Source organism: Drosophila persimilis, unplaced genomic scaffold (assembly GCF_003286085.1).
Source record: "Drosophila persimilis strain 14011-0111.01,24,50 unplaced genomic scaffold, DperRS2 tig00000000-arrow-pilon, whole genome shotgun sequence".
Classification (NCBI taxonomy): Eukaryota; Metazoa; Arthropoda; class Insecta; order Diptera; family Drosophilidae; genus Drosophila; species Drosophila persimilis.
Window position 1 is genome coordinate 27,961,461 of NW_020825288.1, and position 103,976 is coordinate 28,065,436.

A 103,976-nucleotide genomic window follows, 5' to 3' on the forward strand; every position below is an offset into this window, starting at 1 on the left:
TATTGAGTTGCAGTTTTTGGTGTACGTTTTAAGCTGTGGGAATGTATGGAAAGAAAGAACAGCAAATGCAACGGAGCCAAGCCACGAGGCTGCTTGCCGTTTGAGTTTTTTGTTTGGTTTTCTTTTCTATGAGAGTGAGAATAGAATAAAATGCTGCGATCAAGTGCGTCAGTGTCTGCAGGATGGAAGGGAGTAAACGGCGAGGATGGAGTCAAATGCGGCGATTTGTGCATAAAGTGAGTGAAATAAAATGTACCGCAAGAACTATATAAAGGAGCGGCAAAAAGTGCAAAGCCAAAAAGTGAGTGAAAGTGTTAAAGTGAGATCAAGTGTTAATTTTTTCTGTGAGAGCAAGTGGTGGATGGTCAATAAGACGGCAAGGGGTGCCAGACGGCAAGCAGTAGAAGGCGAAAGAAAAAATAAAGAGCGGCAATATTGAGCCTAATGCATGGCAGAAAAGTAAAAGTAACAGCACCAAATGAGTGTTTTTTTTCTAGTGAGTTCAGGAGGGCGAGAGGTTCCAGGCGGCAAGGCGATATTGGCAAAAAGTGAGTGAAAGTGCAGTGCGCAAAGGCGAAGGAGTGCACTGCGGCGATATGTGCAAAAAGTTAGTGAAATAAAATGTACCGCAAGAACTATATAAAGGAGCGGCAAAAAGTGCAAAGCCAAAAAGTGAGTGAAAGTGTTCTCTTTTTTTCCTGTGTGAGCAAGTGGTGGATGGTCAATAAGACGGCAAGGGGTGCCAGGCGGCAAGCAGTAGAAGGCGATATTGTGAACAAAAAGATGAACAAAATTACCGCAAGAACTATATAAAGGAGCGGCAAGTGAGTGAAAGTGCTTCGAGTGAGAATGCAGTGCAAGTGCAAGTCCGAAAAACAATAAAATGAAACGAAAGAACTATACAAAGAGCGTAAACACCAGCACGGAAAGAGCGAAAGAGAGGAATAAAATGAAATATACAAAGAGCGTAAACCCCAGAAGGGAAAGAGCGAAAGAGAGGAATATCAGTAGCAAGCAGCTTTTGAGAATATGTGAAAAGGGTAAGTCCACAAAATATTCTTCATTTTGCTGTACTTCCAACATTTCTACATAAAATTCCAGATTCCGTAAACATTTTCCAGCAGATTTTCACATATTATGCTCTCCTCAGTTATGTTTTATTTTGGGCAGCAAGTAGAAAGAGGCGTGGCACAATTGTCAAGTACACGGATTGACTGGCAAACTTTTACTTTCGAAATGTAGGGGCCACAGTGGACTTTGAATACTTTTCGGTTCTGCTGCACGATGACAGGCTGTCGGGGCCTCCTTCCTTGGTGTTGTTTTTCGGCTGGAGCCTGGAGCCTGCCTGCAGAATGCAAGGACACGAAGACCCCAACAGTTTTGTGGTCTTTTCTTGTGCTTTTGCCGGAATCTATCTGATGCTTCCACCATCGCCCCCCCTCTCTCTCCCTCTCTCTGTCTCTCTTTTGCAGACTCTTCCTCTGAGTCATTCTCTGGTCATTGTCTCATTTTGGTGGTTTATAAATGGAATGGCCTTTGTTCCTGTTGCTGACATCCGTTACGTCCTTTGCTGCTGCTGCTGGAAAGAAATAGGAAGATGTAGGAGATGGACGGGGCAGCGTCCTTTCGGCCACAATGATAAACTGCTGTGCTGCGTTCTGGTCCACTGGTGTGCCACTGTGGCCTCGCTCCATGGACACTTGGGACTACATTTCGTGCTGTTCTGTTCATTAGTTGTACTGCGGCTTTTGGATTGATCACGGGGGTCACTTTCCTTACCCCCAAATATTTCTCCAAACTTTTCTTGGCGACTTTTTGCAAATCATTCTTTTAATTTTTGAAATTACTCCCTTTGTTTATGAATATTTAATGTCTGGCTGTCTGGCACATTTCCTTTTTCTCTGTCTCACGAATTTCAATCTGCAAATTTCCACTGGCATCTGACATCCATTTTGATGAATAAATAAATGTTGATTTAGATTTGTGTATATTTTCCACTCATTCGCTCTGCTCTTTTCTGCTCTTCCGCTGCCAATTAGAGGCGAGACTGTACTCGGTCTCCGCCCGAAGACAACTCTAATTAGGAACGGTATAATGGGCTTAGGTGTGGTGACACTGGTGCCACCCACAACCACACACATTTCAGTGTCATTCGCTCTGTCGCTTCTACTCCACCGCCACCTCTCTCTTCCTTGTGGCTGCTGCCTCTCTGGCTGCTCTGCTATAAATACTGAGTGCAACCGAGTTGGCAGCCAGCCTACACCCACCCCCACCCCCACCCCCCTCTCTCTCAGTACTGCATTCCGGTGTACAGTGCGCTGTCCTGTCGCTCCTTGCATGACATTTCTGCTAATTTAAATTTATTGGAACCAAATTTATGCCGCGCTGCAGAGTTGCAGGGAGTCCGGGAGTCCTGGAGTCCGGGAGTCCTGCATCTTCTTGGTCGTCTGGCGGCTGGCATGCAGAATTTATGACATTTGCCTGCATTGACACTGGCAGCAGGCCTCGAACGCACCAGTCGTATCCTTTTTTGGAGTTGGGGGGGGCTTTGGGAGAAAGGCAAACATTTCGTTATTCAAATGTTGCGGTTCCCCCGAGCCGAGGAGAGAGGAGGAGATCTGATCTGCAGATGGAACTAAAAGAAGAAAAGGTTTTTCCTTGAGCTTCACTTTCATGCGAGAAAATTCCAGCCATGTAATTTATTCCAAAAATTTTGTATCACACTTCCTCAAAGAAAAACTCAATTCTGTTTTAAAAATTTGTGTGTATTTTTTGTTTGCATATTTTATAATGTAATTAAAGCGATTTGGTGAGGGATCGGCCAGGACACCGGACCCTAGGCAGGGGGTGGGGTAGGGAAAAACCTGGCAAAGAGAAATTTTAATTGAAATTATAATGGCCTCATTATGCAAATTCCCTTTTTGTTGCTTATTTTTCCACCCACAAAAACACACACACACACACACACGAAATCCAAAATAGCCCCTCTATGTCTTTTTTTTTTTTAGTGTTTTTGTTTATTTTCTATTTGTGTTAATAACATTTTGTGTTGTTGTTTTTTCCAAGGGGGGGAGGGTACAGGGTTTATTGCAATTTTATTGTTTGCTTGTCGAAAAGAAGTATTGTATTCATATTCCACACTTTATTATTTGACATTTTCAATTTTTGTTGTTGTGGTTTTTGTTTCGTTTTATCTAATTTCTAAATGCGAAAGTGTGGGGGAAAATTACTTTCACGAAAAAGGAGTCATGGAAAGGCATAACTTTTTCACCGATGCCAGGAATTTTGCCATTCACATGGGGACAAAGAACATGGTAAAACGGAACAAGGAAAGAGATTAAAAAGTGATGCTAGAAGGTAACTTTTTCCACGGATGATTTTTCAACGTCGTTTAATTTTGCCATTCACATGGGGAATGGGAATGCATGAACAGTCGGTGTATCAAGGAACAGATGAAAACGGAACATGGAAAGAGATTAAAAGTGATGCTAGATGGTAACTTTTTCCACCGACGATTTTTCAACGTCGTTTAATTTTCCATTCACATGAGGAATGGGATTGCATGAACAGTCGGTGTATCAAGGAACAGATGAAAACGGAACAAGAAAAGAGATTAAAAGTGATGCTAGATGGTAACTTTTTCACCGACGATGTTTTATTTCGTTTAATTTTGCCATTCACATGGGGAATGGGAATGCATGAACAGTCGGTGTATCAAGGAACAGATGAAAACGGAACATGGAAAGAGATTAAAAGTGATGCTAGATGGTAACTTTTTCACCGACGAAGATTGAATGTCGTTTAATTTTGCCATTCACATAGGTCGACACAGTCCATATCGAATGAATGGGATTTTTAATGCAAGCTTTTGTCGTCGCTTAAATTTGCCATTCACAGCGATATTCACATAGACCCCTTTTACGTTTACAAGTGAATGCCAACATTTTCCAGCGTGGTTTTCCCCCAGAAGGTTACAGAAATACAGAATAATTATAGCCAGGTAATGAAGTTGTATCCCTTTCCATTAGCCCCCGAAAACCAACGCGAATTTCCGCGTACTGTAATTTCCAAAAGGCATAAATAATATAAACCTAAAAACAAATTTTTAACGACACAATTTTCGCCCAACTAAATGCAAACAAAACGGGGAAAAGTGGTGAGGAGTGGAGAGCACAGACCAAAGCACCTGTGCGCCAAAGGGGGGTGGGGGAGGGGGGTTCCTTTGCAGGACTCTGGTTTACAGGTCAATGAGCCCCCCACAGCCCCAGCAATGCGTGGAACGTGTGAGTATTACCATTTAATAGCATTAACTTGAAAATATGTAAAAGCAAACCCAACTGAATAATGGAGCAGCGAAAATTCTGGTTTGTTGAAGGAAAACTCCGGCACTGGAGCGTAGGGGATATAGGACCATCCATAGGGCAATGAAAGACCTGGAAAATAGGGTTTTATTGTGGAAGTTACTATAGGTTTTTCTTTTTATAAGGGGTTTGTCTAGGAATCTATAAACTGATGTATTTTTGTACCTGAAAACGATTTTGTCTAGCCACATATCTGTGCAAATATTTTATTTTATATAATAAAACCCAATTTGTAACTATTTCCCCAGCATGGGTTATTATATTTCCCTTTCGAACAATTAGCCTTCCCTTAAAAGCTCATTCGAAAGTCGCTTTGAGGCACGGTCGTTCGGTTTTACGCGAAAATGTTTTCCGCTTTTTCGTGGAAAATTGCATAAATACTATACGGCATCGGAGAGAGAGAGAGAGAGAGAGAGAGAGAGAGGGAAACAACGATCCAGGCAAGCGAAACCAATGAAAAATCCCCCCCCCCCCCACACAGAGAGAGAGAGAGAAATGTGCAATGGGGCGTTGTGTATAGCATAAATATTTAGTCAGGCGATGCATTAAAATTTATGCACAAAAACAAACAGAAAAATAAGGAACAAAATGCGTTGCATATTCCATATGGCCCAATCCTTAAAGACAACTCTGCCGCCACCGTCCCCCAATTGCCAATTAAATGGCACTCCCCAATCGATGGGCATTTTCCTTTTTGCATGGAAAAACATGTTCAAATGTCACATTAAAAATGGTTGGTTGGTTGGCTGGGAGGCTCCTACTGCTTTTTGCATTAATTAAAAGCGTACCAACGATCCATCGAATGTGTGTCCGGGGGATTATAACATTTTCCCCGACATCAAAAATAATAGCAACTGGCAGGCGGTGGCATACTTATGGGAGGAACTATAGCTACAATCAATCGAGTGGAAAACTGCAAAACCGCCAAACAAAAGTCAATGAAAATTAATTGTTGTTGTTTTTTTTTTTTGGCTAAAACTACTTGGTTTTGAAAAATGCTAGTCACGCGGTTAACTTTAATTAAAAATGTATCACAGAAGGAAGGAAAATCTGCTTTGTTACAACACAAAAAGCGGGCGATAATCCCCTCATTTTCCTACATAAAATATACATATATTATTATTTTGTATTATCGCATCAAACAATTTGCATTGTTTGCATTGCAATAAACCACACCGAAAAAAAATACCAAAAAAATAGAGGAGGAGCAGAAGGGATTGCGTATCTGGAGCCCACATAATTGATTATATTAAATTAACATTAAACAAACATTACAAAATAAACATTGCCACAGAGAGCATAGAAATCTAATGCGAAAATTGTGAAATCAAGCGTCGAGTCGATTGGGGAAAAACTGAAAGATACGGAAGGAAGGAAAACCCTCAGCACACATAATTAAATGGCAAACAATGCGGTGTAGAAATTTTGCATTGCATCAAATATTTATCGAAATATTTAAGGGCTTAAATCTTTAAGAAAAATTTAGTGTTTATTTATTAGTTTTTATTTTCTGTTTAAATCTTAGTTTAGTGCATTTAGAGGCTACGATTCAAATAAATATTAAAATAGAGACTCAAGGATTTAAAATGTTTTTCATTTTTTTTATTATTATTTTAAATTTTAAATTTAAAAGATCTATTCTACAGCAACTAAATCTCGATGAAAAGCTTATTAACATTCGCGCACTTTTTCTCTTTTTTTAATCATTAAATTATCATCATTTAAATTATTTTGTGCCTCGAAGAAAACGTGTGTTTTCTTTTTGCCAATAATTCAAGGAAAATAATATCAATACAAGCCCGTTTAAAAGCTTAGCATTTTTTCATCAGTTTCTGCATTTTCTTTCGTCTTTAACTTTTTGTAAAATTTTAATTTTCTTTTTTTGGTTTTAATTTTTTTAAATTAAAAAAAAATTGTTTCTTAGAAATTTAAAACTTTTTTAATACAAATTTTCAACCAACATTTTTATATATATTTTTTTTAATGTAAGTAAATTTTTACATCGACAAAAATGATTTTTTTAATTGTTTAAATAATATATAATAAATAATTATTTAAATAAATTCCACAGAAAAAAATTAAAAGTAAAAATGAAAATGATAAGTATAAATTCCTTGCCTTGTGTTTTCGTGCATTTCTAAGGAAATTTTTGCTCATTTTTAATACTTTTCTTTCATAATTTTAATTGAAAAATTCCCCTTTTTCGTGTGTGAGAATGTATTTGTGGGATTTATGGCCGCAATGCAGTTTATTTATGCCTTTGTGCGCAGTGCCCAGAGCCAAGAAGTAATTTTTCTGGCAAATTCCTTTTGGAATTTTCCACATTGAAGGCGAGAGAAAAGTCAATTTGTGCCTTTTGTTTGGTTTTATTTGTCACGAGAAGTGCGAAATGCATTAGTTGCAGATTTAAATTCGAATTCGAATGTCCGACTGCCACAAACCGAGGAAAAGAATGTGTCCAAATCCTTTTGTAGCTAATGGCAGCAGCTGGCTGTCCTCTCAGAAGGGGAGAGAGGGGGAGGACACTCGAGTGTGGCCTTGGCTTTTAGGTAGATTTTACTAAGACTCTTAGTGCTCTCTGGCTTTTCCTTGCGGCTTTTCTTCACATGCTTTCTCACTCAAGAAAATGTTTGACAAAATATCTCTAGATTCGTTTTGTATTTCACACTCTCTCAAGGTCCCTCCGGGTCCGCCCCTTAGTGTCTTTAATTACATTGCAAAAATGAGCAAAAGCAAAGAGAGGGAGGCTGCCCGAAAATTGTTTGACTTTTCAATTAATTTGCAATGAGACTTTTCTTTGATTTCTCAATGGGTTGCTGCCGTCGTCTGCCTTTGAAACGATTCCATTTATTTTTTTTTAGATTTTTGTTCATTAGGGAATAAGAGGGCCATAAATGTGAGAGGAAATACGATTTGGAGGAGATTTGGAGGAGAAAATGGGGACAGAAAAACTAAAAAAAGGCAGGAAATGATAAATGTCGAGATAAATCGCCATTGAGAGGCGATTTTTGTATCCATTCTGGTACCCAAAATTTAAAAAAAGTGATCAAGAAAGTAAGAATAATGTACTGGAAGATGGTCTTATAAATGTGTCCCAAAATGTATCCTAAAATCCCCAATAAAATGCATAAAAAATGTTTTTTAAACCACTTAAGTATTGCTTATGAGAAGCGCATAGAAAGGCTGCAGCGATGGAGGGAGAAAGAGAGAGAGAGAGAGAGAGAGGATGAGTGATCAAAAGATCTTTGGAAAGCGCTGCCTTATGTTTCCTTTCGAGTGAATCTGGAATCTGGAAGGGTATCCCCTGATGCCATCATCGCTTTCACGGTGTATTTTTTGTCTTTCTTGAAATATTTATGAAAGAAGTTACCTGGGCGTCTGTCTGTCTGGCTTGATGGATGGAGAAAGGCTCTTCCTGAGGCTCTTCCTCCCGGCTCTTCCGTTGGCCCCTCTCCGTCTCCCTCTCCCGCTCTGGCGCTGCCATTAATTACCAAACTCATCCGAAAGTAATTCTATGGGAAAATTAGTTTAAGCGAAGGCTCTGAGCCGTCTCGTCGCGTCGCGTCGCCTCTCCTCGCGTCTCGGTGGCTGATTCAGAGCTGTCAGAGTGTGGATTGCCGCGATGCCACTGCCATGCTGCCACTTGCCCCGTGGCCCAGTGGCAGTGCCTCCGTTGCTGCTGCTCCTTCTGCAATTATTATGCAATTACAGGGGGGAGGGGGGAGGAGACGGGAGGCATAACTACATAAAACTGTTACCTAAGCAACCTGCTGCATAAAGTTGTGCCCCCACTCGTGGCAGCAGGAAGGCAATTTAGCGGTAGAACAGTCAGTCTCTCTTACTTTGTCTCTTTTCTCTTTTTTTTTGTCTTTTTTATGGCTTGTCGGAGTAATAATTATGCTCTTTGGAGAGGGTATAATGAATGTTAAGCTCAGTTCGACCCGAAAAAGGGTCCGACGGTGCTTCTATAGTCCTATAGTCCGAATAGTCCTTCTTAATTGTCTTAATGGATAGTACCTCCATTATATCAAATAGTTTTTAGGCAAAATCGGTTGAAAACAATTTTTTTTGTGTCGAAAATTTAAGATTTGATGAAATTTTTCTACCCTAAGACCCTCATCGGTTTTTATTAGATATTACATAAAAATCAAAATATATTTAAATGTATTAAAACACAATTAAAATAATTAAGTAAATCTCAGAATTTAAATTTATAGGAAATATATTTCATCTGAATATGAAAATATTTAATTTATATATGAAATTTAATTTATATAAAAAATTTAACTTAAATTTTTTTTTAAATATTTGATATATAATATATAATTTATAATATATAATATAATTTATATAAAAAATATAATTTATATATTTTTTTTAATATTTAATTTCAATATGAAAATATTCGTTTTATATAAAATTATAATTTCTACAAAAAATTTAGTTGATACAAAAAATTTAATTTATATTTATATTTTTTAAAATATTTAATTTAAATCTGAAAATTATTTACATTATTATTTCAAATTATTTAAATTATTATTTCAAATTATATAAATTATTATTTAAAATTTAAGTGTTTTGAAACTATTAAAATTTCAGAAATTTTTTCTGTGGGTTTATATTTTCTATCGATTTTTCTAAGGGTATCCAAAGGGTATCCTTGCGCTTTTCGCCGTCACATTTTCTTTTTCTCGCTGCCTTCTTTGTTCCACTTGCCGCTGCCTGCATGAAGGGGAAAAAGCTCATAAAACTTTTTCAATTTCACTTTAATTTCGCCGCCATTTCGCTCTCCATTCTCCCCGATCCGCTCCGCTCTCTCTCTCTCTCTCTCTCTCTCTCTCTTGGTAAATCTTCTCAACGCTTTATCTAGCAACAAAAGCATTTGTCGAATGGATAGGCCTCTCTCTTCGCGCTCTCTCTACTGTTTTTTAGTTGGAATATTCAATTATGAGCATTACCTTTTCCCCCATATAAAAATTATATCCGAGAACACGAAGGTTGAACGAATTCCTCTCGCCCTCTAATGACAATCAAATTAGCGGAGCATTTCTCCATTGGCGCCAGAAACTTTTTCCATTAAACGTACAGACCATTTTTTATTTTTTGTTTCAAACCATTTTTACACTTAAGTTTTCCCTCAAATAAATTGATTGGCCCCAAAGTTATGCCGTTGCTGAGTTTTTCCGCCTGTTTTATTGTCGGAATTGCACTTTGGGCCCTCCAAGGGGATAAACTTTGTCTCCCTTTCGGGTGTTGTCCAGCGTCCTTTTGGGCGGCCATGCCCTTAATCAAAGTGTTTCGCCTCTAATTGAAGTTTCTTGTTATTCGATTTAATTTCATGTTCATAATCTTGCACCGAACATACGATTAGGTTTTCGAGAGACAAAGAGGATTTCAAAGGTGGTTTTGTCCCTAACGGAGGAGCAGACAGTGCGTTACAAAAGTGTATGGAGACCAAGGCAGGCACAGGGGAAGCTGGTTACGGGCGGGTTTCCAGAATAAAGGCAATAACTAACCGAGAAAAGCTGCTGCATGACGCGTGTTTGCCATGGTTCTTAGAGAAAATTCTAGAGGGAATTATTTAATGCATGAAATGTGGATGATATTGGATGATAGGAGTATTTCAGAGCTGAACAAGGGATACAAAATAGTTTCGGGATGATATTTCACATTTCTGGGATGTTATTCCATGTTTAATCCTGGTATATCTGATTTCCTAAAAGGAATAAAAGATAGGAAAGGTATTTCCATCGCGTAAAATGAGTCTTAAAATCATTTCCAACTTTTCGGAATGGTCTCTTTTATACCCATGAAACGCACTGTATGCCATCCATTGCCATTGCCGACTCTGGAACACGGACACGCATAATGCATTTTGGTTAACGATAACGACTCTCATTGACTAATTAGTGGCTTTGCAGTGGAGCCCAAATAGAGACTTGGCTTCCACTCAGCCGATGAGCCCTGCCGCACGACACGCGAGGCCCAAAGGGCACCTTTAACGATCATTTCAAAGGCAGATACTATCTCTCTCTCTCTCTGTCTCTCCCTGTCTATAGTATTCTTGTTTGATTCGGAAGTGTAAAAGTCAAAAGGGGGGCTCCAAGCGGATGGCTGAGGTGGAAAAACGTCTAAATGGGGTGGGTTGGAGGGCGGGCGGGCGGGGGTGGGTGTGTGCTGGGCGAACGTCATCGCATCATAAACATGAATAATTGCGATGCTTAACGGGCGTTGAAAGCTCTGGAGACTTGAGATGTGAAACAGAGAAGTAGGTAGGTCCATCCTTCCGTAGTGCTTGTGTCTTTGCTGTGCCTACCCTGGATTGCTGAGGGTATGATGGTTTGAGGGCAGATGTTCCCCGTTTGGCAGGCAAAAGCTTAGAACTGAGGGAATCTGCTGCATGACGCGGGACATTTTTTCAGCGTTTAAGCAAGGGTATTGCTTCCAGGCTTTTCCATTCCATTTGCATTTCCATCATCCCAGACAAAAAGGGTTCAACCGAGTGGCACTGCTGTATGACGCTAGAAATATTGAATTGTTTTTTAAGCTGCTAAATCGCTTCTTAAATGTGTCTATAGCGTTTCCCACTCAAAAAACATTAAACCGAGGGGCACTGCTGCAAGGCGCGTGAAGCTTGTACCCTTCTTTGGCTTCCAATAGATTTTTGTATCGTTTTTGCAAAGGGTATCCCTTGATTCGACCCTTTTTCAGGCGCCCCATGTGCGTTCGTGCGCAAGTTCGAAGTTTGCCCACAGTTGAGGGGAGCACAGGCACTGTGGGGGAGGTTAGAGGTTACGGGGGTTATACATGAAAAGTAGCTTAACATTAGACAGGACGACATACGACACTTGTCGGGCAGTTCAGTGCCGTGGCTTTCCTTGCAGCAGCAGAAGCAGCAGCAGCCGTCATTGACAGCCAACGAGTGTGACCCACCAAGGGAGAGCGAGAGAAAGGCATGGGGGAACGAGAGGGAGATATATATAGATAGATAGATAGAGGGCTGACCTACTCTTCACTGTTCCCGCCCCCTTCCCCTTCCCCCCGCCCCCCTGTAATCGTGTGCTGCTGCTGCTGCATCGGATGTAAGCTCCTTCAGTGCTGCACTCGAATCCCCGCTGCCTTCTGCTGCCTCTTCATTGCCGTTGCATTTGTGATTCGATTTGATTTGGCTGAATGGATAGATTATGGTCTTTCCCCCCTGTCCCCCCCTGTCCCCCTCCCCCTCCCCCTGTATCCCTTATCTATATCGTATGGGAAATCTAGGTTAGTTGGAGATTGTAGCGTACAAGGGCTGCTGCTGATGGCTTTGGACCAAAAATATTAGTGCAATATTATCTGCACCCCCATTTCCCCTCCCTTATCTACTGATGCCCCCCCTCCCACATTTTCAGGCGTTTCAAAATATGATATTCCCCACAATGAATGAATGGTATTAAAATTCCCATAGTGGGGGATTTATGCACTCGTAATGGGAAGGATCCAGGATTAAGCTTTAATGAGAGAAAAAAAAAACAGGGGTTTTCCCTTTGGAGAGTGGATAAACTTTTATTTTATTCCGCGAAAAACTTTTCTTTTTTTTGCAAGGCCTTAAAAAAAGATATAATAAATATTTAAATTAGCCGCTAAGCCACACTGGGAAAGAGAGAAGAGAGAACAGCAGGTCAAAAAGTAAACAGCAAAAAAAAATAACTAATTGCAGGACCACAAAAAAAAAAAAACTTTAACAAATGAGAAAAACTAAAAAAAAAATAAACTGGGTTTTTCCTACTTCGATTTCATTTCTATGAAAGTTTTCCACACAAAGAAACGGCTCAACTTTTTACTGGAAATTTTTCCTGGCTTTTTTTTCTCGATTCGAATTTTTTCCACCAATTCTGCAACGAAATGTGTTCTTTTTAGGAACTCGATTTTGTTTGGGATTAGGTCTGGATGTTGCGGAAAAGTTTTCCACTTTATGAAGCTTTTCCTAGAACAGATTTTCTTTCGTTGGAAGATCAAGGAAAAACGTGAAATGTTTGTGGATTTTAAAGCCCAATTACAAAAATACTTTTATTAGCGTCTAAAGCAATTTCCGACAGATTTTTGCCAACATAAATTATCAACCTGCCAGCGTGCTTAGAGGGGGGGTAAAACTCAAGGGGGGTAGGGAAGTGTTGGCACCCTTTAAGCCCCTGACTCGTGACCTTTTTGGCAGCATTAAGAGTGATAATTCTCCCTCGAGAAACGAGAAGGAAGCAAGACTTTTATTATTTAATTTAACTCTGAAAACTTTTCGTGCTAATAAATTAAACACAGCAGGGGGCCACGCTAGCCACGCCCACTATTCAAGCACATATGCAAAAAAAAGAGGAAAAAAGAGGGGATTAAGTGCCAAAAGATTTTCCCTTTTTTTTTGGGAGTTTTTCAATTGGATTTTCGTCATTGCTAATAAAAATCAAATGAATCTTACGCCAGAGGGGGGAGGGATAAGGAGGGGGGGAAACTATAGTTTGTGAAATGTTTTGATTCAATTATTGCGCATATGGAAAAGGATACTGCAGGATGCAAGAGCAGACATTTATTCGTTTATATTTCGTTTGAAATTAAGCTGTAAGTCCTTGCTTTATTGAGAGAAAAGGAAAGACGCTTTGTGTGGAGGAAGCAAATTTGCATAATAAATCTATTTTCAATGGATTTTCTTTGCGTCCTTTAAAGCCAAAGACACGCCCCCGCCCCATCCTTTGGTGTGTTTCAGCTTGAAGCCGTCTCTGGGAAACTCTCAATTTCCATCCCTGTATCTGTATCTGTATCTGTGTGTACACTCTCATATGTGCAACCATTCATCGCCTTAACTGCCGCTCAAAGTGGAAGGTTCTAGCTGCAATATTGAATGTTTTTCGTTTTTGTATTTGATAGGGGGCAGGGGGCTCCGAATGCGATTGAAGGGGGTCTTTAAAAAGGGACGGGGATGGGGCTTAGAAATGGAAGAGAAAAGTGAATGCAATTTAAGGACTTTAATGGGGAAATTTAGGCGTAAAAAACTCATTAAAAACGGAAGAACCACAGAAAAGCGACCGAAGGGCACTGCTGCATGATGCGTGGGATTATAGAAAATAAAAAGGAAAAGAGAATATAATTGTACCACTAAAATGTAGCTATAAAAATACTAAAATTAGGTATAAATATGCGGAAAAAATATACCGAAATTGGTTATAAATATACGGAAATATATATTGAAATTAGGTATAAATATAAGGAAATATATACAGAAATTAGGTATAAAAATCGGAAATATTTACATAAATTGGGTATAAATATGCGGAAATATATACTGAAATTAGGTATAAAAATGCGGAAATATTTACAGAAATTGGGTATAAATATGTGGAAATATATATTGAAATTAGGTATAAATATGCGTAAAATATTTACTGAAAATAGGTATAAATATGCGGAAATATATATTGAAATATGGTATAAATATGCGGAAATATATATTGAAATTAGGCATAAATATGCGGAAATATATACTGAAATTAGGTATAAATATAAGGAAATATATATTGAAATTAGGTATAAATATGCGGAAATATTTACTGAAATTAGGTATAAATAGGCGGAATTATATACTGAAATTAAGTATAAATATGCACAATAAAAAAATAAAAATAAAATAAAAATAAAAAAAGCTACAGAAAGAACCAGAAACTTCCTCACCTATGATAAGAACGCAAAACACCCGATGGTCGCTGTTGCATGACGACTAATAGGTATAAAAACGTGACTTTGGTCTGTTTATAAATGATTAGATTGTAAATAATGGTTGTATATATCCCAAAAACCTCCCAAGCCCGACCGAGGAGCTGCTGTATCAAGAATAATGATTCAGAAATGAACCTCCGACCTCCCCCCAAAATTCCACCCAAGAAAACACCTAACTCGGTTTTTTTTTATAATTTTTATAATTTTTTGCAACTTTATTATTTACTTAAATTTCATTTTTCTTCTTAAATGTCTGCCACTCTTTGCGTCTGATTTAATTTTTAGTTTTGTTTTTTTGTTACTGATTTTCACTATTTCTGTTTCATTTTAGTTTGGGGAATTTTCACTGGCTTTAAACACTAGAGAATCCCGTTACGCACACTTTTCCAATGCCATAAATTTTCATGAATTTTTCCCAGTTTTAATTATATCGTTATGCAGCACTCTATATAAATACTCGTATATGTATTATTATTACATATTATTTTATATGGTTTTTTTTTTGTTGTTGTTTATTTCGCTATTTATGCTAGAGGTTTACATCATTACAATTGTGGATATATATATATTTATAGATGCATGTTTTTTTATATTTTCAATTGGTTTTTCCATTTTCATTCCTGGATTCGGTTTTATTTGCCTCTGAATGCGTTTTTATATATATTTTACAAGTGGTTTTTCATGAAATTGTTTGCAATTTTCGCACGGTTTTCACTTTAATGATCTCTCTCTCGTTTTGCTCTTTTTTTTTTTAAATATAATTTCCATTTTAATTACAATTTTCGGGGCAATTGTTGAAATTATGAATAACAGAACAGCAGGGGGAGTGGGGCGGGGGGCTGAAAATTATGTATTTTTCCGACTGCTTATTTCTAATGGAATTTTTAACTACATTTCCACACAGAACTTCCTAGAAAAAGACAGACTGAGAGAGAGAGAGGGAGAGAGGGCGACGCTTGTACGAGTTTATATCGTTTCGTATTTAAATTTAATGGCTATATAAATATTTATTTAGTTACATAACAAAGTAGCCTGCATGCTTAATTCTAACAGTTTAAATTTCCTTTTGTTTTCCTCCTCCTCTCTCTGGCCAAAAGTTTAGTTTTTCCATTCAGAGCCACGGCCAGGAGGCCTCCTATACATGATTTGATTTCCTGTTCTGTTTCTGTGTGTGTTTTCCTCTGGAAATTGTATTTTCTCTGCTAAATTTCTTGTGTAGTAGATTATACATATTTCTGCCACTGCCTATAGTTTTTCCTTCTATTTTTTCTTCTATTATTTACACACAATAATCGTACTCGTACGCGTACACAATTTATAATTCAGTCTTTGGAAGAATAACATTTATGTTTCTGTTCTTTACTTTTTTTTTTGGTTTTTATTTTTTCCTAGGTTTTCTACTGAGAAATATTATACTTTAATCTAGCAACAGAACTGAGTGGGGGCAGGGGGTAGATTTCGCTCCAAAACTTGGAATTTGTGAGTGTTTTTTATTGGTCCTAATCGGGTTTGAAAAGACAGACAGTTCGTTGCAGGGCTATAAAAGGAAAGCTGTGAAACAGTTATTGGAAAAGTGATCGAATAAGTCTTGGAAATTGGTATAAATAATTGTAGAAATAATAGTGGAAAGAGTTAGTTTGAAATTGTGGTCGTAAAAGAATATGAAAATGGTCGGAAATGTAGTAAAAATATTGGTTGAAATAAAAGTCAAATTTGTTATGAATTTTGTTCAAATTCAGGTCGAATTACGTTGAAATTCTGGTCGAAATAGTGGTTTAAAATGGTCGAAAAATTGCCGCCAAAATTGTCTAAATAATAATAGAAAGTGGCCGAAAAAATGGTTGAAAAATGTTGAAAGTGCTCAAAACAAAGGTCGAAGTATAGGTCGAAAGTGGCGAAAAATATTGGTCGAATTTTAATAGAATTTTTAGCAGAAATATTTGTAGAAAAACTGGTCGAAATAAATGTAAAATGTAGTCATATTTGTATTCTTCATATAGTTGTAGAAAGTGGCTCAAAAGTGGTCGAAATATACCATTAAAATGGTTGAAAGTTGTCGAAATTGTTGTCGAAAGTGGTCGAAATAAAGGTAGAAATATAGGTCGAAAGAGGTCGAAATGAAGGTCGAAAGTGTTCGAAATATAGGTCGAAAGTGGTGTAATAGTAGTAGTAAAAATATTGGTGGAATTAATGATCGAAAATTACAAGAATTTTGGTCGAAAGTAGTAGAAATATTAGCCAAAAACCTGGTCTAAATAAATATAATATGTGGTAAAATTTAAGTTGTTGAAATAGTTGTAGAAAGTGGCTCAAAAGTGGTCGAAATATACCATTAAAATGGTTGAAAGTTGTCGGAATTGTTGTCGAAAGTGGTCGAAATATAGCTCGAAAGAGGTCGAAATATAGGTCTACAGGTCTAAATATAGTTCAAAATATACGTAAAATTATAGGTCGAAATATAAGTCGAAATTGGTCGAAATATAGGTCGAAAGTGGTCGAAATAATAATCGAAAATGGTCAAAATAATACTCATAATAATGGTCTAAATTCGAATAGAAACTGCTCGATAGTTTAATTATCGCCTGGTACCAGTTGTCAAGTTCCTATCGAATCGAATTTCTTATCGAATATCCGCTTTAAGCACAAAGAAATCAATAAAGCCCTACCCTAAAAATAAATCCCTATGATTTCTGGCAAAGAATGAATATTTTTCCAAGTTGTGGGCGCTTTTCCTTGGGCGATAATGATTCCTAACAACAATCTCTAAGCTTTAGATATAACTATGTACAATATACAATGTATATATATGTATGTATATACGATCTATATATGTAAAATCAACTAGCAACAAAGTTATGGCTTGGTCAGCGAGTATTAGCTTTGGATTTCAAATCCTGATACATCAGGACACAACGGCATTCACACACTTACGGCGCTATAGAGAGAGAGAGAGAGAGAGGCAATTAGATCTAACCATTCACCCAGGGGGACACTCACCGACAGCTGAAATTTGTAGGGGAAATGGATGGGAAGGAAGGAAATGGGAGATGGTAGGGGGGGCGTATAGGAGGGACTGTGCGCTTAGAGATCACATTTAAAACGCACGGTCAATTAATGTCACACACGGAGCTCATCCATCAGTGGATGTTGCTGCTGTTGCTGCTGCTGCTGCTGGTGGTGCTGCGTGGTGGCTGCCACAATCACTGGCACTGTGGGCGGGGTGGGCACCACCAATCCACCGGCTGTGGTTAGAACGGTGGTCATGCTTTGATTATGATGATTCTGCAAATGTTGCTGATGTGTTACCACGTGCTGTTGCTGTTGCTGTTGTTGCTGCTGCTGCTGCTGATGCGACTGATGCTGCTGCGAGGGGGAATGCTGCTGTGCCTGCGCCTGGGTCTGCTTCATGCAACTCTTTTTGGTCAGAGTCCCGCACTGATTGCCCAGCACTTGCAGGGCATGCGTTGGTGGGACACCACCGCCACCGCCCCCTGTATCCTGCATCGTTTTCATGTGCTTCGGCGGGGGCGGGGCACGATGCGGAATGTCGGCGAATTCCGGAGGCGGCAGCTGGTGATGTTGCATGGCATGATGATGGGATAGGATCGTCCCGGGGTCGCTCTTTGCATGGATTGTCAGCGTCTCGAGGTCCCCGCAGATGCTGTTCGGAATCTGGCCATTCTCCTGGCGCTTCAGCTTTGTCTGCGGCCGGGGCTCGCTCAGACGCGTCTTATCGCGCTGGTAGTAGACGCCCGCAAAGATCAGGACATTGAGGATCAGCAGGGAGCAGCCGATGGCAATGGTGACACTCAGCGCCGTGGAATACGCCGCAAAGCCATCGTTGTCCTGCGAGGCACTGGCCGCTCCGCCGGCCGCATGGTCCGGGTCCATCATGTCGTCGGGATAGATCTTATTGCCGCCGTAGCGAGTGCCGTTCCGCTGCAGAGAGGACGAGGGAGAACTGAGATTCAGCAGGGAGAACACTTGATTCGTGAATATCGTAAAGTTTCCCATTGCCGCCGCATTGGCAGCCCTCGAGGTGTAGGGGGGATTCAGGGGTTTCACAGAGGCATCGTTGGGGATATTGTTGTCCTCATCGTCTTCGTCGTGCAGCTGATGATGGGCTGCCGGGACATTGTCGCCCCCCGGCTTGTGCAGATCCGGTATGAGATTCAGCCAAAACGATAGACGATGTGCCCGATAATGGTTTTTGAGCTTTGGTTTCGTGTCTGGAAATGGAGAAAAAAATCACGAAAGTGGGGTTCAATTTAGTATGATTTATTTTGGGGAGAAATCGATAGGTTTCGAAGCGGTAATCGAACTGTTTATCGTAATATTTATCGAAAATTGTATCTAAATAGTTATCGAAAAAGTTAACAAAATGTTGTTGAATTTTGTATTGATATTTTTATCTAAATGGTTATCGAACGAGCCAAACAACATGTTATCGATGCATTTATCGATATTGCTTTCAAAATTGTTATCTAAATGGATATCGAACGCGATAAAAACATTTTATCGAAATACGTATCGAAATGTTGTATCAACAGAGATAAACAACGTGTTATCGAATCATTTATCGATACTGTTATCGAAGTTGTATCTCAATTGTTACCGGACGAGCTTAACAACGTGTTATCGAAATATTTATCGATATTGTAATCGAAATTGTTATTTAACGAGCTAAGCGAGGTGTTATCCAAATTTGTATCGATATTTTTATCGAAATTGTAATGGTTTCGATTGATTTCGAAGTATTTATCGAAATTGTGAACAGAACTTTTATCGAAAAAGTTATCTAAATATCTGAATAATAATATCGAAATAATTATTGAAATTATCGGTGTATCTATCGAAATAATGACTAAAATAGTTATTAAAAGAATTATCGAACTAGTTATCGAAATAGTTATTAAAAGTAATAAACTAATTGTGATTGGCCTTTTTATCCAAAATTTAATGAAAATTCGTATCGATAAATTTATCGAAAATCTATAAATTTTTTAAAAATTCCAAATAAATCCAAATACTAACCAAAATTCAGGTATTTCTTGTGCACACTCTCGTACGCCGTCCACTCGATGGTCTTGTAGCGACTCCTCTCCTGTCGACTGCTGTGCTCCGTTTCCATTTGTTCATTTGGATTGCTGCATCGCGAGGGAGGGAGAGAGGTAGAGGGAGATTGGAAATTCAGTTTCCGATGAGGGACTGCCTGCCACTGCCACCGCGTGGGCCTGTGCCATTTACTTACCCTGTGCGCACAAAGTTGGCCCAGTAAAACATGACCACCTCCGATAGACTGATTTCGGTTTTCGTGTAGTTGCGCGTGAAATGATTGAAACCGCCAACGAGCGGTGCCCCAAAGATATATGGCAGGTCCTCGCCGTGGATGCAGCCCTGACGCTGCAACAGAGGAGGGAGGGAGGGAGGGAGACTCAATTTAGTAGCCACTTGCCCTGACCCTTGATGCACTAGGCTGCCCAAAACTCACCTGCGGATAGTCCCCGAAGCGCGTCTGATAGTCGAAAACATATAGATACGAGTTTCGATGATCTGCCGAATGCAAATCCACAGTTTGTGCTGCCGGTGCCACAACCTGGGCATCGCTCAAAGCCTCCAGTGTTTCGTCGCTGCAACAACAACAACAAAAAAAGAGGGGCATTAAAATCAAATAACAATTTTCCCAACCACCTCCCCAGGACCGATGCAATTTTCCGGCTATTTTCCCGCATTACCTCGGCAGATGCCACTCTGCCACTCTGCCGTTCTGCCATCGAGAGTTTTATGCTCAAGTGTGCATCTAACAAGCCACTTTTAAGGGCTGCCACTTTGAATACCTGTTTACCCCCGGAAAGGAGAGCGGCAGCAGTCCTCGGCGAAGGACTAAGCCTATTTCGAGACTGATTTGCTGCATTTCTATCTCTCTTTCCTTTTTTTTTTTGGGGGGATTGCAGAAAAGCGCAACAAATTTGAATAAAAACCATTTGCCGGATATTTCGCCCGCTCGGAAAAATGCACATACATTTTCCTGCGGCTGTGGCAGGGCTTTAATTTTTCCCCTGGAAAATGTTTACTAAATGTGGCTTCAATAATTGTGGACCCCCCAGGAGGAGCGCCATGCCACGGGTCTCTGATGAAGCATGAAACGTTGCAACTTAACGCACGTCTGCACACATTTCCGTAGCCCAAAAAGAAAATCTTTGGGAAATCAATTGATATTGAAATGTAATTCCGCATAAATTATGCAAACACAGAAACACAAAATTGCAAAATCAAATCGAAAGCATAAATATTGATTGGAAATGTAAGGAATTTTCCATAACACTTTTGTGCCTCGTGTGCAACAGAATGCAGACATTTTCGAGGGAAAATCTGAAAAACTGCAGCATTATTTATGAAGATTGGCAGTCGGGCGACGGGGGGTGGGGGCCCCCCTCCGATTTGCATAAGATTGAAATCAAGATTCATTCAAAGCCGCTTTAATTGAAAATCTCACACGCTCCGCCGCTCCATTGCTCCACTGCTCCATCGCTCCATCGTTCTCCAGGACATGCCATTGCGCATTTAATTAAGAAGGAAATATTTATTCGGCATCCAGTCCGTCTTTCCTACCTCTTTTTTCGGTTGTTGCAGGGGGAGGGGCATGCCGCATGCCGCATGGGGGACACATACAAACGCAATTACTCACCGGATATTAATTGGATGCTGGACGGGCCTCTCCCAATCCGTGTACTCGTTGACAATCGTTGCGAATATCTCGTTCAAATGAAACGTGTACGTGTTCCTCACGTAGGCCTTTAAAATTCTCGACCTTCGATCCGCCTCGATGCCGTATTGCACATCGCCCGAATTGAAGCTGAAAAAGGCCTCGGCACGTGTCACCCCGGCCATCAGGTCGTATCTGTGTGGGAGGGTTAAAAGCGTGAATAAATATGAGGAATATTCACCAGCAGGAGGGATAAGTATGGGCGCGAAAGTGCGTGAGGGGCGAAGGTGTGACCTGCCTGTTTGTTAACCCTTTCTGGTAGCCGGCAGTTCGAGAGGGCTTTATCGCTTTTTTTTATTTTTAGAGATTTACTTTTCATTTATTGATATTTGTTATATCTAAAAAAGGTGTCTTTTTAAATTTGTTTTTGTGTTTCAATTTTATTTTGATTATTTCTCTTTTTGTTTGAGAAAATATACATATAAAAATAACAACAAAAAAAAAACAAATAAGAATAAAAATAAAATTAATACAAATTTACAATTTTTTTATTATTATTTCTTATTTTATATTTATTAATTTATTTATTATTTTTAAATTTATTTATTTATTATTTTTTAAAAATTTATTTATGTATTATTTTATTTTTAAATTTATTTATTTATTATAACCTTAACATTTATGTATTTATTACTACTTTTTTTTTATTTCTTTTTAAATTGTTTTAATAATTTTTTGTTTGTTCATTTTGCATTTTTATTTTTTGGATTTTTTGTATAAAATATATGTATTTTTTGTATTATTATTTGATATTTATTTATTTTTATTTAATTTTTTTTTTTAATTGTTATTGTTGTTGTTATTATTGTTATTTGTTATATTTATATTTAATACTTTTTTCGTCTTTTCTTTTTTTTTAGTTTTTTTTAGGTATTAATATTAATTTGTTGTAATTGTAATTAATTATTAATTTTAAATTTTATTTTTATTTTTTATATCTATTTTTTCTTTGTTAACATTTATTTCCCTTTATCGCTGCAGCCACAATAATGTCTCTTCCTGAAAACTTTCTCTGGCAACCAGTTCCCATTCATTTGTTAGACTCCTTGACCCTTGAACCCCCCCCTCCCTGGCTCCTGTAACCGCACACTTGGAGCAACTGCCCCCCACTGCATCGTTCTCTCTGTCTGGGAGAAGCTTCTCTATGGTCATTCGAGTGCATTTTCCTCATTTTAAGTGTATATTTTCCCTCCTACATTTTCGTGGCTTATTTGCTTGGGCGATGCAGGAGAGATATCCAAAGAATATTTGGTAAATTTTGTGTTTGCTCTTTGTGTGTGTGCCATCTGTTTAATGGAATTCCTGCAGAGGTAGGGCTCTGTAGTGCTCTTCTGTGTGTGTGTGTGTGTGTGGGGAAGGAAATGCTTTTAAACTGCACACAAACGAAATATTTATACTCGGTTTCCGGAGCAGTCCTTTGCCACACTGACTAATAGCCTCTTGGGCATTGATGGGACACCCTGCAGAAGCAGGAACCAAAAACCAGAATCCCAGATAAGTCCAGGATGCAGATACAAATAAATTCCTAGTTAAACGAAGAATGCCCGCCACTGTATCCCTGGGATATCTGGGGCTCAAAGGGTTCAAAGAGTTCCATCATGAACTATTCATTCGATTGAGTTTTCTGTTAATTCTAAACCCGAATTGAATTTCAGTAACCCAGTTTTAGGTCTCGACAATCAAAGCGTGCCGCACATCAATTATGTGAATCGCAGCTCTAATTAGCTGTTAATAATATATATATTAACATTTTGTAAAATGGCCTCCAACACACACACACAAAGTGCATAAATCAAGTGGCACCGCAGCCCACACACAATGGCCGCCCGAGGGGGCCGGCCAGGTCTTTGCGTGCCTAATGTGCATTAATTAATTACACTTGCAGTCCAGGTAGGAGGCAGGGGGCAGGAGGCAGGAGGAGAGTGTATGTTTAGCCCTTATCGGTGGCTAAACTAACGACACTCTTGAACGCCAGATAAAGGGCAGGCAGCCCCAACAACTTTGCCGAAAAGAACGAAAGTCGCAACGAAACTTTAAATTAATTATGTGGCATAGAGAGGGCTCGGGTTTCAGGTAACACAGTGGCTACACGACAGGGTGGACGGACACGGAGAAGAGGTGGATTGATGGATATATCTTTAAGCCAGGAAGAGAGCTATAGACATAGCCAATGCTATACGGAAGACATAGCACTCCTTGAGAGCGAATTTCGCGTTAATTTTGAAGAATTTCTAAGAAAGAACCTCACTCCAGGCACGGGTCTTAATTACGTGTAATATACATGTCACATGTATTTAACACGTGTATATGTAATGTATCATGAATGTTCAGTAATTTTACATGTAAAAATGGGAATAGTCGCCTGTAGAATGTAAAATATATGTAAATGTAATGTAAAACGTATGTCAAAAAGGGCATGTGGCTCGACAAAAACGTTCCAAATGGTTTTCCTCATTCTGTCTGTAATAATCATACGATCTTAACTATTTTTGGAAAATGGTTAGATAATACCATTATCTATAGCTGCGTTACCACTCCGGCTCTATATTTTATTGATTCCTGAATGATTAAACCCATAAACTCTGTCATCTGTTGCCACTTTCGAGTCGAACCTTCTCTCTATTAAATTTTCACTCTATCGAGCTGCTACTGTACTCAAAATGGGATGTTTATGATGGACGTGTGTGTGTGCAAGTGTTGAGGTAAAAATAATTAAATTCCCGCCTGGTCCAGTGCCGTGCCTTGGCTTCGGCTTCGGCTTTGCCTTTGGCCGACAACTTACCTTGACAACTTGTTAATGGCAGTTTTTCTCATTAATACTGCATTAATTAAAAACAGTCCGTGCCATGTGTGTAAAGTGGCAGCAGAAAAAGCATTAAAAGAAGGAAAAAATATACGAGGGACGGAATTATAATTTATTTTAATTATGCAAGGGAAATATATATGCGTAAAAAAAGGGCATCTGTGATATTAATATCTCACCGATATTCTCCAGTTGTCCGGGCGTGCCCCAGCCTCCGGCAGCGGCAATACCCGCCTCCCCGCCGAGGCCATTCCCGGCGGCCGTGGAGGCCTGCGCCTGGGCCTGAGCTGCCGCCGAGCCCGGCGCCGGTGGCACATAATCTCCGCCATCGATGACCACTCCGTCGATGCTCGGCCCAAAGGCGAAACCGAACTCTGGCGGACGTATGGGGACGCTCAGCAGTTGCTCGAGCGTCTTCTCTCGCAGGCACTTCATCAGATGGGCGTGCGGCAGGTCCGAGGCGCAGTTCACGTGGTGGGCCACGACGGCGGCATATTTCGCCGGATTGCTGACCAGCGACCAGGGTGCCAGCCCCGAGCCGGACATCAGGATGGCCCGATTGAAGAGCAGGCCTGGCGAGTGACAAGAGAATGGCAGGGATTTCAAGCGAAATGTCTTGTCAGAGAGAGAGTGGGAAGGGGGAACACTACTTACCCTCTGGCACGGCCATTGATGAAATGAGAAAGTGGACGCACGCCGCCCCAGTGCCGTGTCCGGCGAGGGTTATGCTGTTCGGATCCCCGCCAAAGGCAGCAATGTTCTCCTTGAGCCAATGCAGTGCGGCAATGATGTCCATCAGGCCATAATTGGCCGGCAGCTTCGAGTATCGGTCCGTGTTGGCATTCAGGAATCCTGCAAAAAGGAATACCCACACACATTCATAGTTTTTTCGTCACATAATCGATGATTCGGTTGCTCGTTTAATGCACATTTAATCGATTCTGAGCAGTCGTGCAGTCAGTCGGTTATGTCGTCCGTTGCCTATTTAAAATGTCGAAACGCAATGGCAGGCGGTAGGCGGCAGGCGGCAGGCGGCAGGCGACAGGCGACACTTTTTCACTGCAAAGTCACGCGTGCAAATCATGATGTCAGCACTTCCGTTTCCTCAGCAACACCAACAGCTACAGCGGTGGCAGCAGCGGCAGGAGAAGCGGCAGCAGCAAACGAGTGGATGGAGCGTCCAAATGAGGTCGCCACTAATTTTGCCTGTGCTTTTGAATTTGCACAGTGTTTCGGGGTCACACAGTGGCGAAAAGGTGATTTGTTGGAGAGCAAATTTTCCAAGATATTTGGTATTTTCGTGGGGACATATACGAGCATAAAAATGAGCGCTAAACATACAAGACTTTTCTTGGATTTTTTCAGTATTATTTTGAATACACTCTACGTTTTTTTGTTATTTTTTCTAGAATTTTCTGGTATTTTCTGATAATTTTCTGGTATTTGGTATTGGTATTTTCTGGAATTTTTGATCAGTATTTTCTGGTATTTTTCAATATTTTCTGTTTTTAGTATATTTGGTATTTAATATGGAATTTAACTGGTATTTTTCGTAGTATTTATCAGTTTTACTCGGAGAAGTAAAATCTAGAACTGTATGGTATTTTATATGGTATTTTACTGGTCTTTTTCTAGTATTTTATGGTATTTTTACTGGTATTTTTCTAGTATTTTTTCCTATTCTCTCTCGTCAATCTTAAATGTGTAATTTCCCAATAATTCCAAGATTTTTGCATGTTTTTGAAAATTTTAAAGCATTCCTTCCCTTGTTGCCGCAGCCTGGAACCACTGTATCCTGTGTAGATTTTTGTATGCCCGACTGTAACTAAATTAGTTAGATTATGGAATAAATGTACGCCTCATTGCTGCTGCCATTGTTGCTGCTGCTTTCGTAGTCGTTGGCTGCTTCTGCTGTTGTTCAACGGAAGTGCAGTTGATGTTGCAAGAGTGCTGCTGGCATCCTGGCACTGGCACTAGGACTGGGTTAAAAGCCGCTGCTCTGCACAGTCGATTGGTTGGCGGCACGTTTGCCTCATTGCACCGACCACCGCCACTCCACGCCCCACCACTCTGCCGTCGTTCGTCGTTCATTCGTTGTCGACTGTCGTTCTCTGGTCATGCACTCAGCATATCAATTAGCATTAGGATTTGAGTGTGCAGAGCACTTACCCAGCACTCCGAGGCGATAATTTATGGTTACCACCAATATTTGTCCATAGCTTGCCAGAACGGAGCCATCGTACGGATTGCCGCTGTTCCATTCATATGATTCGCCATGGACAAACACCAGCACAGGATATTTTGTGGGATTTCCACTGCCCGACGACGAGGAGGAAGACGACGACGATGAGGAGGAGGAGCCGGAACTGCCGCCAGAGGAGGAGCTGCCACTGCCCGTGGAATCCCGGGAACCAACTGCAAAGGCAAAGCAGAAGGAAAATATGTTAATTGACAGATCAATGCAGAAAATAAAAAATTGATTCTCCTTCCTTCCGTCGGATGGCATTCCCGTGTAATATTTCAAGGCTAAATAATTGTACGAAAAGATTTACACGACGAATAAGAGAAAAACCCACAACCCGAACCCAAAGCCACCGTGTAAAGCCCATAAGCCTTGTCCATTAATCAACTGGATCTGCTGTTTCTCTATATTCTCCAAGGAAAATACTTGCCAAGGTAAACAAGGCCCTAAATCAGCCATCAGCCAGGTCGACAAAAACGCAAGACAAATGAGCGTCTAAGCCTCTGAAAATAGGCAAATTATATTCGTAAACAACTCTTTTTCCTCCTCGTGTGACGAAAAGAAAAGCCAAAGTCATCGATGGAGCAGCACCAGGCCCTTCAGATCTAGTGGTTCTTTCCTAATCTGAATGGACACGTTTTCCAGCTTAAGGCAAAGGCTTCTCTTTCCAGAGAGAGTGGGAGAAAACAATCATTGGATTGGATTTGGAGACCTTTCTTTCCTGCTGGCGTGTGTGGAGTGTGTGGAGAAAGTTTTGGCGGAGGATTAAATGGAATGAAGAGTGATATATGGGATGTATAAGGGATAAAGAGGGCATTGAGAAGGGCTCGCTCGAAATTCAGGGAACATATTTGAAGAGTGTCTCTCCATGAATTTAAAATAGATTAATAAACACTTATAGCATTCTGTATTTTTCAGATTTTTTACTAGAATTTTTTTGTATTATCCGTTTGGTATTTTTCTAGTTTTCCTAGTATTTTCTGTTATATTTATATTCTCAGTATTTTAGTATGGTTTAAGTAATTTTCTGGCCTTTAGTATTTTATGGTATTTTTCGAGTTCAGTAACTTTTAAGTATTTTTCTGTTAATTTTGGTTCCAAATTTTCGGGTATCAATAGCAGTCTATTATTTTTTTAAAGTATTATTTAAGTATTTTTTTGGTATTTTTTTGTATTTTTCTGGTATTATTTTGGTATATTTTTTTTGTAAATTTCTAGTGTTTTTGGTATTATTTATGATATTTTTTCTAGTATTTTCCTGTTATTTATTCTAGTATTTTTTCTTGTATCAGACCTAATTTTCTTCGGAATCTTACAGTTTCTTTTATAGTATATTTTTTTTTTAGTATTTTTGGCTATTTTGAAATTTGAGCTTTTTAAACAGAATTTAGAGGGAAAGCACAGCTTAACAGGGAATCTATTTCTTGGAGAATAAAGACAAGGCTATCCATAATGTTTCCTTATATAAAATCTCACTTTAAAGCAAAAACTCGAAACCAAATTCCCAAAGAACACACGAAAACTGCAAACAGAAATCCATCCAAGGAGGATAGCGCAAGAGGGGGCTTGCAGGGCGGTGGCTGCATCTTTGTTAGAGATATGTACATATCGTCATGTATCTGAGCGAGTGCATGGCTTGTATCTGACATCAGACGTTGCTCCCACCCGCCCCCACCCCTCTTTCCACTAGAAGTATAACAAAAGCAAGCACATGGAAAGTTCTCTCCGCTCCTTTCTTCTGGGCTGGAACAAAAGAACTTGCTTATCAAAGCGGAAAAAGAGTTGTAAGGGTGGGAGGATTGGGTGCGGGGGGTGGTGGGGTTGGGTGGGGAGGCAGGGTTAGGATGTGGCTGAAGAAGTGCCACCAAACGAGGCACCAGGAAACCAAGTTACTGTGTCACTGACTTTTATAAATAGCGCGAACAAAGAGACTCGTGTGGCAGACACAATGAACGGAGGATGGCTGCAGAGGAGGGGCAGGCGAGAATGGGAGTATCAATGTCAATATCTATATAAAAATCTTCACACTTTCAGGAGCTAATTCAACGCCTGGTATGGGGAGAATATTCTAGGGAAATATTCTGGGGAAATAGAAAACATTTTGTAGCCCAAGAATTTGGCCAAGTATTTTAACAAATTACCACGCCACAAAATGGCCAACAATTTCGGGCCAATTTCTGTATTAATTCGGGGCGGGAAAACTTTACTAACTGCAGCCTATAAATGCCTTTGGTTTGCCACAAAAATTGGACAACAAAAAAAGGTTTCCGCAAAGTGTGGGGCAGGGGCAGGAACGGGGGAGGCATGTTTCCAAGCAACATGCAAACAGCATTTAAAACTTTTCTGCAAGTAAAAACTTTTGTTGTCATTTCAGCATAAAATGGGCGACATTTCTGTGTGCGTCTGCATGTTGCATGTGCCCCCAAGGAGGGGAGGAATTAAACTTTTATGACTGGGCCCCCCTCCCAACCCCCGAAGAAGAAGGAGTACAGAAGAAAGTCAAACCAGTGATGAAGGGGGAAGGGGGTGAAATCCCGCCCCTCTCCCCCGTACAAATGTCGCTAGTTTTTCCCCCGGAAAGAAAGTTTCCTCTGGCATAATTTTGTGTTGCGAAAATGTAAATATATTTTGTACATATGACATTTCGTGGCAGAGCGATGACTTTTGTGGCAGGGAGGGGTAGGGGGTGGTGTGGCATCTTGTTAATAAGTTGAAACATGTTTTAATTTACAAGGATCCAATGCGCTGCTTTGGGAAAACCCTAATCCCTGCGCCCCTAAATTGGCGGTGGCATTTGCCACACACTGTGTGGCAGGCAGTGGAAAGTTTTGTGTCGACAGTTTTCTGGTGTATTTTGACTGGCATAAATTTAATCATATTTTCGGAGCGGGATTGCGGCATGTGGCATGCCCCCATTTGGCAGAATTTTTGGGCGGCAACGAGTTACTAAATGGAACTAATGTGATTGACAGGAAAGGAATCTCCAAAGAGAGTTCCCGAAACATTCCCGAAATGATTGCGCAAAATTGCTTAAATTATGGAAGAGCTTTACCATGATTTTCGTACATTCTTTAAAAATTTTCCTAGAATTTTGAATGGAAATATCTTTGATTTCAAAGGAAATTTATTTTCAAATTTTTTTTTGGGCTTGGTAATATTACTTGGTATATTTTCCATTGAAAATCCCTCTAAAGTAGGCCTCTCTTTCCTCAAAAAAATAATATGTGCAATTTTCCCGCAAACAAACGCAAATCTCTTGGGTTTTCCTTTCTTTACTTTCGTTGTTTGATCATAAAATTTGTCTGCCATTGAAATTCATTTTCCAAGTTTAGTTTTGCTTGTTTTGTGGCCTCTTGCACACACCACACGAAAACACACTCGAAAACACACTAAAATGGAAAGAAATCCCCTCAAATAGAAAGAAAATCTAAGAAAAATAGAAGGAAAACCCAAAAGAAAAGGCCTTCAGGCAACCCAAAAAAAAGTAGGTGAAATCAATATCCTCCAACTCATTTTCCTGCTGCTCCTGCCTCCCCCTCCCTAGCCCAAACAATTGCTAGTTGTGTTCGATGCTGAAAGATGCCCCTGCCGCTGCCCCTGCCCCTTGCACCTTGCCGCACGCTCTCAGAACACATAGAAAAATGTAGTTCATTTCGTTTTATGGCAGCAAGAAAATTTCATTTCGTTCGAGCTTCAAGTTTAGTGTCGCCTTTTGTTACAGTAGAGATTTTGTTGCAGTTGCCTAACAGTACAGTGAAGGCTCGTTAAAGTGGGAAACACTTTAAAGGTGGGAAATGTATTTTGTGGATCTGTGGACAATCCTTCTCCAAGGAATACTATTTGTTGCTGGAATAGACCACCCAAAGGAGGGTTATGGCACGAATTGTGCTATATTTTCTATTAAATAAATTGTATTATTTATTTAAAATTTATTAATTTTTATGGAATTTTCATTTATTTTTTGGTTTTTAATTTGAATATAATTTTAGGAATCTTTGAACTGAGGAAGAAAACAATTAACCCCCTTCGTATCCCCTTCTGCCGCTCACTCTCTCTCTCTCTCTCTCCCAGTGTGTCTTAGCAGTAAGGGCTGGGCTTGCAGAAAAGAGAGAGCGCATCACCGCATTTTATTTATTTTTATTATTTTTTTATAAAATATTTTTATTTATTATTTATTTATTTTTTTATTTTTATTATCTTTTTATTTTTTGTTGTATGGATATTATTAATTATATTTTTTGTTATGCAATATTTTTATTTTATTTTATATTATTTTTATTATTATATTATTGTTTTATTTCATATTATTTTTATATTGTTTATCATTTATTTGTATCATATATTGTTAATTATAAATTATTACTATCTTTTTATTTTGTCGTATTTTTACTTTGTCTATCATTTCTTTTAATCTTATTTATTTTTATAAATAATTTTTCTTTGTATTATTATTTAATGATTTATTTTTATTATCTCTTCTATCCTTATCATCTCTTTATTAAGTTCTTACCTTTTTCTGCTCTATTTTTTTTTTAACTTTTTTTTATCACCTATCGAGTCTCCACTGTCTGTGTTTTTCCCTTTTGGCTGCCACAGGTTTTTTTCACACAATTTAAAGTGTTTGTCCAACATATACTATTCTCCGTGTCTGCCTCTGCCTCTGCCCTTTGCCCCTTGCCTTCTCCTTCAATTTATTTTGTTGTTTCTATTTGGATTTTTATCGATTTAATAAATTGCAGAGTTGCTCTTTGCTCTCCTTATTTTTTTCTGTGTGTCTTCAATTTAAGGTTCAGTGCGCTTTTTGCTGAGAACAGAAGAGTTTTTGGTTTTTGCTGCAGTTTTCGGTGGAGTTTTGCAGGTGACACAGTTTTCACAGTCACGTAGCCTTCCATCATCCTTTTTTATGGCCATCATTTTTCAGCAGTTGGTAGTAAATTTTTCGGATGCTTTTAATGCATCAGAAAATCGCAAACTACGGAAATATTGATTTCTCCTGAATTGAAACTTTTTTTTAGTCAGGAATTGAACTGTTTTTCGCTCCTGAATCCAAACTGTTTTGACGTTTATTTCATATAGTTTTTTTTAGTAAGATTTTTGTGCTGTAAAATGCATTTTCAGTTTTTTTTCTATTATTAGTTTTGCCCAAGATCTAAAATTTTTCTTTTATTTTTTCCCTTCTTTTTATATATTTTATTCTTTATTTTTCCATTCATTTTTTCCCATCCTTTTTTTTCTTTTTTTATATTTTTTTGAAAAGTTTTTTGTTCTTTTTTTTGTCCAACTTTTGGCTTTTGGCAGCCACTTTTTTGTCTTTACTATATTTTTAGCTTCTCGATGGCTCTAGGGTCAGAGGTCACGGGGCTTAAGTGACGCTCAAAGATTAACAGTGGAAACATCTTTCGGGGGCTTCAACTTTTTGCGGCAATTGAATTATTCATCAGACAAGACCATAAATGGGGCTGGAGTGGGTGGGGTTCCAAATGGGAATTTCTGGTTGAACAGGAAAATGGTTTTACTCGGAAAATTCTCTACCGAAAAGTCAATTGAAATAGCAATTAAACTTTTTTGCGGTCTGTAGTTTTATTTTTTTTCCAATTGATTTTTCTTCTAGTATTTTTCTAAGGAATGAACGAATGAATGATTGTGCATTTGCCTGAAGGAGTAGGCCTGAATGAAGGAGTGCCAGAAAGTCATTCAAAAGTCGTAGAACTTTTCCCCAAAACTTCAACTTTTGGCCACATTCAAGTGTGGAAATGTTACAGTAATTCCCCACTAAATGAGCCATCTAATCGCCAGGTTAATCTGGTGTCGGCTCCGATATGGTTAAGGTATGGCACGTACTTGGGGAGTATATTAGATGGAAATGCCAGAGCCAGGGCGGGATGAAAATTATGATTTTCGTCATGGAAAATGCCGGTAAAGACTCATAAATAAGTACCCGGCCATACACTCCATCCACTCCATCCACTCGCTTACACTCTCACTCTCTCTTCGGTACATAAAAGCTTATAAAAGAAATATGAACGATGGAGAGAAGAGTGGAAGGGGGAAAGGGGGGGAAAGAGTATGAAGTTATCACGGGGACTCCTTTACGCACATTGCAGGCCATAAATTACAAAGTACTTGGCCTCCGACCACGCCCACGACCATCCTCCCGCCCTTTGGCAAAAAACTCAATTTACATTCATTGTACAGTCACACACATGCGTATATGGGCTGCTTGCTTGCTTGCTTGCTTCCTGACTGATAAGCCCACAAAGTGAATGCGGGAAAAATGCCAAATGAAAATGGGAAATCCCCCTCGCCCCCCACAACGGCAACAACGAGGCGGAAAAGTCAAAAGGGAATAAAAGGCATCGCCAGCGCCACGCCAGGCGAAGTGTGAAGAAAAAATTGTTGCATTAAATTAGGCGCCACAACAACAAAAAGTTGGGGCAAGAACGAAGCTTGGAGATACCCTTGCAGATGCATCATTCCAGGTGAAAGATGGATGGATGGAAAGATGGACAGATGGATGGATAAATAAGTAGATAGATAGATGGATGATCGAATGAGCAGGATTTTTGTTCTCTTTCTGTGGTTTAATTCTTAAAAGGAATATGCAGCCAGGCTCCGTTTTTCACATTCACAAAAGTTTTCCGATTTACTTTTGAAATCACATAAATTGGGGCTCTCTTTTTCCCATTCCGCAAGATTTCTTCGTTTTCAAAACGAAAACATTTTCGTTGACGAAATGAAAAGTAAACGGCTTTTTATACAACAAAACGAACCTTAATTGCAAAAGGAAAAAAATAGATGACTTATTGATGCATTAACATAAACTTGATACCTATATCAGGGTAATTTAACTTGTGCTTTCTTTATAAATAATTTTATTTTAACCCAACCTAAAATTTGGCTCGGAAAAATTGGCCACAGCAACAACAAATTTCGTTTTGGTGTAAGCAGCTGACGCATTCCGATTTGGTTATCGGAACGTTGGCAATTAATAAATTTTTGCGTATAACAGCACAAATGTGCATGTAACAGCTCAGACTGTGCTTGTAACATGTGCTTAACAGAACATCTGGGTGAGCACAGCTGTTTCCCGCCCAATTTAATTCGGACTTCAAAATGTAACATATCGATAAAAAAAATATGTGAAAAATGGAACACCTTAAAACGAAAACGAAACGTTTTGGCTGAAAACGTAATCCGCAAAAGTAAATGAAAAACGGAGCCTGCCTGATGGAACAAATATCTGAACCTTTTTTGGGAAAGTTTAGATGGTTTTTGCATAGGAAAAAGTTCCTCTTTTACCTTCGATTCAGCTTTAAAAGATATGTCTTTTGGGGATACGAAAATTTACTTATAGAAAATCGACTCATTTTTCTGTATTTAAAATTTCTGTTGATTTTCCATTGGGAAATACAAAAGTTTTACTTGAAAATGTTTGTCTTGGGATGTATATTTTTTTTATAGAAATTATTTAATTTACAATAGCAAACAGAATTTAAGCAGTTTTTGAAATAAGATGAAATTAATATGATTTAAATGTTTAAAAAATATTTAAAAATTTGTTAGGACATTTTTGATTATATATTGTTAAAAATAGATTAAAAATATTTTAAAAATATTAAAAATATAATATTTTATACACAAATTGGTTGGTTTTTCATTGATTTATTTAGGAATAAATTCTTTCAGAATATGAATATATAATGTAAAATATGGTCATCAGATATTGGAGGGTTCTTCACCATAAACCATAGAAAAATAGTGATGTTCGTGGCTATATAGACCATATTCCTGGGGCTGCTCAAGAGATCTTCTATATTTATTTTATTTATTCCATTGCCAAACCTCTTCAAAGAGTCCCCATACCCATCTTGGAAGTGTATAAAGAGCATCAGTAGCAGGCAGCAAGCAGCCAGCAGCAGAACTTTACGATGCGTCACTTGTGTGTGCCCCAATGCCTCATGCCACATTTAAAGGCCGATAAATCATTAAAAGAAACATTAAAAACCATAGAAAGTGGAAAGCAACGAAGAAAGGCGAGTGGAAATGCAAATGGAAAATGTTTTCAAGCAACTTTGCTTGATTTTTCCTTTCGTTTCGTTTTCTTTTTCTGTTTTTGAACTTTTTATAACCCACAAAATACGATTTTTATTGCAATTTTGGCAGGCATCTGGCACTTCATAAAAATGTAAAATATTATGATGCCTGAGGACACACACACTCAACAGTCGCTCATCCTGCTTTCTCTATGAAAAGGCGCCTAAATTGGTAGCCTTTGGCAGCTTTTCTTGAAAAGTGTCGGCAAAAGATGGAAACAAAGGATTGCCAAGGCGGAAATACCTGTTAACCGAAGTAACTGGCAGTTAAAGGCGTGACTCCACCACGGAACCCCCACAATAAATCGCCACAGACACACCAAATGGAGCACTGCTCCTCCGTGGGGGGTGCCACTTAATCTTAATGCATTCCACCGCTTAAATCCATGCATCAGCTTAACCCGAGGCTTAACCCGAAGTCAGTGGCAGGGCCACGTGGCCACGTGGCGTGTGTGTGCATTTTAACGAAACCAATATTTGCGGCAGACACCTGGAGAGTCCTAAAAAAAGGACACAGAAGGAAGCGGGAATGGTGGTTCTGGTCTGCTGCCACCCCTGTCCGCCCCCCAACCCCCGAATGTTGTTGCAAATTGAAATATGCAATTTGTCGTGGGAGATTTTGTGTGGCTTTGCCACTGACTGTAGCTGCTGGCTACCTCCTTGGGTCCTGCCAGTCCGCAGCAGTGGCTTTTTCCACCGTTTTGCCGCATTTTCCATTTCGTATTATCGTTTAACAACATTATGTCAGCGTTCAGGCGTGGAAATGCTTAAGAAAATTGCAAAAAGAAGTGGGAAAAAAGTCCCAAATCGAAGACCTTAATAGTTTTTCGCATTTTTTCTGGGAGCAGCTGCAATTTATGGCTGCCACAGACACACACACACAAATAATTGCAATTTCAGTTACATTTTTGTGGCAGCTACAGGGCGTCACATAAATGTATCTTACAAAGTCCCCAGAGAGAAAGAGAGCGTACACCAGGGCGTATGCATAATGTGGCACCATTTTTATGCTGCATTTTAACGACCGACAGTCGAAGGAGGGGCAGGGGCAGGAGCAGGGGGCAGGGAGGATATAATTGATGGCCTGCACATGGCAGGAGGAGGAGGAGGAGGAGGAGGAGGAGCCTCATCAATAACTAAACGTATGACGTATGCGTTATAAACAAATAAGAGCAAGAGATGCCGTTCATTCATCCTCTAGGACATCATCAATATCCGCCTAGATATCATCGAAAATTGTCAAAATATTAATGGCCATCAAGTATAGTTCTTCGGGGTCGTCGGGGTCCACTGGGTCCGCTGGGTCTTCTGCGTCTTGTAGCAAATTTATGTCTATTGCTGCCAACAACTATTCGAAGTATTTTTTTGTGTGCTGCTGCTTTTTCTTGGTTTTTCTTGATTGATAAATTTACTTTACTTTTTGCCTGTCGGCATTCCTCTGCTGCTCTCACTGTCACTCCCCCTCTCTCTCTCTCTCTCTCTCTTCTTACGGCTTCGTTAGTAAATTATGGCCACTTCCGTCGTTTTTTTCTGCTAAAGCCGTCATATGTTGTGTATTAGTGTCTGCCAAAAGTAGATATCTGTGTATATCTGTGTGTATCTGTGTGTTTCTTCACTTTTGTGTTGTGTTGTGTTGTGTTGGCCATTGCCGAAAGAGAAAACAAATTGACGCAAGTCGTGTGTAATTTATAATGAAATATTATATACGCTCGTTTTGGCAGTTAGGCAGTCAAGTGTACTCTGAAGGTAATAAATGACAATGTTTGGCGGGGTTTCCTCTCGCAAAGTATCTTTGTATCCGTGTCTCTGTGTGTATCTGTGTTTGTAAGCAATTTAAGGACATGAGCCTACCGAAATTTTGAAGACTTTTGACAGTTGATTTTGATTATCCAATCGATTAGACATGGAGTTTCTTGGAAAAGTAAGCTTTGTGGCTTTTAGGAATGGGGATAGCATTTTCTGGGAAAAAATAGACAACTCTTGAGAAAGGTGTGACAAATGGCAGGCTGTTTAAATGAAAGTGAAAACTCTATTAATGAGCGGAACACAGAGCCAGCCCCTTTCAGGCAGATTGACATGCGAGAAGGAGAGCTGTAAATGTTATTGCTTTTCAGAGAGTAAACAATTTGAGCAACGAGTCTCAGTTTTTGTTCCTATTCCTTCATTATCCCCCTACTGGCAGAACAACAAGCGACCATCACCCTCTTTAGAAAGAAAGAGAGAGCAATACAACAGAAGTAAATGCTGTTGTTTTTGCTTGTTGCGAACGATCATAGCAAAAACGATGAGAAATGCAAGCGCAAGGCAACACGTTCGAACCCGTTCGCACGAAGAGAGAACCACTTCCATTCCGACCGACAAAACCGAACCATAATTCTGTTACGAACACGACCATCCACAGCCGAACCAAGCAAATTCGCCTGTGGTCGCCCTGTTTATCAGCAGAAACGATCAGAAGATCAGCCGCGGCCGCAGCAGCCAATGTTAAATGCAAAAACAATTTTTCATCGCTTGCTTTGCTGCCGTCGCTGCTTTGCCTTTCCAGACGTGCACAGGCTTGCAGGGCAGTAAAATGCGTCATCAAATAGGATATTTGTTGGTTTATTTAAAGAGGAATTCGTCTTTCAGTTGCGCCATGAATTATGACATGTTTGTATTTTTGTTTGTATTGCATCAGACGTGATTAAACATGCATGGCAGAGACAGTGCATTGCCTTTATCAAGTATTTGTTTAAGAATTAGTGCCTCAATCATAAAGATACTTCCTTCTTTGTATGTCTTGAGTGATTGACAGCAATTTTCAGTACAATTTAAAGAGCCGTAAATCATACGTTGATATGTAGAACCCATTAAACCAGTTGGCAATCCTATATTTATAATGCCTTTTATCGACCATAAAATGGTCTGTTCGCGCGCGTGTGTGTGTGTGTGTGTGTGTGTTCACCTTCGTTTGATTGCCCGCCAAACTATCAAAATGCAATTTTGTTTGCACTTAAAAGCCAAGATTATTATGCATGCAGAAGGCAGGAGCCAGGAGCCAGGAGCCGCCAGAGTAAAAGGATTCTTTGGGGAGTGGGACCCGGGTCTCTGATTTTTGTGTGTGTCTACAACTGGGATCTGGGGGATCTAATGCACTCGTAGCATGCAAAATAGCAGTCAGTAACGCCCTGTAATTAGACTGTGACACGCTAAGTGCACAAACACAGCCACGGGCCGGGGCAAAAAATAGAAAGGAAATAAACGTATCTTAAGGAGGAAATGCTTCAAGTGCATGCAATGAGACGAACCGTGCCTCAGTATTATATTTGTTTTTTTTTCCAGGCATTTTCATTCCATTTCAATTTGCGCACCACACATTTTTCCACCTCTCAACGAGAAAGTACGAGCCACAAAATGGTTTTGCCTTTTGCCTAATTCCGCCACGGAAGGTCCAGTATATGGCCAATTATGAACTTTGACTTAGCAATTTCTTGGAAAATGTCCTCCCACACACACAAAGGACACACACATTTAATGTGCAATTTAAATTCAATGCCTCGAATCCATTTGCTTTACTAGATGTCCGTCTGTCCTGGGTCCGTGTCCTGTGTGCCGGCCTGCAGGACACACACTTGGCGAGGGTCAAGTGGCCATTGAAAAGGTGAACTCTCTCGCCACGACCGCTTTTTCCCAGGGATGTGACAAATTTTTGATGCATATTTTATATGCCCCGGACTGTGGGCTTTCCAAAGGCATCTGCAAAGGCCTTCAACGTACTGGGTGGGGGTTGGGGGGCGGGTGGGTTTTTGATAAAACAAAAATACATATTTCAGAGGAGGGTTTTTTTCTGGGCTGGTTTAAAAATAAACGCCTTTCTCGCTTTAAAAGCGCAATTTTCTGTGTCAATATTGGAATATTTAAATTTGCATAAAAAAGGAAATATCAACAGAAACAAAGGCAGGGAATCGGCACTGGGTTCGGCGACTGGGAAGAGCGGGGGCGGCAGCGGGGAACGGGAACGGGCTTAAGTGGTCTTTGAGATATTATTAGAAATGTCTGGGTAGGAAGACGCATTGGTGGGGGATATTGTTTCGCAGCTTTGGGGATCAAAACACTCGCATCATAAATTGTGTCAAAGAAGGTCTGTTTTCGATAGAGATCGAAGGAACAGTAAGTGTCTACAACCGAATTTTAGAAAAATCCAACAAAAAGATTGCTTTAGAATTAGATAATTATGGGTTTCTTTGAAAATTTATCAGTTATAGGTTAGATATCGCTGGACTGAAATTGGTATCGGTTATCGGATTACTGGTCATCGGACAGTTATCGGTTATCGCAGATTTGTCATATTTTTTATAGATTATCAAAAATTGATTGACGGGATTTCTATAGATTTTCTCGGCTATCCTGGAGCTATCAGTTTTTATATAGTTATCGATTATCAGAAAGTTATCGTTTAGTTGACTATCGATTCTTAATAGAGAGACAATTTAGACAGAATTATAGATAGACATTGCCAGATATTTAAAGGTACCTATCAATAAAAGGTTAGTCATCGGGGAACAATTATATTGATATATATAGGTTATCGTTTATCGATAAGTAACATATCCATAACCAGCTACATATTTATAGGTTATAATTTATCAACTACATATTTAGTGTTCATCGAATTTCTACCGATAACTTATCGATAGGTAATATATGTATATAATTTCGACAGAACTGTAGTATATACTGACAGATACATATTTGTAGGTTATTACTAATCAACTACATATTTATCGGTTATCGAATATGTATCGATAAGTAATAAAAATATAATTTCAACAGAATTATGGTATCCTCTGTCAGATACATATTTATAGGTTATAATTTATCAAAAAGACATTTATCGGTTATCCAAAACTTATCGATAAGTAATGGTGATCAAATTTCAAGTTTTTTATTGATCAACATTTCGGATTATGTGCCACAAGGACCATAATGTCATTCCTTAATTAATTGATAACCTCACAAAATATATCTTCCCTTTCGATTACCGTCCTCGATATCCTTTAGGATGTACCCCTAGCCAAAAAAGAGTATCCCCCTCGAATGTCGTATGTCCCGAAATATGGAAAAATATCAGAAGTGCCATGCAACATTGTTTTACGAGCAGAGTGGCAGAGGCCGAGCCAGAGGCAGGCGGGTGGAGGTGGAGGCGGTAGCTGGATGAGGAATGTCAGACGCACACTTGCAACAACAAAAACACCGAGGCAAACAAATACACATCCAAATCCACCCACACTCATACACGGAGGGGGGAGGGGGGGAAGAGACTTTGCTTTTCATACATATTTTGTAGATTTATTGATAGTACTCCCACATCCACATCCACACACGCAAACAGACAAACAGACGCACACATGTGCGGGGCGATGGGGGGGGGGGGGGTGGGGGGTGGGGTGGGGTGGGGGTGGGCACACACAGATACACACAATCAACATAAACGCTTTCTGTTAAAGTCAATATGTAGTCAAGCGCTTCGTTTATAACACACAAAAAAAAGTTGACAAAAGTTTCCGACATTCTCCCTTTTTTTTCCTGCCCCTCGGCCTCCCTGCCTGGGAAAACCATTCTTTTTTTCCAGAGTATTTATGGGGTTTCCATCGTCACTCAATCGCTCTGAAGGTACGCTCTAGGAGTAGTTGTTGTTGTTGTTGTTGTTGTTTCGGGATCCCAAAAGCCTAGGAAATTGCAATCGCAAGCAGCAAATACAATCAGGCAACACACAAAACGCAGACGCACAAACACAGATACAGATACAGATCCAGAGACATCCCCCAGAACGAGCGGGGGGACGAAAGAGTGAAAAGAATGGAGGGATTTGATGTATGGAAAAGCCCTTAATGGGATATGATTTGTGCAGCAACAAAGATGGAAAGAAAAAGTGGGCTCTAAGACCATAACTAATTGGAAAGTGATTGGAATAGGAGTTTAAACTAGAAGAAAAAAACGAAGGGAACGAAAGGGGAAGGGCTTCAAAAGCAGAAGGGATCTGCAGATGGTAAAATGTGGGAAAAGGGAGGGGCCTGGAGGGTCTCTGCTCTAGATTCTTATCAAAGCTTCAAAAAAGATTAGTGCCCAAAATATCTCTAAATGGAAATCTGATATCTAGGCCAAAAAATTATGAATTTTTTCGGCCCCCTGTGGCTTTCATTTGAAATTCATTTAGTTTGCATTTAAATTGCTTTTTTAATTAGTGGCTTAGACTAAAAAGTTTTAGGCTTGTTTATGAATGGCTGGAAGATGAATGCAAAGGGAGGGGCTGTTCGGAGGGGCCATTGACATTGAATCCCATGAATGCTTAAGGATTTCCCCCTATGCAAATGCGGGGGAAATAATAAATGTAATTTTCGTCGAGCAAGGAACGTCTTGGAATTGTTGCCCCAAAACAAAACAGACGACAAATGCATTTGGGGAAAAGTTTTCACCCCCCGCCACACACCCCCCTAGAAAGTTTCCTTGATTTTCTTTTCCTGCTTTGCTTTTTGTTGCACAATTTTCTTTTGCTATTTTTCGTTTCGTTTTCTGTGTTAATTTTTGGCTGTGGCTTCGGTTCCGTGATGTTATTTTTAGCAATTCATATACATAACTCTTGCAGGAGAGAGAGGGTGGGAGAGAATGTGGGAGAGGTGGAAAAACTGGCGAAGAAAACTCCATTTCCGTGTGTGACCAGCAACACGCGCCATGTCAGCTCTCTGGAATCGATTTCCGTTTCCGCTTTTGTTTTTTTTTTTTTTTTTTTTTGTGTGGGGGGCAGCTGCGTGTTGAAAGCGGCACATCAATTCCCCTGCCGCCCAAAACCTCATTAATAATGTATTTTTGGGGTGGCGGAAAATTTTGGAAATTGCGAAATTTCATGAATGAAAGAGTTGTGTAAGCAATCGAGGAGCCAGGCTCCCTCTTCTACCAGGTGTGTCCTTTCCGTGGAAGAGGGTGTCCATGGTGGTCCAAGGACTGGGGAGAGGGTCTTTTGTAGAGTCTAGAGATGCCTGATGCCCCAGTAAAGGGGACACAGGGTATATTCATAGAGCGCTCTAGTGTTTGTGTCGAAGGTCAGGCAGTGTAAATTTATCAATTGGTCAATGGCCAGACAATGACTGAACGAATGACTGACTGAATGAATGGCCATCTTATAATCTCCCTCTCATAATGCCCCATTAAGTGACGCTCAAGGAAGTTAATCACATGGAAATGCCCAAAGATTAGAAATTATGGCATTCATTTTGCACCCACCGAAATCCTTGGATTGCGAGTCGTTTCTCATTTCGGGGGCCAGACAACAGCAAAAGTCAGTTAAGCACAAAATATGGCCGGCATTCAAACATGGCCGATAGACAGAAACTTGAGATCTACACACGACTGGGCAGAACGGACCTGGGGGAGGGGGCGGAGGAGGGGGAGGGGAATGGTCGTGGCCCCCTGAAAAGCGGCAAATCATGCTTAATGTGGCATTTGTGTGTTTCGAGGTCCAGGGACTTGAAAGAAATGCCAACGAAAGAGGCTGAAAAATGAAATAAAATAAAACGAAGGCCAGGGGCAGGCGGGAAAGCCAAGAAAGGACTTCATTCGGAGCTAAAGATGATATAAATTTTATTGTCATGTCCAAGTAGATTAAACTATAGCCGGCATGTCCGGCCAATCCTCTGGCAGTTGCCCCAAAAAGTAGGCTACACAAAAGGCGCACGAGATTTATGTGTGTGTGTAAAGATAGAGCCTTTCATTAGGAGAAGGGAGGCGGAGGGAGAGGCGGGAATACACCTTCGCCTGGGCTGGCCTTCAGGGATTCCTGAGGTACATCTCTAGGCCGCTTATCTGGCAATTCCCTTCGAATAAATAATGATTTATTGCATTTCTCTTTTTTTTTGTTTTTTGTTTCTTTTTGGGTCCCTGTCCGACAGTGGCTCATTAACTTAAACTGTCAAAAATTTACATATTTTTTTGGGGTTTTTCCTTTGCCAAAAGATTTATTATGAAATGTTCAAGGACTTCAAGGACAGAGCTCCTTTCTGCTGCGTTCTTTCTGGAGGCTGCTTATCCAATTATCAAAACCAGACATTTAATTTTCCCTTTCGCTCGACCCACAAATTGCTCGTTCAATTAGCCACCGCCCCAGACGCCCTTGAGGATAAAGATACATATATACTTATATATGTATCTCTGGCCCAATCTTCAATTCAATTTGGGACCTTGGAGTATCTCAAGTTTTATGCTCAAAACAATTTATCATAATTTCTTTTCGAGAATACAAAAAAAGATGAAAACTCTTGCAATTTCAGCAAAAGTTGTGGCTTCTTTTTTGGGGAGAGGCACCTTAATATTTTCGGGGCATCTGCCATCGAAAGACAAATTGCAGGTAACATTTTAAGTCCCTTTTATAGGTATTTTTGTATGCCCTAAAGAGGCCAGAAGAGGGGGTGGCAATGCATCGATATATAGGGGAGTATGTCCCTTTTTTTGAGAGCCAAAAAAACACTGAAAGATCGGATATTTGGAGTGCAAAATGGGCCTGAAAATAGGCTTAGAAATATATATATATATATATAAAAAAATACTACAAATTATATAGAAAATTGTACGAATACGTGGCCTATAGATCAATGAATGAGTCCATATATTCCTTATTTTTCTCTGCACTTAAAGGGTATATTTGCTTCGACTTTCAAGCCTGATTTTCATTCATTTTTCATATTTTTCAGGCACAGATGACAGCCAATGGAAATGTATCTAATTGGAGGACAACAAAGAACAATCTGAGGTCCCTAAATGGTTTGAAAAAGTGCTTCAAGAATTAATTCAAAATCTAAAGAAAATTCTAAAAGGTAAGTGCGGCTTGAAGATGTTTTTTCTTCTGATTATTTTTGTATATTTTCCCGAGTTTCAAATTGACCAAAAGGACACTTAATTACCAAAGTAGCCACAGAGTGAATGATAATTCAAGTGTATATTACGTATACGCACTGGCCTGCTGCAAGTTAATTGAAAGCCAGCGGAGAAGTCAAGCCAACTGAGGGACGAGTGTCTTGCCGAGCAAAAGGGACTGAAAACACAGACCGAATGAGGGACTAACAAACCGATGGATTGATAGACTGAGTGACGGACAGACAGACTGATGGACTGATGGACAGACTGATGGACGGTTGCTTCTGTGGCTGGAAACTGGCTATGGCTGGCCATCAAAATGCGGCTCTTAACGCTCGCTGATAGACAATTAAATTTACTTTCGATTCGCCTCAGCGCAGTAGTTTTTCTTCTGCTTTTCTGACAGGTGGCACAGCGGCAGCGGCAGCAGCGGAGAGTGGGAGAGCGGGAGAGCGACTGCTCCTGATGGGTTTCCATTAACAGTAAACGCGTTTTCCGCTCCTCATTCCCTAGTTTCGAGTTTTAATTAAAATGTAATTTACTTCCATGTCGAACGAAAGAGAAAGAGGGAGGCAGGGAGGGAGGGAGAGCCAGCCCCGTTGCACATTTTCCAGCGGCCGAGCGGCTGCTGGAATTGACTGTCGGACACACGGATTGAAGGATTGAATGACTGACGGCTGGACAGAGGCATTTGGATCCATGATTGAACTGCATTTTTCTATATAAATTGGTGGCAGGCAACTGGACTTTGACTGATTTTTCGACCCTTTTTAACCCGTTTTTTTAAGAACTCTAAAACGCACCACTCTTCAGAAATCAAAGGGCCGCCCTGGGGGCAGTAGCTCTCAAGAGTTTGGCAATTTGGAAATTGTTTGCAAGTGGTGGGGAAATATTCATTGAAAATGGTTGCGATTTTTTAGCAGAATTTAACACACGAATTTCCTACAGGGTACTGTTAAAAATTGTATATTTAAATCTGAAATTTTATTTAAATTAAAAATTTTTAAGGCAATATTTTATATAATTATTACGGTTTTTTGTTCAGTGAAGTAATACAGAAAATAATTTAGGAGTCCCAAAAATTCATATTTTTATAATTTATTTCAATATTTTTTATTTTTAAATTTTTGTATTAAATGTTAATTAAAACTAAAATTTAAATGTACTAAAACCATAAAGAAAATGTTTTAAAATTAAACATTTAAATGTATTAAAACTATAAAAAAATGTTAATTTGTTGCAGAATTTCTCAAGCATTTTCTGCCTTATTTTTCTCTATTTATCTTTGAAAATTAACAACATTTTGAACACTCTCTTTGTATCATTATCCTTCTTGCTCTCTCTCCCAGTGTGGCTTAGCAGTAAAGATGATGTTTGTTTATTTTTTTACAACCCAAATAATCTGCCTCAAAAAGTGGCAAATGCTTGGGGATTCACACCAGCAAAAACCCAGACATACATTTCTTGTTTTTTTTTAGCCAATTTGCATTATGAATCCCTCCACAGGACCTTCTTTGCAGCTAAGCAAATGCCCTTTTTACTCTGTGTGTGAGTGTGAAATTTGAAAAATGACAAAGCATTTGTTCCAGCAGAAGGGAAAGCAGAAAGGGAAAGAAAAAAAGTGAAAACCCAAGCGAAATTTTTAAAAAACTTCGGCCCTTAGATGACCCTTTTTCGCTCTGGCGCTTGGCCCGAGGGATTAACGTGGAGAAAAGCCAACGAAAAATGGAAACGCGTTAGCCCCCCTCCCCCACTGCCACTGTCTGGCAGCGTCTGCCAATTTATTCAAATGCCTGGCAAAGTGCTAAATAAACAAGACTCTTGTGCTGTCATTTTTCTTGGTTTTAGGGCGAAAGAGAGGGAGGGAGAGGCCCAGGAGGCCGAAAAATTATAGGATACTTGGGCGTTCGTCCGTTCACTCACCTTGTATGGGCACATAAATATTTAGATAAAGACAATCCTCTGATTGATTCTGCAGATACGGCAGCAAACGCTTCAGATACTCCAGACGTCCCTTGGGCATTCGTTCCAGCGTTGCCGTCTCGTTGTGGATGTCCGGCAGACGTTGCGGGCAAACGGGACTGAATCTGTAATATACAAAAAGAGAAAATAGAGAAATTGTGAAAGCAGTCTATGGATTTCCAAAGAAAGTTTTTAAGGAGGGACAATTTGGTTCTAGAAGAACTTTGGACGATATTTATTTGATAAATTCGATGAATGCATTTAATTTTTATTATTTTTCCTCTTTCTTTCCCAGTGTGGCTTAGCAGTAATCTAGAGATAGCCATACAAAAATCATTTTGAATGTTTAAAAATATTTGTATTATTTTTTTTTGTTTTAATTTTTTCTTTCCTTTCTCTCTTCCAGTGATGCTCTTAGTACTTTTCTAAAGATTAAATAATACAAAATAAATAAAAAATGCATACAAAATAAATAAAAAATGCATACAAAATAAATAAATAAAAATTTATGTAATAAATAAAAAATAAATAAAAATTATAAAATAAATTAAAATAAAAAAATAAATAAATAAAAAATAAATACAAATTAAAAAGTAAATTAAAAACAAAAATAAATATAAAATAAATACAAATTAAAAAGTAATTAAAAAATAAATAAAAAATTAATACAAAATAAATCTAAAAAAATATATACAAAATAAATAAGTAAAAAATAATTTTCTTCTCTCTTTTTGTGAATCTTTCTCCCAGTGTCGTCTTCTACCCCTCTCCCAGTGTGGCTTAGCTGCCTTAATAATATTTTCACATTTCTAGGGCACCATTTCTCCATATTTATGGTACATTTTTCGCAGTGTAATACTTTTGCTTGTTGTTTCAAAAAGGTCTTACCCTCGGAGAAACTTTTTCGTTAAATAGGCTTATTTTTATGCCCGGCCTCGAATGTCGTTATAGATAGATTAATTTGCTTCAAATTGTGTAATCTTTTTGGAGTATTTTCTCGAGTCAAGAAAAAGAGTGCAAAGAGGGGAGGAAAATACCGGGGAAACTCCGGAGAGTACGGGTCAACGACTAACGTCAACTTTTGTGATTGTCTTTTGGCCATAAGAACTTTTTGATTTAGGAACAAAAGCAAAAAAAAAAAAAAATGTTTGCGTTTTAATTTGTTTTCTTTTTGGTTTTCCTTCTTTTTTTTGCTGGGTGTGTTCCGCCCTTTTTCGAAGCTTATTTTCGATTGGTTTTCGATTTGGTTTGGTTCCTCTCCCTCTTTCCCTCTCCTTCCCTCCCTTTGCTCTGCCTCTATCCTTTTCTGTGTGCATTTTGTGTGCAATTTTGCTGATGTTTCCCTCTGCTTTCAATCCCCAAAATGCAATGTCCAGGAGAAGCCTCCAAGCATTGCCCCTCCTTCTGGGGGGGAAGGGAAGTCCCGGCCTGGCCTTGTTATTATTTGTTTTTAATATGATCTATGTGGGATGGTCCTTCGCAAAGCAGGAATTTCTGTGGAGTTTCTTTTTGAAATTTGGTGCTTGATTGCCAGATTTTGTGGCTCTCTATCCCCAGATTTCTTTGCCATTAAATTGCGGGCCTTAACCCATTAACTGCTGGCTCTGAAGGGCTCTCTCCACCTCTCACTCTCTCCCCCCTCTCTCCCAGGGAGGCTGTCATAAAGCGAAAATCAATGGCAATGGAAAATCTGTTCGCCTTTTTCCTATCTGCCGCGAAAAGCGGAAAATGCATTAACATTAATGACATGGCGAAAATGAAAATGAGAATTTATTTTATTTAATTTCCTTCAAGTGTAATTTTTGGCTGTGGCCCTTTGCTGTTTTTCTTTGTTTTTTGCCAAGAGGATTTTGCGCTCTTTTACAGTGTGGCTTATCCACCCAATGGCCCCTCCCCAATCATCCCCTTTTTTATAGACGCTTGTGGTCGTCGCGGTGGCCCCGCACTATGGTCCGAACGACCACTTTTGTTGGCCAAAACCTAATTTTTCAAAGTCAAAACTGAAACCTGGTTTTGATCGCTCTGCATTAGAAAAAGATCGACCATTAAATCTGCGTACCAGAAATTTCCATAGATGGCGCCACATTCGCAAAATCAGCTGTGCAACCCAACTGTTTTTATAGTAAAGCACGTGAAGGGAAAAAGTGGCAAATTAATAACCACTTTAGATATCTCAAAAATTGAAAAACGCCAAGACGTGATTAAATTTTTTTTATGAATCTTAATCTGTCGGGTTCTTACTACGTGTTTTGAGTTTTTAACTGTCTCTAGTAGTTGTGATGTCTTCGTAATTGAAGGTTAAAGTGAGGCCTTCAACATGTGCCAACTTGTAATGAAAACTAATTTTTGAAAAGGTGTACAAAGTGAGTCCTACCTAGTCCCACCCTGAAACCTTTTCTGTGTCGTAGATTAATAAATTCTTTTTGAAATGTATATAGTTAGATATGCCACTTTTTACCACAATTCTTGGAATTTGCATTAATAGAGCATAACCTCAAATTCGAAAATGCAGATTTGTTTGCCGAATGGAATTCAGAGAAGGGTAAAATTATCAATTATTTGAAAACGGATCTTAAGGCGACATATCATATGAAATTAATAAAGCTTTTGAAGATACCAGCAAGAAAATTTGTTACCGTTTGGCAACATACCGGAACAAATGCCGGTAAAATTCAAAGATGTTTGAACGAAAATATGTGGTTGTGGCCAATCCACATATTTTCGTTTCAATACATTTATCTTTATGTCCAAATATGCTAACTAAGTTCGTAAGGCTGTACAGGACCCAGTCGGAAAGCCGGCACATATCTCACTTAACGAGGCGTTAACCTTGCTTCTAGACAAGGATTTCGGCAATAATTTACGGAAACCTTTTTATTTTATTTTATTTTTATTTAAATCAAAATTTTTTTTAGTCGTGCAACGCCGTTTTCTTAAATAAAATATGCTTAATACTTTTTTTCACTATAACTATAAATTTAAATATGCATTATTAAAAAAAGGGGCGGTGCCACACCCATTTTTTTTCTTAAATCCATTTCTTATTGATTATATATATCCAATACAAAAAACTAAATGAAAAAATCTTGTTCCGTTCGGGAGTTATTAATTTTGGCCAACAAAAGTGGTCGTTCGGACCATAGTGCCCCGTTGCGATATTGCCATAATAATCATTAATTTAATGGCTAAACAATAAGGCAGGTAATAAAAGTTTCATTTTCGGGGGCTCTCGGGCTATAAGTATATTTTTTCCCTCTCTCTCTCGCGCGCTCTCTCCCTCTCTCTCTCTAGCGCGGAAAATGGGTGACAGTATCGCACAGAGAAAATATTAAAAATAATGAAAGTAAAAAGTTTTTATGCCAGAGAGAGACAGAGAGAGGGGGAGAGGGAGAGTCAGGTGATGTCTCTGAATCCCTGCCTGCCCCTGAATGTGTGTATCTCTGGTTTCATGCCACCTCTGCTGTGGCCTGTTGCCTGTTTCGGCGCCATAAAAATCACATTTTGCACATTTTTAATGTGCTCTGCCGGGAGCCACACGAATTGTGTGTACACTTCTCAAGTGATCTTGTTTATGCCACTTTGCAACCGCTGAACTTTTCCAGATAACACCGCATGGGGAATGGTGAATGAGAGACAGGTGTGGGGGCAGGGGAGGTAGGTGCAAATGGCAATTAAGGTCATTGGGGGTTGCGGGGGTTCCGGGAGGGGTGGCCCAAATGGCCAGACACTAAAAAACTTGATAATTACTGGCGTTCGTTTTATGGGGGCCAGGAGCAGGCGAATAATCATCGAATGAATGGCTGCGGAAGATCCCTGGAAGCCAATTTCAAGGCGAAAAGAGTCATTCCGATGTGTTTTAGTACAGTTTCTGTTGGTCGGGGAAAAGTTTTTACTAGTTTTTGGCGTTTCATTATCGAAAGAGAGAGAGGGACGGAGGGAGGATGGAAGAGAGGGGAGTAGTTTTTTGATGGAAAGCTCCTCGAGGGGGTTTTGGTCAGATCAGACGTTGGAAACGCCTGAAAATAAGCGAAATTTTGCAGTCTAAGTATTTCTGATAGCAACTGAAACTAAATCATCGTATGCTCTCTCTACCCTCTTCAAGCGGAGGCGGAATGTTTCTATAGGCATATTTTTTTCTTTTCCTCCATCGCCCACATTTTCTCTCTCCCAGTGTGGCTTAGCACTCGTTTTTGAGATATTTTTGGGATTATTCGAAAATAAATGATAGAGAAGGAATATTTATATCGCTCTATTTTTCACCATCTCTTTTTTCCCTCCATCCCGCACATTTTCTCTCTCTTCTCTCTCCCAGTGTGGCTTAGCAGTAAATTATGCTATTTTTCGTCTGTTAATAAAAGGAATGGCATCTATTGTTTCATTTTTCACTACATGCTCCTCTCTTTTACTCCCCCCCTCTCCCTCTCTTCCCCACTGCAGCTTAGCAGCAAAGAAAATGCAAAAATATGGATGGATTTTTGTAGTTTCATTAAAAATTCAAAGAGGAAATCATTCAGATTGAAGTTGTGTCGAATATTTACCATTCTGGCAGGTCCTGCCACTGCCCCTGCTCCTGCCCCGTCCGGTGGCATCTGCTGTGCTGCTGTTTGCCTGATCATTTGCCACAAAACAGATATCTGTGGGGCTTTGGGTGGGCAAACAATTTGTGTGACCCTGACCGAAAGTCCTTCTGCTTCAGCAAGCGGTCACAGGCAAACAAGGTCCTGCCACATACACATCTCATAAGCGTCGGGGAGAGGAGGGAAGAGGGGAGGAGGGGAGCGGAATACATGCAATTTAGGAATTCACCAAACAAAACGTAAACGCCAAACGATGTTGGTCCGAATTTTGTGTACATTTCGGAGTGGAAGCCAAGGCTAATCTGCATTCAGTGGAACGAGGCATGGGGCATGGGGCATGGGGCATGGGCCAAGGACAACACATCAAACAAAAGCATAATCTCAGCCAAGCAGAAAAGTACACGCATCCCAGAGACTTCAATGGTTGTCCAGCCGAAGCTGCCACCGGGGGGGGGAGGGGCAGAGTGGCAGCCATAAAATTATACGCGACATTGGGGCCACCGTGAAGCAAAATAGATTAATTTTACCTGTGGGCAATGTCCTCCCTCTCTCTCTCTCTCTCTCTTTCACCCTCTCTGTCTGCGGCACACACACAAATTAGATTGGTGGCAGAAACACCACCATGCCACACCATGCCACACCCCCCCCGTAAAGCTTTTGCTTCTTGGCCGCAATTTCAAATTAAATAAAATCCAATTTAAAATGAATTTTCGCAATTTCATTTAAAAAGCGCGGGGCAACAGTTTGTCGAAGCAGCAACAGCAGCAGCAGCAGCGTCTCAGGCAATTTATGCGTACTTGCCACAGCCCCCACCTCGTTGCCACCTTTTAGGCGCCCTCTGCGGTCTGCCCGCACTGCCAGGCCCTCGAGTCTCAAATTGGAATTAACGTTTTTAATGATGGCAGCAGAGAGGCAGCATCAGCAATCTACCTGCCACTTGCCACTTGCCACAGGAGCTAGTGGGCCGCCTGCCTTCTTCTGCTGTAAAAAAGGGATGCCCTCCGCCTCCTTCTGCTCCAAAATGGAGGATGCCCTCTGCCTCCTTCTGCTCCAAAATGAAGGATGTCCTCCGCCTCCTGCCGCTTGCAGCCACTCCTCAAGTGCTGCCTTGTTGCACGCACATTTTTTGAAGGTCTTTTCATTAATGCGCTTTTATTTTTTTATTTTTATTTTCCTGTTTTCTTATTAGGAAAATCGTTAACTTGAGTTTTCCTCCACTTGGCGCTTTTCTTCTTTATTAAAACTTTGGCGTCATGCATAAAACTCTCGCTCCACGCTCTCGTCGCACCTCGGTTGACGGTTTATGGCGCTTTTTACACTTGGTTTATGAGGCACGAAAGCCGAGACGGCTCTAGAGATTTTGTGGCCTGGTCAGAAGGTGGGTGCCCGGCAACTCCTGGCCGTGTCGTGGCCTCTAATCCGCTTGTTTTTCATAATCCAGACGCCAACAAAAAGGCTTTAATGGGTACCAGGGGGTATATTAGCAGCGTGGCTATGATTGTAAGAGCCAAAAGTACGGGAATTCGAAAACAGAAAGTGTATTGGGTTTTTGATTCTCTTCTAGCTCTTGCTTTTTCCCAGTGTGGCTTAGCCGTTGAGGCAGAAATGTTCTCTGTGTAGAGAGACGGAAAGCAGAGTGCGTGCCATTGAAGAGAAGATGGAGGAATGTTTGGGGGTTCTGCGGCAAAGAATGAGGAATGTCGTAGGCCAGAATGCCAGGAGGAGGAGGCATGGAGCTCCTCTGCCGGTGACACGCGTCGCTTGTCAAAGCCCTGCCACTGCCGCCGCTGCCTCTCGGCCTTGGCGGCCTATGAAATGTACGCAAATGTGTGGACACAATTTTTTTCCTGCGGTTGGGAAATTATTTTTGCACTGAGGTCGATGAAAGGCTGAAGGTAGTAGGCAGCCGAGTGGTTGCAGCGGCGGTTGTTGCGGCTGTGGCAAGTACGCGCCGAGTGTGTGTGCCACACGCATAAAGTTTTTTCGAGTTTTTCTGTGGCGCGTTGGAAAAGTTTCCCTCAAAGGGCAAACCACTGGTGGGCTCTTTTTTTTTGGCCATAATTCTACAAAGAAAGGGATACACAATCCTTTGTCGAAAAACTCCTTTGAAAAGACAACTTAAAAAGCGATTTCACAAATCACAAAACCAGAGGCGAACTTTTCACTAAAAAATAAAGTTTTCAGCCTTCCGATTCCTTGAGGAATAACCGGGATACCCTTATCCCAATCTGAGAGCGTTAAAAGGCTTGGAAAAGCCTTATAAAATTATCAGAGAGCAGAACTCTCTGGCCCACCCCCTGCTTTTACTCTGCTTTCTCCCTCTCTCTCTGGAGAAAGCAGGTGTCACCTCAATTAACTTTCTCATTATTGAGTCAAGGGCCCTGAAATGCGACAGACAACAATGGCATCATAATGATAATGATTTCCAGAAAAAAATACCAACAAAAAAACAGGAGAAAGTACAAGTCAAAGGTCAAACGGGGCTTCCGCTTGAAATATGGCACAAATTAAATATTTACGCAGTCGGCAACCGGCAGCGGCAGCCGGCATCTAATTTACAAATGCTCCCAAGTGGCAAATCATTATTCACGAAAAGATGCCCCCCACGGGACAAAGGACACAGAAAAAGGGTTCCTTTTTACCGGCTAATGAAAAAGGGCCTCGCGAAAATCAGGAGCCCCTCCCCCGCCCCCACAAAAAGCCAAATAAAATATAATTTTTCAAGTTTAACAATGCTCGCGGCGCCGCGGAAAGCAGATGCTGCGCCTGCCTGCCCCATGATTCGCGCATTCCTTGCTGATGGACAGGCGGCTGTCCTGCCGCGTCATCTTCACTTATTTTGGCCTGGCCAGAAGGTGGGCGGGGGGCGGCGGGGGGAGCCAATAAAACGGCTTGAGTAATGTTCAAGAGATTTTTCAGCGTGTCAGCGTAATAAAGTTGTCCCTGGGACACCAAAGGTCATTAGCCCTGATTGTTGCGGGTGGGAAAATGGATTTTCCTTCGAGGAAATGGATACCTATCCAAAGGTCGTGGCCTGGCTAATGGCCTGCGCCGCCGAATAGACCAAATATTTTGCATTTCTTGGTGTTTTTTGGTTGAAAATTTATACAAAATTGGAGGAAGCCTTCAAGGAAATTATCGGACGGATGGTATTGTTTTTCGATAAATAACATTTTTTTGGATTAATATCGATAGTTCGATTCATATCGATTTTTGAAATATATATTTCGATATGTTTTGATAATTCCTTAAGTTCGATACATTTTGTAGTTTTCTATGATTCTATACGTATCGATAACTCGATATCAAAATTTTCATTTTATATTTTCGATATTTTTTGATTATTCCATAAGTTTGATACATTTTTTCATTTTCTATAATTCTATAAATATCGATAAATCTATATTAAATTTTTTTCGATCAATCTCGATAATTCCATAAGTATTGATTTCGATAGTTCAACTGAAATGACTAATATTATATTTTCGATACTCTTCGATATTTTTCGATAATTAAAATGCGACATACAGCTATGTCGATAATTCAATACATTTCCATGTGTCGATAAATGCCAATAAATTTAATTTTTTCGATTAATATTACGGGATTTAATCGAATCTGATGGTTTGATTGGTATAGATTTTCGATAAATATTTATGTTCCGCTAAGTTTCGATAATTCTATAATTCGAGAAAATATATAATATGATAAATGGTCGATAATTCGATAGATTTCGATAAGAATGAATTGTTTGATCAATTTAAATTTTTCAATAAATCTAAAGCAATTTTTCGATTATCCGTGATAAACCTACATTTTCTAATGCCTCAACGCACCCAAAAAAAAAACCTAGACCCTTATGCGGCTAAGGCCAAGGGTTAATGGGGTGTGGGGGCGGGGGTGTGTTAACCCTTATGTAGATGCGACTTACCTGTCCGCCTTTTTGACACCCGACCACATGGCCGCCGAGACGGGCGGCATGAAACGCAAATTGCCGACGGGGGGCGAGGCGTAGGGTATGCCGCGGTACGCCTCCACCGGATCCAAATGCCTGCCATCTAATTGGACAATTATCCCCGAGATGGCGCCATTGCGTGTGTGAATGATGCGTGAGGAGAGTTGGGCGGGTAATTGATCATGATTCGTGCCACTTGCTGCACCCCCGCCGCCGCCGCCGCTGGCCAGGCGGCCACTGCGGTTGTTGCCACTGTTTGGGGCACCGGCGCCAGGGCCAGAGCCAGACGAAGATGAACTGCTGCCACTGACACTGCCACTGCTGCTGCTGCTCGTGGAAGAGGTGGACGATGATGAAGTAAGGGATAATGAGGGCACGGAACTGGAACTGGAACTGGAACTCGAGCTGGAAGTGGAGCTGCTTCCGATCAACACGAGTCCTCCATTATTTGTTGCCGTAAGGGTGCCACGCTGGGGGGCGCTCAGGTTGCCACTGCCACTGCCGCTGCCGCTGCTGTAGCTGTAGCTGCTGCCCGCCGCCCGACTGCTGCCGCTCAAGAGCACTAGCATCGTCGTCATCATCAGCGACGGCCATGTCCTTGTCCTCTCGAGTTTTCTCCTCGTCCTCGATGAGGCTGCTGCTGCTGCTGCTGCTGGCGGCAGTTGTCGCTTCGAATGCAGCAACACGACCATTATTATTATTGGTCAAAAATGGCTGTTGGATTACTCTGCTTGCGTTTCCTTCTGTTGTTGTTTTACTGGTTTTTTATGTGCTCTCTGCTCGCTGTTCGCGTTGTATAATTGACCACAAGATAGCTGCTGTTTGTGGCGTGGCCTCGTTTTTTCGCTTACGCTTTCTGTACTCTTGTTTTTTGTAAAGATTTTTCCGCTCTTTCCTCTCGTGTTTTTTTTTTGTATTATTATTAATTAAAACCAGCGATAAGTTTGTTTGCAACAAAAAAACCTGGCTGTTGTTGAACTGGAAAGAGAGAGGGAGACAGAGAGAGAAAGAAAATGGTTGGAATCAATATTTATGGCTGAAGGCAGCAAAAGTTATCGGTGACGAAATTTGCATATTTAAATTCATGCAAATAGTTTTAGTTATTCATGAGATTTCGCATGGATGCCGATGGATTCAGTTCTTAAATGGCAAAAGTTGGGCATATTTAAGGCAACGAGGGGATAATGGAGAAAAACGGAATGAAATAGTCGATTTTGAGATGATTTTTCGAAGCACTGAGGGACCTTTACTTTCATTGTTCATCGATTTTTCATTGAGTATATCGATAACTGTAGAATCCATCTGTGATTCATGCATTGAGAGCTCCTTACTTTCATTATGTATCGATTGTTGAATTTATATATCGATAAATGGAGAATATATCATCGATTACTGCATGAGGAACTCTTTTAATTTTTTGTTTATCGATTTATGATTAAATGTATCGATAAATGGATCGACAAATCTTAGTGATCTGCGATTGATGCATTCAGAGCTCTTTAAATTGGTTGTTTATAGATTTTTAATTGAATGTATCGATAAATGTATAATCGCTCTGCGATTTTTTCAGTGAGAGATTTCTACTTTCGCTGTTTATCGATTGAATGTATCGATAAATGGGGAATGTATCTGAAATTTTTGCACTGGGATTTCTTTAGTTTTATTGCTTATCGATTGCCAATTGAATATTTCGATAAACAGATAATCCATTTCTCATGAGGTGGAAATTTATGTTTTAATCAAGAAATAGTTGACCACAAACTGTTCAAAAAATCCATAAATATCGATATTAATCGATAACTTTAGTAAAAAACTCGCATAATTCGATAAACGTAATTTTTTTGATAAATATCAACATTTCGATAACCATTAATGGATTTTCTGATCGAATGAGAGCTCTTTTGCATGGCACAAACCATAGAAAGTTTTCACTCTTTATCGATTTTGGTTTGCATATATCGATAAACGATCAACTTCGATGTCTGCATGGCGCTTTTTGTGTGCCTTTTTCTTTTAATAATTCTCCCATTTTCACCCCAAATCCCAGCCAGAATCCCTGCCACTTTATTAGATTAAATATGCTCTTCATAATTTAAGTAAGAGCGAAAATTCCATCAGGCAGCACTCTTCATCATTCACACGGACAGACAGCGAGACAGTCAGTTCTACCACTCTTCTCTGGCCTCTTCAGCCAATTCCCCGCCAAGTGCGGTGCGGTGTGTGGGCCTTAAGGATATTTTCTGACGAGGCGGGCCTCCACCCGCCCAACAAAAAAAGGGGTGGGGAGCATGCTATGCCATTTGGTAGGCACGCACCCAAAAAAAGAAAGAAAAGACAAGAAAAACCCCTCTATCCATTCTTTTTCGCCTTTTTTTCTGCCTCTCTTCAGCCTTGTTTTTTGGGATGTTTGCTAGCTGAAGCATCACCTTGTTTGCACTTGCTGTAGTGTCCTTGCCCTTGTTGGGAGGAGGAGGGGGAGGAGACAAAGGCTGGGCCTGCCGAAATGGGGGACAGTTGGCATTTTGCATATGCCTGACATGTCAGGCTGGCAGGGGAGGGCCGGGGAGGGCCGGGGAGAGCCGCCTGACAACATGAGCACAAGAATGCCTACGTGAATGTCAAGGAAGTGAGTGGGGCGGGTGAATCCTTTTCATTGTCTGGTGACTGGTCATTCATTGTAGGGATTTCGAAGGGCAGCTAACGAAGGGATAAGGGATAAGGGATACTGCCCTTCCTACTCAAAGGGGATCTACTGCTTCAAGATCTGTAATTTAATCTCCCATTGAGAGAGTGCAGCCCATGCTTTTCCACTTGTATTTTTTCGCTGCTTTTGTCTTGAGTAATGCACTTGACAGTCCTGCGTGGGAGGGGGGGGGGGGGGACACAAACACGTATTCTACTTACTTATTCCATGCGTTGTGCCGTGCCGTTGCTGCTGTCTGCGCCTCTGGGGTGCAGGTGCTAAGCCTTGCCTGCACTGGGATGATGAGGCATGTGTCCTTGCCCCTACTGCGGATGCTGCTGCTGCTGCTGCTTGGGAAACACTTCACGTACGCCTCGCTCGGCTGCGTCGTCTGCTGCTGTTTCTTCTGCTGCGTTTTCTGAATGCCGGCACGCTACGATTGTCATGCAAGCGGACATTTTACAGAGACATTCACGTGCTCAACACCCTCAGCGCCGCTGGCTGCTCCTGCCCCTGCTCGAGTAGCTGTTGCTTTTGTTGTGCCATCGCGGCGGCGTCTGCAGTTGCTGTTGAAAAGAGAATACTTTTTATTAGACCCTCTCTCTCTCTCTCTCTCTCTTGGCAGTACATTGCATGCCACTTAGACTATGATTAATAATTGAGCGGGACACGCGCCATTTGAATGCGTATTTAGTGCGGGTAAACAATTTACTCAAGACAGCAGCAACAACACCTCCACCATTGAAAAGGCCCATCGATAATAAGGTTAATATGCAAGTGCTGATGATTGCTCTTTGCTGGGATTGCAGTTGGGCATGTACAAAGGGAAATATCCTTTGAGAAAGTGTGGTAGATTGTGAAATATGAACAATTGATAGATATCGATAAATCGATTATTTTCGATACTTGACTATTTGAGGAATTTAGATATTTTTATAAATTTCGATACTCTGATTTATTTAGACGCATCGATACATTTCTATAATTAGATTAATTTTGATATACCGATAATTTGGATACATTTCGATACTCTGATTAATGTAGGTATATCGATAATTTGGGCAAATTTCGATACTTCGATTAATTAAGATACATGCATATATCGATAATTCAGATAAATTTCGATACTCTGATTGATTTAGATACATCGATTGTTTTCGATAATCCGATTAATTTAGTTATATCGATAATTTAGCCACATTTTCTATACTCTGATTGATTTAGATGTATCGATCAATTTTGATAATCTGAATTTATTAGAAATTTAGAAAGATTTCGTTAGTTTAGATAAATTTCGGTAAAATTAGTTTACATGTATCGAAAATTCATATAAAATTTGATACTCTGATTGATTTAGATAAATCGATAATTTTCGATAATCCGATTAATTTAGACATATCGGAAATTTATATATATTTCGCTAATCCGATTAATTTAGTTATATCGATAATTTAGATAAATTTTCTATACTCTGATTGATCTAGATATATCGATAATATCTCGATAGCCACGTCTAAACGAAATTTAGTTGATTATATCGATACCTTTTTATTATTCGATATTATTAATATTCTAAAAAATATATACTTCGATAAAAATCGATAATTTCATAAATTTAAAAATACCATTTAAAACCCTAATTTAAGATCTTTAGATAAACAAAGATCCTTCGATGTAGATCAATCTATTAAGATGGGCTGAACTCAGATCAAATATGCCCCGAGTCATCGACAGATCTAATCTACATGGCCGAACCCTTTACCATCCCCAGCATATCCTCTTGCCATGACTTTTTAGCTCTCGCTTGCTCCTCTATTAAGGGCAGGGTATAATCAAGCTCGTTAGATGGTGGCAGGCTCTTGGAAATTTCAATTATATGATGCCCTCAAGTGTAAGTAAATTATTATGCAGATCATTAGCAAAGTAATTAGGAAACCAGCCACCGCCTCTCTGCCGGCGCCTCGACGCTATAATCCTTGGCTCACTAGTTGAATTAATTGTATTCGTGGAAATTGAGTTATGTATCTAGTGCCGCATTCCATCAACGCCTACCGTCTGTGGATTGTTTACTCGTTTCCTCGGCATTTATTTATGCAAAACTCAAATGAATTTCTGCCCCGGGCCCTGGGCAACAGTTGAGATACATTCACAGGCAAAGCAAACAGCACGAGCAGAGAAGCTTAGTTTTCGGGCATACTCTCCGGAGAGTACTCTCTCTTAAGTTTGAAGAGCAAATAAGGAGTGGTTAGAGTCCTGGCAGAGTCCTGCCTGCCGCTCAAACATTGTAAATCATACGCAATGTGGAGTCCTCCTTTGTTTGAATATTGTAAATGAGTTAAGCATTCCACAGACCATGGCACATCTGTGGCGGTATCTGAGCTCTCTGCTCTTCGTTTATTTGCCAAGTTCCTACATTCTGATTGTTATTTATGGCCAAAAAATATCGCAGATACGTCCTTTCCTCAAGTAGCCACTCCCCCAAGTACACAATAATTCCAGACCTTATTACACGACAGAACACATCTTCAACTTTTTGGGCCAAAAAGTTTCGCCCAGAACTTTGTGTGAAGGAAACAAAAAGTTGTCAAAAAGTTCAAATTTTCTGTATTTTTGGAAAATGACTTTATTCACATTTGTATCTCAATCTCTCGCTGGGAGATAATTGGATTTGCATTCAGGACTCAAGGAATGTTGTTTGCCTAATTTAATTGCAAATAAACGAAACGAAATTCCATTCTGAATGTGAAATACTTTTGCTTTAATTAAAAATCAAAACGCGATAAGCGGCAAAGGGAATCTCCCCCTCTAAGAGGAAGCAGTCTCTTGACTTTCCAACTGGCCGCAATTTCCGTCTTGCCGCAAACTTTTTTGCCCCATAAATTCAGCGCCAGCTAGACGAGGGCATCCGCCGAGTCGCAGAGCCGCAGAGCCGCAGTCACAGCCTCAGTCGCGTCCGAGGGTCATTAATTTGTCCTTTGTGGGCGGGGGCTGGGGCAGTAGGTGGGGCAGTGCCTGCAGAACAGGAGAGGCATTAAACTGCTTAAGTAGCACAACTAAATTAAGAATTGTGGCCCAAGCAATTACGACTCGAGAGTGGGCTATGAACAGAGCACACATAATACTAGGGACTAAGACTGGGAGGGGGGCGCAAGGGATCTATCGGATATTGCAGAAGGTAGTCGAATATGCAGATAGTTTATTCAGAATCATAGCTGATTAATCATTGTATCAAAAACTATATCGATATTGTTGAGTCCAGGAACGTGAGAATTGCGGATAAAACACAATCGCTTATCTTCATAGGTACTTAGGCGTTGGTTGCGTTTTATTTCCTATTTGCAAAAGGAGGTTAATACATTTTATTCTTATATCTACGCACGCTTCGTCTTTTCTCCCCGCTCTTTTTTCGACTGCTCAAACTAATGTGACCTTCTTGTCTTTTCATAGTGTGACCATTTTTCTTCTTGTCTTTTCATAGTGTGGCCATTTTTCTTTTCTCTTTTTTCTTTATGTAGGGTATCTGTGCTCTTGCTTAAAACTAGGTATATATAAGCTAATTTTTCCCAACAACAGATATTTCTATAAGGATGGATTTTTCCATAAATCGATATATTACAAGCACTTGATATTTCGAAAAATATTAATATTTTGATAAATATTAATAATTCGATAAAAAAATAATATTTCGGGCGAAGTTTTGAAATATTCTTGTAGCAGTGACATATCACAGAAGTTTGGATCCAAAACATCGTTGCTCTAGCTCTTATAGTCTTTGAGCACTAGGCGCTGAAGGGGACGGACAGACGGACGGACAGATGGACGGACAGACGGACGGACGGACAGACAGGGCTCAATCGACTCGGCTATTGATGCTGATCAAGAATATATATACTTTATGGGGTCGGAAACGATTCCTTCTGGACGTTACACACATCCACTTTTACCAAAAATCTAATATATCCCAATATTTTATTTGGCTTTTAAGGTGTTAAGGTTAAAGTGTTAAAGGTGTTAAAGAGGAACAAAATATTTCCAGCCTGCTGAGCCCAGCCCTAGTCGACAGCTGTCTGTTGTCCAATAGAAAAGTATAAATAGTATAAAAAAGGCGGCTGTGAGATTTATTTCGTCAGGCAGGGCGAGAAGGAGCAAATCAAAATCAAAATCCAAGTCGAAGTTCCAACTTATAAATTATTGCAACAAAATACAGAATTTAGAATACAAACATCAGGTAAGCCACAAAATGTCTGCAGACGGAGCAACATTAGCACGACCAAAAACTGGTGACTAAAATGGTGACTCTTCCAGGCGAAGTCCCTTCACAATGTCGGTAATGCGTGCGCTGGGCTTGCGTCTCCATAATCAGTTCCAGCAAGTACTTCCCCAGCGGGGGGCGGTAATGGCAATGATGCGTCGTGGGACCCATCACGACGGTACACGCCTGATGAGCGGCGATCGCGAGGTGGTCGGCTACGGCGTGAACGGCAATCCCATCTACATCGACTGCGTGGAGTTTCCGTTTCCGGCGATTCGCTACCGCGAGGTCACACCCGAGCTGTGCGCAGTGCGCGAAAAGGAGCTGGGCGACTGGAAGGCGCTATCGATCCAGGACAAGAAGCTGCTGTATCGGCACAGCTTCTGTCAGACCTACGCCGAGTTTCAGCACTTCACGCCCGACTGGAAGCTGGTCATTGGCGTTGGCTTTTGGTCAGCCGCCATTGGACTACTTATTTCGCTGTCCTACTACTTCAAGCTTTACGACCCCGTGCCGGAGACGTATGCCGAGGACCGCCGCCAGGCGCAGCTGCGCCGCATCATTCAACTGCAGATGAACCCCATTACCGGACTGTCCTCCAAGTGGTGCTACCACACCAACAAATGGAAGTAGTTGGTGACCACGGATCAAGCTGATCGGATAGACCAAGTACACAGACCACAAAACCACTCGATAGCACATCAATCTAAACGCCACCCAATGCCAATGCCAATGCACATCGTTAACACAGAATCAAGAACAGAATTCAAATCAATCGACAACCTTAATCGAATTCACATGAACATAATCGATAACGAGAAGTGATAGAATGATAGAAAACCTTAATCGATTTCACAAGAACATAATCGATAACGATAAACAATAGAATGATAGACAATCTTAATCGATTTCACAAGAACATAATCGATAACGACAAACGATAGAACCTTTATCGATTTCACAAGAACATAATCGATAACTATAAACGATAGAATGATAGACAACCTTAATCGAATTCACATGAACAAAATCGATAACGATAAACGATAGAATGATAGACAACCTTAATTGATTTCACAAGAACATAATCGATAACGATAAACAATAGAATGATAGACAACCTTAATCGATTTCACAAGAACATAATCGATAACGACAAACGATAGAACCTTTATCGATTTCACATGAACATAATCGATAAATTATAGACAACCTTAAACGATTTTACATGAACAAAATCGATAACGATAATTTCGATAAATATGATCGAAATATAATAAATAAATATTAATATTTCGATAAATATTCTTGTTTCGATTATTTGATAGATATACAAATATTTTTCTATTCATTTTGTTATTTTGTTTCGATTGTTTTCAATACCAATTCTTTACTTACTTTTAAAATTGTATAACCAATTTGATATATCGATAATTATCGATAAACCTATAGATTTCAGCAATATTTCCCTCTAAAATGAAGTAAATATTAGTTTCGATAAGTATTAATATTTCGATAAATATTAATATTTCGATACATATTCGTATTTCGATTATTTTATAGATATACAAATATTTATCTATAAATTTTGTTTACTAACTTTTAAATATTATTTATTTTATAACCAATTTGTTTTCAAAAACAAGTATCGATAATTATCGATAAACCTATCGATTTCAGCAATATTTTCCTCTAAACCGAATTGAATATAAAAGTGGATGCCACATGAGTTGCAATAGTTGTAGTGGTAGTACAGTACCCTCAAAGAGATCGTGCACACAAAAGGGCAAACTTTATTGAGCTCTCGCTCTCTCCTACACGCACACACACTCTGCCCCCACTGCGTATGCGTTATATTGAATATTCTGTGGAGCCCGCATTGAATGGAACGGAACGGAATGGAATGGAATGGTGGGCGAGCGTACAGAAAAGAAATTGCTTCTTCATATCGATTGATAAGCATGCAGACATGTATTTCCGGAAATTTAATCAGTTTTTCGTGCTTAAACCAGTTTGTGGAACGGAGAACCGAACCGAGCCGAACCGAAAGAATCTTTTGCGAAATAATAAAAAAGACGGAGCGAAGCAAAGAGAAGAGAAATCCAAAGCCAAAGGCAAAGGACAAGGAAGAGCGAGAGCAGAGGCATGTGGAGGAGCATCCGAAGGAGAGGAGGATGAAAATTGTTTAGCAGTTGTCTGGCTGTGGGCGGGTGGCTGGGGGAGGGGTGCGGTGGCGGGGGGGAAATGGAAATGAAAATGTTTCTGACTTACTTGCCTTGGCATTGTTATTTGAGTTTATTGAAATGACTGTCTTGCCCGAGAAGCAGTCCCTGCCCCCCCCTGCCCACCCCTGCCCACCCCTCGTTGCTTAAGTGGGTATGAAAATACCAAAGGAAAAGCCCTGGACCCGGGAGAAAGTGAAAGATGAAAATGGCTTTTCGGCTTGGGATTTATTTTACTCTAAAAAAAAGGAAAAACAAAAACAACGATGCATAAAACTAAGTCAAATGTGTAATTCCATAGTTGTTCTGTTTTTTTTTACGGCTGGCATCACTAAAAGTCTTTTTCAGAATTTTCTAATCATTTACTCAGGACCCCGCAGGAGCCACCAAAGCTAATCGAAAGACAATTCCATATACCCGTGGAAAACAGTGCATTTTCATGCAAATTTATGCTGGAAATTCGCTAAAAGAAAATATGAGCAAGGAAAAATGCAATCTGTAAAAAGAGTTGAAACCGAACAAAAAAACAGAAACAAAGATAGGAAAATGCAAAATCCAAGAGAGACGGGAAAAATGGCGAACTTTTTGAATGTGATGGAAAATAATGCGAGTTTTTAACTTGGTTTCGTTTTCTGTTTTTCTTTTTTTTGTTAGCTAAATGCATTTTGCATGTCAGAGTTCGTCGAAAAGTCTCCCACTTTCTGTCGCTCTTTTTATCTGTATCTCTCTGTATCTCCGGCTCTTCATTGGCCTAATGGTCTCTCGATCTTTCCTCTTGCTGCTGCCTGCTTTCATTATCCAACAAACAAAGGATTATAACTCGCGACCACGCCTTTTGCATCCGTATCTTCAGCCAGCGTCTCTGTGCCTGGCCGTGTCCTGCCGGAAGGCCAACTAGTCAATGGGAAAAACAATGGAAAACGGCACAAATTAAACTGACTTTTCATCAGAGAAAAGCAGACACAGAGAGAGAGAGAGAGAGAAAAAATACGAGGAACTTATAATCCGACTGGAAAATAAAATGCAGGAAAATAGTGAGGAAAAACGGTACTTAAAAATTTGCATAAACTGTGTAAAATATGCAAAAAGGAAATATAATTTAATTTCCATTGAAAATTCTCATCTAAATTATCAATCAGAAATTATAGGGAACAATTTGTTTGTGTGATAAATTATGCAAAAGTTCTTGGCCGTTTGGAATCTTTTCCCACACACACATGGATTTATCCTTCGAAAACATTGGCCAAAGCAGCAATAAATTTCTCCGCACAATTGAGCCTCTGGAAAATGCATGGGGCACAAATTAATTTCCCTCTCTGATTTTACATGGGCATAAATTTTGCGATGCTCGCGGCGGCCCAAGCAAAAATTTCTAAAACCAAATTTTCGGCACTGAAATAAATTATCGTTTAATATTGGCAAATAATTTCGTCAGCATTTCTCTCCAACAGGGGGGGAAAGAAAAAGTTTTCCTTGAATTTTCGGCAAATTGAATTCGTTATTCGGCGTCGCATAAAATGATTTGCCCCACGGGGGCAGCGGCAAATGGCGAAATAATGATATTAAAGCCACATTACTCCCCAACACACACACACACACACACACACTCATACACATGCAAAAATAAATGACGACAAAGATGTGGGCCATGCGCATGGCATAGATACAGATACATGTGGATATAAAGACATTACGCATACGCCCCGTAAGCCATTGCCAGACTAAATAATGAGGCTAGAAGGGCGGACCTGTCAGGGGGGGAGGGGGAAAGGTGGAGACCACCAACCTATGGGATCTAAGAAATGCTAGATAGATGCGACTAAGAGGTATCCTGTAAGTGAATGGGGGCTTGAAGGGAGCTGGAATATCCCGTAGTACGTAGCCTCCTCTATCAAGCGGCTCTTCTACTAATTCCTCTAAATTCCCTTCGAAATTCTGCTACATAGAAAAATCCCCCTACTTTTCGCACAGCCCCAATTTATGCAGCGACAATTTCAAATGAAAATCAATTTGCACACACACCCCCCCGCCCCCCCCCTTCGTGTGCCTGGCTAAAGTCTTAATAAATTTCCACTCATGCCGAAAACATAGCCCCTGGCTTTGTTTCGTGGATTACATTTACTTTTACTATTTTTCCGAGCATTTTAATGACATTTTCATAAACAGCCGCCGCTATTCTCTGTCTGTCAATGCGTTCCTAATTCCTTTTTATGCCACGTGGCCGCCCTCCTATCCTCCCTCAGCCCCCACCCTCTGTGATGCTGGCTAAAATGGCAGATAAAATAATTTATTGGGTAAAAATCGCTGGCCAAGAGCTAAGCGTTTTGGTTTTCCCTCCTTTCTGTCTGCTGTCTTTTGCGCTGTCGCTGTCGTTGTCGCTGTGTCCTCGCCATTGTCTTTCTGTCTTTTGGCTCATGTTATCTCCCATGGAATATCTATTTTGGCCATCGCTTTTGGCCCTACCATAATGTTGGCGCCATGTTGATGTTATCTTAGCGGAAGTGTTGACTCAATGTTTACTCAATGAGGGCGTTTCTGGTCCCTCCTTTGTGCCTGTATGTGTGTGTGTGTGTGTGTGTGCGGTCATCGGGGTATCGGCGGTATTCCTTCCTGCCTGCCATTTTGGCTCTTTGTTTTCTGCTCCTCCACTTAGTTAATACATTCACTTGTTTCTCTTTTGGCCTTATAAATATGCAAAAGCCCAACATAACGTCTTTTACTGTCGCATAATGCAAGGTCAACTCTGGGGCCGTGGGCCGTGGGCCGTCGGCCTGGGCCTGGACTGGGAGTTATGTAAGACAATGAAATGGCCTCGCACCAAAGCAATAATTGGCAATAGAATGGAACTCTTGGCTTCCAGCTTTGAGGCCAAGGGAAAGTTTTCAATTGAGAGTGGTTTTTTTTGGGCCACTTAAAAAATGAATAAAGACTGGGGCCAGACAATGGGTCACAACGTTCCGGGGGGGGGCTGGCCTTCAAAGTAAACAATTTTAATGGATAGATTATAGGGGAAACACCAGCAATGCCATGCCTTATAGTAAGGAAGGAAAGGATTAAAAAAATCACTAAAAATATCCAAGGGCTTACTAATTCTGATAGAAATATAGGGATAAATATTATACCTCCCTGGATTGAAGGGTTGATCTGTCATACTTGAAGAGGCTACTAAAATTTCCCCTAATTCTTATAGCAACATAGAGACGAATATCATATATTATGGACATACAAATAATATCGCATGCGAGTCAAATGCCACTCTTAGCCCGACAAAACGCTCGCTTTGGATCCGGAAATGATATAAATATGATATTTTCCTGTATCGTTTAGTGTGTTGCAGTGATAGATCCGTTTGCGGGAATTTTACGAGACTTTTTTGATATTTTTATGTATTTTTTTTTCTCGCTTGCGAGTGTTTTGTACACGCTTGCGAGCTCATTTGCGGGAGTCTCGCTAAAGGCACGTTTATTGCTTTGCTGGAGGGCTACTAAGGGAATACACATCTACATACGTACATATGTACTTTATGGCGCTGCTGAGAGACAAATTCCCCCTTTAAATATCCTACTTGACGACGCGTTTTGCTGCCCTGCAAGCCTGTGCACGTCTGGAAAGGCAAAGCAGCAACGGCCGCAAAGCAAACGCTGAAAAATTGTTTTTGTAATTAACATTGGCTGCTGCGGCCGCGGCTGATCTGCTGATCGTTTCTGCTGATAAGCAGGGCGACTACAGGCGAATTTGCTGTGTTCGGCTGTGGATGATCGTGTTCGAAACAGAATTATGGTTCGGTTTTGTTCGTCGGAATGGAAGTGGTTCTCTCTTCGTGCGAACGTGTTCGAACGTGTTACTTTGCGCTTGCATTTCTCAGTGTTTACTCTCTGAAAATGTTTTTGCTATGATCGTTCGTAACAAGCAAAAGCAACAGCATTTACTTTTGTTGTATTGCTCTCTCGTTCCTGCTAAAGAGGCTGATGGTCGCTTGTTGTTCTGCCTGTAGGGGGGTAATGAAGAAATAGGAACAAAAACTGAGACTCGTTGCTCAAATTGATCGAAAGCACGGCAAGTACCGTGTTCGACTGTGCGTTCAAGCAGTGACCTCAAACCCGTAAGCCTCATGGCAGCTGCTGTTGGTTGCTGCTGTTATTTCCAGTAATATTTCAATCTCTGCAGCTAGAATCTCTGCTTACCGCACAGGTGAGCCTGATACACTGCCCTAATGAGCAACACCTGGGGAGAGACATCCAGCAGCAGCAGTTGCAAAATTTACAGCAACAAAAAATCTGCTTAACCACAAAACTGTAGAGTGGCGGCGGGGGAAAGAGGGGGTGTCGTATGTGTGTAGTTGGGAATCTAATGGCACATCTCCAGGCTATTTGGGCTTTGGCTTTTGTGTGCCGGTCGGTCCTTAGGTCCTTCTGTCCGTCCCTCTGGTCTCGGGCTTTGTGTGTTTCCGTAAACTGTCATTTCCGGCTGCTCGACTGGTCTCTCTCTCCCTCTCTCTCTCTCGCTCTCACTGCTTTCAATGCACAATAATTGTTATCTTCAACAATTTGCGGATGTTATAAACATATACGACTGCTTCATATTGTTGTCTGCATGTAAATACAGTAGAAGCCGGGGCCAGAGGATGGGGTGGTGGTGGTGTTTTGTGGCTCTGGGACTTTCGGGAGAGTGGGGGGGGGAGAGGCAGGGAATCGGATTCACAGTCGATGTTTGCACTTGTCGTTGCTTTTAATGGCTAGACCAAAACGGAGTGCACCTGCTCTCGACGACTGGCTCCTTCTATTGCTCCTTATCCTGCTCCTCCCCCTCCGTCCTTGTAGCCTCTTCTTCCGCCTCTTAGCCTCTTCTGCCAGCTACAACAATCGACTGCTCCCTTCTCCCAAGTGTAAAACTGGCACGGAAGACATTTAGTTAAGCGCTTCGCTTGGCAAACAATTTTCGATTTCAGTCTTTTCTGCACCGCCCCCTAGACCCCCCTAGCCCCATGCACGCCCACACACACCCTCTGGATGCCCCAGTGGCACCCTCTTTCATGGGTGGGTGGGGGGACGGGGGGATGGATACGCGCAATTTGAAGCTCATGTGCGAAAACTTTCAAGCAGTGAAAGTTGTGAGCTCCCTGAGAAAAAAGGGACTCCGAATATCATGGGATAAAAGGAGGCTCCTTCCTGGGGGTTACGGATGGTATTACATGCTAAGCCCTGTTCTATCTCCCTCTCTTTCCCCCCCCCCCCCCCCCTCTCTCTGGCAGTTAGTTTTCTTGTAGTTTTCGATACGAAAATTTGTTACAAACGAAATATTTCCCAAGACTTTTCTTTCAATTTTCAGGGGAAGGTTCTCCTTTTTTTTTGCAGAGAAGTTTATGCAAGTTTTTAGCTTTAGGATTCAGAGGAATATTTATGCTCTAGGATTGCAAATAGCTTTGAAAAGTATACGAGAAGCCCGAGCCAGAAAGACTTGGCTTTAATTAAGAGCCCAAATGGGGAGAGACTCATTCTATCTGTCGATTATCCCTGGCTGTGCATTACGCATACGCCCCATTGTCTGGGTGTCACGTCGTAGTCGTCGTCGTGGCCATTCTTCCACCTGTTTGACGTTGCGCTTTACTCATACGCCTACGTGTCTCATTAGGAGCCACCCAAAACCCTGGACTTTTGGTAATAGAAAACTTTGCCATAAACTTAATTAACAGCCGCCCAGGCCACACCCCCTTGCCGCATGCCCCCGTGCTCTGCAGAAAAGGTAATCGGCAGGCGGTCTCTCGAATTGCTGCTCCGAAGCTCCGAAGGTTTGGCTGCTTGTCCATTGTTTGGGCCATTTCATTTGCAAAACGGGTGTCCTCCTCCTCCCTCTCTCTCTCTCTCTCTCTGGTTGAATGGGAGTCCTGGGGGGGTGTGGCCCTACCATTAAATTGGTCATTAGGCGTCAAGTGGCCCAGTCCTGGGGCATAAACAAAAGGCCTTCGAAATTGTTTTGGCTTAATTTGAATGCCTTCGCCGAGACTCAGTCGGCTTTAATTACTGGCCATGCCTCTGTCTCCGCCCCCGCCCCCGCTCTGCTGGCGGCAGGTGGCTTTAAAATTTAATACATCAATATATTTTCTCTCTTTCTCTATTTCGATTCGCAAAAGTTTTTGTTGGAGAGCTCAAAAATCAACAAAAAAAATTTGCTTTGGAAAACAAATCTTTTTAATTGTTCTTCAGGGGGCGGGGGCAGCGGCAGGGGCAGGGGCAAACGGAAAAAGTTCAACGTGAAATTTGTTGAGAGAGCAAGTTTTTCTTTCTATTTGGCTTGGCTTTTCCTGCTGGCTGTGTATGTCCCTGGCACGAAAACAAGAAAATTAGTTAAAAAACTTTTTACGGTGGCAGAGGCAGAGAGAGAGAGAGAGGGAGAGAGGTATTGGGGCTAATTTTTGAGTGTTTCGAATGCCACTGCTACTCGGGGAAAATGAATAATAGAAATCATAGAAAGCATCCACAAAACTGAAAGGAAAGTGAGAGAGATTGGCTTTTCCTTTTAGATCTACCAGAGTGTCGCTTTTCCGCTTTTCCGCTTTGCTGCACGTCTCACACTTGCTTTTTGCCTGCGCCCCAAAAAACCATTGCATTTATGGCCATAATTCTTGTTGCACTTTCCGCATTCTTGCATCAAACCAAAAACTGAAGGAATTTCTGAATAATTTTCATAGTTTTTTGGGGGGTGGTGGGGGGAGAGGAATGAAAAATAAGCGCATAAATAAACCATTTGTTGTTTTAAAGTAGATCCCTGGCCAGGGGCCACACCCACACATGAGGCATGGAGAAAAATTCGTGGCATGGAAATCTGTTGAGTGGAAAATTACAAAAAACTGCACAACGCTGCGTTTAACCATTATTTTCTGCAGCCTGAAGTGGAAATAGAGTGAAGGGGAGAGGCCCAGCGTGGGGGGAGAGGTGGCAAAGGTGGAGCGTCTCGAGGGGCCCACATGGGGGCGTGTGTGTGTGAGTGGCTTTTAAGTATTTTCGGCAAGTTGTGCATATTTTAATTAGTTTCCACCGGCAGGCAGGCACAGGAACAGGCAAACAGTTTTCGCCTAACAAGCAGCAGCAGCGGCAGAAGGAAGCGGGAGGAAGCGGCAGAAGGAAACAAGAGGCAGCGGCAGAAGGAGACAAGAGGCAGGCAGCAGGAAGCAGGAGGCGGGCAGCAGGAAGAAGCAGCGAAAAGATGGCAGCAGGCACCTGCCAGGCGGAGGACTAGTGGGAAATAAGCCCAAGACATGGCGTATACGCAATGTGGGCCGTGGCATGTGGGTGCGTGCTATAATTCTGTATACCCGCACCCCATTCTTTTGTAATTATACTACCCCGATGTTTTTTGTATCCCCCCCTTGCTAAGTCTCTTAAATACTTGCCTTGGTGTCCCCCTCCTGCACCCTTGACTCCCCCGCCACTCTCGTGCTTGACTCTGGTGGATGCCTCTTGGCTTTTTGCACACAAGTTTTGTGATGTGCTCCCCCTCTGCTGGCGGGTTTCGCTGTTACCCGTTTTGCTGCTTTTCCGCTTTTCTGCTTTTGTGTTTAAGGCCAAAACTGGCAAAAGTCAAACAAATGTCAAAGGCCAGAGACGCGAGATTAAACTCCTGCACTTGATGGGCGAAACCCCAGCCCTGAAATGGGGGAAAACCTCTACCTGGTTATGGCTCCCCACTATCCCCCTCACGGCTCAATCTTAACTATTTAGGCAAGAGCAGAGCGCGCTCTTTTAGGTCTCGACAAAAGGCCAAAAGCATATCAATATGCCAAGCCAATACGCCATGCAGAAGGCAAATACACGGAGAGAAAACAGTGAGGAATGGGTGGTGGAAAGTCACACTCAAACAGGAAAAGGGGGCGGGGGGGGGGGGGGGGGGGGGGGGGGGGGGGAGAGAGCGTAGGAGAAAGTCACACTCATATGTGAGGAATGGAAAGGCAGGAGAGGGATCAGCCACCTATGCAAATATTTCAGAGGTCTCCGTTTCCGTCTACGTCTACTTCTCCTGCCATTCAGGCACTTTCTGCCTCAGTTCACAGAGCTGTTGCCGTTTCTCTTGGTTCGAATGTATCTTGATACAAGTGCTGCAATTTGTACTCGTCGTAGCCTCAGACTCGCACTTGACTGCTCGTTTTGCCATTCAAATCTGCAGCTCCTGCTCCTGCTCCTGCCTGGGAATCTCCATTGAAAACTGCAAAGCATTCTTCTGGTGCTCCTCCTCTCTCTCTGCTGCTCTGGTGCGCGTTTAATAGTCGCAAATTGGTACCATCACACACTTGGTATTTCGATTGGCTCTCTCGCTGGAAGAATGGATGGATTTCCAATTCGGTTACCAGACAAATGAATGCCGATATGCGAGAGGTCGATTCATATAATTATATTGCTTTTTCTCGTAGGATCTACTCCCAACAACTCAGAAATGTCAACCACTTATCAACCGCACAAATAAAAGAAGGATTTCCAAAACAGTTTCACCGCAAAAAGGCAACAAATTGTATTTTATTTGTGTGCGGGTTTGGAAGCTCTGGCCAAAACTGGAACCCGCAGAATGGGGATGCTCATTAAAATTTGTACCCAGATATAAAGGTGGGTTTTCCCCATCCCCCGCCCTCCCCTGTGTGGCCTGTTGTGTGGTGTGTGGTTCCTGGGGCCTGTAGGCTGTTTATGGCCCTGCCTTCTGTTTATCGGCTCTCAACCGAAACCAAAAGTCATCAAATATACAACATTTACACGCTCTCTCGCCCGAGGGTGTCCCCCTCAGTGTCTCTCGCACCTTCATTTGTTTGGCCTAAGCTCCGCAGAGAAAATTCCCCTGAAATGCCGAATTATTCTTTCCAATTCCACAATTTGATGAACTTCTGATGATGCCGAGATTCGCCATGACAGACATATTCCACCGAACTCGCTTGTCAAAACATTCTTGAATTCTATTTTATTTGTTTTGTTTTCTGTATGCCCTTAAAAATAGAGTCTTCTGGTTTTATTGAACTGTTTGTGGGGGAGACAAGGAAGCATTTTCAATGGTAACAGAGTTTTTACGATTGATTCTCAAAGCAGAAAGTTTTCTATCTGGTATTTTGTGCGTATTTTCCGGTATTTTTGTATGTACTTTGGTATATTCTGGTATTTTTATCTGATATTATTCGTAGTGTTTTTGCTATTACGTGTCTGGGTATTTTATAATAATTTGGCTGTTTTTTATTTCTGGTATTTTTCTGGTATTATTTTCGGTATTTTCTAATATCATTTTCTGTATTTTTCTTGTAATGATTTCGGTGCTTTCTGGTATTTGTATAGGTATTTTTCTGGTACTATTTTCGGTATTTTCTGATATCATTTTCAGTATTTTTCTTGTATTCATTTCGGTGCTTTCTGGAGTTTGTATATGTACTTTTCTGGTATTATTTTTGGTATTTTCTGATATCATTTTCAGTATTTTTCTTGTACTCATTTCGGTACTTCCTGGTATTTGTATATTTTTTTTCTGGTATTATTTTCGGTATTTTTTGATATCATTTTCAGTATTTTTCTTGTAATCATTTCGGTGCTTAATTATTATTATTATTATTAATATCGCCTTTTTTGTTGTTGGAATTTGTGGTATTTTTTTGTATTTATCGGTATTTTTGCAGTATTTTTTCTGAGTTTCTTTGTATTATTTGTTTTTGTTCTTCTTTCTTGTATGGGCCGTTATTCTTCTGGTATAATTTTTGGTTTTTTTCGTTCTTGTACTTCTCTGGCGCAAATATATTTAGTATTTCTCCATAGAAATCATTGCAATGAAAGTGTATCTAATGCTTTGTGAACCCAAGTCGACTGGTTTTCCCTCTCAATAATCTTTTGTTCCCTGTTTGCCATGGACTTGTGTATTGATTTTCATCGTACACATTTTTGAGCACAAAAACCCATTTCGCATGGAACAGCAACAGCAAAAGAAACAGAAGTTAATAAATTACACATCAATTGTTCAGTCAATGTCATGTTACCCTGTAAAAAATACACACAATATGTGTTGTGGCAGGGAGATTGCGTATCGTCTTGGTTCTTGGAGGCAGCACCCACCGTGGGCACCCCACTGTACTGCCAGTTACTGGCTGGCAGGCGGCTGTCAAATCAAATAATTGAACTTTCATTCCATTGTGAAAAATGAAGCAGCGGATCCAGTGCCAGTGGCAGCCACACATTAAAAGCGATTTACAAAAAAAACCCAACGAAAGAAATGGAAACCGTGAAGCTCCTCCGATATGAAATGGAAACCTTCTCTGTTCGTGGGAAAAAACCTCCTCATCCGTGCACACACACACACACACACAGTCACATACACTTTCTTCTTAATCCATTTTTGTACTCAACGTTAGCTGATGGATTACTCTCGTTCAAATGTCGAATCTTGTTAGTGGAAGCTTTTTCCCACCATCCATTGCGCCACTTCCTGCCTGCCTCGCTGCCTGCCTGCCTGCCCCAACATATTGCAACAGCGAAGGAAATAAAAAAGAACTGTGCCGTGGGGGACATTCCGCGGGGGAGGCAGCGGGCCCACGCCAGTGTCGTCTGATTTTTCACGCTCCAGATTTCCAGAAAATCATTAGGAGTCCTCCATATACTATTTTCCCTGCTTTTTATGCCAGAAACTTTCCGTCGAAGTAAAGTTTCTCTTTGGTCAACTTTAAAGCCAAGTTAACACTTGATTTCGCATCTCAGTCGCAGCTGTTAGTCTTGGCCAGAATTTTGCCTTATTCTGTTTGCCCGATAATTACTAGCCAGCTTGTGTTGCTCCCGTTTGGGCCATTTAATTCCCCCGGGCCAAGGACTCTTTAGCATCCTAGGTACATGGCATCGTTTTATTTTTTTTTGTCCCTTTGCTCGTTGGCTCGTTTTCATTTTCTTTGCACTGTGCTTTGGCCCCTGGTTTTTGTTTTGTTTTTTTGTTTTTTGTTTTGTTAACATTACCATTTTGATGTTGCCAATTTTCTGGCATTCTGTTGGCATTCCATTCCTGTTCTACTAATTTGTTGTTCCTGTGTGTTTTCTGTTGCCTGTTTTGGTTCCTCTGCTTTCTGCTTTCGGTTTTCTGTTTCCTCGGGAATTGCATAACAAAATGGAAATCTGCTAGGGCCATGCATGAGAATTATTTTTTGTTTTGTTTGTTCTGTCGTTGATTTTATTACTTAAGGGGATTTGGTTTCTCTTTGTTTCTCCCTTTTTTTCTCATATTTCGTTGATATTTTGCTAGTAATTTTCACTTGGGGGTTTCGGTATTTTTTTTTGGTATTTTTATTTCTTCTTCTGATATTTTTCTAGTAACTTTAGCTTGAGGGTGTCGGTATTTTTCTAGTATTTTTATTTCTTCTTCTGATATTTTTCTAGTAATTTTAACTTGAGGGTTTTCGGTATTTTTCGGGTATTTTGATTGCTTTGTTGATATTTTTCTAGTAATTTTAACTTGAAGGTATCGGTATTATTCTGATATTTATTTTTTGGTAATATTTAAAATTAATTTTTTTGTTAGGTATTTTATTCTTGGTATTTTTAAAAATTATTTTTCTTTATCAGGAATTACATTTTTGTTAGGCTTTCCTTAATTTGCATCGCTCATCTGGTATTTTCCAGTATTTTTTCCTTGCTCCTTTGTCAATTAAATAACCTTGCAACTTTTGTCTTAATTTTTGCATAAAATTAAATACTGTGCGCTGTTTAATGTCATATTAAAACTCCACATCCACTTCCGCCATACACCCGTGGAATACGGAGGAATCCACTCGGGAGGATGGCCATAAATTAGGTTTAAAGTTGGCCTAAGCTGTCTGGATAATTAGTTGGAATAATAAATAACAGATGCGACTAAAGTGTACCCCATAAAAAGGCACTAGTATTCTCCATATGACATGGAATGATGTTTGCCCATAGAAACTCTTTCCATATTGAAACCATTTTAGTGTTTGCCTTTCCCTTTGTACCTATATACCCCCCATGCTACCGTGTACTCTGACTAGCCAAGCATAAACGGCCTAACCATCATAAAGAGCGGACTTCCTGCTCTGTACAGAAAAACCACAATGAGGGAAAATCCCCTTGTGTAATGGCCGCACCTGCAGTGCGTCAACTGAGCGCGCAATTTTCCTTTATATTTTTCTTTTTTGTTGTTTAGGGCTTGACCAGCCACGACCACACACACACACACATCCATACATATGCAAAAATAAGCGTTGAATTTAATGACGTCGTAGTCGTAGTCGTTTCAGTAGCCCCCAAAGTTTGCGTCAATTTCCAGGGCAAGCAAATCGCACAAAAGCTGTCATAAAAGTGTGTGGGTGTGTGTGTGTGTTATCCTAGATATATGTGTGTGTGTGTGTGTGTGTACTTTCAGACAATAAAGCGGTTTATGTTCTAATTCTATTAGCTCAAAAGCAAGTGGTCAAAGGAGGCGGTCAGAGTGCGGCGACGGCTGTGCCGGCAGTCAAACGGAAGCCGTGGAATGCGTGTAGCAATTACCGGCAGACAAGAAGCAAAAACCCCTGACAAAATGAGGGCCCCCCACATGCAATTGGCTTTTGTATGGGATACTCGGAGGGTGCTCTAAGGGATATTCAAGATTGGTCGGTCATATGAGGTACTCCCAGGAATGGCTTTCCTTTTTTTTTTTTTGGGAGGGAGTATTCACTATTTTATGGTATTTTTGTGTATTTTTTTTTCCAAATAAATTTGTTGTTAATTTTTTTTTTGTATTTTCCAAATTAATTATAAACAATGCTTTGTAGTTTCTCTTAATTTTTATGTATTTTGATACCTATATTTCTTGTATTTTTGGACTATTAGTTTTTGGTAGTTTTAAGTATACTTTTAGGTATTTTGTTATTTTTTCCGAGATTTTTTTTGTTATATATTACTTATATATTGTTGGTATTGTCTGTAATCGTTTTTGGTATTTTTTATATTTTCTGGCATGTTTTAACAAATTAATTTACTATATTTTATGGGTTTATTTTTTAGTTTTTTTTCGTATATTTTCTATAGTTTCGTTTTTGGTATTTTTCTATATTTTCCTTTATTTTTAACACACTAATTTTCTATATCTTATGAATATATTTTTCGGTATTATTTTTCGTATATATTTGCTATGTTTGGTATATTTTGTTTTATTTTTCCCAATGTTCCCCGATATGTGGCCTTTCTTGCCGCTAGTGAAAAACGTATCAATCGTATCTTCAGAGATATGGCCCTATCCATGGGATATTCACAGGAATGACTTTTGTAGGGTGTACTTTCATTTGACGTCCTCGGAGATATAGCTCTCTTACTCTCACTTGAATGAGCGATATGGCGCTCTTAAAGAGAAGTCCGAGGAAAGACGGAGGATATCCATCAATGGAAAGGACACCGCATGTTACTCGTAAATGCAGCAAATCCCTAAACGAATGACAGCGAAACTTTTACGATCCACTGCTGGTAATAGACTCAATAAAACCTTGCCCTCTTCAAACCTCCAAAAATTAATCAAATATTAAGTAAAATAAAAATGTCAACGCACAGTGATTTTTGTGTGTGTCTGGTGTGTTCCATTCCGATAAATAACTGAGGGCTAAATTGGCGAAAAGTGTGCAGAAAAGATACCAAAAATGTCTTGCTTTCAGGGAAAATTGGCGAATGTTTTTATTAGTTTTTTGGGGATTCGTTTAATGAATTGGAAATAATTGGGAGGGTAAGGCCATAGGGCAATGGAAAATCTCTTTGGACATGGGTTTATTTATTTTTTTTAAATTTATTTCAATGAAATTATAGAATATGTGATATTCTTTTTCTTTGAGTGATGGAATTACTAACTGTTTCTACCTTGAGCGTGTTTTACCTCACTCATGCTCGTCCTTTCTCTCAAATTCTTTACCTTTCCTGAATGTATTTAAAGAATCTTTTTCTGTGAGAAAAACCCCGTAACGTAACTTACTTACGTGCTTTATTTTGCCCAGAATGTGTAGTCTTTTGTGCTCGGCTTCTGGGTTGAACTTTTCAATATGAATTTATGCGCTGTGCTGTCCTTGTGCATATCCTTTTATTTCTCTTTCAGCAGGGAGAAGGCAGCAAGGAGCAGCCAGCAGCCAGCAGCCGGCAACCTATTGTCAATCAACTGTTGGTCAAGTTTATAAAACTATGCCATAACCCAGTTATAGCTGGAAAATGTCCGGAAAATATATGTGTATTTTCATGAGTATTCTTCAGAATTTTTTCATCCACTATCCACTGGAGCTGTGTGGCATTGGGGCAAGAGCGGTGTGGGCTTGGGTATGGGTCCTGCAACATGCTCAAGTGCTTGCTAACAAAGTTAACACAAGATTACTAATACGCACCATTGTACGTGACTTTTTGCTGTCAGCGTAAATCAAGTTTCATTATGTGCCAGGGAGGGAGGAGGGAGGAGGTGATGATGAAAATCTACAGATAGCACAAGAAAATGGCAACAGACTTTCCACCTGCAGGGCACAACTTTTGTGCTAATTGTGGGGCAGACAGAGAGGCAGAGAGAGAGGCAGAGAGAGAGAGCTTATAAATGGTAAACCAAAATGGTTTTTAGTCTTGAGGCAAGTATCGGTAGAGAGCGGGAGTCTGTGGCAAGTTTGCAGCATAATTAAAGCATAGACATGCCTCCTGGCATTTGCATGTGAGGCACGCACGCACACAATGGCCTGCCTGCAGCAATTACGGCTAAAGTCAATGTCCAGCGATATTTCATAGATATTTTCAACAATTTCTAGATAAAAATGCAGCTACTTATTCGACGATGCAGCCCCAGAAAATAACACACAAAAATATGTGCGCAGAGCCCTCCCTGGTGGCGGGGGAGGGGGCGCACCAGAAACCCCAATCCAAAGACCGAGCTTGGCCTGATTTCGGTTTGCCCTGGCTTTTCCTCCCCCTCGATGAAAAGGGTTTTTCCCTCACATGTGAGTGGGGTTTTCGCCTGCTCTTCTGTGTACCTTTTGTATCTAATATGTGTGTGTGTGTGTGTGTGCTGGGGGTGGGGGTGAAAGTTTTATATTTGAGTTCAAGTTTTTAAGAAGCTTTTAAATTGAAGCTCGTGACACATTGATGGCAAATTGGGGCCATGCCGCATACAGACACCACACCTCGCCCACAGTCTCTATGCCGTTGAGGATCTACTGTATTTATGGCTCTTGAATTTCACTTCATTAAAACATCAACAGCAGGGGATATGGGAAAACAAATGTCAGCAGAAGCCAGAAATTATCTGGTGATAATAGAAAGCATCCACAAGATACATAAAATATGTAGTCCTCCGTACAAGATTAAATATTCAATTATATTTCGAAGAGCATTTCCATAAATAATTAAGGATATTTAACCACAAAATGAAATATCACAAAGATACGGATACGCACGAATCTAAATATCTAATGATAATGAGAATCTATAGAAATTACAGCCTCACCGCAAGACCTGCAACTAAAATGTCCCAGGTGTGTGCCACCGCAAGGCATGTGTGTGGCAAAAGGCAGAGCGACAGAGAGAGAGAGAGAGAGAAGGTCTCATTAACCGCAACACAGAGGCAGAAGATGGCACAAATGCATTATAAATTTATCTGCTTTCTCAGCCCTCGCCCACAGTGCCCTCGAGGGCGGGTGAGTGCGAGAACCTGTCGATGGCAGAGTGAAACAAATATGAAATCATTTGACCAAACAAAAAGGATATGTATATAGGATAAGCAAATATATGCAAAGGGCAAAACCTCTTAACAATACAGTAAGACCAGAGTTATCTCTGTGCAAAACCCGTGTGGTTTCCACCATCTTCTTCTAAGACCTGCAGAGGCGCCCTCTCCTCGGAGTCGCTTTTCCACTGGCCCGAAATGCATGAGGCATGCATGAAATGCGTTTGACTGATTTGCATTTTCTCTCGATGGTGGAGGAGCGGAAAAGGAGCCTACTGGCATTCGTGCATCCTTGCATCCTGCCACTAGCTGCTGCTGTCAAATATTTGCCCTGACTGTGGCCGATGTGGCTTTTGTGGTCTGAGCATCAACCGTAAGGCAGACAGTAATTCAATTAATATTTTACCTTTTCGTGCATCATTCCCACTCAATCTTCATGCCACACATACCTGAAAAGTAGAGAGAAAGAGAGAGAGTGGGAGAGAGAGAGAGGAAAAGCCATTGTTAATATTACACACTCTTTGGATGTTGGAAAAGTTTTCAAGTATGACACAAAGTTTTATACTACTACATTTTGTAAGTCCCCCGGAAAATCCCGAGCACTAATAGCACGGTCAACGAGACGTATAATTAACGTGGGAGAAATATGGCAGGCAGCTATGGAGGAGAGTGGAGAAAGTGCCACTTAAAGGGGAGCGGGAGAGGGGTAAAACCTAAAGAGAAAGTCAAACACTTTGGGAGAGTCCAGGCATCTTTCTGGTATTTCTGTCTGGTATTTTAACTGCTATTTTATTGGAGTATTAGGGGATATCTTTAGTACTAACTTTAGGGTTTCTCTTAGGCCATTTAGGATATTAGTATTTTGCCACAATGTTTGTTACCTACGTTTAGGTTTTTAAATATTATATTTCTTGTTTTTTTCTGATATTTTATATAGTATTTATGGTATTTATATATATCAAGTAATTGTACTGGATTCTTTTTCTTAGATTTTTCAGGCACTCTATTTAGTTTGTTTTGGTATATATTTTCTAATGTTTTATCTAGTATTTTCTGGTATTTTTCTAGCATTTTTTGGTATTTTATCGTATATTTTCTGGTATTTCATCTAGTATTTTTTGGTATTTTATCTAGTATTTTCTGGTTTTTCATATAGTATTTTCTGGTATTTTATCTAGTATTTTCTGTTTTTTTTATGTATTCTGTTCATTTAATGCTAATCTGTGCATCTCCTGCCGATTGCATGTCTTTATAGGATACTGCCCCCCGCCACCATTTGCCTCAAACTCAAATGCACTTTTTCTGAGGGGCGTTGCTCTGATCCCTGCTTCTGTCTCCCATCTCTTTTTGTGTGTGTGTGTATGTGTAAGTCATTAAATGAATGGCAGCACAGGCAAAAACCGCCGTCAGAATTCATCGCAGCACATAAAACGCACCACAGGCTGAAGAGTGACTAAAAGGGGGGAAAGAGGGAGTCCCAGAGTCACAGAGAGTGAAAAGGCGGGAAGAGTCGTCGTCAAAGTCACTGCCAGACGTGGGCGAGCGAGAGATGAAGTGGCCCTGTCGCTGCTTTTGTCTTAAATTGGCTAATAAACTGCCATCTGTTGGCGGACGGACGGGTGAATCTTTGGCCAATCTTTTGGCGGGGCTGCCCTGGGGGCGGCCGCCGGGCTTCCTGGGCGTGTGACTTTATGCGGTTGGCAAAGTTGAAATGCTTTGCGGCTTCATTAAGCGCTCATAACATGAAGCACATGAAATTGAAATGTTTCGGGAGCCATGGCCCAGCGCGCTCCCTGGTTTCAAATCTCTGCCCTGCACAGTGGAACAAAAACTATCGACCAGAAAATTGTTTGCATTTTGGACAGAGGATAGCTTTTGAGCAGTTTGATTGAGTGTAGAATTCGGATATATAAGGCTGCATTTTCTGTCAGTTATTCATTTCCGTTTTATGAGCTTATTCTAGTATTTCGGTATATTTTTGGGAATATTTTGTGTATTATTGTACGATGTTGTAGGAGTAAGTATTATGCTAGTGCTAACCAGGAATGTGTCTAGCATTTGTTAATTTTGTAGTATTTTCTGGTATTTTTGTGGTATTTTACATGTATTTGATTAGTATTTTTCAAGAATTGTTTGGTATATCTATATTATTTTACCAGAGATTTAACCAGTAATTTATGTAGAATTTTCTAGGTAATTTATGTAGTATTTTCTGGTATTTTTTCTGTATTTTTCTAAAATTTTCTAGTATTTTTTCTGAGTTTTTCTAAAGGTTTCTAGTATTTTTTAAAATTATTTGTTAAAAAAAGAATTCAGGTTTTTTTGTATTATTTTCTGCAGTAATCATTTTTTAAGCATTAAAAAATGTTCTTTAAAAATAATTAAAATATATCCTGGTACTAGTGTTGTCTGTTTCCTGTCCCTGATGCTGCCTCTCTGCCTGTTTTCTCTATTTTCGTGGCGTCGCCATCGTTATGTGTGGAAAATGTCTCTAATGAAATATTTCTGTGGCAAAGTAGAAAATTTTAATTAAAATTATAACTAACGCCACTCGCAAAGCATACAGAGCCCCACAGAGCAAACAGGAATTGAGTTTTATTGAAAAATACTTGGCAAAACTACAACGAGAGGGGTAGAGGTCTGGTCTGGTCTGGTCTAGTCTGTCTGTCCGGGCCGGGCCGGGCCGGGCTTGTTTGTCGTGCCACTAAAATTAATAGAACAGATACTAAACGCACATAATTAAATCATTTTGCGGAATTCCCATTCGAAGTTATTGATTCGCATATTCATGGGGGCATTCATTTCAATTGCAAATTTAATTCAAAAAGAGAGTCCACAAAGTGAAAGTCTTAATTAAAAGAGAGAGAGCATTGATTAGTTTTTGTTTGGGCATTAAATGAAGGGCACAAGACTCCATTTCTTATGAATAAGCAGGGTATTTTCCTCTGGTTTTATGATGTGGGTCGATGGATTAGAGCCAGAGACAGGGAGAGGGGGAGGCACACACAACTTTGTTGCGGTTTAAGTGCCGCGGCGAACACATAATGTCTCTCTCTCTCTCTTTCGATGGCTTTTTGTTGCTTATTGTCAAAGTTTCCTGCCGGCCAAGTAGTGCGTAAAATTTTCGAATGCGAACTTGAGTCATAAATTTCCAAAATTATTGCCAACAATTGAAGTTCTCTGAGGACATATCCGTTGTCCCTGGCCTGGTAGGCTCTCTCGCATGGCCCAATAAATATCCTTTGTTTTTATGGCCTTTTATTGAGTAATGTCCTTTGAAGGGATTTAATGGTCTGATTTTTGGAAAATATTCCTTAGATTAAGGGAATTTTCCCCTACTAATGACAGGGCCGAAATGGTTTGTTTGACTTTTGTTTAAGAATTTTCCGCCCACCAGTAATTACAAGACACACATTCGGTGTTTGGTCCAAGTTTCTCTAGGAGCAAACATTTCGCTTTCAGTGGAACTTGCAGCCTCTTCGCTCTGTCTCTGTCTCTGTTTGTTGGCCAACAACTACTTGTGCAACAACTTCTGACAAACTCATTAACTCATTATCTGTGCAAGAAGTTGACACAACGCTCCAGTAACTTTTCCAGAGGCGACAGAGCAAACGGCAAATGATCATCCACACAAACTAAGCAGCCATTCGCCTTTAATTAGCCATCATTTGCATATGACGAGGACGAGGTTGAAGAACGTCCTGGAAATTGCATTATGCTTGGAGCCCGCATCATCGCAGGGATTCAATCTCCTGGCTGTCTGCCTGCCTCATTGGACACCTTAATTGCTGCTAATTGATTGAACAAGAACGCCGCTATTCGGTTCTGTTCTGTTTGCCTCTCGCTGATTGCCTCAGATTTACGACTGACCAAAAATTAAATAAAAGGAAATTACGAGACACACAATGAGCGGGTGCCTGTGTCCTTTCTGGTGGGGCGTGCACCGCGCCGCGCCTCTGGTCAACAGATTTTTTTTCTTTTTTTTTTCCGCAACAAATTTGATTTAATTTTGGTTCATTTCGGCAAACCATCCCAGCCCCCGCCCCCGCCCAAAACCCTTCTGCAAGTCCTCGTACGCTGGAAATGCCCCTTTGTTGTTGCCCCAATAACAATTTCCACACACAAAACACCAGAGAAACCATGTCCATGTCCATGAAAATGGCGGCATGTCGACTGTATTAAATTGCCATTTATTTGATTTTTGTTTTTCCCCCAGCTTTCCCCGCTTTTCCAGCTTTTCTGTCCCACTTTTTTATTGTTGCTTTTGCCCGCCTTTGAATTTGCTATTCTCCATGGTATTTTTTCTGTGCCTTTTTGTTTTTGGGAGCATATTTTTTGGGGCGCATTTAAATAATGTTTATATTTGTACAACGGCATGGATTTGTATTGTTTTCTGATATCTGTCTAAGGCTTTTTTTTTTGTGTACGGTGGTCTGTGTGCGTGAGACTTGTAGATGAATCAAGCTGTGCCTTGGGGATTGTATAGGGCGGGGGGAGGAGGAGCAGCTGCGTGTCAGAGGTCCCTGCAGGACTGGAGAAGCTTCTTCCGAGGGGCAATGGATAGCTGACACGTGGAAGCTGAAAATCCGCAAGCAAGCCAGCGTGGCTTTCAATCTTATGTACATATACGGGAAATGTTTTTTGGTAGTTTCTAGTATTTTATTGATATTATGTGCTGTTTTGTTGGTATTTTTCTATTCATTATGTGTTTTCATAAGAGTTTCATAGAGTTCTCTAGATAGAACAATTTAATCTAGCCTTTTTTGGTATTTTTTTATAGTATTTGTCAGTATATCTCTGGAATTTCATGAAGGAATATTTTTAGAATACTTTTTTAATTGGTGGTATTTAATTTAATTTTTTCTGGTATTTTCTAGTATTTTCTGAAAATTACTTAAAAGTTATATTAGTAATTTTTTTGTATTTTTCAGTATTTTTTTGGAATTTCATTAAAGGATGTTTCAAGAACACTTTTTTATTGGCGGTATTTAATATTTTTTTTTTTAATATTATTTTTCTTGTATTTATCTAGTATTTTCTGACAGTTACTCAAAAATTATCCTTGTATCAAAAGACCAGTTAGTAAAGAAGAAAAAGTGAGCGTCTTATATTTTGCGAGTGTTTTTTTTTGGTATGTTATAGTATTTTTCGCAGTATTTTCTGATAATTTATCGTAATATTTCGTATTTGTTCCTTTTGAATAATAATTTCCCCATCTCCCTTAGATTTCTGTTCCACCTTTATTTGTTTTTAATATTTGGTGATTATTTTCTAGTATTTTATATATAAACTCCTTTAGATTTCATGATTTTTTAATGCACCACCTTTATTTATTTTTTGTGTTTTTTTGTTGTTTTCGTTCGAATTTCCCGTCGTATTTTCTTTGGGGTCAAGCAGCGCAGAAAACCGAAGGAATCGACTTGACTTTTATGGCGGTCATAAAAAGGATTTTAATGTGTTTTATCCCCCCCGCCGCTGCCGCCGCCGCCGCCGTTGGCCGAAACGGAAGTGTAGCCAGAAATGCGAAAGCAAACTTCTGCTTTGCTGTCCTTCACATAAATCGACTGCGAGAAAACAGACTCCAGGATGCGGCAGGAGGAGGGAATGGGCGAAACTCCAATGGAATTATGCGTGAGCGCACATCAAATGAGGAACAAACGATGTTTCTTCTTTTGGCCGGCCACTACTGGAATTTATGGCAGGACTTGGCCGGGAATCGGATAGGCCTTTAAGGCATTGACTTTGCCCGCATCCAAATCAAGTTGTCAAGGACGTGGGCGGGAAGGATGGACGAACGAAGGATGGCCTAGGAAAACAGTCAAATGAGCTGGCATAAATCCTCGCCCTGAGGGCTCTCCCTCTTCCTCCCTCTCTCCGGAAAGTTCTGGCTCGCTCCGCTGACAATCTGTCAGGTGCCACTTAACATAAAGGTTCCGCACCGGCGGGGAGGACCTGGCTTTGGTGTTTACCTTTAGCTTTTAGCATGCATGGAAATCCTTCAAAGCAATCAATTTGTTTTTATTGAATTTTCGGCGCTGGCACCACTCCACGAAGGACATTCATTTTGAGTACGCATGACACGCTCCAGAGAGAAGCTGGAGAGCAATACCAGATCCTGCTGTGCTGCTACCTGGGCGTATGAGTGACGTATGGGCTAAGCATTTGTTATGGTCGGGTCGTGGCTAGCTGGCTCTCACGATTTCGCCACTAAAACATCTTCTTTTTATTGCTTTTTCTGCTTCCTGCTGGTCAGGGCAATTTTCCTGTGTCTCTGGCTGTCAAAAATTGTCCGTCTGTCGTTAAGTATACGACGGGTGTTGCACTGGTCTTTTCTTTCGGTCTCTCTTCCCCTCTGTTTTGTGTGGCGTTGTCCATCCTCTACTTTTCCTTGCCATTTCCCAACCCATTTTTCTGTTTTTTTTCTGCTCGTGGCCCATTTTTCAAATAGATGTCTATCGGTTTTTGGCTCCTTTTCAAAGTTTTTGGCATTTTACATGTGCTAACCAACAAAAGAGCACACCGCTCCACCCGCTCCCCCTCTTTCTCTGTGGATTTGTTGAGTGGATAGCGGAACGTGTGGGTGAATGGTGAGCGGATGAGCGGTTGAGTGGGTGAATGGTGGCCGAATGAGTGAATGAATGTTTGCATGAGTGGCGTAGCGTGGTGTGTGGCCTTGCTGCGGCTTGAGTGCTGTGGCCTTTGCCGCCCATCGATTGTTATCCCTCGGCAAAAGCACAAAAAAACCTCCAGCCATCGGTTGCTCTGTTTGTTTTCTGTTTGCAGATACTTTTTTCGAGATATTTCTGGCGCGAAATTGAATGCAGAAATTCTATATATATAATTATGGGTTATGCTAATATTATGATATAATAATTTGATTGTTTTGTTGATTGATTTTCGTTTGAAATTTGCGTGTTTGGAAATTCCATTTTCCATTTTCCATTCTCAATATTCAATTGTCTAAATTGTGTTTTGTGGGCGCGAACGTAGCGGGTGGAAAGCCATTTAATGTTTGAAAAAACAAACACTTTGATTTAGTATTTTGCTCTAATTTTAAATTATTTTAAATACCAAAGGCAGAAACGAGAGGGTTTTAGGGCAGAAATTGAGGAATAAATTTAAAAATAAATTACAGAGAAATTTAAAAATGAAATTCGGAGAAATTTAAAATGAAATTCGGAGAGATTTACCAAGAATTTGGCAGCATTAAAGGAAAAAATACGAAGGAAAATTAGGGAAAATATTTTATTAACAAAATAAGTGATATTTTTTCGGTTCCAACAAAAACCAAGAAATTTCTTGTGGAAATCTCGTGGACAAATACATAAATAAAAGGCGTGCCATGCCCACAATTATCAACCGCCTCCCCGCCCCCCCGAAAGACAGTAATTGTGTTTTTTGTGCGAGGTTTGGTGTTGAAATATTATTGTTAAGGGCAGCGAAGCCCCCGTTTTTTTTTCGGCGACCATTTCTCTTGTTTTTGTGCCACCCGCGACCACCCCCCTGTGAGTCTCCTTCCTCTTTTTGTTCGTTTTGTGCTCTCCCCCTACTGAGCATTTCTATTTCTTGCAATTATTATAAAATGCCGCAGACCCCAACCATCGAAGGACAAAAGCCGCACAGTTCTTGATGGTGGCAGTGGCGGTGGCGGTGGCGGTGCCGCCCCGTCGCTGCTCCTTGGAGACTCATTTTCAAGTGCTGGGCCGACACCGCACCGCGCCGCACCGCTCAGCCTCTGCCTCAGCCACTGCCTTAGCCATTTGCTCAAGTGGGTCAGCGGCAGTCGGTCGCCCAAGTGGTGCTTTAGAGAGGCAGCGGCAGCAGCGGCAGAAGGAGGCAGAATGTGGCAACAGTTCAAGGATTTTATTGTGGCAAGAGCATTGTAATTGAATGTGCAATGGCATTACGCAGTGGGAGGGAGAGAGAGGGCATCCCGCTGTTTGCCGCCTATTTGTATGCAACATTTAATTGCGTTTCAGTGCAGAGAATAGCCCTATTTCAGTATTTTCCGGAGAGCTGTGAAGCCTTGAAAGTGGCATAGAATTTTGAGGTATTTTGTCAGAAAAGTATGTATCTATGTATCTTTTTAGCCATCCATCTATCCCATCCATCTGCCTAGTATTTGCACTCTAGAATCCCTAAATCCTCTTCAAACCGGCTTTAACACTTTTAAACATTTCGTTTTCTCTATCCATCTCTCTTTTACCCCCAAAAAAACACTAAAAACCAACCGAATCGAACTCCCCAAACACGTGCCAAAAAACTAAACACCAGAGAGACTGAGAGTCTTGTTTCAAAGGCTGTTGTTTTCATCACTCTGCCTCACACTTCCGGTTGCCCTTTCACTCCCTTTTTCACTCTTTTCCACTTTTACTACTATTTTTTGCACTACCTTCTATCGCTCTTGCCACTTTTATCAACTTAATTCACATGCCAGACGGTGACCAAATCTCCTCCTGTGTCCTCCTGTCTCCTCCCGCCCTCTGTTTCCACTCGGAACTCAATCAACAATCCGAAGGACCCCGGACTGACCCACATTTTATGGCAGATTTTGTCTAAAAAAGCCCAGGCCTCTGCGAATACTCTCCGAAAAAGGCCCACAAAATAGAACCCTAAAAGCGGCAGAATATTTCTATATATACATCTATCGTATATCTCTATGTATTTGTGGGCCTTGCAGGGGGTGTGGCTTATCACTCGGGTTCCAGACCATTGCGTATTAAAAACATTTTTGTTACGCCAATAAAAACGAGCAGGAATCGGGGATGGGGAGTCGGGGGATGGGGGATGGGGGGGTCGGAGGAGTGCAAAGAATTTTGCATAATTCGTGGCCATAAAAAATGAGACTAAAAGCAAAAGTTGCTGTTGACAGAATTTTCTTTCGGGTTTTCCGGGGGGCGAGAAAAACTAGAGGCGAAAAATGGGTTTAGTGGGCCAGTGTAATGCCATTTGGTTTATAATTCGAGCTACCATTTTGATGTGTGTCCTGCAGACACTGGGGGATTTTAGGGGCTTTTTATTGGCTACACTGGGAGAAAAGTGCGGTAAGAAAAGAGTGGTAATTGGGAGGGAACTGAATATCGAGGGGAAATATAATACATAATTATTAAAAATATAATATAAAACTTAAAAAAATTTTGAAAAATTAAAAAAACAAAATAAAGAAAAATATCTCTTTTAAAAATAAAATTTAATTACAAGACAAAAATATAATTAAGAAACTAAAAAATAAAAATAAGCCTTGAAGAAATTTTATAAACAAAAATATAAAAGTAAAAAAAAAATTATAAAAAAAATAAAAAATCGAATTAAAATATAGAATAACTAAAAAATTAAAATATTACAAAAATGTATTTTTCTTTTATTCGGTAGTTTCTTAAAATATATATTTTTTGTTGCTTTGTTTTTTAATAAGAAAAAATAAACATTTTTTCCTACAGTGTTTAAAAATGACGCCAACTGGGAGAGGGACAACATGAGCTGGAAAACTGAGAGGAAAATCACTAAAAGTCATAGGAAAGGCAGGAAAAGTCAGAGGAGTAATAGAGATAGTTATGGCGGAGTGGCAGTGGAAGTGGCTGGAGGTCCGGAAGAAGGCCCATGTGTGGTCGAAGATGGAGCAGGAGCAGCCCCCATGAAAGGGGCATCCGTCGAGGATGGACATCAAACTTCCCCCTGGGTGCCGTTCCCCCCCGGCGCCTGGGGCCCGATGGACGCCTGATGCTGTAAATGTGCTCGTAGATTTGAGGCCATTGGGCATCCGCGGCCGTCCTCCAGAGCCGAGCGTTGGCCATTTGTCAGATGAGAAAAAGGGCCTGGCACAGAGATCTGGTATATATGTGTATTGTTTGTCATTAACAAGGTCGAGCAGGAGGAGGAGCAGCCAAAGGAAGGCGAAACTAAACTCGCTTTGATGAAGGAAAGCTGTTACACAAACAGAGAGAGATAGAGAGAGGGAGAGAGCGGCAAGGAGATAACAAGAGAGAAGGATAGATGGGGAAAAGGCCGGGGAAAGTTGTGCGGAAAGTGTTAAGCGCGCGGACCGTTGGTCGTGACACGCAAAAAATATACAAAAACGCCTGACATTAATTTTGTTTTCATAACGTGAATGCCAGAGCCTTTCAGCCTTTCAACCCGTTGCCAGGTCTTCTGCCAGGTCGCCTCCTGCCTGCTGCCTGCTGCCAAATGAAGACACTTTGTTGCACTGTTTGTTGCCCCCCCGGTTTTTCCTCGCTCTTTCAGGGTTTTCCTTCGCTTTTTGTTGTGTGGCCAAAGCGAGAGCTTGATTGACATGCTGTCTGTCTGCTGTGTGCCCTGCTGTCGCTCTGCTGCCTTTCATTACTTTTTGGCCAACTGTCCGTGGCATCAAAAAAAGAGAAAAACCAAGGGAGAAGGGAGAAAATCATGAAAATGAGTGAAAAAACCCAACGACAACAAGTGTAAAAACAAATTAGCACACAGTTGTGCTGCTGTTCGTTTGCTGCTCCGGATTCTGATGCATTTTTGACAATGAAACAGCAGATGTCGTCCTCTCTGTCAAAGGCGACAACAGGCAACAAGTCAAGGCTGAAAGAACGGGCTAACAGTGCGAGAAAATGAGGGCTAGGACAGGAGAGAAAAGTGGGTGGAAATAGGGACTAAAACAGAGGAAAGGTGAGAGAAAAGGGCTAAAAAGGGGCTAAAAGGGGGCTAAAGGAGGCCTAAAAGAGGGCTAAAAAAGGGTAGAAAAGTGTGCAGAAGTCAGGACGAGAAATGAGTGCTAAAAAAAGCCTAAAAATGGGCTAAAAGAGGCCTAAACGACTGCTAAAAGAGTGCTATAGAAGGGTAGAAAAGTGAGAGAGAGAAATAAGGAGAAATGAGGGCTTAAAGAGGCCCGAAAGAGTTCTAAAAAAGGGAAGAAATGTGAGGAGAAGTGAAGGCTAGAAGTGAGGACAAATGAGGGCTAAAATAGGCCTAAAAGAGGGCTAAAAAAATGCCTACAAGCGTGCTAAAAAAAGGTAGAAAAGTGAGAAGAAGTGAGGGCGAGAAGTGAGGTGAAACGAGGGATAAAAGAGGGATTAATGAGGGCTAAAAGAGGCCTAAAATAGTTCTAAAAAAGGGTAGAAAAGTGAGGAGAAGTAAGGAGAAATGTAAACAAAAATAAGGTCCATTCTGGAGGTTTTTTTGTAGGGAAACTGCAGAACAGGTGGAGGAATCTCTGGGTCTCGAAAGATACACTTGAAAGATCCCTCGAAAAGGCGGAAAGTACCTCAAGAAAAGTAAGAAAATTCACTGAATTCACAGCCCAAAAACTACACATTTTTTTGGACTTCCAACCAGCGACTCCAAGCCTGCCCCGCCTTTTCCGCTGTGTGTTTCGCCCATAAAATTAACTTGAATAATTCTGTGAACCCAAAAAAAAAAAAAACTGGGTTACGGGAGTAAATAAGAGACGAAAGAAAAAGAAATCAACAATTTCTGTGCTGCTGGGGTCCTGCCTGCCTGCCTGCCTGCCTGCCTGCTATTCATGCCACAGAGCTCTGCAGCTCTAGAGTCACCGGGGCTCTGCTATTCATGCCACAGATGTAGTCAAGGGGCAAGCCCCAACAGCACCACACACACACACAAACACACACACACACAGACACACATTTCGTATTACATTTAATTTATTTAAAGCTTGCATTTTCACACTCCAACGCTCGTGGCCCCCTCGCACGGCCCTGCCCCTGCCACATCCACTGTTGCGGTACATTTTCCAGGAAAATGTTTTCGGGGGTTCCCCCTTTTTTTTCGGCATTGTTTTGTCTTTGATTTGCATAGAAATCACGGGGCGAAACGCGGGCTTTAAAACTGCTTTTTTTTTTCAAGGTTCCACCCCCACCCCTTCCGAAAAGGGGGGGAGGGATAAATATAACTGCAAAACGGAAAAGTTCTCTGTTGTAATTATGGAAATTCATGGGAAAATTATTGCCTCCGAGAGCGACGAGTTTCCCTCGCTTTCCATTGCTCATTGTTTTCTCAATGTCATTGTCGCTGGTGGCTGCCGCCGCTGCATGATGATGTTGCATGCATTTCTCCATTGTGGCATTGTTTGGGGCATTACATGGTGATAGTTATGTGCCGCTTTTATCTGTGGCATGCCTCCCTGGCTCAATGATTTTCATGATTTTTCTTTGTGTATTTTCTCTCTCTCTCTCTATTTTTGTGTGTGCTTTTTTTCTGTTCGTTTTCAATTAATCAGAAGCCTTCCCCGCCAGTGAATGGCTTGTGCCACATAATGTGGCATATTTCAAGGTCTTCTAGGGAAGTGAATGCCATTCGCCGAGTGAATGAATGAATGAGTGAATGAATGATGGAATGCGGGGAATATTAATTGCCATTGGTTTCATTCCCCCTCCCTTTTGCCCTTGTGCCTTCTCGGATCCTGCCACTGGGTTGTCAACGGCATTGTCTTACCAGAAGAAAGATTCCTCTTGCTCCTGCTGCTGCTCCTGCTCCAGGATATTATTGACAGGGCAACATAATAAACATAAATCAAGTGTGGGGCTGCCAGAGAGTACTCCCAGGGGATGGCAGGACGCAGGAGTCGCCACACATTGCATATCATACTCGTCATTGTTTTTATTAACGAAATAAAGGACCAGAGAGTGCGGGGAGACTGCGGGGACTCCTTCATCTCGTAAATAAAAGGAAATACAATTCCGCTCTAATGAAATCCTTGCGGGGCATGTGGCATGCGGCATGTGGCATGAATTTTACTGCTTACTTTTCTCTCTGGCCTTACTTAATAGATATTTATGTATCTGCAGGATTTCGTGGGTTCTTTAATTTTGTTTTTCTTTCCGGAAATTGATTTCCTCGGAAAATATTTCCTTGCCCCAATTAAAGCACACACCAGCTTCAAAGGAGTGCGTCCTCAAATGAGTTTTAATCTGTCTCTGTGTCAACATGTTTATCATCATTTGTAAGCCCACATCTTGACTTTGTTTTCGACACAAATTTCCATATATTCTGGGAAGTACTTGAGAATTAAAAACAGGGGGAAGGCGTGGCTGTTTGTTGTCTTTGAGACACTTTTTGTGTCACTTTTTGTGTTCAAAATGTCAGCCTCTTGAGGGAATTGATTAAGGGGAAGATGTGGGAGCCCAGGCACTGAAGATGTGGGAGTTGTAGGAGTGAATAGGTCCCTATTTTCTACATATGGAGGCGAACGAAGGAGCTGTGTTTGAGGAGCATTTTTGGGGCTTAAAAGGAGCTTCAATGGGTAAGGTAAAGAATGGCACAACCGAAAGGATCTCCAAAAGTGGGTCTTAATTTGCAAAAGAAGAATAAATATTAAAATTTAAATTAACTGAAATATTCATAGGCTTAAAAAGGATTGAGGGCTGGGAAGAGTGTGCTGAATGGGTTTCAGGGAAAGTCCTGTAACTGTTGTTTGCTTAAAGTATGGTCCTGTATCTACAGCATATGCTTAAAGCAGGCCCTCAGCCCCTCAGCGTCTCAGCCCCTCTGATGCCACCTTTTTGAAGTCGATTTTTTCTGACATACATCCGCCGCGAAGCTCAAAACCCGTATCGAAGCTGACAGCCAGTAAGACTTGATATTTTATGGCACTTTAGAGGATTTGAAAATTTAACTGGAAGGAGCCCTTGAGTTTTCCGCGGGAAAAGCGTTTAACGAGCGCCTCGAGACCCGCTCAGAGGGTGAAACGTGGCGTATACGTGATAAATGTAACATTTAAATCGCATTCACATTTAAAACAATATTTACGGGCGCGTTTTTCCCCTTTCTTTTTTTTTAAACATATTTCTTTATGCAAATATATATATGTATTTATTTATATTAATTATAATTGCAGAACGGATGGCACAGAATGGATCCACAGATACATTTATCACGTGTGGAATTTTCTTGTTTAATTTTCATGGGGAAAAACGAATTGCTGTTCATTTAATTGCAGCCACAATAAAAATTTACGAGGCGACAACAAAGGAAAAAAATAAAGGGAAGCCACTCTCTTCTCCCCTCTCCTCCAATCTGTCCTACTCCTCTCTTCAATCTCCTGTTAATCTCCTCTGGAATCTACTTTTTGCACTTCTCCGAATTTCCGACATTTTTATGATAATTGAAAGTGAAAACAGATTGCAGATTGCAAGCCATAAACATCAACATACATCCGTCCATAAAAAGCGAAAAGTATCATCATTTAATTTCGGTAATCAAAGCATACCCCCTCCCCAGCCCTCCCCCTTCCCACCCCTACCCCATAAAAGTTACACTCGTAAACCCCAGCAGTTTTAAGCCCTTGCCCCGCCCTTTTTTTGGGGGGACTGGCAGAAAAAAATGTATACAAAAGGAAAGAAAAATCCCTAATTAATTTTCAATTTTTATCAATCAGAAGGGAAACATCAAAGTTAAAAAAAAAAACCCCAGCCCAATACATGTCATAAATGTGATTTTATTTGGGTTTTTTTTTATGTGCTGTAGGATCGTCTGATATGCGAGTAATAACTGTAAAATATATGCATATATGCAGTCCCAGGCGGATAAAAACAATTAATTGGAACTGCAGACCATTCGGCATTCATTTCCATTATGAATATGGAGAGGGGTGGGGGTGGGGAAAAACCTACAAAGATGATAGGTCCAGAAATGGTATCATTGCCAGGGGAGTTCAAGGGGTTTCCCACTCCATGTGTGCCACATGTGCCATGTTTTAAACGAATTTAATTATTGTTCATGTGCTGAAATATGAGACAGCATTTATTTATGGGACATGCAATGGACAGAGGAACGAAGGAGCGAAGCAACGAAGCTCCTCCTGAAGCCCAGACAGAAGCACCTCTCCTGTCATTCCTGTCTCTTTATTTTTGCAGTGCATGCGAGTGTGCATGTGTACCTGTGTCCCCTGCTCCTCCCTCTCCCTCTCTATCCTCCGATCACTGGGCGTATGAGTTATGGTCATGGCTGGCTATGGGAATGGTACAGGCGGTGTGGGGGGGGGGGGGGCGGGGGCGTATGATTAATATTCAATTACAAGGGAGATTCCGTTTGCACTCGAACAAAAAAAAAAAACAGCAGTTCTCTCTGGTTGTTTCCTTTTGTCCTGTATTGGTTGGAAAAACTTTGCTAATTGCCATCATCAATGGCACCAGGAATGGCACTTTTCCGTGCTCTTAATCGTGAAAAATAGTAAACCAAAAACACAATGAAATCAACCGAAAGGGTTTCCAGCCCCTGAAAAATTATGGTGGAGTGGAAATGGGCCCCTGCAGAGACCTTTCCATCCAATCTTTCTCCCAAAATTGATTGAAATCTCTTAACTTTTATGGAACCCAGGTGTATCTAGGTTTCCAAGAGTATCTTTAGGGGTAGCGAAAGTTTCGGCTGGTTCCTACTTTGTTTTCCTTTTGTTTTTCGTATCTTTTTGTTAAGCAAATTTTTTGTTGTTTCTGGCTGCTGCTTCGCTGGGCAGCATGTGCCTTCGTTTGATTTAATTATCCCCGCAGCCAGTGCGGAAAAGTTTGAGGAAAACAATGTGCCAACCCGCAACCCACACGTTCCACACGATCCACACGCAATACACTCGATACCAGGGGCAGAGCCCTAATTAAAACATATAAACCTTTTTTTTTTTAAGCGAAATTTAAACCAAAATTCAAGTTGAATAATATCGAACAGGGCAAATAAATTATGTTTTAGGCAAAACATTAATTTGGGGGACTTATCGGGATTAATGTTCGTGGAGATATTGTGTGTGGGTTTTACTCAGTTAAACTGGAATTTTGAGAGTTTGGTATCCTAACGGATTCGTGGATTGCGTGTAGTTTTCGCATGAAAATGAATCAAAATTCATTTGCCATTTGACAAGGCCAATGTCCCATGATTTATGGCTGCCATTATTTTATGTTTAGCTGCACGGATTCGTGACATATTATTAAGTACTGCAATTTTTTTTTTTGTTTTTTTGGGGGGGAGTGGGGGCAACTTTATTTTGGGGCATAATTTGCCTTCTTATCGTAGCACAGTTTATGGCAACAGAAAATGCGGAAAGTGCAAATGGTGTGTTCGTGTGAATAGTTCTCAATGGAATTTTATTCGTTTTTTGCTTTTCTTTTTGTTTGCCATTGGAATTAAAAATTAATTGCTATTTTTATAGCCAAAAAACAAAATCCTTCTTTTTTTTTATGTGCCACATGCCACTGCTCTTTGTGTTCATTTCCATCTCTCTTTTGCTCTCTGTTGATTGTTCTTTTTAATGACATGTGCAATTATTTGTTTGTTTGTTTTACGTATAACAAATGCAGCACAGCACAGTGGCGGCACGTGATATGCAGTGAAATTAATTAATCATTGTGCTTTAATCAACCTTTGTGTTGTAATTCAAAGCTAAATATTTTTTTTATTGCTAAATCCCTGCATCAAATGTACCCCGGATTGCCAATTCTTACTCTCCTTTTGGTGCCGTCGATTATTTGCCCTCTTTCTAGGCTGCACAGCTTGAAACGTTTGCCATCTCTTTCTAGTGCTTGCCGAGAGCCGACAGACCGAGCCTCACTACATTGGACGACGCGTCGCCAGCTTATCGGTTTTTGTATTCCTTCATTCTCCCACGCCATTCAAAATCACACCACGAGCATCACTGTCTTGAGAGAGAACGAGAGAGCAGTACGCTGTGGTTTTTGCGTTGGCCTCTGCTGGCGATTATCAGCAAAAACGATCAGCAGAGATCAGCATCGGCAGCAGAAGCCAACCACCACCACCGATTGCTGTTTGCTTTGCTGCCGTCTCGTTTTTGCCTTGCAAGACACGAATGAACCTGCATGGGCTGGCAGGAACTTTGGAAGTAGGAAGTCTCTTTTTTGTGTGTTGAATATTTGAAATGAATTGCTAGAGCTTGCAAAATATCCCCATTAAATATGGAATTTATTCCCATTTATTCCATTCACTCATTAATTACGATAATTTCAGCCCAGTCGGCTTGGCTTTTGAGCAAATGATGGAACTACTGCCAATGGAGAGAGTGCATACAGCTGTAATTTCAATTTGAAGTTCATTTTCCATTCATTTCCATGGCATTCATTGATTCCATGGAAATTTCATTTGCCGTCTGCTTAATGAGCGACAAAACCGAAAGCTTTTATTAATTTATGCATTTAAGTGGATGCTTGATTGCATGTTCAATGTGTCGTCGTTGCCCCTTTGCCACCGTCACCGCCAGCGTCACCGTCCTTGCTGCCACACATTCTGGTTGCCAAAATTTTGCATATTAATTGCTCATTAATTGTTGATTAGCTTTCAAGTGGCAGAATCTCGGTCTTAAGCACCAACTAATCTTTGGCTCAGGGCATACGAAAAACTTGCTTGCGACAAAATGTGGCAATCAATCAAAATGGCTGCGGGCGGGCGGGCGGTCGGGCGGATACTTTCGTCAGCCCAGCAGCGCAAATACTCGCAATTAAGCATTATTAATCACAGCGACTAAGCAACACAACAACACAACACAGCACTTCCACTTCCACTTCCGTCTTTTGGCAAATAATTACAGTGGTCATCGCCCCAGGATCTCATTCTGGGGGCTTCTCGGGATCCTGGCCTGGCTTGTGGTCACTGCGCTAATGTGTGCGTATTATTTTCTCATCAGAATTAATATTTAATTAAAAGTCATGTGCGTGTGGGTAAGAAATTTCCATTTCCATTTCCTTTCGCAGGAAATCCATTTGCCATGTCGTCATGGTGAAGGTTTTTGTTATGTATGGATTTGGTTTTTTGGGCATGAAATTTGAGAAATTAAGGGATTAAATGTGGGAAGCTTTAAATCTATTATTTCCATAAATTCGATTGGGAATACCACTTCAAATTCGAATGTGAATCAAAGATCTATAGTTCATTGCTGGGTCAGAGATCACAATCCGATTTATGCACTAATTGCGATGCTCATGTCAGGCTCTGTCGAGTGTCATCCGTCGAACAAAAGAATTGTGGCTGTGTCTCTGTGTGTGTGTGTGTGTGTGTGTGGCCAAAACACTTGACTTGTGTGTTGTGTGCGTGCCAGGCCGCAAATCGGCAACTAATCAATCAATTGGAGGGGGCCACGGCCATGTTCCACTTTTTTTCTTCTTTTCTGTGGCGCCGGGGTAAGGCCTACTCGATTGATGTTTGAGTGGCATCCCCCCACCCCCCATATGATGGATTGGATTGTGCCAAAGTTTGATTTTGGTTTGGATTTCGACTTCGATTGGCAGGGAGAAACATCTAAAATCCTAGTGAAGACCCAACGAAGTTGTGCAGGTCCTGGAGATCTAAATCCCATTTCAAGCGTTAATCTTCCATGGCAAAAATTAACCGAAAAGAAAAGCCCGCGTTTTCCCTTAATTATAACATGATTTATGACTCAATTACCGTTTAATAGTCCGTTCCAGGCCTTTTCTTGACTTTGATTTGAGCCAATGATTTTCCTTGGTTTTCCCACGATTTTCTTGCCCTCCTCTTGTCACACTTCACTTCACGCTTTTCAACACCATTTGCAAAGGAAAAGCTTTCTGCCGAAAATTTAATTTTCTTTAATCTTTCTTTCACTTTTTTTTTTCTTTCTCTTGAGATAAAAGCCTCGTTTTAGGCATCCGCTGGTGCCGCTGCCATTTGGCGGCCTCTGACTATTTTTTTTTTTTTGTTGGGCAAGTTGGCGCCTATGCCCCACACACACACGCACACACACTGGCACACACACTCTCCCCAGTCCGGAAAATGGGAGAAAACACTTGAAATTTGTTGGCTGCTTTGGCGCGACTTTCCGGTTAGCGAATTATTTTGCTGAGGGCTTTGTATCTTTTTTTTAGAGCATTTACTATCTCTTTTTTAGAGGGTATATCATTTGTGGGGGTATCTTCTATTAGAGGGTATTAGAGGTTCCTTCTCGGGTTTTTTTGGGCCGCTGTTTGGTTCCTTTCTTTTTTGGGGCGTTGCTTTCTCTTAATCTTTTGATTGTTGCAAATGCAACAAGGGAATCCCCGTGCACACACTCGTGCACTCACACTCACACACACACAGATACACAAATACACTGCTCGATGGAGTTTTATGATTCCTTTTTTTTTTGGGTGGAAAATCCGCGACGTTCCGCGTTCGTCGTACCCGTTTACTCCGAAGTCGGGCGCTGTGGCGGACGCCTGGCTGCCGTTTTACCGTTTCGCCGTTTCACCGCTTACCGTTACGTGTTACCACACAACACAAATATCGAACGTGAACTGACGACATGAAGAACGAAGTCCGAGGACATTGGAGGCATGGCATCGAACGAAAGCGCGACACACAGAGCCCCAGAGGATGTGTCTGGTCTGTCGTTCGGTTCATCGGGTGGCGGCTGGCTCCTTCGTTCGTCGTTAGCGAGCACCAAGACGCCAAACGGCCGACGGGGGGACTACAAAGCAAGAGCAAGAGCGAGCTGCGAGAGGGAGAGAGAGCGAGAGAGCGAGGCGTTGCTGTGATGGGGTAATAGGGGGGAGAGAGTGTATCCCCTTATTTGGAGGGGCGATGTCTATTTGCAGGGACTGCTGAAAATTACCCCCTGTTTGAGGTGGAGCAGCAATTTTCAGGAGTTCGAAAATAATTTCGAATGAAACTTGTTGCTAAACGAAAGCGACTTTTGGATTTTTCAAAGCAATATCCGATTGAAAGTGAGGTGTAAGAATGACATAGTATAATTAATAAATTACGTAGATTTTTACCGAAATTAAAAAAAAAGAAATTCATACATGTTCATAGATGGTCGTGAAACAAATAAACGTGTTCAAACGATTCGAAGATTTAGTACAAAGATTTACACTAATTTTGGCTGGCTATTATTTCATTAGAATAAACGTATAATAAATACCCTCTCCAGGATTTTCTTACGTGTTTTGTCTTACTGAATTCAATTATTGACATAATTTGACGCTTAAAAAAAAAACAAAAAAAAATATAATTCGGTGTTTAATATTCCATTGAATTTAATCATTATTGTCATTTTTAAACTTAATTTAAAACTATTTAAAATATGTATAATTTATTACATTTTTATTTTCTTTTAAAAAATACATCATAAAATAAATAATAAAATAGCATAAATAATAAATCAATAAAAATAAATAAATCATAAAATAATTAAAAAATAATCAAAATAATTAAAATAATATAATTATGATTATATATCTTTAATCATTATTTTAATTATTTTGATTATTATTTTTGAATATTTTTTTTATTATTTTATGATTTTTATAACTCAATTAAAGGAAGATTATCCATGAATATACAAATTAAATAATTTTTCTGGGATAAACTTAAATACAAATATTCAATTTGTAAATATTTAATACATATTCATTACATATGTAAAATATTTATTTGAAATATGTAGTACATTTTAAAGAAATATTTTCATAATATTTGTATGTGAAATATTTATTTAAAATCAATTTTAATCAAATATATTCATTATAATGTCAAAATGTAAGTGAAAATATTTTTTTTACATTTTTCACTCTCGTAGAAAATTTTGTATTCTACATTTTTAGGTACAGTTGAAATATTACAATCTAAAACATTTTTTCTCTGGGTCTAATTAGAAGTACGTGTAATTTTTTTACTTGTAAATTCTACAAAATGCACTTAAGCTTAATATTAGATGCTCAGAAAATACAGTAGAGATACAGTTGATTCGCACCTAGATACATATACATTTTTACCGTTCCATGAATTTTCCACCAATTATCTCTTGACAGCATAGCTATTTTATTCGGTAAAACAACCTTGTATCTTTTCCTCTATTGTTCAGAATATTTTTCAGAATAAGAGGGATATTTTGTATTTTTGACAAATACTTTTAGACAGGAAACAGTACCAAAGATGCACCCTAACTTTCCAAAGCTATCTGAAAGTTTTGCCAGCTTCCATGGGGCTTTCATCTGGGCATAAATTCCTCAAGCTTTTTGTAGAATTAAGCACAGAAAAAGGAAAGGCTCTCTCAAAGCTGAAATCTCTTCCCAGGAGCTTTACCGAAAGTTTTCTCCTGAAAAGTTTGAACAAAACATAAAAGTGTTGTAGAACCTTGAAGTGTTAAGAATATGTTCCGATAGGACAATGTTTAATATCAAAAAATTCTCAGTGTAGTACCTGGGTTTTCCGATAGAAGAAAGGCTCTAATTCCAATGGGAGTTCCGTCCCTTCGGATTCCTCTGCCTGAAAAAGTAATTAAAACCAAAAAAAAAGGTGTGATGCCATATATCTCAATGGATATTCTTTCTTTTCTCGACTAACATTTATGGTCCCTTTTGTTCTTCCATAAACCATCCATTGGAAAGGTGTCCTTTTTACAGTTGAGCAAACCCATAGTTTTACTCACTTTGTCTTCGGCAAAAGTCTGTGAAATTCTTCTAGTATTCTTCTGGTATTTATGGAGCGACAGGAAAGCAAACTGCAGCCAGGAGCCAGGGGGGAGAGGGTATGGGGTTTGCGGTTTGTGGCTTTTTGCTTACTGCTCATTTTTCTCAAAAATCCAAAAAAGAAAGACTATATAGATGTCATCTGCAGGTAAAAGCAAATGCATAATTCAATTTTCGATTTTTCTTTCGTTTTTCTTCTATATTTTCGTAAACGCCACGAATGACCTGCGAATGGCCCACTAAAAATCGAGGTCAATGGCCGGAGATGAGTGAAAGAAACAGGAGTGGAAACAACGAATGATTCCGTGGGGGGAGGGGAGCCCTGTCTGTGGCATTGTGTGTGTTGCATCCTGCTGGCTGGCTGCTGTTGCAAGGCTGACCTTATAAATCATAATTTCCAACAAATAAATCCTTCACGGACAATTTAACAGTGCAGCCCCGGTCCCGGCCCTCAGAAGGAAGAAAAAAAACTGCAACAGTCGTTGAAGCTTTTTGGAGGAGGGAGGAGGAGGGTGGAGGAGGGGAAGGAGGTGGGTGGAAATTTCTGGTTCTGATTCTGTTTCTGATTTTGGTTTTTTCTTTCTTTTTGAGATTTGTTTTTTTTTTCTGCCAAAATGGAAGCCGAAGGGCAAACGGAAGTGGAGTCTGTGTGTGTGTGTGTGTGTAGGAAATGGATATTAATTTGTGTGGGGCATCTTCCATATGCAGCAGTGATTGATGGTTCATCATTCCCATCCGTTCCTGGATTTCCCCCCTCGTTTTTTATGTGTGCTTGTGGCACACCTTTTGACACTGGAATTAGGAGTTGGATCCCATCGGAGTAGCATCCTGTTCGCTTCATTTGAAATGTGCTTTGTGTGGATGCCACAAATATGCTGATGCATTCGTTCTTACCGACCGACTGAAGGCAGTTATCGATCCAATGAAATGCACACAGTAGGGATCCCAAATTCTGGACTTTCTGTTGCTTATTTGATGTGTGTCTATGTGTGTGTGTCTGCGCGTGTGTGTGTGTATTTTGTGGTCAATAAGGAGCTCCTCCAGCTCCCCTTTCCTCCTCCATTCCACATGTCGGCTGCGGTTCTGCATCTCTGCATTGATATCCGTACCATTCCAAAGATTGCTCACAAAAATGTAATTTACGCACATTTCTGAGATGAGCAGAAGGAAAGGGCGAGCCAACAGATGGAGGGGAAGGCCCGGAGATGGAGAGGGGAGACGGGAGAGGGCTGAGAGGAGCGGGGAGCGGGCGAATGTCAGTCGAGAATATTTGCGTAATTTTGAACTTGGCATTTGGACAATTGTGTTTGAATTTGATTTGTAGTCCATGCAGCATGCAGCATGCAACATGCACCCATGGCCATGCCCCCGTTTCTCTGTCTCCCTCTTAACCGATTTCAAATAATCAAACATTTGACTAGCATTTTGGCTCCATTCGTGCAACACACAAACAAAAGCACACATTCGAGGCACGTTGACATGTGTGCCCCCCCCTCCCGCTCCCGCTCCCGTTCCCTCACGTTGCAAGAGCTAATTAAAGCGCGCACGCGTGTGTGATGTGCCACGCCAGATGTTGTTGATGCTTGTAGATGTCTCAAGACCCCAAACAGCAGCAGCAGAAGCATCACAAGCAGCATCAGCAAAAGTGAGCACAAGAGAAAGGGCCTGCTGGGAGGGTGGACGCCGGAGATACCCCTGGAAGATCTTGGATGTATCTGCAGGTTTTAGCAGATTAAATTGTCTTCTGTTTTGATGGTAGATCGTTTTTATTTGTATTTAATGAAATTTTGCACCTCCATTTCAGAGGGAAGTTCCCTTAAAACCCAGAAACCTACGAGATACATATACGGGGACCCCTTCAGCAAAACTGTTAAAGGCTTCCCCTTCCTTTCTTCACCCAAAAAAACTCTTCCCCATAAACCTAATTCCCTGCCTTTCAGGGACGGCCCCACAGGGTACGAAAATGGTGGATGTCTTGGGGGAAAACTGTAGGAGAAACAGTGGCAGTGGCAGTGGCAGAAACAGAATCCATGCCTCCCTGCGCTTTATTCTAATCTCAACCGCAACATGTTTTAAATTTAGCATAACATTCGGAGGCACCACCAAACGACGGGGAAGGGGCATGGACATGGGCTCTCTCTCTCTCCCTATCTCTCTCTCGTCTCGCTGGAATGGGCGGGCGGCTCTCTCTACGGCTCGTGTCTCAACTTTATGCAAAGGTCGCCTCATCAACAACATCTCGGAGAGACCTTTGGAGACTGGGGGAGTACGGAGTATTGGCTCTGGCCGTGGATGAGGGGGGGCCTCCCCATTCCTTCGGGGTATTTGAACTTCACAGGCAGAGTGCCTCGCGCGGCATTGCGTGTTGTGTTTTGATTTGATTTTTGTCGCCGCCGCCGACGACGACGCCGCCATTAAAAAGGTAAACAACAAGAGTTTTTTTCGCCTTTTTTTCGTCTTTTTTGTTTTCTCTTGGGCTGAAGAAAAGTCCTCGAAAAAGTGAAAGAAGAATTATTAAAGTAAAGCACTTGAAATATTAAATGTTTCTTGACTGAATACTTAAATGTAGATATTTTGGGAAGGCTTAAAATTATTATTAAAAATATATCTTTAATAATATTTTATGACTTTTTGCTACTTTTTTGCAAATTTAGTTGGAAAAATGCTTAAAGAATATTTATCTGAATTGCAAAAGATATTTTTTACAATTTTTCAAACATTCTAGAATGCATTCGGAATGCAGGAATTCCTGAAAATAGAAAATTGTTGAATATTAAAGCAGAAAAGTATCTAAAAAAATTAAGTTTTATTAAAAAAGTTGAATAAATAAATGAATGAAATAAAAAATAAATGAAATAAATAAATAAATTACAATTTAAAATTCTAGAGCTTAAAACTGTCACCAGAATGGAAATACACAATATTTTAGATACAAATATCTATCTACAAATCTATTGATGCTGCTTAGAGGCAAATATACACTCCCCGACACTTGAATACGACATACTAAAATGTACACTTTAGGCACCAATATTTCCGGCACAAGCCAAAGAAAACGGTGAATTTGAATTTTCCTCAAATCTCTATTCAATTTAGCATAAATTAAAAAAAAAATAATAGCCATATTCATCAAAGTAGATTGAGAAAAAAAAATTTAATTGACATAACTCAAATTTCCGCTCCCAAAAAATGCGACACTTGAATACGACATTCGCATTGAAAAATTTTTTATTTTGGATGTGGTCGCGACCGGACATTGAATAAATTCTCAAAAATCAATTAGGGTGTCCTTATTGCGAGAAAAAAATGTGGGTTATGGTAAGTCCTTTTCAAAGGACGAAAGCTCCACAATAAAAGCCTCGAAGGAAGTAGGTCCATCAATAATGAAAATAAGTGATGAAATTGGTAAAACTAGGTGTGTTCTGAGTGATTTCATAAAGAACGGGTCAAATTATGGCAAAAACATAAAAAACCGAACCAAGATTGCTACTTCCGAGACCTCCATAAGATCTCATCTGCGAGCCGCATCTAAAAAACACGACTAAAACTCGATTTAAAAATCGAAAACTGTACTTTTAGCTAGTGCTAAAATAATAAAATATGTTTTTTCGAAGACTCCACACCATAAGGGACTGTAATTAATAAAAAACCTCAGCCAACGGACGAAAACTTAGAATGCTCCCGTACTTTTGCATATTCATATGGCGTGGAGTAGAGACTGTCGCTATATAGCATTTTCAAAGGGACAAAAATTTTAATTTGAAGGGTCATAAGGGTTTCTTTTTTATATTTATAAGGACTCAAGGAAGTAAAGGAAGTGAGGAGTAAAGAGGAATTACAATTGGATAGTTTTCACAGCAGTGTGAGCGCTATTATTCTGTGGTGAGCAAGATCCTAAAACGGCGTGGACCAGTTGATTTTTCATTAAGTCGAGTTTATCAAATATGCAACAAAGTTGAGGGGTTTTTTTTATTAATTACAGTCCCTTATGGTGTGGAGTCTTCGAAAAAACATGTTTTATTATTTTAGCACTAGCTAAAAGTACAGTTTTCGATTTTTAAATCGAGTTTTAGTCGTGTTTTTTAGATGCGGCTCGCAGATGAGATCTTATGGAGGTCTCGGAAGTAGCAATCTTGGTTCGGTTTTTTATGTTTTTGCCATAATTTGACCCGTTCTTTATGAAATCACTCAGAACACACCTAGTTTTACCAATTTCATCACTTATTTTCATTATTGATGGACCTACTTCCTTCGAGGCTTTTATTGTGGAGCTTTCGTCCTTTGAAAAGGACTTACCATAACCCACATTTTTTTCTCGCAATAAGGACACCCTAATTGATTTTTGAGAATTTATTCA

At 40.5% G+C, this 103,976-nt stretch overlaps 2 protein-coding genes and 1 long non-coding RNA gene across 3 annotated transcripts; 1 reads left to right on the forward strand and 2 right to left on the reverse strand.

The window, feature by feature from the left end:
* Nucleotides 1-16,297: 16,297 nt before the first annotated feature.
* Nucleotides 16,298-54,312, reverse strand: LOC6594116 (neuroligin-3). Its single transcript, XM_026995210.1, has 11 exons — nt 53,366-54,312; nt 44,819-44,982; nt 25,844-26,089; nt 24,329-24,526; nt 23,854-24,246; nt 23,654-23,690; nt 20,794-21,006; nt 19,597-19,735; nt 19,357-19,508; nt 19,140-19,252; nt 16,298-18,334 (listed from the first exon to the last, which is right to left on the reverse strand). Exons 1-11 carry the CDS (start codon nt 54,079-54,081, stop codon nt 17,223-17,225), a joined length of 3,483 nt encoding a protein of 1,160 aa, XP_026851011.1. The 5' UTR covers nt 54,082-54,312; the 3' UTR covers nt 16,298-17,222.
* Nucleotides 54,313-54,351: 39 nt separating this feature from the next.
* On the reverse strand, nt 54,352-97,403 carry LOC6594117. The gene is made up of 3 exons (XR_003409438.1): nt 96,600-97,403; nt 56,294-56,638; nt 54,352-54,367 (listed from the first exon to the last, which is right to left on the reverse strand). It is a non-coding gene; the product is annotated as an uncharacterized LOC6594117 (long non-coding RNA).
* LOC6594118 lies at nt 60,214-61,552 on the forward strand. The gene is made up of 2 exons (XM_002019504.2): nt 60,214-60,300; nt 60,378-61,552. Exon 2 carries the CDS (start codon nt 60,394-60,396, stop codon nt 60,955-60,957), a length of 564 nt encoding a protein of 187 aa, XP_002019540.1. The 5' UTR covers nt 60,214-60,300; nt 60,378-60,393; the 3' UTR covers nt 60,958-61,552.
* Nucleotides 97,404-103,976: the final 6,573 nt, after the last annotated feature.

What these genes read in the sequence shown, in the direction of transcription:
- LOC6594116 (XM_026995210.1), bottom strand. Translation starts at nt 54,081, where the DNA reads ATGGTCGTGTTGCTGCATTCGAAGCGACAACTGCCGCCAGCAGCAGCA. An exon ending in TTATCGCCTCGGAGTGCTGG is followed by an intron (nt 24,527 to 25,843) that starts GTAAGTGCTCTG and finishes TCCTTTTTGCAG; the next exon opens with GATTCCTGAATGCCAACACG. An exon ending in GCCAACTTTGTGCGCACAGG is followed by an intron (nt 19,253 to 19,356) that starts GTAAGTAAATGG and finishes CTCGCGATGCAG; the next exon opens with CAATCCAAATGAACAAATGG.
- LOC6594118 (XM_002019504.2), top strand. Translation starts at nt 60,394, where the DNA reads ATGTCGGTAATGCGTGCGCTGGGCTTGCGTCTCCATAATCAGTTCCAG.